Raw genomic sequence first — 114,778 nt, forward strand, 5'->3', positions numbered from 1 at the left:
AGAAAAAAGCAATTGTTATTTTTATTCGATATATTTGATTGTCTGTGACTTAACAAAAATTGGTATTAAACGATAATAATTTTCCAATAACTTTCTTCTAAAAAAAAATATATATAGAAGTTTACGGCAGATAAAAACCATTTGGCCCATTTGTCTGCCCCTTATTAAATTAGAAATATGTCTTTTGTTTAATACCCTTAACATGATAATAAATTATTGAAAATGCCGGCATCACTTAATAATGCGTATCAAAGTAGGTATGATTTGGAATGCAGAAACAAATATATGTGCATATATATATGTGTGTGTGTGTGTGTGTGTGTGTGCGCGCGCACAAAGGTATAATGTTGGTACACAAAGCTCTAAATGATTATTTGCACAAACACACACACACATATATATATATATATATATATATATATATATACACTGTATATACTATATATAAATATGTGTATAGTACTGTATATATATATATATATATACTGTACACATTTATATATAGTATAATATATAGTTACATATCTATCTAAATAGATTAATTGTAAAAGTGTGTAAATGCATTGTGTACCGACAATATACCTTTGTGCGTTTATAAATGTAGAAAAACAAAGAGGAAAGAGGACTATTTTTGTGGAGCACACTTAAATATGTATTGTTTTATGAAATAAAACTTAACTTTTATTTATTAATATATCTTCAAAAAAAAATTGGGGGATGGATCGATAAAACAACATATTGTTCAATACACAGTTATGCAGTGAGCTTTTTCCTGTATATACCAAGCGCAGGGAATTGGTCAATTGGTCAAGAACAAGACTTAACTCGCTTTATATACCTAGCAATGCAATTATATATATATATATATATATATATATATATATATATATATATATATATATATTTCACTAGGATTTGGTTGAGGCATACAATAATAATGAACAATCCCTAATGTGACGGAGACTTGACTGAGATCAAATCAAATCAAAACAAGATATGAATACACAAAGGCATAAGAAAACAGAGTATTCCTGTCCAAAATTCTGTCAAGATAGTATTGATTCTATCTGCTTTGTATGTCTATATTCCCCAGAGACCAGTGTTTGAATGAGCTGGTATAGCAGGGTTTATGCTTGGTGGTATTAAAAGGTATAATTACAGCATTCTGGCATATATATATATATATATATATATATATATATATATATATATATATATATATATATATATATATATATATATATATATATATATATACCAGCCTGTCTTTAGTATGTAGAGCATCGCTCCTATACATGTATTTTTTTTTTTTACCCCCAGACGTTAAATATGAAATAACTATAATCATTAGGAATCTATATGGAACCCTGGAATAAAAGTTGGAAATAATTATATATTACTTAGCATGTTTGCTAATCTGCTACATGAGCTGCAAGTAAGAATAATGATTGTGATTACTGTCCCCATAGTATTATATCCTCCTTATATATCGTTTGCCACACTTCAGGGTTTATTTAATCAAAATGTCCCGCATATATATATATATATATATATATATATATATATATATATATATATATAGATAGATAGATATACACACGCACAGTATATATACATATATATATATATATATGAATGATAATAATACACACACACACACACAATAAACTTGCAATACATAAAAGGAATAATAGTATAGATGCAGCTAAGCAGGAATGAAGCGTATTATAGTCTTGGTGATAATACTGTATGGGCACAAGGGTGTATGTATATATATTATTTCATGTAGACACAAGAGAATCCCGACACGTGTATCTATAATAATAATTATTATAATAATAATAATAATAATAATAATAATAATAATAACAACAACAACAACAACAACAACAACAACAACAACGTGGCAGAGGCCGCAGATGCACCGAGATGAGTTTATTCCTATCAGTAATTTTTCGGACAACTAATGCTCCTGTCCCGCTGTGGGGGGCATGCTGGAACTTGTAGTACCACAAGGGCCGGGAAGCCACAGAGCAGCCGCCTTTGGTGTAAGACCTATTGATACATTGGCTCCGTATGACTGGTATAGTATATAGCAGTGACGTCACATGAGTGCCAAATGCTATATAGTATAATGCTAGATCCCGGGACGCAGTGGGCTCCGGGACTAACCCGACTCATCTCTGCCCCATGTAATATGCAGTATATGAAATATGTGGCACTCACTCTGTTCCTGAGTCTCATCCTCATCCTCTCTCATTGGGGAGTCACAGGAGAGTCTCTGCCTCTGGGTGGGTGCCGGGGGCTCAGCACTGGGCGCAGGGCGCAGAGATGGTGCCTCCACCTGGCCTGCAGGATGCTGCTGGGAGTGCTGAAGCCTCAGGATGTCCTTGACTGAGAAAGGAGTGGAGGTGGCAGGGCTGGGGAGCATGTCTGATGGGGCTCCCAGAGGATGGCAGCGGGGAGAGCATGGGGATGCTGGTGCTGTCACTGTGCACCTGGAAGCCTGTGTGGCCCAGACTCCGACCTCTCTGTCTGCAGCAACGAGGCCACAGCATTTGAGATCTTCTCAATGCCCATTGGCTAACATCCCACCTCTCTGGGAAACCCCCTCCCTTCAGCACTTCATTCACACATATCTTCCTCTTCAGTGTCCACATATAGGGCTATTCCCCCATGCCTCTAGGTGTCTGGCATGGCACAGTATAGGGTGTGAGAGGAACTCCCCCCCCCCCCCCCCCCCCCTCAGCCCAGTGATACAGACAGATATGTGCTGAGACCTGCATAGGGGGGAGATGTGCAGCACAGATCGTACATAGGAAGCAAAACAGGAAGCAGGAGTCAAAACAGACTGCTACAAAGTATCCACAGGTAGACGAGATAGATAGATAGATAGATAGATAGATTAGATTGATCTAGCAGCATATATTATGTATTAAAGTGATTGGCTGTCTCTCTGGTCTGTAAATAAACAAAAACTTTTCTATTGGTCTATTTGTCTCTTTTCATTGTCCAGCAACAATATATGCATTTGAGTATATCATATACAGCAATTGTTTGGAAGTCCAGACTTTTATCTGGTTGGGCAGGCTGAGGCTTGTAGGGGTAAATGTACAAAGATGGGGGTTCTATATCCTAACTTTTTGACTGTCTGTAAATACCCGGTTTGTTGTATCACTGTCTCCAACTGTAAAGCGCAACGGAATCTGCTGCGCTACATAAGAAACTGTAAACAAACACAATGGGTTGCTGCCCATAACAACCAATAAGCTTCTATTATCTTCTAGAACATGGGTCCTCAAACTGCGGCCCTTCAGATGTTGTGAAACTACAAATCCCAGCATGCTTTGCCACAGTTTTGCTATAAGTGAGTGTTAAAACTGTGGCAAGGCATGCTGGGATTAGGGGTGAAGAAGCCTGTGCTGTAAGCTGCTGCTCTCTGGTATCACCGGCAGCCACATTAGGAAACTCCTCACTAGTACACCCACCCACCCTAGTGTTTGTTTGGTCTCCTGCAAGGCGATCAGTGTTTGTGTTTCTTATCACACAGCCCCTTGTAATGTGACAGATCAGTGAAGAGATGGCTGCGGATGGGTAACCCAATACCTTGCATCCATTAGGCACATATTACTGGAGAGATAAGAGCAGAAGAGCAGAGAGAGCACCGAGGCCTCCATGGACCAACCTACATATAATACATATGATACAGTTCTCACTAACAATTATATTTTATTGGTACAAAGAAAAACTGAGGCTAAGAAGTAGCTTATTACTGATACCAGGAAGCTGTGTAATAGTACGTGCCCTCATTGCTGGAGACGAGGGCTCAGAGCACAATGGGCCTTATTTTGGTTCATTCTTTCTGACAAACTCCTTCTTAGATGGACAAAACCATGTGCACTGCAGGGGGGCAGATGTAACATGTGCAGAGAGAATTAGATTTGGGTGAGTAATTTTGTTTCTGTGCAGGGAAAATACTGACTGCTTTATTTTTACACTGCAATATAGATCTCACTTTGAAGTAAAACCCCAACCAAATCTAATTCTCTCTGCACATGTTACATCTGCCTCACCTGCAGTGCTCATGGTTTTGCCCATCTAAGAAGGATTTTGTCAGAAAGAGTGAACCAAAATAAGGCCCAATGTGGCTGAGAGAATATGGTATTGGTGCATTTATTTGTACTGCACATGTGCAGAAGTATATACCACCTGCAGACCTTCCAGGATCCAGGACCCCAGTGCTGAATACACACTGATAATGATGACAATTGGCAGCTACTTCTGATTGGCTGTTTCTTCATCCCTCCAGTGGCGCATTAAGGGGCCGATTCAGAAAAGCTGGGTGGACCCCCTAAATGGCCAACTAGCTTTTGACTGTCTGTAAATACCCTGTTTGTTGTCTCCTTTTGTAAAGCGCAACGGAATCTGCTGCTCTATATAAGAAACTGTTAATAAATAAATAAGGGCCAGCATTAAAGTTGTCCAGGTTTACTTTTATCTGCAAAGAGAGGAAGGAAACATAATTTGATGGTAAGGGGAAGAGTCCCATGTGCCATCAGGGTCCCATGCTCTATAGCCTGCAGCGGAGTGTGTGTAATCACTGGTAGACTCTAGCGCTGTACTAGAGTGAAATTAGCAGAGGCGCAGGTCTCCGGGAAAATGGTATGGCAGCCATGGCCACTGCACATTCTTCTATGTCATTTTGCATTGCTGCCAATGTGGGACTCTGGAGAGACAAGTATACAACGGTGTAACAATAGCCCCGCAGACCCCACAGTCGCGGGGAGACGCTGAGTATGTGTGTTTGCCAGGGGTCTGCGGGGCTTTCAATGCACTGCACTGCTGCTGGGACCAGCCTTAAGGCCCCCATACACTATGCAATTTGGGCACGATTTCACCCGATTCAGATGAATCGGGCCGTGAAATCGGCCCAAATCGCACTTGCAGACACCCCGTCCGATCCGATGCGCGGTCCCGTGCGCATCGGATCGGGGTCGGGAGGTCGGACGGGCTGCACTTAAGATTTGCTAAATCTTATGTGCAGCCCAGCCCCGGAGCCGTGCGGGGGGTGACTGCGGGCGGGGGCCAATCAGCCAAGAGGGGTCTCAGCCAATCAATGGCTTGCTAGTCATTCTGTATGGGGTTTTTTTTGCATCCTCAAAAGCAGTCTGCTGTTAGGCAGCCATTTAGTGAGGGTCATTTTCATTAGCAGGAGCCAGCCAGGAGGGGCGCTGGACCACAGACAAGAAAATTTGCGGTGGAGTAAGGCAGGGTTAGGGGGACCGCAGACCTGGGGGCAGACCTGGGGCGGTGGGGTAAGGCAGGGTTGGGTGGAGGGGGGCTTTATTTTACTGGGGAGGCACTGCAGAAATTTCCAGTTAGGGGAGGGGTGGTGTAAATTTTATAGTTACGCCACTGCAAGTATAGATGCAGTGTGTGTGGTGTGGGCCCCATGGACCTTAGGGGCCCTGGTGCGTTGCACACACTGCTGCACCCATTATAGATAGGCCATAGGATCCCTTCCACTTTCTGAGCACTATAAATATTGTGGCTTCTGCAATTATGTATTTTCTGTTTGCATTGGTCCCTGCCAGGAAAGCAGATTCCCACCTGATTGAGTTTTTCTAAAGTAAAAGTCAACAGATTTGTGTAATTAATGAAACTTAATTAGTTCTGTATAAGAAGAGGATATACTTGTACTGTATACTGAATACATATAAGACTGGAAAGCAGATGATAAGGGGGCGATCTACCTGCCAAGGGGGAGCCACCACCCACAATTAAGCTGAGAGTGACTGGACCTTCCGCACTCTGAACACCCAACTCACTTACAATTCCCCTCTATTGCTGGACCTGCTGTTTGTTGATGGAAGTGACAGCGTGGAGCCAGATAGGTATCCAGCCCACGGGTGACTCTAACAGAAGACTAAACAAAGGAAGAGGCGAAGGATTAGAAGGATTTGAACTTCATAATCAGGTAACATAATAAACAGAGCGCAGACCTGGTGTATCTCAGGACATGGATCAGGAACTGCAAACGTAGACATGACAGTGATTGCCAAGGCAGAGGTGGCATGGCTGAAGTAGGACTCCCTTTTATATTACTTACAACAAACTTAAGTGGGCACATGAGGGCAGATTCTGAGGGGCACGTAGTATAGTGAGGGTTGTGCGGGCAAGTAGAGGCCAGGGCTGCCCAGTGATTGCATGCCAGCAGCCACAGCCTGCATTATGAGTATAGGCGCTTCCACCAGCGGATACGACAGAGGGTATGGGTCATTGGGTCCATCAATATTATGTTGACATACATTGAGTAGTACACTGAAGGTTGACTTATTGACTTAGGTTGACACCTGAAACAGGTCAACATGCCTAAGGTTGACATGGATGGAAGGTTGACACAAGCATTAGGTGGACATTGGCAAGGTCAACAGTCAAAATTACCTAACGACCGTATACCACAACAGAAATGGTTTTACTTTCTCAGAACAGGAGGGTAAGCACCCACGCCTTGGTGTCCAGTGTGTGACGTCACAACGCTGTGGCGGGTCCAACGTCTGACATCATGATAGAGCGGATGTCATGACATCAGTACATTTGTCCTGTGTGACCCGTGGGGGCTCTTCTCCCCCCTGCTCCCAGCAATCATGCTGCTGCTGCTCCCGGCTCCCTCACTCTACTTCTGCCTCCCCAGCTCCCTCACTCTACCACTGCCTCCTCCCCAGCTCCCTCACTCTACTTCTGCCTCCTCCCTGGCTCCCTCACTCTACCACTGCCTCCTCCCCAGCTCCCTCACTCTACTTCTGCCTCCTCCCCAGCTCCCTCACTCTACCACTGCCTCCTCCCCAGCTCCCTCACTCTACTTCTGCCTCCTCCCTGGCTCCCTCACTCTACCACTGCCTCCTCCCCAGCTCCCTCACTCTACTTCTGCCTCCTCCCTGGCTCCCTCACTCTACCACTGCCTCCTCCCCAGCTCCCTCTCTCTACTTCTGCCTCCTCCCCAGCTCCCTCACTCTACCACTGCCTCCTCCCCAGCTCCCTCACTCTACTTCTGCCTCCTCCCTGGCTCCCTCACTCTACCACTGCCTTCTCCCCAGCTCCCTCACTCCGGGTTTGCTGCCGCTCCCCCGCTCAGTCTCCCAGTTCTGCATGTGTGCTTCACTTGCCCGGCAGGGGACCAGGGAACTAGTTTTAGCCAGACAACGGCCACCTCAAAAAGGGGGGGGGGGATTACCAGGGCCTACCGGGGAATCCCCTGGTCCTCCGCTGGGCCAGTACAAGCCTGGCAATCACTATGGGCTCTATTCAGCAATAGTGTCAATGCTGTCATGACAAGACTCTCAGTGGGTCAGAATATATCTATTGCATTTGCACCTTTTTATAACCCCATTTTTTATTGTGCCCCCATTCCCCCCCCCCCCCCTTTCATTGTCCCCATCCCCTTTTTAATGGTTTTTATTGTTCTATTGAACCCCAGCATTTATTTTCCTTGTAGTGGTGTTTTTAAATAATACACATCAGGCACCTGTCTTCTCTCCCTACACACTCTCTCTCTCTCTCTCTCTCTCTCGCTCTCTCTCGCGCTCTCTCTATATATATATATAGGCCCCCATTTATCATTGATCGCATTTACAATGCGATCTGGGCGGAATATTACCACCCAGGATCGCATTGTAAAATGCGATCATATCACCTGAATTTATCACCTGCTGTGCGCAGGGACAGGGCTCCGAAAGGAGCCTGTCCCTGCGATGCCTGGTGCCAGAAGCCGGGGGGGGTCTGCACATGCGTGGTTATGCGCTGACCCCCCCCCTCGACCCCGCTGACCACACTGCCACTTGGGCAGTGCGATGTGTAGCCATAGGCTACAATGGGCTATCGCCATATCAGAATGGCGATAGCCCAGGGCTGCGATGCCGGGCTGCCCAATGTTGATACATCGGGCAGCTTCGCATCCACCATAGAAACCTATGGGGGATGCGGCCGGCGGCGCTGCAGGGGGGGATCGCAGCGGGGATCGGAGATTCCTGCTGCGGTCCCCTGTGATACATTAGGGGGATACTTAATATTTGCGGTTAACCCCGAAAACGGGTGTTCTCTGGGATTTAGCCGCAAATATCAGTTGATAAATGCGGCCCATAGAGAGCACAAAGAATGAAGTGGCACTCAGAGTCGCAATAGCAGTTGAATCAAGTGTGGACTCTTTAATCCATATAACCCATCGATGTTTCGGGATACGGTGACCCTGTCTTCAGGATGTACATCCTAAAGACAGGGTCACTGTACCCCGAAACGTCAATGGTGAAGTGAGAAGGTCAGGTTTTTGTATCGACACCTGAGCACGTGACACCCATTAGTGTATAACTTCGGGCCAATTGAAATCCACCTGGATGGTATGAAATGGTTAAAAAAAATCTCTAAAAACTTATGTCGACTTTGTCGATCACAGCCATATGGTCATTTTGCTTGTGTTGACCCTTCGGCCATATCGACCATATGGCATTGTCTATCAGCCTTCCGGATGCCATGTGATCCCTACTGAGACATGTCTGAGGGTGTGAGCTGCTGGGAGGACATGTGTGTTCTTGCAGTCACCTTACACAGGACAGATGAGAGCTTTGAATCTGTGTGTAGTATCCATGAAGCTGGCTATGTACTGTACACAATACCAGCATGTCCACAGCTCGGGTTACAGCCCACAGATGTGTGCACAGCAGGTGTAAGTGGGTGATCCCTTCCACAGGAATTGCCGTGCTTTTAGCATTATGTATTACCTGGGCTTGTCACTATTAATCTCTTATGCCAACACTTGACAAGCTAAGAGGATCAGCCTCTCCTCATCTGACAGGTCCTGTGCAGCCAGTTATGAGAAGGGCTATAGGGGAATGTGGGGGAGCAGAGCCTGTGTGTGGTATGGTGTGCCAATGATTCTACATGAGCTCTCACAATAATGACTCAGGGCTGTTCTGCTTTATGCTAGACCGAATATAAAGGCGCTTTGTAATTTGTTCCTTTTGTGTACAGCCACAACCTGGCCTGATGAGTCCCAATATAAATCACTGCCGCACTTGTCACGTCCTCTCATCAGAAGTGTCTGAAAGTAGTATTATTTCATATGTTATTGGGAATCAAACAGCTTTTCACCTGGGCAATCACTTACTACACTGTGCATGTACTTGGGCCATGCTCACAAAAGGGAGGTAAGGATGACAATGGGCCAGATGCACCAAACTTCAAAAAGTGATAAAGTGGAGAGTGATAAAGCCCCTAACTGTCATGGTACAGACTGAGTTTAACCATAGTAGTTATGAGCTGATTGACCGGCAGTTTATACTCTCCATTAACGCTTTTGCCCCAATGACTACTACACAGTGCATGTAATAATGGTTCTATGGCAATGCTCACACGTGCAGGTAAGGGAAGGCGGAGACAATGACTTCACTGTTGAAATAGATCGACTTGTCTGATCGTCGTCCAGTATCAGTGAGTGGCCACGTTGTGCACAGACTCAGTTGCTCAGCGATCAGATTGGATATGCACATGTGACATAATAAAGGCAGCTGGACTCAAGTGAATAAAGGTGGCTTACTAAACTGCATCCAAGAGCCATTCCCAGTATACAGTATCTATCCTCACTGAATGATACATTGTGTTTCATATAGACAGATGTGGTACTTTGTCAGTGTTTCAATGTATTGTGAAAGTGCTACATTGCTGTTAGTATACACAGCGCTTGCTGGGCTGGGAGACCTTGTAGATCCCTATGATCCCACCAGACCACCCCCCCCCCCCTCCCACCACTAGTGTCACAGTGTAAGTGGCTCTATCAGTGTTTGTCGCTGCAGACAGAAACCTTACACCCTGCGCTGCTGATGGAGAGATGGCGCCAGAGGAGCTGGATGCTTGGTTTGGGATTGTGTCCAGCAGGAAGAAGGGGGACAGCATTATCCTCCTCTAATGACTCTTATCAGCCGGAGATAAGAGCCTCCTCTCTGGGATAAAGCCACTCAGTGACATTAGCGCTCCCTCATTAGCAGCTCTGCACATAGGTGTTGGGTGGGATCCTCCCTGTCCTGCTGGGGCTCAGCGCATTCTCCAGGGCCAGCATTGCAAGGCTGCCTGGGCGCTGCTGCTCCACCTGAGCACTGCGCAATGATCCATTGGAGGAAGCGCAAATGCGTAATATTCTGTAATGACCGGGACAAAGTTTAATAACTCCCCTCATTAGACAGCAAGGGGCTCTTGGAGAACTACAAATCTCAGAATGTTTTGCAAGACGCCCAGCGTGTAGTTCCGCAACAGACACGAGGGATGTACAGTATCTGCAAATTACACCCTATACACATTACCGGGTGTATATGCGCATTTACACCCTATACACATTACCGGGTGTATATGCGCATTTACTATTACGTTCGATTGATCGTCATGTTGGATGAGAACATGATACATGAATTCCTTTTGTTGCAAATAACTTTTATTGCCTTCGACGATTGTTCGTAATTATTATTTTTTATTATTTATTTATGTCAAAATAGTGTAAATCTCTGATGTTAAATAAATAAATAAATGTCTGTAATATAACCCGTGTTTAACGCATCTATAGCATTAACAATTGTGGGATTATACAATACATTCATTTTGTGTGTATCATTATACCCCTCGAGGTCATGCATTTATATAAATTCTAGGTACCTGATTTTCCAATATGTCATTATCTATCTATCTATCTATCTATCTATCTATCTATCTATCTATCTATCTATCTATCTAGTTATCTATCTATCTATCTATCTATCTATCTATCTATCTATCTATCGATCTATCTATCGATCTATCTAGATATATAGTTATATATATCTAATATGTCTATCTCTCTATCTAGATATATACCGTATATACTCGAGTATAAGTCGACCTGAATATAAGCCGAGGCACCTAATTTTACAACAAAAATCTGAGAAAACCTATTGACTCAAGTGGGACTCTCACTCGAGTATAAGCCGAGTATAAGCTGAGGGGGGCTTTTTCAGCATAAAAAATGTTCTGAAAAAGTAGGCTTATACTCGAGTATATATGGTAGTTATCTATCGATCGATCGATAGATAGAAACACATTGGCGGCTTAATGTATAGTTGCAGTGATTTTATTCGATTTCAATCTAGATTACAAATCTGTTATGTTTTTCGTGGGGAACATACTGTAGTTGCACATTCTAACAAGTATTATCTACGTACATGGTAAGTATTACATGTGTAATTATCTACAATTATAACCGATATGACAACTGTTTGCGATGTTAAAACGACCACGATTTTCCCTCTGCTAAATTAAATTAATATTATTGTTTTGAAAACAAAATAAATCAATGGGTCAGATTTTTTTATTCTACTGTTTTGGCCAGTTGATAATGTTATTGCTTACAATATAAAAATGTTTTTTTTTTTTTTTTAAACACAGTTGTCTATATTATTTGGTTTCCAATGTTCTCTGTGTAACGCAGCCGTTCTATTACAGACTCACATGTTTACAGATTTACAATTAAGATAACCCAATTGTGTTATATTACACTAAAAGTATAATTAAATTACACATTAAAAAGTTCCTGTCTGTGAAAATAAATTGATATTATTATGTCTATTAAGTGAAATGTAGAAAGGTGATTAGATTTCTACACAGAAATAAAATGTATGTTCATGTTATACATTATTCGATCTATATTCAGTGGATAATTGATGGTAAGGAAAGTCCAGTCTGTCCCCTTTGCCGCTGTTTGTTTCATAGTTCCTAGTGTATTATTATTATTATTTTAAAAGATGAAATATTATTTTTTTTTTACATATATTATGACAAGAGTAAAACAGGGATATGAATAATTATTCCAGAGGAAAATCAGTAGCTGCAATCTGTTGTACGAAGAGTATAAGAGCAGCTAAGACACAATAACAATAATAATAATAATAATTATTATTATTATAATTATTATTAACATCATCATTATCAACAACAACAATAATTGTGTTTTAGCTGCTTTTATATAACAGATTACAACTACTGTTTTACTGCTGTGATACAATTTTTCTATTGTCTTATTATTCTATATATTTGTACCGTCTTTGCTCATCTCCTCTTTATTACATTGTGGTCCAAGGGTAAAATTTCCTGCTTTTTTATTTTGACTGCTTTTTATTTTTTTTATAATAACTTTTTTTTTATTACATTTTTACAGTTAAACAGAAATAATAATACATCACACAAAAGTAATATTGACAACATATAAATAGGGAGGGAAAGGAAATGGGCACATCACCAGAAATCATACATTTTGGAAAGACTCGCAAAACATACTCAGTTATAATAATTCAGATTTTTTTTTTTATAATAACTTTTTTGGGCCTGATTCAGACCGGCTCGCTGTTTTTTCCCTGAAGATGCACAGTGAGGTCTGAGTGCTCTAGTGCAGACACAGCGCTGTTCCCGGCAGAGAGGAGGGGGTCCTGGCTGGAGGAGGAGGCACACAGGCCTCCTCCTCTCTTAAAACAGGCCTGAGCCTATTTCATAATTGTACTCAAATATAATGTTTATGATATTTGGGGGTTTGCGCATGTGCTAAATGGGTGTCCTCAGGCAAAGACTTCCTGGACCCCATTGTCCAGATCCTATGGCCAAAATGAGTAATGGTGCCCATACACATATGCGATAGGATGTGATCACATCCGATCGCATTGTGGTGCCCAAGTGTGTTTTTTTCACCCGTTGTCGCATGCCACATCGGGAGCTAGAAGAGGGTGGTTGAAGGAATGCAGTGCTGTGAAGGGGCGATGGTGGCGACAGAGCTCTCTGTCAGCCAATCAGAGGACTGCCCATTGTTTCAAAGTCTTTTTTTTCCAAATTCTGCCACCGCCACTGAGCCCCGCCAATACCAGCGCTGCTTCAAAGCACTGCCCTCCACCGCCACCAGCACTCCTGCACAGCGCTACGCTCCACCGCTACCCACCGCCAGCAGTCCAGCCCCCACTCCCGAACCCACGCTATGCAGCACATAATATTTTTCAACTCAACATAATACCGGCGGGTCCGTGCATCATGTCGGGGGACGCATTTGACGTGCATACAATCCTTCTATTTATCGCACAGATGCGGTCAAAATCGAAGGAATTTCTGCAATATTGCCCTAGTGCAGCGGTTCCCAACCCTGGTCCTCAAGTACCCCCAACAGTGCACGTTTTCCAGGTCACCCGGCAGGTGCACTCATTATTCAGGCACATTTGAAAAGATCCACAGGTGAAGCTAATTATAGCATTTGTGATTCTGTGTGGAGACCTGCAAAACATGAACTGTTGGGGGTACTTGAGGACCAGGGTAGGGAACCACTGCCCTAGTGTATGGGCAGCATAAGCTTCAGCTTACGCAGGCTGGTCTGTGCCTGTCACCAACACAAATATAGACAAATTGTCTTCCATGTAGCTGCACAATTACATACAAAGATGAACCAGGTTCATTGTTTGGGAACATACAAATGAGTGAAAGTGTCTTCTCATTACTTGTCTGGACAGAATACAATTAATTAGACAATAGTTATAGGCCACTGACACATATCTAGATGAGATATATTGTGAAACATCTAAAAACTGCATTCTCATATGAAGGCGATGGAAAAAACTTTGAGGTATATTCGCATATGACAACTCAAAAAAGGTATTGGGTAAGTAGGTAAGAAAATATAGCAGAAACAAGTTGGGCTTGATACTTTCTATTTGCCCTGTGTGCTTCTTAGCAGTGAACAGGGGGATGAGAGCACAGAGAAGATCCAGCCTGGACTGAAAATGAGGTGAGTTGGTTGAATTCGATTGTGGTAATGCTTGATTGTAGCTCCTGTTGGGATGTGCCCAATGCAGAAGGAACAAAGTCCAGGTCTTAATGCGTACAACCGAAATATGGAAGAAGAATGGAAAAGAATCATACAAAATATTAACTGTCATACGTATAGTCAGGGCTGGTGGAAGGCTTTTCTGCAAAACTTGAACTTACCACCACCCACACACCAAACCTGACTTTCCAGAAGTGTGGAGGCGGCATTTTAAAAGTACCCAGTACTAGTACACTTTTGGTAGGTGGGAAAATAAGAGATGATTAGGTACTTGTTTCCTAGCAAGGCGCCCAGTTTTCCTACTTTCGCTACCGTACTGAAATTGCATCACATGGGCCGTTTTAGTGCCGTGCGATGCGATGCGATTCGATTTTTTGTATGTCATTTATTCACTGCTCTGTTGGCCCCAGGGGATCGCATTGCATCGCACCTCCCGCAAAATCGCATGCGATTTTATAGGGTGCGATGCAATGCCATTAGCTATACACTTGTATGACATACAATGAGGTTTTAGTCACCCCCACCACTATCCATGCCACCCCAAAGCATGGCAAGCACAGCGAGCCCCACGAGGGGTGGCAGAACGAGTCCTCGTTCAAGCGTACATTAGTAATGACATTTCCAAATTCCCATAAATTGAAGACATAAAATTGTACTGGAAATATCCCTATATATATATATATATATATATATATATATATATATATATATATATATATATATATATATATATATATATATATTAAACATAACCTGCAGGGACAGCAGAAGCGATAGTCATCCTAAGTATATAAAAGTACAAACATTGCATCGTTTTGTGTGGGAAACGGAAATGTCATTTTAATACGTATGATTTATGGCCAAGCATGTGACCAGCTGGTGATCATCCTGCTGCCATGGTGATGGGCCTATTTTATGTTGAGGCCTGGAGCTCTATTTTTAATCTGGACCAACAAAGGCTGTAGGGGATGGCTGGGAAGATCTCTCTCCTACGAAGCCTACATAGGCTTACAGCGGTTATTAGTACACAGCAGCAGTTCATCAAATTATGTAGAAAACGTCAATTTCCACAATTTTATGTAAAATAATCAGCAGGATAATAAGGCCACTACAATTTGGAGCAGGCATGTCCAAGCTATGGCCCTCCAGCTGTTGTGAAACTACAAGTCCCATCATGCCTTGCCACAGTTTTGCTATTAGGGAATGCTAAAACTATGGCATGGCATGCTGGGATGTGTAGTTTCACAACAGCTGGAGGGCCACAGTTTTGACATGCCTGAATTAGAGTAATGGTTTTAAGCTTCCCTCTTTCCATATACACATACATATATGAGTGTGTGACCCTACCAGGTGTCTGCTAGTGTCGTGTGAGTGAGGAAAGATTTTTACCGTTAACTTATGACCCTTAAAAAGTCAATATTTCTCTTGTTAAGTCTTTTGTAAGTTGGATTGGAAATATGTATATTTGTTTGTACACTTGCAGCGTGAAAGTCAATTTATCTTAGCGCACAAAGATTAATCTGAAGAGCACAATTGTACAGTTGAGAGTCTTAAGACTTCGTGCAATAATGCACTTAATGTAAGGAATGTATGATTGCCTATTACTATAAGTAACGTCTCCATTAATGTAATGAAATAAACAAATATTTCATGGCAGTTAGTTTTGTCTCCCTGATGACACAAGTAAGTAGTATCGCCGATAACTCTGTCATTGCTGGGTCAGGTCAGGTAGAAGTCAGTGGAGCTGGTTTATTTTATTTATTAACAGTTTCTTATATCCATTGCGTTTTACATTAGGAGTTATACAAAAAACTGGGTATTTACAGAAGGTCAGGGGTATGAGGGCCCTGCTCGCAAGCTTATAATCTATGGTTTAACAGGGTTCTAAACCGGGAGATTGCGATATATAAGAAACTGTTAATAAATAAATGAGAAATATTGCAACCCCAATCATTGCCTGGTCGGACTCATTAGAGGAAATTAACTGAGATTGCAGATTACAGGCAATGCACGGTACAAACGGGTACGACCGGGAACGTCCGTAATCGGCCCGAAAATAAGAATGGAGAATACGGATAATTTACTAAGCATCTGTATTCTCAGGATTCCTAGTTTTCGATGGGGAACTTGTTCATATTTGGCTGCTGAATTACCAGCAACCAAGTACGTACGAGCATGATGCTTGTACAGTCAGATCTAGTCTATGGCTAATTTACATACGTGTTTCACATCGAATGGGTACAAATGGCTGCATTCTTTCCCATTCCATCTTAGTACATTTTCCCCATTGTTAACACATAACTAATAACTAATGACTTTCTTTAATTTTACTTACAAAGAAATAATCAATTCCTTTCCCAGCCAGTATTGTAGCTATGTAATCCATTCAAAAATAATATATTTTGGTATCACACTAAGGGGCATCTATTAAGCTCGGTGAAGTTATAAAGGGGGAAATTTACTAAAGGAAATGTGTAAAAAATAGGTGTAAAAATAGGTGTATTTGTACCCAGAAATACACTTATTGTTGACATTTTCTATCCCGAAAATACAGCAATTCGTATTGATGTGCTATCAATACGAATTGCCATATTTTCGGGATAGAAAATGTAAAAAATAAGTGTATTTCTGGGTACAAATACACCTATTTTTACACCTATTTTTTACACATTTCCTTTAGTAAATTTCCCCCAAAGTGTCTGGTTTTTATCACCGGCCAATCAGCTCCTAACTGTGAAGTTACAGGCTTGGTTTGAAAAATGACAGTTAGGAACTGATTGGCCGGTGATAAAAACCAGACACTTTATCACTTCACCAATCTACCCCTCAGTGTTGTATCAAACAATTCAGTTGTTGCATAATAATCTATAGCATGGGTTTTGGAGTGGAGTGGAGATTTCGGGGGGAAATTTACTAAAATGGGCATTCTATTGAAGATGGGATGTTGCCCATGGCAACCAGTCAGATTATTTTATTTAGCACATTCTAAAAGATAATAGATAAGATCTGATTGTTTACTGATTGATTAGCAACATCCCCTTTAATAGATCTCCCATCTTAGTAAATTTACGTCTTAAAGTGTAGAAGGGAGCATAAAGATACCTTGATAAGATTGTCACCATCAACTTGTTGCAAAATAATACCTGTATAGGCTTGATATAGCGGCATATAATTTGAGTTGGAATACGCATTACAATCAACAGACGAAAGCAGTGGTTACCAATTTTTTTTTTTCGAGAATCAGAATTCTCTTTACGGCGCCCCTAGGCCAATAGTTTCTGTGAGAAATTCAGAAAAAAAAACTATTAAATGAAGTAAATTTTGCTTATAAGTCATCCTCAGACTCCGTTATATTGTGAGGGACAGGATTCGCTTCTGGCTGCCAACATATTTTATGACTGGAATTGACAACCCCTGGTTTTACCTTTTATATCGACCGTAAATAATCTGAGTTGGTCTTGGATATCCAACCTGAGGCACCCCTGAAAATGACCCAAGGCACCCCAGGGTGCATTACTTGTATAACTGGCCATAAGATACCTTTATAGGACTATCATTATGCTGTGAGTTTGGGGTACATTGTTTGTACGTATTTTGGAATAAATAAACAATTAGGTGTTTATATCAACATCTTTGATGGTGTATACACACGGGGGCGATATGGCTTCCGATGTTCCCGATATAGTGAACATCGGAAGCCATATCACATATTAATTGTCAGCTTTTTAGGGCTAACGAGCCCAATGCGCTGCCGATGCGTGCCTCCGACGGAGCGCAAATCGGCAGCGATATAGTGAGGGCAGGCTGCACTATATAGTCTAAATTGTCCCTCTGCAGCATGCCGTGCTATGCGAGTCCCGATACCATCTGATCGTATCGGGACTCGCATAGCATGGCATATCTGCCGTGTGTACACACCATAAGAGTGAGTTGGGTACGCCCACTTTTGTATCTAAGTAAATATAACTGGGTTTTAAAGATACCTTTATGTGGTTATTACTTTCATACATCCTGTGAGTTGGGTACGATGTGCTAGTGAATAAATCTAAAAAATCTCTCCTTTTACTTTTACATTTTTTGTGGTAAACAAACACACTACACATCTTCTTTATGCTAAGGTCTTTTATATTCACTGAACATTACGCGGAGACTACAGTCAGAATTAGAGCATCATTTCTTATGACCTCCAAATGTGGCATTTTCCTCACCATTAAGGGATGTATGTAGTAGTAGTAGTAGTGCGTTTATTTATAAGGCGCCACAAAGTGTCCGCAGCGCCGTACATAGCAAAACAAAAAACAAATTACATGTTAAATTGGATTGTTCTATTTATAATTTTTGTTGCTAGCATCCTAGGCGTGACTCTTTCCACCTCTTTGTTGTATAACATGGATTTTGTTTTATTCAAGATTTTGTGAGTACACTCGCCGGGGCGTTAGCGCGGGTAGGGGAGAGAGGGGAATGAGCAGGGACGGACACCGGCCCTGCTTGGGCTGGGCTGCTCACATCACATGACTTCAGCGCCTGCCCCATCTTTGCCAATAGTTTGGAGGAAATAAAAGTCAGTTTAGACTTTTATTTCTGAAGGCAGAAGAAATCATTCGATGGTCGGCGACCATCGAATGATTCTCCTACTAGCGGCCCCATGCGAGGGGATGTGTTAGTGAACAAATCCCCTTGCATGGCAGCGAAGGGGTATGGGAGCTGGGGGAAGAGGTTGGCGGTTCATCGGGTCAGTGTTTATGGGCTCACTAGGTAGTGAATGTACTCTGCATAGCGAGCCAAGCTGAATCAGGCCCCTCTTCTTTTATTATAGTATATGTCAGTTGGTAAAGGTATGCTTATTTTTACTTGTAAGCACTGTTATATTATATATGGTGACTACAACAATCTATTGCTTCATTGACCACCAGCAGGTAAAGTAACATCACCAAAGGGCTTTTGACCACAGGAGGTTTCTGTCCACCCTGAGTTCGCCTAATCAGATTGTAAACCAGTCTCCCCAGAAGTCCCAGCAGAGTCCTCAAAACTCATCATCAGCAGTTTCCCCAGTTTAATACAATTCCTACCAGGATCTCAATAAAAACAACTCCAGCAGATTTGTCAGCATCCTGGACACCCGGCTACTGCGCTTCACCAACACGGTGGGATCCCAGCAACTATACCCTGTCACCTGTAGCTTACAGGGATATGACAGCAGATCTAGAGCAATAACTGCTGTATGGGCTCTGCAATCCTAAAAAACTTCTGCTGCATTTCACTACTCTTATACCCCTTTCACATTGCAGCTGTAACACGGTATATTGCCGTTTTTTAGTGCTTTAAAACGGTTCCAGCTGCAATGTGAAAGCTACATTGTCAATTTACCGGTTACAGAAAACCGGTATTTTGACACGTGTTAAAAGCAGGATCCTACACGTTTCTGAGCCGTTTTCCCTGCAGTCTGAACAGCTCAGAAACTGTATTTGCTACAAATGATAACCACACTTGATCCCCGCCCACAAGCAGGAAAAAAACATTTAAAAAATGACATTGTATGGCTTTCTATTGGTGAAACGGGTTGAATCTGAAAGGTATAAAACGGTATTTAAACTGCAATATACCTTTACATCATGCAATATGAAAGGGGTTTAATTGGCTTTTGACCAGTTTTAAGACACGTTTGCAATGTGAAAGCAGTATTAAGCTGCCAGCACACACACACACACACACACACAAACAAACACACACAGAAACAAACGCACACACACACGCAGACACACACACACACACACACACGCACAGCGCTTCCAGGCAGCTTTAGCAGCACAGCATTCCAAATCCTGAAACACCCTCACTAAGCCCCTCTTCCCTATTAAAACCTCATTGAAACATGTCTAGCAGTGTGTTTCACAGGGCCAACAAAACAGGAAACCCAAGAAGGGCATGCTGTGAGATTTAGTGAAGCAAGACAGTTGACTGCTGGCGATATAGAAAGTACAAGTACAACCTATGTCTAGAGGAGAGATCACCCAGAATGCTAGGCTCCATTTTAGAACAATAGGTTAGTAAACAAAAAACAACAAAAAATCCACAACAGTCTAAAAACTGCACAACGTCAATGACTCCTGAGCTCAATACTATACAATTGTAAAACATTGGGGGTTATTCTAGTCCATTCTTTCTGACAAAATCCTTCTTAGATGGACAAAACCATGTGCACTGCGGGTGGGGCAGATGTAACTTGTGCAGAGAGAATTAGAGTGGATGGAGACCCTTTTATAGAGCCAAGTAAACAACATGCACCTGCTGTCTAATCTGACCTTTAAGTCTGGTGACATAGATATGTGATATTATAATGACTTTTAATTCATGAACAATTACACTCAATTAAGAGAGAGTAATTATTTAGGTCAGTAAACAGTGTGATTATTGCTGCATAATTATCTGGTGTGTCTTCACTTCTTAATCTGACTTTGTCAGTGGGCCAAGTACACAGTTAAAGGATATGCATTGCTTTCATTTAGAAATAATGTGCATCATTTAGATTAGATGCTACAGGGCCTGAGCTATGAATTACCGGAATTAGAGAAAACTTTAGGTATTTCATTGCTTTTCAACTGGCTAAAATGATATAACACAATGCAAAGCAATGTCATTTTTTTTCTTTGCAGGGTTCAGAATCATGGAGATAGTAAGCTGTGTTTGTCTTTTAGAGATTGTGATGCTAAATTAAAACCATACCAGCAGTAGTCAGGGCCATTTTTATTAAAGGGGCTTTGTCAAAGGCACACTATGAGTACACTTCATGTTTGGTAATGGAATCTGAATGAAGCTGGTTACAATTTAATAAAGGCCCCCATACACTAAGCTGAGGTATCACATGCAGTACCAAGGGAACTACTGCTGCCCCCCTCCGTGTTGGCTAGGATCGCATACAGTTGCGATGACAGGAGCGCTCACGTTCACCTTGCATCTCAATCGCAGATCTCACTGGCTAACATGAATATTTCGGAATAGGTGCACATCGCAGTGCATTTATACACCTGTCACGCGATCACATGTGATTACTAGGGGGAAAGTTTATATATGGTAATAGTCCATCCTTCCTGATCAATTGCATGTGTACATTGCAGGTAAAAAAAATGTTCTTTCTAATTATCACATGAAATGGATCACAGTAGGATAGATTGCGTGTAATAAGAATGGAAGATCCCGCCCACATTGCAAACAAATGCATCCAAATTATTGCTGAGAGATATCACACTAGTGGATGGGGTCCATACTGTATGCCTGAGCTGTCCTTGATAAAAAAGAAAAAAAAAACATCAGCCTGAGGAACAATTAAAGTACCACGTTCAACACAACACAGATGTCACAGTGCCATCTAGTGGCAAACAATAAATGTTGCAGGCAGAAATGAAGAGTGAAATGTGATAAGATGAGAGATTCCGAAAGTGAGAGATTTGGAAAGAAATCTCCTGGTTTTTTTTTAAAGCAGCAATAATTTACACTGCAAAACCAGTTTGATTTTGCAGTGTAAATGATTGCCGCTTTAAAACGACTGGAGATTTCTTACCAAATCTCTCACTTTCTGGATCTCTCCTATTACATTTCACACCAAGAATGAAAGTGAATAAACCATGGATTCATCTAAAAACAAACAGCAACAGCAAACAAAAAGATGAATTACTAACTGAAAAATATGCATATGTGCAGCCATTTAATTTGCAGAAATAGAAATGCACATACTTACTACATGTGAGCGCAACAAATAGGGATCATTTTGTCTGTGACAATGGGGATCCTTCAGATGCGGTTGGAGTTGCTATCACTGATGCTTCCTTGAAAACAGCAGTAATAGAGCTGTATGTAAATGCAGAAGGAGTCAATAGGCACTACAGTCCAGGGGCTGCAGCCACTGCTGATTCCAAATATCTATTACAGGCACACATTTATAGAACACTGCAAAAAATGGATTTGGACACAATTCCCCTTTATTTATTTATTTATTATTATTATTATTATTATTATTATTATTATTATTATTATTATTATTACTACCAGTTACTTATATAGTAAACGCATATTCCACAGCGCTTTACAAAGAATATTTGAACATTCACATACGTCCTTGATCGGCAACATGCTTGTGATGAGGGACCACGTATGGTCTATCATTCTGGCAGTTATTACATTTGCAACTTCTATATTTCAATGGGAAAACATCTGGATTGCCATTATATTTGCGATTTGCAGAAAATGTGCACCCTATTACATTTATCTGGTTTAAGTATCTTGGCCAACAGATTTTATTCTGCAGAAAGGGTATCTCTTCTTATGCAGCAATATACAATTAACCAGTAAAATTAACCAGTATATCTTGAGACTATTGTGCACAATGTTATGCACTTTAATACAAACAACACTGATGTTAGTAAATTCCCAATAACTATATCAGTATAAACTAATAACACTAACGAATGCAATAAAAAAAACAATTTCAACTTTAACACACCAAGGGCCGGATTCACGTATTCGCACCGGGGACCGATGTTTTAGCTCTGCGCATGTGTATATTCTTATATGCAAATTTATGCTGCTTATCGCTCCAACGTGAATCAGCCCCCAAGTACCTGAACATGTATGTATCTCAGTTCAGCTGAGTGTTACCATAGTGGTGCATTTCTCCTTAGTCAGTTACTTGAGTTTGTTATTACCGTATACTCGAGTATAAGTCGACCCGAATATAAGCCGAGGCACCTAATTTCACAACAAAAAAAATGGGAAAACTTATTGACTCAAGTAGGACCCTCACTCGAGTATAAGCCGAGGGGGGCTTTTTCAGCATAACATTTTTTCTAAAAAGTAGGCTTATACTCGAGTATATATGGTAAGTAACATACCCTGAGAAGTAATATTCAGACTTGCAAATGCTCCCACAGCTTTAGTTGATGTTGCAATTATTTGTATATGAATTGTCTTTTAATAAATTGTAGCTCCCTATTTATACTTTGCATGGTGTTAAGCAATTAGCAACAGTATCATTCATAACCCTGCTCTAGAAGGAATATACTTATATTTAGTTTTTCCCAAATGGTATCCCCCTTCCACCAACGCGTTTCAAACTTGTATCTAGTCTTACTCAGGGTGTGAGGAATACTAGATACTAGTTGAAATCTGTTGATGGATGTGAGGATACCGTTTGTTGGACTTGTGACTTTAACACCTGGAAGCCATGATGCTCAGTTTGTGAGCACCCGGGATCTCCATCTGACCTATTCTGTGGACTTAATATCCTTGATCATAAGGCCGATTATGGTACTAATCCACTTTTTATGTGTTGTGTTTTATATGTATTGGAGTAATAATAAAGAAGTTTTTACACTATATGGAACAATTTTATGTCCCTTTGAGGTATACCGGAAGTTGAATAAATAAAATGCTTGCAGGACCTGTCAGATAAGTGATCCCTTTTGTTTCATACAACCGCCTTGTTCCTGCAGACAAAATCTGTTGGTACAGCTTTGGATATCTTGGTGATTAGACCTGTGGTTGATGCATCAGCTGTCATTGTTTCTTGTGCTTCCCGATGTGTGTCCTGCGGTTTTCCCACCATCTCAGGTGCTGGTGCCACCATTTTGCAAAGTATTCTTAGCCCATGTGTTTGAGACAGCAGACTCATTATCCTGTGTTAAAATCCATTACGCATCCTTTCCAGTTCCACCAGTTCCAGGCAGGCTCAAGTCATTCCGTTTCTGGTTCCTGCCCAGTTCTTCTGGTTTCAGCCTGGTCCTGCCGGTTCCAGTCCAGCTCAAGTCTATTAAGTTTCAATGCACTCCTGACAGTTCCAGCCTGGATCAAATATACCCTGTTCCAAACCAGTCCTGCTGGTTCCAGCACAGCTCAAGTCTACCCGGTTTCAGCCTAGCTCAAGTCTACCTGATTCCAGCTCGGCCCTGCCAGTTCCAGCTCAGATCACGTTTAAACGGTTCCAGCCCATTCCTGCCAGTCCAGCCCAGATCAAGTCTACTTGGTTTCAGCCTGGCTGAAGGCTACCTGGTTGCAGCCCGTTCTGGTCAGGTTCAATTTATCCATCCTCAGCCGGTTAAATTCCATCAGTCCCAGCTACAAGTGTACCAGCTACAATGTAATTATCGTCTCCAGTCCAATTGTTCCTCCAGACTCAATTTACTCGAATTACAGACTCAAATTACTCACAGCACCAACCTCTGATCACTGTTTGTAGTACAGGGAGACTCAAGTAGAGGGCTGGGTCACAGAGGTACCTTCAGTACCATTTCTCTGCTATCCCTCCAATACTTCCTTTTCACTAGGAGTGGATTGGGTCAACAGGATAACAGATCAGGCTCCATTGGGCTGGACCTATCCCCCTATCTGCAGGGCCGGCTTGCCCTGTCTGCTGTTCCAGACCTTCCAGCGTGAGCTAATTCATACATTTGCCAGACTGGTTGCCACACCTACAGAATTTTGCATTCTACTCTTGTTTGCAAACCAAAAGTTGTCATCGGCTCCTGGCTAAGTTGACATTTTTGGGTGCCATTAACTAAGAGCAGCAACATAGCATCAGCGTTGCTGTTCCCTTTCATTATTATTAGAAGCATGCTCGACCTGCAACAGTGCAGCCAGGCAGCCACACTTATCAGTGGCGCAGCTTGTGGGTTGTGGTCACAGGTGCAAAAATATAATTTAGCCCCCCCTCTTCCACCCCAACCCAAAATTCACAATATGCAACAAGGCAGTGGGTGACAAGGAGAGGAAGAGGGTGACAGAAAGAGGCAGGGGGAGGCTGAGTGTGACAGGAAGAAAGAGTGAGTAACAGAGAGAGTGAGTGTGACAGGGTAAGATAATGGGTAATGGGTACAAGCACAATGTCCTGCAGGTGTGGAGTATGGATGCATGAACCATGGTGGAGGCAGGAACACAGTGGTCCCTGCTCTACTTTGACATTTGCTCCCAAAAGCTGGAAAATGGGCAAAAAACAATAATTTGCTAAATTTGGTTAAATCAAAAGGAGTTAACCAATTTGTCTGAATGACCATTTTTGTCTGTTTTCCATGTTTGGGAGCAAACAGTCAGTTGTCATTGGCTCCCAGAAATTGGCCCTGAGGAAGCCGGCACGACCGGTGAAATGCGCAAATGCGCGTGATGTAGGATAGCTCTAATAATACAGGAATATAACCTGACTAATGTTTGAAATGTTTTACGGTACTCCATATATGTTGTGAATCAAAATACTGTTACAAACCCCACTTGCACATGGTTAAGTGCTAGGAGAAGCGGCCAGCGTTCTCACGCTGCACGTGGGGAACGGCAGGAGTGTTAAATGTTATAACGCAGCGATCCCCGTGAGAGATGGCTCTTGAAATATAAGAATACAATCTGACCAATATTTGAAATGTTTTACTGTACTCCACAGACGCTGTGAATACAATCACTGTCACAAATCCTATTTGCACATTGGAACCGCATTATTAATATCAGGAGAAGCGGCTAGCGTTCACACACTGTAATGGGTGAACGGCAGGAGTGTTAGATATCATAAAGGAGTGATATCTATTGGGGATGGTTAAAAAAATATGAAAGCATAACCTGATCAATGTTTAAAGTGTTTACTGTACTTTATACACACTGTAAATAAAACTATTGTCACAAACACCATCTGCACACTGGGACCGCGTTACTAGTATCAGGTGAAGTGGCTAACCTTTACATCCTGGTTGACATTTATTATAGATCGTTGTTGGGTTTTTGGCGATTTATATCGCAAAAACGTCCGTTTCTTTTTTCCCAAATCGACTACTTAATGGGTGCAGATTTGCGGCATAAATCGCACTTTTTGCCGCTAATTCGCACTTTCTGAAGTGCCGATTTACAACATCGCATCCAGATGTTTTCCCATTGAAAAAGATATAAATCGCTAATTTAGTGTCTGCCGCATTTGGAAATCGACAGCAAAGTGCGATTTCTGCCCCCCCAAAAAACAGACCAAGTCCAGGGTGGCGGTTTGCAAAAAATCGCCAGCGTTTGAGCGTAGAAACGGAGAAATCTCTCACAGGTGACCCACATACCACTTACTAACTCCACTACATATACTCCCACATGATTATGGACACCTGTGAGGCTGTTTGAGATGGACATTTTGCACAGTGGACTGGAGGTGCTAGTGTGTGAGCTGGCCCGTTTGGAGGAGCTACGCAGGAGGGATGCTGCTACTGCCCACCAGATCCAGGTACCCCGACCACTCCGTGCTTCTCGTCGGTACCGTGCCAGGGTGTACCTGGACTCCCTCTCTGATCAACAGGTGGTGGACATGTTTAGGTTGAACCAACAGAACCTGTTGAACTTATATGAGCAGGTGAGAGATGATTTGGACCCTTGTGGGGGGGCCAACTATGCAGTGTCTGGGCTGCAGAAATTAATGTGCACCCTCCACTTGTTTGCCACAGGCTCCACTCAGTCTGTGAGCTCATGGGCCTTGGGGGTGTCACAAGCCACTTTCTCTAAACATTTTTCTCAAGTGTTAAATGCATTAAAGAAGCTGTGGCGCACATATATCACATTCCCACGTTGTGAGTCCGAGTGGCAGGACCTGAAGGTGGCATTCTATCGGCTCTCAGCATTTCCAAATGTGCTGGGAGCCATAGACTGCACCCACATTGGGATTCGGGCCCCGCACGTAAGGGAGCATGTCTATGTCAATCGCAGGGGCAGACATTCCCTCAATGTGCAGGTGGTCTTCGATGCCAACCTCAGAATTCTCAGTGTGGTTGCAGGCTACCCCGGGAACTGCCATGATGCCTATATCCTGCGCCACTCAGCTCTCTGGGACCGTTTCCACAGCAACACCATGCCAGAGGGCTGGCTACTTGGTAAGTCACTTACCACTGTTTACATGATGTTTGCTTACCTATGTCTTTCCCTTTAACATCCATGTGTGGAACCTTCTAATCAAGAGTCATTTCTGTTGTAATTGTTTATACCAGCCCAAACAATGTAGTATAGGCTGCTACTATTATGTACCAATTACCCACATGATATGTGACCACACAAATCCCTTTACATGTTAGGTGACTCAGGATATGGGTGTCATTCGTGGCTCATGACACCTCTGTGGAACCCACAAAGCCCTGCACAGCACCGCTACAATGCTGCACATATTGCTACCCGCAATGTAGTGGAACGCACCTTTAGGGTGCTGAAAAGCCAATTTAGGTGTTTGGACAGGTCAGCAGGTACACTGCTATACCACCCTGCCAAAGTGGTTTTGGTTGTCCATGCTTGCTGCATGCTGCATAACATAGCTTTGGGTCAACAAAATTATGTCGATGTGGCCCCTGCAGCAGTCGTGCAGGAAGCTCAAACTACTGATGTTGTAGTGCGGGGTACACGGAGGGGGGATGTGGTTCGTACACGGATGATCCGGCAGCATTTCACAGGTAATTTGTGTGTGTACAATGAATAGTAATGGGGAACCTGTAACACACATACATTGGTAACATTACACTTTTCCCTGTCCATGTTAATTGCCCAGAAGCAGACCAACACTAATGGCCAACACCTGAAAGCTACCCCACCACAGCATACTTTATGGCTGGCAACATGATAACACCTATAACAATGTCAAGTAAGTACTGTAGTTTTCAGTGTGTGCAAATGTTGGCAACTACAAATGAACATAGGCTTCATGGATGGAGGTGACATGGATCATTGATCTCAGGTGCTTGAAATGGTGCAAAATAAGTGGTGGCTACATACAGTATGCATTTCCCAATGCGTATCCCCTTCAAATGTGACTATTTATTTAAAATCCCATTACTAATAAGCACACCCAACCCAAAGTCCCATGGCTGCTAAAAAGTCACTAGTTGACAATACATAATAGAACAGTGTGGGTAATCATTTGTAAAAAATTACAACAAGTTTGCTGGATGCAAATAATTTTTACTTGCAGAAACATTTGGCCATAGGCCATAGCATATGAAACATATGCAGTAAGAATCACTGCAACAGTGAATGCAAAAAAGAATAAACATGATACACATGTAAATGCAAAGAAGATTATTCATGTTTAAATACTGCCCTGGGTATTAGCACCCTTACCAGTAGTGGCACCACCACCCCTAGTACGGACACTATGCCGTGGGGGAGTAGTGGGGGACCCACTCATGGGTGTGGAGGAGACACTACTGCTTTGGGTAGATGTGGTTTGGTGCTGACCTAACAAAGTATTAGCACTGAGGCTGATTTGCATTTGTAGGGACATCAACGCAGTTGTTTGGCCATTAATTGCTTGGGTCTGTTCAACCATGTTGGTATTTAGACCTCTAAAACTAGTAGTTTGACCCTGAATGGCTTGGTCAATTTCTGCTAAGCGTGTGTCTAATGTAGAGACAAGACGAATTTGTGTCCCTACATTAGCCCGCACACTTTGCGAAATTCTTCTCATTTGCAGAGCTATGTTCCGCACATACCCCTTCACCGTTTCTAGTTGGGTGGTCTGCACCTCCATAAAAGCGAGTTATTTCCCCTTAAAAATATGGATGGATTGCGCCAACTCCTCCGCACTAGTGGGGGTGTTGGTGGGTGCAATGCTTGTGGGCTGCTGCCTATGTGACTGCGTATAGGGGGCTTCATTGACTGGGTGTGCTTGGTTTTGTGCAGGCTCCAACGATGTCACCGTCTCCAGTATGATTTCACTCATGTCGTCGATATTTTGCATGGGATCCGTTGGTTCAGGCATCGGTTGTGAAGGACCTACACATGAGAAAAGAGTGGTAAGTATGCTATGCAGATTGGTGTATGGTGGGTCATGTTACCTTAGTTGGAATGGTTAGGTGTTGCTCATGCATTATGCATTGGCACAGGCTACTGTGGTGGGGACAGGCATGTGTGAAATGTGCAATGTGTGTGTGTAACACTATGATATCTCACCTGCAGACTGGACAGTGTCACCAATCGGATGTGGCTGATGTTGGCTGGGACTCCAGAGCTGGAGCTGTTTGAAAGAAGAAGACATTTTCTATTATTATCATTTGCACCTAACTGGCATTTTTCGCATGATGCAGATAAAAACTTTTCCTCAATCAAACTTTTGGACCCTGATATGATTACATAAGGAATTTGAAGACTTTGAACTGAAGTGGTTATTTGAGTATTATGACTGTGAACAATATTTTGCATCCACTTGCAAATAACAGGAAAGACCAGCAGATTACACATGTAAAAGTGACTGTAAAGTGCTTTCTCAACTACCCAGAGGATTGATAAGGATTAACAATCAAGTACACTGCAGGCTTACAGTGATTAGGACAGCACACATTAATAGGATCTGTGGAACTACATAACCCAGCAACATGCAGAGTCCATTATTTAGCAATGCAAGGTAGCAAAATGTGATTTTGCTGGGAGATGTAGTTCCACACACAGCAATCTTTTGGACACATAAAGCATAGCAGCATAATAGCATGCGCACATGACATAGCAAAATATTACATTGACATGTGTGGACACTTACCATTTGGCGGTGGAGTGGGGGGCCTGTCTGTGTCGGCAATGTGGATGCCGGGAATCACCTCCGGTGGGATGATTCAGCGTAGCAACCTCTCATATGCCTTAAAGCGGACCTCCTGCCTAGGGCCACCTCCTGTGCGACAGGCCTCTTTCTTCTCCAGGGCAAGCTTGGCTTTGAGGAGGCGCTTGATGTCATTGTAACGCTTTTTGAAGTTGCGCACACTCCTCTTGTGTGCGCTAACTGCATTTACCACGGAGGTGATACTGTCCCACACCCCCTTCTTCCTTGCCACACTTGTGCGATGATGGTGAGGACCAAGTAGGCAGTCATACAGGGGCAGGAGTGCACGTACCAGGGCCATATTCTCCTCATATGAGAACCTAACTTTCCTCCCACTAGCTGTACGAGCTGCATCATCCTCCTCCACATTTCCAGGCTCACCCTCTTCCTCCTCCTCTTCCTCCTCCTGTCCTGGTTCTTCACCCAGCACCTCCAATTCAGCTTCCTCTGCCTCCTGCACAGGCCAGTCCACCTCAGAGAAATCCCCCTCTTGCAGCTCCTCCTCTGTGTGCCTGGCACTCTGTTCCTCCTGTGAGGACACCTGGCTTGTGCCTGCTTCCTCCTCATCCTCCATAGCCACCTGCTCAGCTTCCACCATGTGGCCTCTCCCTGGCGCAGCTCTTGCTGGGAGCATGCTGGCTCTCCCTGTCCTGCCTCTGCCAGTGCTGGCTCTCACTCCCCTACCTCTCCCAGTGGTTGGGGTGTTTGGGCCCAAGCTGGCTGTCCCTCTGCCTCCTCTGCACCTTACAAAACCTCCTCTCCTCTCCATCTCAAACGCCTTACTCCCTTTCAAAGGGTAAAATGGCGTCTGCCATTTTACCCACAGGGGGTGTGATGCGTATTGCAAGGGACTAAGGTGGGCCAATAGGTTAGCATGTTGTATGGGCTGTTCAGGTGTATTGGTGTAAATCGCACTCCGGTTGGACGCTAATACGCACATGACCGAACCCGGAAATCGCACTTTTATGGTGTATTACATCGACTCAATTCGCACCTTATCGCCGTCTATCGCCATGTATCGCACTTTTCGGGCGGCTTTGCGCCAGCCATTCAATACGCGATTTCTGGGGAAAAATGCGATATAAAAAAATGTCGATAAACGGGGATTTGAGTTTAAATCGCATTTTGTAAAAAACGGTAAACCCAATAAATCTCGCCCACTGTGTGCAGTGAACGGCAGGAGCATATAGTATCATATTATAACGAACCCCAACAGCTCACAATTGGATAAATAAAGCGTGGATAATCTACACTGAGTAGGATCAGTACACACTATAAATATCCAGAAGTGGTAACATATAGAACTGCCTGACGGTGTATGTCACTAACACCGGACAAGGTTCAGCAGAGCGTGTTTATTTAGCATTATCAATATCAGAGAGTTTGCTTAATACACGCAAACTGCACCTGATAAAACTGTAAATCCGTGAATATAACATAGTGAGCTGAAATTGGATAGTGGGTATCTGCTGGTATTAGGAAAAGTGGCCAGCGTTCACACACTATGAGGGGAATTTACTAAAGGAAATTTGTAAAAAATAGGTGTATTTGTATCCAGAAATACACTTATTTTTTACATTTACTATCCCGAATATACGGCAATTCGTATTCCTATTGATAGCACATCAATAAGAATACGAATTGACATATTTTCGGGAAAGTAAATGTCAAAAATAAGTGTATTTCTGGATACAAATACACCTATTTTTTTACAAATTTCCTTTAGTAAATTTCCCCCAATATGCGGTGAACGGCTGTAGCACATAACAGGAGATTATATATACATCCCATATTGAGTAGCGGCTGAAATACACAATATAAATATCCAAAACGATTGTATGTATACATTATAAATATCCAGAAGCGACTGCACATCAAATTGTATAAAACGGGAACGGGTGATATTACTAATACCCCTTTCACATTGCAGCTGTAACACGGTATATTGCCGTTTTTTAGTGCTTTAAAACGGTTCCAGCTGCAATGTGAAAGCTACATTGTCAATTTACCGGTTACAGAAAACCGGTATTTTGACACGTGTTAAAAGCAGGATCCTACACATTTCTGAGCCGTTTTCCCTGCAGTCTGAACAGCTCAGAAACGGTATTTGCTACAAATGATAACCACACTTGATCCCCGCCCACAAGCAGGAAAAAAACATTTAAAATGACATTGTATGGCTTTCTATGGGTGAAACGGGTTGAATCTGAAAGGTACAAAACGGTATTTAAACTGCAATATACCTTTACATCATGCAATATGAAAGGGGTTTAACTGGCTTTTGACCAGTTTTAAGACACGTTTAGAAAAACGGGTTGAAAGCAGGTTTTTGCAATGTGAAAGGGGTATTACACTGGACAAGGTGCAGTGGAGCCTGTCTGCTGGCAACACTAGTGTCAGACAAATTGGTTAATGTTCTCAGACCACATAAGTTGAAATTGTCACAGAATTAAGTGACATGAGATAAAGAATATCATTAACCCGTAAATACACTGAGAGTGAAGTGAATGCACTACAGAAATATAACACATCAGAAATAAAGTGAGTGCACCGCAAAAACCCAAGAAGGATATATTGCACATAAATTGCATGAACGTAAGATCGGATAGTGTGTATCAACAGCATATCATAAACATCCAAAAGTGACGATATATGAATTGCAGGAGTAAAGATCGGACTGAAATTACCATTAAATATTGAGTGACATACTATAAGAACTATATTGCACTGAAAGAAATCGGATGGTATATAATAAAAATTATCAATTGGGCATAAGAATATCTACTCCCCAAAAAGTTACAGTGACATTACAGTGAAGATTGCACCAAAAAAGAGGAGCTGTGTTACAGTAAAACAGTAATAAATAGACAGTGCAAAGTGGGATCTACATAATAATAATAACACATACCTGACCACCAGTGAAACATAACTGTATCCAATTATCCTTAACTAAGTTTCCTTATATACAAAAGGGCAACTCTGTAACAGCATACTGTAGACATAGCAGTACCAGGCAATTTGCTGGGAATAGAAATACGCAGTAGGAACAGACATATAGTACACTAAAGTCATAGACTGAGTTATTAAATATATATTGAGCAGTATCCTCTCCCTTAAGTGATAGAGAGAGGAATCATCAGGAGTCAGTAAAACACAAGAGAGAGCATATAAGAGAGCATCCACATCACAAATTTTTTAATCACTTTTTCAAAACTTTTTTCACTTCTTTACTACCATTCTAATAAGAAGATGTAATTAGCACACTTCTTTTTTTCTTTTTTAAGCATATGTTAAATAAAAGTAAATTTTTAAGTTTATAGTATCAGTTGGACGCCATATATAGCTATCTGCAGTGTGCACCCACTAATTCTCTACTGTCCCCCCCCCTTTTTTTTCATTGCTCCCAGAAAATACCAGATTTTTATTTCAACTAGTCAGTTTGGAAAGATAATCTTCTAGTGTGTATCCATCTTAATGGATCAATTCGATATCTGACCTGAGGGACGGAGTGCGCATGCGGGGAGTATGGGGTGTGGGGGGGGGGGGGGCATGGCCCTTGTTTCGAACTAGTAGAAATAGATGTTGCTGTACAGTCTATTTCTACTTTCTATTCCAATGCCGCAGGGCCACGTATAGGGATCAGGCATGGCAAAACACGATGCGATTTGCACTAACTTGCTATTGATTTTGCCAACATAGTCCAAATTGCACCGTGTGTACACAGCTTAAGTGGAGGAAAAATGATGAAAGATCTTCTTGAAGGAAATAAAGGCAAATAAATGAAGGCAATCCTTTATCAAGTAAAGGGCATGTGGAGACACCAGATGGGCAATTCACATGACTATGGGGGGTCTGAAGAAATTTGGCGGGGCTCTGATGGTATGTATGGAGGAGTCTGATGTTTTAATGGGGGTAATCTTATGGCATATGGAACCTGGGAGGAGGGGGGGGGGGGGGGCATATAGGGGGTAGTCTGATTTGATGGGCATTTAATGGTAGATCTGCACACATATAAAGGAGTTTGAAGGTATGTAAAGAGCACGTTAGAAAGACTGATGGCATCTAATGGGCACGTGGAAAGGTCTGATGTTTTGTACGGTGCATGTGCAAAATTAACAACTTACTGACTTCAGCCAGTGAGCGCATTCATGTATCACTTATGATATCTGAGCCCTGTGTGATCTGGTCATTCATGCCGAGCACCAAGCAACCAGATCTGTACAATGAAATCCTTCACAGTGTGTTGAGAGAAGTTGCCCAAAGCAGCCAATTAGCCCCTAACTGTCATTTCAGCTACTGCTAGATAAATGACAGAAGGCCTGATACATCTCCCCCTTGGTCTGCTGTACAGTATATAGCCAGTATAAATGCACCACACACAAACATAAACAGTTTTTACAATACATTCAGAGGCGTAACTGGGAGTCAATGGAGTTATCTGCCGCCGGGCTTCTGCTCCCAAGGGGGCACCTCCAGGGCCGGACTTGCCACTAGGCCCGTGAGGCACGGGTCTAGGGGCGGCACATATTATGGGCGGCAGGCAGCCAGGAAGGATCCCTTTGAGTGTGGTAACTGACAGTGGCGTACTCCGCGCGGGTTTATGGCTCAAGTTTTATTACCAGGGTTGGAGCCACTGCCGGTTTTCTGGGAGGAAGGGGCGGAGCAGCTGTCCGGAAGCTGCTGATGCACAAAAGAGAAAGTAGAAGCCGCCGCAGCTGCAGCCGTTGATGCCGGAGTCGCACTATAGCAGGGAGAGGTCAGAGGAAAGGAGGAGGAGCCGCTGTTGCAGCCGCCAATGCCCGGAGCCGCACCATGGGGGGAGGGCAGAGAGGACGAGGGTCGGAAGCATCTGCTGCTGACAGAAGCTGCACCATGAGGAGTGGAGAGAAGAGCATCCACTGCTGCTGATGCCCAGAGCTGCTCTGCAGACACAGAAAGTGCCGCTGGCTTTAGCCAGCTGTAACAGTCTAAAGATTCGCTGCTGGTGAGCATCCATTTGTCAGACTGTATTCCCTGTCTATCTTTGCCCCCACCCTTTGTCTGTCAGTCTGTCCCCGAGTAGGGTGCTCTGCCATCCATCTATGCCCCCCTGTCTGTCAATCTGTGCCCAGCAACCATCTTTTTTTTATCTATGGTACTCTACCCCCAGCCCCCCCCCCACCTACCTAACTATCTTTCTATCTATGGTGCTTTGCCCCATCTGTCCATTTGTCTATGCCCACCACCCATCCATCTTACTATCTGTGGTACTCTACCCCTATTTGTTTAGGCTTCTCGCCCATCCGTCTATTCTTGCCACCCGTGTATCTTTCTATCTATGGTGTTTTGCCCTGTCTATGCCCCCACCCATCTATCTTTCTATTTACGGTGCTCTGCACCCATCTGTCTATGACCCCACCCATCCATATATGCCCACCACCCTTCTGTCTTTCTGTCTATGGTGCTCTGCCACCCATCCACCTTTTTATCTACGATACTCCATTCTTCTGTATGTACCACCTGTCTGTCTTTCTGTCTATGGTGCTCTCCCCCCATCTATCTATCTATGTCCCTCAATCCATCTATGCCCACCACCCATCTGTGTTTCTATCTAAGGTGCTCTGTCCCATCTGTCTATGGCCCCGTTTGTCCATATATGTCCCCCATCTTTCTAATTATGGTGTTCTGTCACCATCTGTTTGTCTTTGATCTCCCTGTGCATCTATCAGTCTGTACTCCATATGGGGGGGGCGGGGAAAAATATTGTGCCTAGGGGCGGCCTGGCCCCTAAATCCGGCCCTGGGCACCTCTCCTCCCCTATGAGTTTGAATCAGTTAATTGAAACCTGTCTACAGTATATCGTTTCTGTGTCTGACTCCACCTCCTAACATAATTTTTGTAAGTGTCACACCCTGTATTAGAACCCAATCAGACAGACACCTTACTGATTGAGCTATTTGGGGGGAACCTTGTTCTCCGCAAACTGGCCATCCCTTGGTTTCTCCATCCAGCCTCCTCTCCAGTCTAGCACATCTCTTCCACGATGCAAACCACAGGTCTAAATCTCAACATCTGTATATTTGCAATTAGAAAACAAAACCCCAAAGAACAGGATCCCGGCCAACACCGGAACATTTTGCTAGTTGCCACCAAATGGAATCAACTTTCCTTTGTCCGCCGTATAATTTTTATATTTGAGGGAGATTATAAAAGACGTATGATTAGAGCTCAGCCAACATTATCCAAAAGACATATTCATGAGCCAGAAGGGAAAAAAGTCAAACCATACGCCCGCTGCTTGATGTTCATAGAGCACAGATTCCGACCGTTACTGGGCCTCCCGAAATTTATTACTGAGAATGATAAAATTCTGCTGAATGGCTGGAACGGCTCGTTACTTGTGCGTGGTCTGTTCTTCACAAACGCTGATTTAAAGGTCACAGATCTGGCTCCCATACCCACAAGTGAATCATGGAGATGGAAAGTTTCTCCATGGAAAGGGTGCCAGTAGTCTGATGGAAAGAATGGAACTTGTGCATATCAGTCATGCTACATGGTTTGGTAGATGAAGACTCCCATCTGTGGTTATCTGGAGTTGATAATGATGATGATAATACGCTATCACAACCAATATTAACCTGCATCCTAATATACATATATTTATGTTTATATATAGTCAGATGTAGGTACCGGCACTCGCAATAAGTAGATATCTGTGCTTGTTGCCGTCCAAATAGTCGACATCACTTGCATGTGTCAACATACAAGCAAACAGGAGACGGAGGCACTCAAGTTGAGTGCCTCTGTCTCCTGTTTGCTTATAAATATATAGATTGGTTGTGGGCATATGTGCACACTCCTACCGCGGAGAGTGGGTGCTAGAACCATATAAAAGGTTCATATTAACATAGAAACATAGCATTTGACGGCAGATAAGAACCATTTGGCCCATCTAGTCTGCCCCTTTTTTACCCTTCAGGTAATCTCAACCCTTTTTAATCCTTATTTCTTTGTAAGGATATTCATATGCCTATCCCAAGCATGTTTAAATTGTTCTACTGTCTGAGCCTCTACCACCTCTGATGGGAGGCTATTCCACTTATCCACTATCCTTTCTGTGAAGCAATTCTTTCTAACATTTCCCATGAACCTACCTCCCTCCAGCTTAAGTGCATGTTCTCGTGTTCTATTACTTCTTTTCCATTGAAGAAAATTTTCCTCCTGCACTGTGTTTAAACCCTTGATATATTTAAAGATATTGTGGACAGTTAGAGGCAAGCACACCAAAGTTTGATGAAAAAGTGGGAAAAAAAAGTCGGGGGGGGGGGGGGGGTCATTTAACATTGTAATCAGCCATCAGGGTGGCTGTACAATGTAAAATCGGTTATAATCGCTTCGCATCGCATCGCATGCCATTGTAATGGCATGCGATGTGACCGATTTATAAATTGTATGGGAACATCTTTAAAACCCGAAAATCGGGTCGGTCGGGTATGATCGGGTCCCATCGCATACCTTAAGTTATGGTATGCGACGGGACCCGACGGGTGCCATGCTAGGAAACAAGTACCAAAAAACCTTTATCGAAGTGAAGGCATAAATCCAGCTTGCAGTACAAATAAATACCGATCAAGGACAAAAGTAGCCATACTTAACAAAGGTCAGGAGACTGCAGGGATGCCATGTTCAAGCTCTACAGCTGTTTCAGTGTAAGTTCCACCGTCATCAGGAGCAGGATGAAGGTGACGGTGGAACTTACACCGAAACAGCTGTAGAGCTTGAATATGGCATCCCTGCAGTCTCCTGACCTTTGTTAAGTATGGCTACTTTTGTCCTTGATCGGTATTTATCTGTAAAGATGACTGTACTGCAAGCTGGATTTTTTCATCAAACTTTGGTGTGCTTGCCTCTTATTGTCCACTATATATATAGATATATATATATATATATATATATATATATATATATATATATATATATATAAGCAGTGCTGAATACATGGTTATAATAAATACATTTAGCTTCTATGATGACTTTCATGGTTCTCCCAACTTGATAACCTAGCTGACCTAGCCGACAATTATAATTTGTTATCCTTCTATTAGTCATTGCCCAAATCAGTGGCGTAAGTTCAAACCAGTTGCCTGGAGGCAAGATAAATATTGGTGCCCCCCATATAGCTCAATCAGTAAGGTGTCTGTCTCCAGTAAGACAGGTCATGGGTTCTAATATAGGGTGTGACACTTGCAAAAAAGATGGTAGGAGGGGGAGTCAGCCACAGAAGAGATATTGATGGCTATCAATTAACTGATTCAAACTTGCAGGGGAGGAGAGGTGCCCTCTTGGGAACAGGAGCCCGGCGGCAGATGACTCCATTGCCTCCCAGAGTTAAAGTTTTGGGCCAAAATGTATTATAATGCATCTGCAGGGACAGGGGCAAATCTTGTACACAGTATACAAGTGTTGTTAGTGTTGGAAGTTTGCGTGTACAGGCTTGAGGATGTAGTGGCGTTTCTGTAAACACCAGCGGCCGCACAATTACAGCCCAGTGAAGTGGTTTATTTGAAGAAATATCAGGTACATTCATGAGATTACCAAAATACAAATGGAGACACACTCGGCGCTAAATATGTAATGCTACTTCCCTTCTGGTGAGGACAATATTCATGGGGGTTCCTTCCAGAGCTTTTCCATGTATCCTCATATGCAGATTTTCATATGTAGACAATGTTCATGCAAAGAAAAATGTAAAAGACAAAATATGAAGTACGTCTCTGACAAAAAGTTTTCCTAAGCCACCCGTGTTCGGAGGTAGAAAGTGTTGAGAACCCTTTCACCATATTCTACTGGAAAGCCATGAGGCGTACCCAACTCATATCAAACAGGGGTAAATTAAGCCTATCAAGGTATCTTTATCTCACACAAAGGAAAATTTGACAGATACGGTGAAGAAGGAGGTATGGTGCGTACCACAACTCACTCAAAGATGTGTATTGCTGCTCCTATCAAGGTTTCTTTAACTTGCCACACAACGTAGGTTTAAAAAAAACAGCAGTCTTTAATACACGTTATCCTCCATATACAAAAGATAATATATGGATAAAATCACATATACAGATAACACCATAGTTCCCAGATCTCAGATAGGGCAGATGTATAACAGAGTCTACAACCTGGTAAAAGTCCGGAATCTCGTCCCAGGGTGTATATGAAAAAGGGCCACAAACTTCCGATCCGGTCTCTGGTGAATCCTTTTTGACCCAACGCGTTTCGATCCAGGTGCTTAGATCTTTTTCAAAATGCAGAATGATGGGCAACATATGGGTTTAAATACCCTACAGGCAGGAAGTTCGCTTATTTCCTGTTTCCTGTCATTAGCATATGCAGGAACTACCGTTTAATTACAAACAATGATGCATATATATACATATTACAATATAAAAATCCTATATGAGCTACATTCTGTGTGTCCGCTGAAATATTTAAAAACTGCAGAATTTGTGACTATAGAAAGGTTGGATCGCGAGTGGGGCATGCGGCATGCGTTCCACCACCTCCACTTCCACGTTCCATGGTCCGGGACGCAACACATGACCCAGGCCTTCACGTGATCGGAGATGGAATCTCCACCAATAGACTGGGTATTATAAGACGTGTCAGGAGTGTGTGATGCGGAAGTCTGTGATGAAGAAAGGACTAGTGGCTTGCGTTCCACTGTCCTTACTTCCGCAAATCGTCTAGCTATATAGAAGTCCATGGGTTAGAAGGGCCGTGCGTTCCACGGCAATATGGACGTGCGTTCCACTTCAGAACTGCTCTGTGCATATAAAACCAATTTAGGGGAACAAAATGTAGCTCATTTCCAATAATCTGAAATAATACAAAATACATAATACAATTCATAGTTAAAAATGACACTGAATAAAACAGAATATAAATCATGTCAATAATACAAAATGCATAAAAAATTCATAACAGCACAATTACACTGGATAAGCATTATTACAGCATTATTACAGCATATAAGATACAAAAGGCTTGATTCTTTCCTTTGAACCTAGCAGGTTGGCAAAGACCGAAATGCAGTACATTTATGACTAGAAGACATTAGCACCAGATGGTCATAATAATGACTTCGAGTTAAAATGGTTTTTGTAACTGTTTTCTAAACTGTCTGAGGCCATGTCTTCTTTTTTCTCCTCTCTTCTTAGTGCATCAAAGGAAAGAATCATATACGCTGTAATAATGTGTAAGATAGGGTTGTATCTTGGATATGTATTTTAGATGCATGTAACATCATTTAGAGACAGACTGAATGCGGGGAACAAAGGACAGTACAGAGTCAAGGGTGACCCCTAGGCAGCGAGCTTGAGGGGTAGGGTAGATTGTCACGTTGTTGACAGTTATGGAGAAATCAGGATGGTAACTGCTCCGAGTTGGAGGGAATAGAATACATTTTTTTATCTTGCAGCACATGAACCCCAGGCTCGTACTCCATGTGGATGGTAATGTATGAAAACTTATTTTAATAAAAAAAATTGTGAAAAACTCATGCCGACCATATCTTGTTGACCATCATCATGTTGACCTTTTGACCATGTCAACCTAAGGCATGTCGACCAATAGTGGTCGGCCAATTGACTGTCAACCTTATTATCGTTGATCTAAAGGGGCAGATGTAGAAGGGATGAAGTGCATACGTGCCGAAGCCGCGCCGTCAACTTTGGGTGTGTGGCCTAATGGAAGGGGGTGTGACCTCTACACATGGCTCCCCCATGAGGCCACACCCCCTTTTCTCCACTGTGGAGGCATGCCCAGCAGCTCTGTGAGCTGCCGGCTATGCCCCCAGCCCCTCACAGCGTCTGTTCAGGGTGACAGGGGGGACTCCCAACTGCCTCCCCCCCTGCCGCGGGACACTGCCAGCCCCGGGAGGGACACGGGAATGTCCCAAAATACCGGGACGTTCCCGCTATAAGCGGAACAGTTGGGAGTTATGAAAGTGGTTGGTGATAATGCACCAGCCAATCAGCTCCTTTCATTTTTCAAACCCAGCCTGCAACTTGACACTGTCACCTAAAAGTGTTTTCCACCTTCAGTTCACTTTAATTTCTTGGCTTGTATGTGTCCTCTAGTAAATTTCACTTACAATGTTATATTCTATCTTTCTGCGCTAATCTTGACACACAGGTATTTGCTTTGCTTTTGGATCCTACACAAAGCTGTATATACTGTAACTGTACTACAGCTGGGCCCAAAGCAGTAGCCCAGAGGAGCTGCATCACACCCTAGCACAGCGAAACCTAAACAAGTCTGGTGACAAAGGTTTTTGAAAGATAAAAGTTACATTAGTAAAAAAATAAATGAGGTTGCATGCTTGGCAATAAGTGACAGTAATCTGAAGGTGGAAGTTCTCTATTTAATAAAGTGCAATCACCCGTTTCCACTGGTGGGATCCTTAGGCTGGTCATACATCAGAACAATTTCAGGCCCGAATTTCGACGGGTCGTGCGATGCATTGTGTGTGTTTTGAGTGCACATTGTGAGTTGTTTAGGTACAATGCGTGGAAGTGAGGTCAATTCTCAGATCTGAAGATGCTGCTAACAACCAGTATGCTGGGAGTTACAGATCTTACAATAGATCTTGTGTGAAATTATACACAAATATGATCTATTGTGTATCAGAGCAATGATGACCTCCCGCTCCCCCCAACTGCCCTCCTGCCCACAGGACACTGCCACCGGTGGGAGGAACAGCGGGACAGTCTCCAATTAGTAACAAATGACTTACATAATTATATAGATAGCGCTCCCAGGCAGCCCACAGGGACCAGAGCCTACTGATTGTGTAGCAGGGACAGACTGGGCCTCTGAATCAGCCCTGGCATTTGTGCATGTGCACGCTGAAGTCATGCGCATGCCCATGCTGGGCATGACCACACACACGCCGGGCATGCGTGTGCTGTTGATCCTGGTGTGCAGGAGTGAGGGGCATGGCCGAATGTTATGCCACCACCACTACTGGACCCAATCGGCACACAGAGAGAGCCGCTGGACTCGCCTCAAGTCCAGTGGCTCATTCTGTGCACAAATCGGGAGGCGGTGCTCCTACACTGGATGGACAAATCGTCCCTCCTGGCCATTGGCCCTTTCCGGCATTTGCTGGAAGTGCCAGATGACCAGTCCGGCCCAGTTCTGCCGCATGCAGAATCAACTTTCACCGCAAGGTCATACTTACCTACCCTCCCAGAATGGCCGGGGGGGGGGTCCAGAAATTGGAAGGGTGGGCAAGCCTCACGCACAGCCGCATAAACCCCTCCTCTGGCAGTAAAATTTACGGCTCTTCAGGGAGGGGTGGGGCTTAAAACTGTCAAGCTCCGCCCACCCGTGGAAGTGCTGCAGAGAGTCTCCTCTCCGGGCTTCCAGGAGACTCAAAAAGTAGGCAAGTATGCGCTAGGGCCCATTTCACAGTCCAGCAGCAGCAGGTGCGATGCAGAGCTCCATGACAGAGCAGTGGTCACACTTGGATCCTGCTGTGATCCACACAGTTGCTGGTGTACATGTACTGTACAGTAGGTGCCCTCTCAGTGCTTGAGCCCGGAGGCAGTCAACACCACTGCTATTGGGAGTTACGCCCCTGATTCATACTGTACACTGTCCGGGACTGTGGGTAAGAAACCACTGTGGGTAAGAAATCACTGTGAGAGGGGACCGGCCTGCTGGAATTCACTGACAACATCCCGAGCAAGATGTTATTACAGCAGGTGCTCTGAGCACCGCGGTCCGCAGACAACAGGCAGTGTAAGAGTATTCTGGATATCATTTACACTGGCAATTTACAGACCTCTCCCCTGCAGCAGTTTCCAGCTCTGCTAACAATTGTGATTAATCTTTCCACTGTGAACTATCCAAGAAAACTACAGAGCTCAAGAACATAGATCTGACTCATCCAGGAAAGGAGAATTCTCCTCCCTGGCCGGACTGTGCCCAGAGGAAATCGTCTACCTGGTATTAACCGTCTGCTGAGTGATTCCAGGAGCGGGTGCTGGGACTTTCATGTTTCTGCCCATGGATAGATGTTATGTATACACAATGTTTTATTCCTATGGAAAAAGGTGTCAGGAGTCTTCTAAAGTTGATATGATATTTACAGACTCTCGGTGAGGGGGGTTATTTTATTTATTTCCGAAAAGATTTGATTGATTTCATCTGTTTTACCGAATTAGCTATAAAATAAAAAAATTAGACTAAAAGAAGGCATTACTACAAGTATACAATCATAATGTACTGAATGTCGACATTCACAATGTTGACAATGACAGAATGTTGACATGAAATTTAATATCTCCTCTCCGGTAGAATCCCGGAGAGGAGACTTTCAGCTGCCATTAGAGGGGTGGAGACTGAGCCCTACATCATGAAGTCCCACCCCATTGCAAAAGAATCCTGTGATTTGTGGGTGTACATGGAGGGGGTGGGGCTAAAATGCCAATTGCCGCATTTTGGCCCCTCCCCATCCGCGTACACCTGCAAATCGTGGGGATTTTACCGGCGGGGTAGGTAAATGACTGTGGGGGGAGGCTGGGGGAATGTCAGGGCCGGCGCCACCACTAGGCAAATCTAGGCATTTGCCTAGGGCGCCGGCCACTGGAGGGCGGCATTTTGCCCCCCGTGCCGCGGGGGTACCTGTCCTGTGGCGCTGTGTATTTAAAGCTGGCGGCGGAGGCAGCGAGGGGTCCCTGCAGTCAATAAGAAATAATGAGCGCTATCCGCCGGGCTATGCGGAAGCGCTTCTGTTGTGAAAACACTGTCCGCACGCTGATTGGCTGAGATTCAACCAATCAGCGTGCGCCGTGCGGCCAGTGTTTTCACAACAGAAGCGCTTCCGCATAGCCCGGCGGATAGCGTTCGTTGACTGCAGGGACCCCTCTCTGCCGCCGCTGCCAGCTTTAAATACACAGCGCCGCAGGACAGGTACCCCCCCCTCCCCCGGCACCGCTGCGCCCCCACCCCGACTCGCCTGGGGCGCTCCGGTGCCTTGCACCGGCCCTGGGGAATGTGGGAGCATGCGGGAGGCTTGCCCACACTTCATGGGGCCCGGAGGGGGGGACCCGATATTCCGGAGCCTCCCAGCCATTCCGAGAGGGTAGGCAAGTATGGACATGACATAGGGTCTGGTTCAGAGGTGGATATCAATTTGTGTTAATAGATGCCCACTGCCAGCATCTCTGATCTGCTGCTGCGTCCGAGGAGCCGATGCGTGACTACTGAACCACTTGAAGTAACCCTCAGGTTACTCAGGATGCCCGGTGAAATCACACTACTGAGGCCAGTACAGTTGTGTCTGTGGAAACAGTCACTGACTATCAAATGCTGAAGTTGCTGGATTTTGAGACAGGAGGCATCTGAGGTCTCCAACTTGTGTGTAGTACATGCAGACATTGGACACAATAAACAATGATAGACCTTCTGACCATTGGTATGATCACGCAGCATGGCTGCCGAACGTAATAAGCCAGAGACATTGTAACTGTGTATGGAATCACTGCTGCCTACACTTGAGTCACCACTGCCCACCTCCGACAACCACTCCCTGACGATCACTTTGTGAATAAATCCATTCAATGCAACTGTCATTGCAAAACCACATGAGCAGTGTGACTTAGGGCCTAATTCAGACCTGATTGCACAGCACATTTGTTCTCAAAATGGGCAAAGCCATGCTGCACTGCAGGTGGGGCAGATGTAACTTGTGCAGAGAGAGAGAGAGTTCGATATGGATGAGTTATTTTGTTTCTGTGCAGGGTAAATACTGGCTGCTCTATTCTTACAGTGAAATTTAAATTTTAGCAAGAACACACCCCATCCAAATCTAACCTTCTCTGCACAAGTTACATCTGCCTCACTTGCAGTGCAGCATGGTTATGCCCATTTTGAGAACAAATTTGCCCTGTGATCAGGAATGAATTAGGCCCATGTACACAGAAAAACATGGTGTGCGCATAGCTGCTTAAGGTTTGTTGGGGCCCTGGGACAACTACATTGTGGGCGCCCCTCCAATAAACAGTGCCCACCCCCCCAAACAGTACCACCAGGGGCGTTTCAAGAGAGGAGGAGGCCTGTGTGGAGCCTCCTCCGGATGTGCCTCCTCCTCTCTGTTGGGAGCAGCTCTGTGTAGTGACCCTAGTGGGCATGTGCGAATATCTGGGAAAAATGGCGTGGCGGCCATTTTTCTGGCATACTTCGTATCGCTGCTGCAATGCAGCATTGTACATAGTTACATAGTATTTAAGGCTGAATAAAGACTAACGTCCATCCATTGGACAGCTGTGTCACCCGACTGGACTCAGAGAAAGGGGTTTAAACGGGTATATATACCCACGGGTATAAATACCCACATTGTGTACCTAACAAACCACCTTGAAAAAGCTGCAGGAGCAGCGAAACGCGTTGGTAATTGGTACACCAGGATTGCTGCCATCATTCATCCTTCCCAAAGTGTGTCCTCAGGTGCCATGAAAATTAGTGGAGTTACAATCAGCTGAAATTGTGTAGCCCCGGATTGCAGGATCGCTGCAAAGGTTCAATTGCTTATTGTGGAGGAAAGCCACCTCTCTAATTTGCCAACACAAAGATCCAGCAGTCCCTTGCTCCAGCAAATGTATCCCTGTGGAGGAAACGCCATCCTTACCACCCAGGTTGGAGAAAGCACAGCGGAGGGTTACAAATATACTCCCAACATCCACTCACAAAAGGATTCTACACATCTTTTTGGGCCAAAAAAAGAACAGGACACACTTGAATGTAAGGTGACTTTGAAAAATCCATTAATATGTGCACTAATTACCGCAGCAATCATTTTCTTGTTAATTATAATCTTTTATATGTTTTTTTTAGCTAACTTTTTAATAATGTCTATACCAAATAAATGTTATTTTTAATCCAATTGCACACCTGAGTTTAAGTTTAGTGCAACTATCTTTTGTTTTCTGTTTACGTGTGAGGGAGTGACACCCCTTGTTTTTGTTGCAGCTTGACAAGGCAGGCCCATACAGGCGCCCTTTTTCAGATACGAAGGAATCTGTCTTTCTCTTTTTAATCTGCTACTCATGGCTCGCCTCGGGCAATCTGGTACTCCTGGTTAGATGGAGGGCCATTTTTGAGGTAAGTTAAAGTCCGTCTAAACTGACTTTTATTTGCGAATTGGGAAAACAAAAAATCATTCAATAATCGGCGACCATGGAATGATATTTCACAGGTACGTAAATGGATGTGTAAGCGTACACATCCAACCGCATGCTGGCGTGGACATTCCTGGCAGGCAGCGTCTACCCCCTCGCTAAGCTGCTTAGTGAGCGGGTCTGAATCAGGCCAAAACTTGTGTACTTGTTTCCTAGCACGGCCACCCCAATTTGCATCGGGGTGGTCGTGTCGGAAAAATCGCGTTGGTCGCATCGCATGCGACCAAATCGCATGCGATGCGACCGATGCGATCGACCCGATTTTTACATTGAATCAAATGTGAATAGGGTCCCTGGGACCCTATTTTACATTGGATTCAATGTAAAATATTCCCCAGACCCCCAATTTTACCCCCTCAACGCCACCCCACGATTGACGCCAACCCGAAGCGTGGCGAGCGGCGGCGGCGGTACGCGTCCTCCGACCTTTTCATACCCCTACTATCCACGTCTGCGTGGAGTTAAGAATATAAAGTGTGGCGAGCGCAGTGAGCCACCGAGCCCCGCGAGGGGACGCGTATAACTTCATAGGTATACGCGTCCGCTCGCCACACTTCGGGATCGGTGGCTCGCTGCGCTCGCCACACTTTATATTCTCAACTCCACGTCGACGTGGATAGTAGGGGTATGAAAAGGTCGGAGGATGCGCACCGCCGCCCCTCGCGGGCTCGCTGCGCTCGCCACGTGAGATGGACTTAATCAAGTCCATCTCATCTTGTGCCATTATAATGGCACAAGACCGACGCGATGCTCCCGATTTCAATGTTAAAAATATTTTAACATTGAAGCCTATGGCAAAATCGCGGGCATCGCGTCGGTCGCGTCGGGGGCCATGTTAATGGCCGCGACCGACGCGATGCCCCCGATTTTGCCTTTGCCGGCAAAATGGACCTGATTTCAAAGAAAATCGGGTCCATCGCAGGCATCGTGTACCTTAACTTTAAGGTACACGATGCCCGCGATTGTGGCCGTTCTAGGAAACAAGTACCAAAACTTGTTTTGGAATTTCACGCAAATAAAATGTTACTGCTGATCACAATGTCGTACAGAGATGGAAATCTAGGAATAGCTGTTCTGCATTGTATCTTTACAGTATGCCACGCATGGAAGCTGGTTCAATGCTAATATCACTTGATTCCTGTCCTTTAAAGTTATTTGAATTCCAACAGAACAAAAATGAAAGGGGAAATCCTGCTCAGTAGGGGCCAGATATGTCAAGCTTCTCAAAGTGATAAAATGGAGAGTGATAAACAACCAGTCTATCTATCTATATTGTGGCAGGTGTGGTATGGGGCTCTGACAGTGGGGATCCTGAAAGTCAGTGTCCCGACATCGGGATCCTGACTGCTGGTGTTCCGACAGGGGGCAAGCAAAACGGATTTAGAACAGCAGTAGCAGCAGGACTAGGGGGATCCAACCCGGATTTTCCTAGAATGTAGTGGGAATTACTGGCTGATTACCAGTGCCCAGGCACTAACTGAATGGCAGTTAGTGCCTGGGCAGTAGGCTTGTGGGGGGTCCGGGGATTACATTAGGGATTCTATGGAACATGGGTCCTCAAACTGCGGCCCTCCAGATGTTGTGAAACTACAAATCCCAGCATGCCTTGCCACAGTTTTGCTATAAGGGAGTGTTAAAACTGTGGCAAGGCATGCTGGGATTTGTAGTTTCACAACATCTGGAGGGCCACAGTTTGAGGACCCATGCGGTATGGAAGTTCCCTTATGAGAACTGCCATTGCTGTACCCTGATAACTGCCATGCTGTAACTAAAGAAATGCCAATCTGTTATCCTGGAATGCTGTCTGCCTGCTGAGAAAGAAGAACCAGACTTCATCTTTAACAGGTGATTCCTTGTCACAATATATATATATATATATATATATATATATATATATATATATATATATATATACACACTGGGCCCGCAGAGCGGTATAATATGTTTCTGTACATTAAATGTTCAACGCAGGACACTTTGATGTAGAAGGAAACACAGCAGTAGCATTTTAAATGAATTTTTCTATATGGTTTATGGGTTGTTTGCACTTGTAGGTCAACTTGTATGTATATGCACTTTATTATGCACTGTCAATTTAAATGGAAATGCAGTACGTCATTTCAATGCACTATGCACTTTAACACTGAATGAAATGTTTTTTTTTTTAATTCATTTTTAATTTGCATGTACATTATGTGATACGTCATATAGTGGACCTTACATTGTTTGCACCACGTTTTTCCACAGAGTTATGTTATTTTGAAGTGTGATTACCTCTCGTTCCCACGGCCTGTGACGGGTCTCGGGTGACGTCATCAGCAGCCGCCGGAGACGCCGGACCAAGCCGCGGGAACTGACAGGATCTGAACAGGTATTTAAACACAGTTTGAGTATTGTAATGTTTGTTGTTTGAGCACCTTGATAAAGAGGCCGCCGAGCCTCGAAACGTTGGCATCACAGCTGGGTGTGTGTTTTATTTCCGAGTGCCGCCGACACCACAGAGACGCATGCAGATTGCCAGCCATTAACGGTCAGTGGAGGGCACCGGTTTATTTGCCATTACATTTACAGAAATTAACGCTTGGAGTGCCGTGCTATTTCACAGCAAGACAGTAGAGAATCAAGCACAGCAGCCAAAGGTGCTTCAGGTGAATGTGACTTTTATTATGTTATCAGACTTTTCCATTTTAACATTTTCTCTCTATGGTGTTTTATCCCGAACACAGAATCCTCATCATTAAACATAGAAGACCTGCAACAATTTCCCTTTGTGGTCTAAGGCATATACAGTCTGCTACCAACCTAATAAAAACAAGTGGATATAAGGACTAAACATTGGCAGCATTTAAAGGGCAACAGTAATATACACAAATCATACTTGTTTTGCATGTATTACTAATGTCCTTTTATATCCTGCGCTCATGAAAAACAGATGTTTAGTGACTATAACCTAAAAAGATGAACATTCACTATACTAAATAGGGAAAAAAGTGTACAACTAGATCTCTAAAAGAGGAATATCTCGGGCGAAATCTAATAGGATGAGAGATTCAGAAAGTGAGAGATTTGGTAAGAAATCTCCAGGTTTTTTTTAAAGCGGCAATCATATACCAGTATGATTTTGCAGTGTAAATGATTGCCGCTTTAAAAAAACCTGGAGATTTCTTACCAAATCTCTCACTTTCTGAATCTCTCATCCTATTAAATTTCACCCCTCATTTCTTAAACCAAAACAAATAATGCAGCAGTTCTGCTTGGGTGACATCTAACAATTTGCATGACTTTGGTCATAGTTATCCCAAGGTCTGGTGGCTACTAGTAATCTTCTGAGGAGTCTTGGATAGAAGAGACCGGTCCGAGGCCTTCATTCCGGAAGCTGCTGAGATAGACCCGGAGTTTCTGAGGATCCACGTTCCTCTTGCGGTTTAAGTCGGCTTTGGGTTGGAGCTGGGAACACTTGTCACCTTGCAGGACTTTGTATAGACTGGCTAAATTGGGTCCAAGGTGATTCATCAGATTGCTCTTTACGGCTGATACCGTCGCGTCATCACAGTCCAAGAGACTATTCAGTAATTTGTTGTGATACCTGAAATGAGCAAGAAGTGACCATCAGATCAGCTCCACCACCTGAATCTTCATGGACATTTAGGGGGGGGGGGGGGGGGGGGTGGATTTATCAAAGATTGAAAAAAGATATGGACACACCCATAAAACCGCTTGGGCGGTCCCCTGGGAACACATGCGTTCCCTGCTCGAGGCGTGCGGTTGATGTCATATGACAGCTGTAATAAAAGTTAGAATCCTGCTTAGCGAGTGGGTCTGAATCCGGCACAAAGTTGGGAAAGATAGGGGGTCATTCTTATTTTTAGCAGTGTTTTGGATATATGCAATTAAAATACTTTCTCCAATAATAATTATTTGGCCAACAGAATTAAGACTTGACAATGGAACGTAATAATTTTTTTTTTTAGACAACATTTTTCATTTGAATTTATATAACAAATGTGAGCGATGCAGGCTTTTTCGGCAGATACTTTTGTACATCTCTCAGAAAGATGTTGGCACTCAAAGGGTTAAAAAGGAAACTTCTTTAGGACATAAAGTATTTACAGCTTGTATACAAGTACCTGTGCATGTAGCGGGATGCAGTCGGCAGGTTCACAGAAATAAGCTAGACAGACCACTATTGGTCGACACATAAAATAGGTCAACATACCTTAGGTCAACATGGTAAAAGATCGACATTATAAAGATAAACGTGAGTTTTTCCACTTTTTTTACCTCAAAAAAAGTTTTTTTATCCTTTACCATCCAAGTGGCCATAGAGTTAGATTATAATAGTGCGTAAAGCGTGGTGAGTAAAGCGAGGGAGCGCAGTACACTACTACAGTGTCCATGTCAACCTATGTCAATATAAACCACAAAAAACATGTAAAAACTCATGTTGACTTTTTTCATGTCGACCTACTGCTTGTGTCGGCCTTTTGACATGTCGACTTAAGGTATGTTGGCCTTTTTCAAGTGTTGAGCTATGCACTGTCAACCTTATTACTGCTAACAGTATGACCCATACCCCATATAGCTATAGGGGTGTTACACAGATGGTGTACTCTCTTTTACAGCAGTTACGGTAGCTCATTTACACTCTATGGGCCTAATTCAGACCTGCTCATACAGCTGCAAATTTGCAGTGTGTGCGATTATTGGTAGACTGAACGTGCGTACGGATCTAGTGTGCATAAGCGAGGTCATCCTGCAATAAAATTCTGCTGGTTTTCTGTCAGGTAGCCGGCCGGCGTCTGTGGGTGGTAACTGGCCATTTTTTGGCAGTGTCTGTAAAAATGCAGGTGTGCCCAGGCGTTTGAGGGAAAGTCATGTGACGTCAGCTCCGGCCCCATTTCCGACTATTCCACCCTTTATTGGGGGGTCCCACTCCCTCAGGTACCCCGTCCAGGGCTGACAGCCACAGTAGTCATGTTCCAGTTGGGGGTCCTTGTATAAAAAGTGCCCCCCCCCCCCCCCCCCAGCTGTGGCATGACACCATTGGCTGTTGGAGCCTGGTGCTGGTTCCAAAATACAGGGGACCCCCAGTCTTTTTGGAATCAGGACCGGTCCAAGAGCCCATTGCTGCTTTCTTAAATTACGGGGATCCCCAAAATTTATACCCCCATATTTTGGGAACCAGAACCGCTCAATGAGCACGTGGCTGGTTATTTTTCATTTTAACTTTAACACACTTTTTTGAGAGAACCATGCAAGTATCTCATTGATCTGAGCATGGTTCTGTCAAACTAGCCAGACTGGACCTAGTCTATTTATTTAGCAATTTTTTGTCACCCACCTTGTTTAATATATTTATTAATGATATAGGAAGTGACATAGGGCCAGATGCACTAAGCTTCAAAAGTGATACAAAGGACAGTTATAAACAACCAGCCAATCATCTCCTGCCTGACTAATTGGCTGGCTGTTTATCACTCTCCAATTTATCACTTTTGAAGCTTAGTGCATCTGGCCCACAGTGAGTAAAATTGCAATATTTGCGGACCACACGAAATTGAGTAAGGAAATGAACTCCGGAGACTTAAATAAACTGGAAAGGTGGGTGGAAAGGTGGAAAATTCAGTTTAAGGTTGATAAATGTAAATTAATTCATTATGGGAACAAAAATGGACAAGCAACTTATAGGCTAAATGGAGTTATTATGGGGAATAATGCTGTAAAGAAGGACCTGGGGTCATCAAAGATGAAAAATTGGGTAATAGTGCACACTGCTCAAATGCAGCAGCAAAAGCAAACAGGACACTGGCATGCATTAAAAGGGGAATGGATTCAAGGGATGCCAATGTGATAGTGCCTCTTTACAAGGCATTGGTGAGACCACACTTGGAATATTGTGTTCCGTTCTGGGCACCGCACCTTAAAAACGACATAAATGAATTGGAACAGGTACAGAGAAGGGCGACTAAGCTAATAAAAAGTCTCGATTCACTAGAATACAAAGATAGGTTAACAAGGCTGAATATGTTTTCACTGGAGAAATGGAGGCTGAGAGGTGATATCATTAGTATGTTCAAATACAGGATTGGGAATCATATGGAACTGGGCGATGAGTTTGGGTTATTACACCATAACAAGCCTTCTCACATATTGTTTGTTATTAAAAGAACATATCACCCTCTCTGCATTTTTCTCTCAGATATTTCCATATGAACATTGTGTGAATTATACTGAGAGGAACTTGACAGCTTCACGAGGATAACACTACAAATCGGCCCTTTGGGTAACCCCATATTAACTTATTCGGAGAAGAGGAACGGTATCCCCCCATTAAGGGATGCACAATTCTTCTCTCCATCTATCTGTGGCGCCGAAAAGGGATACCTCTCACTCTACATGTACCTACAGGTGTTGGGGACACCTTAAGAGAGGCATCCTCATTTGGCAGCCCATGAGCGCACAGGGAGGGCCTTCCACATTCTTTCATAATCAACCACCAGCCTGCAGCTATCCTGAAGTAAAAGTTGGAGAACATCCAAAGTGAGAGGATACATAGGATACACAGTTAGAGAAGTAAAATAAATCTCACCTGTTGGAAAATAGCTGTGGCAGATGCACAACCTCACCGATTGCTTCTGGGTTGTAACGGGCAACATTGCAAAGCTCCAGCTTGGTGTAACAGTCCTCCTGCACCTCCCCGATCATCCGCTGGAGGCTGGAGCACCTCCGAATGGCCAGGAACACCTTAGATGTTATACCGCTTACCATACACTTCAAGCTTTCCTTCACAAATACCTTCCCCTGCAGGGAGAGAGCAGGTGAGACACACAGATCACAGTGAGAACTGAATGAGCAACCTAACAGTGACTTATGGTGTGCGGGAATAAGGATAGGCAGGGTAATAGTACAGACAGACGGAGTAACAGGACAGGCAGAGAAACAGGACAGGCAGTGTAACATAACAGACAGAGTAACAGAGCAGGCAGTGTAACATAACAGACAGAGTATCAGGACAGGCAGAGAAACAGGACAGGCAGTGTAACATAACAGACAGAGTATCAGGACAGGCAGATAAACAGGACAGGCAGTGTAACATAACAGACAGAGTAACAGAACAGGCAGAGAAACAGGACAGACAGAGTAACAGTACAGACAGAGTAACATAACAGACAGAGTAACAGGACAGGCAGAGTAACAGTACAAACAGGGTAACAGGACAGACAGAGTAACAGTACAGACAGGGTAACATAACAGACAGAGTAACAGGACAGGTAGAGAAACAGTACAGACAGAGTAACAGGACAGGCAAGACAGGGTAACATAACAGACAGAGTAACAGGACAGACATAGTAACATGACAGGCAGAGAAACAGTACAGACAGAGTAACAGGACAGGCAAAGTAACAGTACAGACAGGGTAACAGAACAGACAGAGTAACCGTACAGACAGGGTAACAGAACAGGCAGACTAACATGGAGAGTATCATGACAGGCGGAGTAACAGGACAGGCAGAGTAGCAGGACAGGCAGAGTAGCAGGACAGGCAGTAATAGGACTGACCACCTCTCCTGGGCGCTATGGGCTCTGCATTCTGCAGGTTTCTACATAATATTGACACTGTTCTAGATATTTTTTCAAATACATTTTAATTTTGGACTGTGCTCACACCCCAAGACACAGCTGCAAGTGGCCAGAGGCACCCCCGGGTGCCACGGCACACAATTTGGGAACCACTGATTTATACAGTCGGCAAACTTTGAGTAAACAAAGAAAAAATAAACAAAATAATCATTGCTGCTCCCTTATACTTTTCCTCTAGGAATGTTCCCACTGTGTCTGTCTCCTCTGAGATCACTAACAGGGTAATTCAGACCTGCTCGCTAGGGTGAGTATATATTCGCTGCCTAGCGAGCAGGTAAACGCTGCCCAACCGAACGCCCCTCCTCTGCCTGAATCCTGGCGATACGATACGACCGGATGTGTACACTTACACATCCGCACGCATGTGGCCAGGGCTTCTCACCATCATTATGAAAAGTAAGCCTGGACTTCGGGGTGGATGTTGACGTCATGTGACATCATCTGCCCACCCCAAGCAGGCATGGGCCACGTCTGCATTTGCAGGGACCATTCCCATGGGCCCGCCCACCATTTTTGTGGGCACGGCCATGAAACACTGGGGAGAACCCAGCAGGCGCCCCCTGCCTGTCACTCAGACGCTCGCAGCTGGAACCTGGTGACAAAGTGCATGTGCAGACCCAAAATATCGGAGACGGGGCCGAATTTGGACCTGTACAAACAGGTCTGAATCGCCCCTAAGTTCATAGACAGGCTAGTGGGCATTACAGCGTGGTTACCAATAAAATGCTACAGTATTAATATGTCTATCAGTAAGGAAAAATCTATATAGTTATCTAGAACAAAAAGCAGAGAGAAAGTTTTGTCCTAAATTGGTGCATTTAATTCAATATAAAATGTAACTTTTAGTACTTGTGTAGTTTCACAGCGCCAGCATGGCGCCGTGCGTCTGAGTCCCCTTGCGGGGCTCGCTTTGCTCGCCCATGCTGTGGGCTCAGTGGCTTGCCACGCTATCTAGAATCAACTCCATGCCAACATGGATAGTGAGGGTATGAACTATCCATGTTGGCATGGAGTTAAGTAACTTTATTTTAGATAGTTTGTGCCGAGCGTAGAACCCAGATGTACTGTAGCACGGCACCATGCCGTCGCCGTGAAACTACACAAGTACCTAACTTTAATTGAAAAGAGTAAAATTGCTAAATATTAAAAGACACATAACATATAATTGTGAAAAAGACAGAGACAGTATTGGTGTTTATAAAATAAGGTGGTGGGCGAGCAGTATACTCTATATCACTTATTAAAGTTGGGACAGTTACCAGCTTCTTTTTATAGTTTCAATTGAATAACAATAGCTTTGCGTGTGTTTAGAGTACAGTATTGAGACACTTTATAGATAGACAAAATCCCTTTTGTACAGTATCGAGACACTTTAGAGCACGGTAGTATTCGCTATAATAACCATTAGAATAGTTGACACCGTTGAGGACCAGTACACATTGATTTAAGTATCGTATAAGTGCTGATGTTTTGAGGTATCACATAGATCAGGGGTCTTCAACCTTTAAGACAGCGTGGGCCACCTAAAAAAATCCAGTGAAGCCCGAGGGCCACTAAAATCGCCTACGGAATTTTGGACAGCCCCATAGAATCACAGCTTCCCTATAACGTCAGCACAGTCCTTCATAGATAGTTCGCACAGCCGCCCATACTCAGCACATAACCCCCCCCCCCACACAAACACACCGTAATAGTTATCAGCAGCCAATTTGGGTTCCAGTGCAAACAGTAAAATATGTGGCCCCCCCCCCCCCCATATATAATTTGATATTGAATAAATTGCACGCGCCGTAGGTGCACTTCCAAAAATGGGTGTGACCTAATTATAAGGGGCGTGGTCTAATTATAACGAGTGTGAACTAGCAGGAAAACAATTACCTGACACCTCTTTTGCAACCTGCATGACCAGACATTGGTTACCGCAGGAATGGTCGTTGTCCTCACACGCTTAAGTTGACTGAAGGCTGCACAATGACATATAAACATGAAGGCCCACACAGTGAACTAGTATGCCTCACAGATCAAGCCCAAACAATGAAAGGCTACTTAAATCAATATACACTGTTTATCCGTAATGCCCATTACACATTGTGCATCACACCATAGTGTCCATTAGACATTATGCCACACACCGTAATACCTGTTGTACATTATGTCATACACTATAATGCCCATTACACATTATGCCGCACCGTGATGCCCATTACACATTAATCCACACAAAATTATGCCCATTGCACATTATGCCCCACACTGATGCCCATTATGCCACAGACCATAATGCCAGCAGTACTCCTGCTTATACATATGATGCCCCAGCAGTGCCCCTCACCTAATGCCCCAGCAGTGCCCCTCACCTAATGCCCCAGCAGTGCCCCTCACACAATGCCCCAGCAGTGCCCCTCACACAATGCCCCAGCAGTGCCCCTCACACACAATGCCCCAGCAGTGCCCCTCACACACAATGCCCCAGCAGTGCCCCTCACACACAATGCCCCAGCAGTGCCCCTCACACACAATGCCCCAGCAGTGCCCCTCACACACAATGCCCCAGCAGTGCCCCTCACACACAATGCCCCAGCAGTGCCCCTCACACACAATGCTCCAGCAGTGCCCCTCACACAATGCCCCAGCAGTGCCCCTCACACAATGCCCCAGCAGTGCCTCTCACACACAATGCCCCAGCAGTGCCCCTCACACGCAATGCCCCAGCAGTGCCCCTCACACACAATGCCCCCAGTAATGCCCCACACACAATTCCCCCAGTAATGCCTGCAGCTTTGCCAGGTCTCCTGCTCCCGCCAGATGTACCTCCTCATCCTGCAGCTTTGACGGGTCACCTGCTTTCACCATCCATGCCTCCTCCTGCAGTTTCGACGGGTCCCCTCCGCCAGCTGTGCATCCTCCTCCTGCAGTTCCAGTGCCGGGTCCCCTGCTCCCGCCAGCTGCGTCTCCTCCTCCCGCAGCTTCGCCGGGTCCCAACTCCCCAGCTCGTGACCAGACGTGCCTCCTCCTCCCTCAGCCGCGCTGGATCCACTCCTCTGCCCTGCCTGCAGCCAATGGAAATTGGGTAGGCGGCACCCAAGGGGACTCCATTACACTGCCTCCCTCGGCAGCATTTTCTTTTACTTAAAAAAAAAAAAATCCTGTGCATGGCGGGCAGGGGGCCACTGAGATCAGCTCCGCGGGCCACGAGTGGCCCGCGGGCCATGGGTTGAAGACCCCTGACATAGATAATGAACAGCAGCAAAGCACGTCAGGTTTGGTGAGTTGCCCAACATGATAAGGGCTGCAAACATAACAAATAAGATAATAGCCAGCTGTGGTGATCCTTAAGAGGTTAAACAGAATTTTGGCTGGTCTCTAAAAGGCATTTCAGTGCTCCTATTGGGATGCAGTCAAAATCCCGATGGTCAAAATCCCGACAAGGTCAAAATCCCGACATTTAAAATCCAGACATGGACAAAATCCCGACATTTAAAATCCCGACAAGGTCAAAATACCGACATATAGTATGTACAGGTGAAACAGTCAACATGACTTTCCGTCGACAGTTCGCGAGATCGACATGGGTTTTTTCACTGTTTTTTGACCCGACAGGCGGTATTTCATGCCCTACTTGGGCGTGATGGGAGAATAAAATAGTGTGCCCGAAGCATCGCGAGCGATGCGAGGGGCTGCGGTTCACTTCCAACTGTGTCCATGTCAACAGTGTCGACAGTGTCAACAGTGTCGACAGAAAGTCATGTTGACTGTTTCATCTGTACATTCCATATGTCGGTATTTTGACCATGTCGGGAGCTTAAATGACAGGATTTTGACCTTGTCTGGATTTTGTCCTTGTCGGTATTATGACCCATTCGGGATTTTGACCCTGTCAGGATTTCAAACCAAATCACTCCTATTGCGGGTCCGCAAATAAAGAGAAACGGCCGGTAACAAATGGCTACACTATCAAACAATCACTGGTGCCTGTGAATCGGTCAGGGTGCTCAGAAGTGTCAGTAGTATATCACACACACTCTATGCGCAAAGACATCTGCTACCATTATAAGGGCAGGAACGTCTAATAATCAATGCAATCAAAATAACAAAAGTGTCAGCATGCCGCACTGCTAGCACTCCGCATTAGCCAGCGTGTGTTTTGAAGCTAATATTTCCTTGTCCTGGTCGCACACCCCCTGTGCAGATTCAAACATACATACATGAATAATTGGGGGTCGTTATTAACCCTATGAAGTCCTGTGCGATTGGCACCACACCCTATATATTTATCTATCTAGAACAGGGATAGGGAACCTTTGGCCTCTAGCCATTTCTTGAACTACACATCCCAGCATGCCCTACTACAGTTTTGCTAATTTGACAAGCTAAAACTGTTGCAGGGCATGCTGGGATATGTAGTTCAACAACAGCTAGCGTGCAAAAGGATCCCCATCATTGATCTAGACAAATAATACTACTTCTGCTTTGTAACATTTATAACTATCAATTAGAAATGCAGTGTGCAGGGGATTATGGGGCTCACAAACTAAGTTGCATCTTGTTTCACTGTATATGCATCTGACCACGTGGATGTGCAGCATGGCCGTCACTTTACCTGGGTGTCAAACTTGGCCGCACTGAACAAAAAGGACTTGCAGATGTCATAGAGCCCATCCGTGTCGCAGGTTGTGTTCTCCAGGCAGGCAAAGGCTCCGCAGCCAACTTGCAGAGCTCCGATCAGGCAGCGCACCACTTCTACTGAACAGGAGACACCATATCACACAGTGAGAGCCGCAAGATCACACAACAAAAGCAGCAAGAGCATTTGTGTTACATAAACAGAACCTCTAGGAGTACAGTGACATACAGAACCTTGCTCTCTGGTTTTATGCTATTACCTTTGTTTGAATATATACTTACAGTATGTCGGTTGTGGTATATTAGGTCAACAATGTTTAGCTCAACAGTGGAGATCACCATACACAAGGTTGACACTGTACGAAGGTTGACGCAAGCAAAATGTCGAAACAGAAAAGGACGGCATATGAAAAGGTTGACATGTGTTGACCATAGCACGTCAACCCTTTGCTTGTGCCGCCTTTTGACTATGTTGACCATATGAGGTACGACAGAAGCGGACCTATTAGAATTCATACATAATGAATAGCTTTACACATGCATCTCATGTCATTAGGCATCACAAACATATGGGGTGAGATGCAATAGGGTGCGATTTTTTAGGTATTTAAAAAAGTCACAAAAGACACATGTCACATTTGTGATTTTCAGCCGGAATTCGCAGATGTAATTGGTGTGATTTTTTTTAGACAAAGTCAGAAATCGCTTGGGTTTTCCATCGATTTTTGGTAACGGAAATGTGAGGATTTCTTAGGCAAATGCATTTTTTAGTAACATGAATGTGTGATATTTTTAGTAATGGAGTGTGCATATTTTTGTAAAAAAAAAAATGGCATGCCACCCCCCCCCCCCCCCCCCTCCCCCAAAGCATAACCAGCCCTGGGCTCATTAAGCTGGTCCTGGATCCCCAAATAAAATAGTCGGGATCCCCCATATTTAAGGAACCAGCTTGGACCGGTTCAGGACTGGCTCAATGAGCTTGGGAGAAGGGGACCCCATGCCGTTTAAAAAAAAAATTAGAACAAAAATCTGCACACTCCCATTACTAAAAAAATCACACATTCATGTTACTAAAGTTCGACAGAAATCACAAGTTAAGTAAAAATTTGTACCCTATTACATGTCCGAATTAAAAAAAAAAAAAATCACTTTTGACATGTGCAATATGGTGCAATTTTTTAGCTTTTGCACCTTATTACATTTCGCTCTTGGTGTTAAATACAGGGGACAAAAAGACTGGGGGTCCCCACCGTACTTTTGGAACCAGGACCAGTCCAAGAGCCGGTGCGGGTTTCTTAAATATGGGGGATCCCCATAATTTTTTCACAATTTTTAATTGTAAACACTGTTTTGGACATAACCATGTACAGATCTCAAAGATCTGTGCATGATTCTGTCAAACTCGCCATCCTGGACCTGGTCTATTTTGTTTGCAATATTTGGTAATGTTTCTCAAAAATCACACCCTATTTGAGAGGTTTATGTTTTCATTGAGAAAACATATGGATGTGATTTGTAATGTGCGGAGTTTTTTTGGGCAATGTGCGATTTTTACCGCAAAAACTGAGATTTTTCCCGCAATTCACACCCTATTACATGTGAGAATTGCGCAAAATTTGCGCATTTTGTGCCTAAAAATCGCCACCCATTACATGTCACCTCTGGTGTTCCACTAATATTACTGACTTGCCCCATATGGTAATACAATGATAAGTATCATTCATCCTGCTGGTTTGTGATTAAATTATAACCTATTAGCATATTTAGATGTGAGCATGTCATTCCCACACACTGGAAATGCATCTATTGTGACGATAATGTGTGAGTAATGACATAAGACAGGCTAGGGTTCTGTACACTAGCAGACACGATAAAACATTGACGTATAGTTTATTTTCAACACAGTATAAAATTGATCAGCCATTTACATAGCATATTATCTTAAATTGGGGATAGTATATAAGAATGACTTTATCATTTGTGTCATGGACCATGGTTTTATTCAATACACTACTGCTGATATAGATCATAGATTAATAGCACGGTGGTGCAGTGGCTAGCATTGCTATCTCACAGTCATGATGAAATACATAACAGGTGCTTGGAGTTTGTGCGTTTCTTCCAAAATTCCATTAAAAGATGCAGACAGATTAATGTTAGTGATTGTGTGGTAGATAATATATAGACTAATCACTCTCCTGGTCTGATGTACTAAGCCTTGGAGATACCAACCAATCTACTCCTGTCTGTAACATGGCAGTTAGAAGATGTTTGTATTGTACCTTATCCCTTCTGACTTTATCACTTTCCAAGGCTTATAACATCTGAACCTGAGATAGAAAAAATAGTAATTATGAACCACAAGGGCAGTTGTATCAGGTCATTTCTATGGCAGTCTCAGAGTCCACCTGGGCACATAGCACACTAGGCACTGGCTGCCTATACTTATCAGTTGTGCCCACATGGCACTCTTATATTGCATATAATGCAGCACTGTCCATTGACAGTATACATGTATTAATTTGCTTTGTCTAATGCCCCATTAGATTGGGCTATGTAATACTCTCATGTGTGGGCACATTGTAAAACCAGAGAGTATTGTAGCATCTGCAGCCAAACAGACTTTTTGCACTGCAATGGGTAGAACCAAGTAACACGAGATCTGCAGGGTACGTGTGGACTTGTAGTTCCACAATGGCTTTAGGGTCACTCACTGCCTGAGTCCTGCAGCGCGGCTGCAGATCCCGATATACTGATATACATTGCACTGAGCCATAATACAATGTAATCCATTCTAACTTACATAGGACATTATAACCCCCACGGCCATTGCCTTCTTACCTGACCCCAGGGATGTCCCTCTGCTTCTACTGCCCCCCAGAAAGTCTCCCTGGTCGGTGTCATAGGATGAGCCCAGGCTCATGTGTGGCAGCAGCAGGAGGAGGATGATGGGAAGGATGCCCGTGTGATACTGCATGCTCTGTCCAAATGCCCGGAGTCGGACCCTCTCTGCAGGCAGAACTCTCAGATCTGACACATTTATACGCTAAACTTATCTGCAGCCAATCAGCAACCTCTCCCCATCGGCCAATCACGGCTAAGCCTCATTCATTATTATTATAAAAAAAAAAAGTTTCCCAGAATTTATGACCACGTGACAGAGCTGATCACCTTCCTGGCACAGGGGGCTACTACACGGCTAAAGGTCTACAGGTCTATGGGTGGGGTGCTGCTGCCCCAGTCACTGCTCTTAGCTGTGCATAAAATATGTTTTATAGAGTAATTAGTTAGATGCTCTCAGGAGTGTGTGCATTATGGAGGTCATTCTGGTTGACTTGCAAAGCTGCAAATTTCGCAGCTTTGCGAGTCAACTATACACCACCTATATGAACGTTACCCCCCTGCACGACGCATGCATGCGAATAAATGTTTTGCATAAACATCCATTCGCAGCCTTGCGAGCGGGGCATAAATCATTCGATGACCATCGAATGAATTCTAAAGCGCTCACAAATCTCGCTGTTGACTTAGATTTGCGGTGCCCTGATATGCGAACAGGGTGGGCATCTGACATCCAGTGACATCAGCTGCTCACCCCCTGCACCCGCGTCACGGCCAAATTACCATGGGAACGCCCAGGGTATCCGTCCCCTCCGCCCCACGCCTCCTGTCTGCACTGCTCCGTGCATTTGTTGACCTTTTGACTGTAGACCAATAGTGGTTGTCCTTTTTACTGTCGACCTAATGACCGTGTCCCCAAATCAAGGTACACATAGGCATCCTATGGTGCTGCAACTGTTGTAAAGCCTGTGTCAGGGCATGCTGGGATATGTAGTTTCACAACTGATGGGAGACATAGGTGGCATATCATTGTACTAAAGCATGGCACACCTCTGTGGCATACATATCCCTGTCTGGATTCCTGGGCACCCCTGATAAGCCGTTATTCTCTTGGTGCCACCGGACCTGCTGGCTGCTTCTGTGCACTCTCACATCCTGCCCTGAGGAATATTTCCAACAAATGTTCACTTTATTTTACACTTCCCATTTAATGGAGCGGAACCTGTGGGAGTTAAGGAAATATTAACTCTTTGGCTTCCACCACTAACCCAGAGCTTCTATTAGGTGACCATTTTAATTGCTATGTCAATGCCACTGCATTCAATTACTGCCCCAGATGCAGAATTAATATCAGGAGGTCATGGTACTTGCTGTTCCACTCAGGGCCTGATCAACCAATAGTCTGATTAGGCTGCAGCCTAGGGCGCCAGGACTAGGGGGGGGGGGGGGGGGGACCTAGCAGGTAATTTACTGATGGAACCATTGCTTTACGTACTTTGTTCTACAGCGCCAGGTGGGCAGCCTAAAGCCAAAGTCTCCTTCACACGCCGCAAGCATTAGATCCTACATGCCAGGTGTATAACCTTTGTTACATGCACATGGGCAGTATGACTGGCGAGTCCCTGAGCACTTATACACTTGCGTTTAGCAGCATTACAAGAGGAACTACAAGCTTAGGGGGGACATTGATCTTTTAATAAGAACCTGGTTCCACTTATGGATTGCGGCAGGTGCCGGGCGGCGGGGCGGGAAGCTGCTGCTGAATAATAAAAAATATTTAAGCCAGTCTTTTGAAAATATATGCCGCTGATAGGTCTGCATCAGGGGGTGTGGATCGTATTATCGACCACACTCAGGTCAACAGTCATTAGGTCGACACCATTGGGTCGACAGGCAGCAAGGTCGACAGGGTTCTAGGTCAACATAGATGAAGGTCGACAGGTGTCTAGGTGGACATGGGACAAGGTGGACATGGGACAAGGTCAAAAAATGCATTAGGTCGCGAGGTCGACATGTTTTTTTTCCACCTTTTTTTTACCCGAATGTCGACACAGTCGACATGAACACAGTTGGAAGTCAACTGCTGCCCCTTGCATCGCTCGCAATGTTTCGGGCACACTATTTTATTCTCCCACCACATCCTAGTGGATGGTAGGGCATGAAATACCGCCTGTCGGCACATGTCGGCTCAAAAAACAGTAAAAAAACCATGTCGACCTCGCGACCTGTCGACCTAACCCATGTCGACCTAACGCATTTGTCGACCTAAAACCATGTCGACCTTGTCCCATGTCGACCTAGACACCTGTCGATCTTCATCCATGTCGACTTAGTTGCCTGTCGACCCAACAGTGTCCACCTTATGACTCGTCCTAAGTGTGGTCGATAATACGACCGTACCCTGCAGCAGGTTCAATCTGTATGGTATGACCCGATGCACACAGGGACCGCACATCAGGTCGGAGGGGATGTCAGACACATCCGATTTCAGACAATTTTTCTGCCTGTTCCATCGGGATGGGGGAAATATGCCAAAATCTTACTAGTGTATGGGGGCTTTAAGCTTGCAAGCTGCTAGTGTATACATCACAGCGGAATATGTTTTTACTATTATCCTTTATTTATATGGAGCCACAAGGGACCCGCAGTGCGAAAGTGCAGAGTACATACACAAATAGGAAAACAAGAACACAGTGGGTGACATTCTATGGGGTGAGATAAATAGACTTTTGCGAATTTTTTCGCAAAAACGGCCGAAATCGCATTTCCTGGGCGGTGGGCATCGGGCTGATGGATTGTGTAAAAAAAAGAAGATAAACTATTGTTTTCTACTGGCGAACTATGAGTCCCAGCAAGCCTACCCCGCATGCTGGGACTTGGAGAACCACAAGTCCCAGAATGCGGGGCATTAAAGGGCCCGCTGGCACTTGTAGTTCTACAGTACAAAAAATAGTTAAATAAAACACACTGACACCCTGAAAAATAAAAGTTTAATACACACATAACACACACACACTGATACTTACCTACCTTGAGCCCGTAGGTCGGTCCCTGGATCCTGGGTCCGGGCTCCGGGGCTCCAGGGCTGAAGAGTCCGGTTCCGTGGCCTTGGTCCTGGTTCCGGGGCTGGTCCTGGGGTTCCGGGGCTCCAGGGCTGAAGAGTCCGGTTCCGGGGCCTTGGTCCTGGTTCCGGGGCTGGTCCTGGGGTTCTGGGGCTCCAGGGCTGAAGAGTCCGGTTCCGGGGCCTTGGTCCTGGTTCGGGGGCTGGTCCGGGGTCCAGGATCCGATGAAGTCCACAGGGGTACCTGAGGAAGGAAATCCTACTCACCTGGTCCCCGGCGACGACATCGGCATCCTCTCCGGCAGACGCGCTGCTCCCGGCTGCTGTGGTACCCGCTCTCGGACTGAAGAGGCGCAGAGATGTTTCAGCCAGTGTGTGTGTGTTATGTGTGTATTAAACTTTTATTTTTCAGGGTGTCAGTGTGTTTTATTTAACTATGCTGTTGGCATTTTGGCTGTTGGCATTTTGACAGTTGGAATCCCAACGTCGGGTAAATGACTGTCGGGATCCCATCCGGCACCCCCAGCGAATACACCAAATAAGTTTACAATCATGCTGGGCTAAACGATTGCCTCCTGCTGGGCTGGCTGCTTTCCGCTAAGGGCCACCCATTTGCTACACGTGTGCACACACACATAATATATGTATACAGATATACTTAGGGAGGGGAATTCAATTAGAAGTGATGGTTGGGGAATCAGCCATTACCACAATGAGTTAACATTGGTAATGGCAGCCTGATTCGCCCCTTTTGCCGGACGGATTTGCATAAAAGTGCTTGTTGCATATGGGTCTGCTAGTAGTTTTATGCAAGATCCCCACCGCAATAAACTGTGCAAGTGTCACACGGATTCACCAGGCTAATCCTCCTGGCACCTAATTGAATTCCTCGGGAAGTGTTCAGCATCCTGGCGTTCAACATCGGGCAGCTTCGCATCCCCTATAGAAACCTATGGGGGATGCGGCCGGCGGTGATTCAGGTGGGAATGCAGCAGGGATCGGAGATTCCTGCTGCGGTCCCCCTTTAATACATTCAGGGGATACTTAATATTTGCGGCTAACCCCCGAAAACAGGTTTTTTCAGGTGTTTAGCCGCAAATATTACTTGATAAATGGGGCCATTACTCACCTGAAATCTATTCCTGCATCTCTTCTCATTCACTTTCCTATACCTCAGCTGTATTGTGTACTAAGATTTGTGCTGTTAATTGTGCTCTTGTTCTTCTGTCGCTGTTGTGTCTAGTTCTGTATACCTTGTACTGTTCTAATGTGTTCTATATGTATGGCGCTGCATACCACTTGGCACCCACCTTATAATTAAAAATATAATAATTATATATATATATATATATATATAAATACAGGTTGAGTATCCCGTATCCGAGTATCCGTTATCCGAATTATTCCGAAAACCATACATTCCAGAAAGTGAAAAAAAAATTTTTTTTTTTGCTAAAAACTCACTGGGGACATTTGTAACAGCACAACTGGTGACATGATATGTAACTGGCACTATATATGTGCAAGAAAATGATTGCTTGGCATTCAAATTCAATATCTGATATAGTACACAAATTTTGATTCATGTTTTGAAACCTTGTTTTTTGAACAAATAAAGGTACTTATGTAGTATCTGGGCTGCCGATTTTTTGATTGTATGCCTTAAGTTAAGGCATACAATCAGATGCGATGCGATGCGATATCGCATCGCATCGCATACGACCATGCGATGCGATGCGATGCGATGACCCGATTTTTCCATAGGATTCAATGTTAAAATGGACTGAGTCCATTTTAACATGGAATTCAATGGGAAAAAGGGGTCCTTTTCATACCCCTACTATCCAAGTGGGCATGGAGTTGGATATAAACCTGTGGCGAGCGTAGCGAGCCACCGAGCCCGAAGCGTGGCGAGCGAAGCGAGCCCCGCGAGGGGACGGTATTCTGTGTCCCCTCGCGGGGCTCGCTACGCTCGCCACGCTTCGGGCTCGGTGGCTCGCTACGCTCGCCACAGGTTTATATCCAACTCCATGCCCACTTGGATAGTAGGGGTATGAAAAGGACCCCTTTTCCCATTGAATTCTATGTTAAAATGGACAGAGTCCATTTTAACATTGAATCCTATGGAAAAATCGGGTCCATCGCATCGCATCGCATCGCATCGCATCGCATCGCATGCGATATGGTCGGGTGCGATGCGATGCGATGGACCCGATTTCAAAATCGGCAGCCCAGTTACTACATAAGTACCCAAATAAAATATATTTGTGTGTATTTTATGTGGTAATAAAATATATTTGTGTGTATTTTATGTGTTTATACAGCATACATGCAAGATACTTTAAAATACATAATTGAAATATTAAAATATTCCGAAATACGGAATAATCCGTTATCCAAAATTTTCCTGGTCCCGAGCATTTTGGATACGGGATACTCAACCTGTGTATATATATATATATATACACACACACACACACACACACACACACACACACACACACACACACACACACACACACACACACACACACACACACACACAGTTGTGCTCATACCCTAGCAGAATTTGAGATTTTCTGTCCATTTGTCAGAGAACATAAATGATAACTCACAAAGTTTTCTTTCACTCATGATTAGTGGTTGGGTGAAGCCATTTATTGTCAAACAACTGTGTTTACTCTTTTTAAATCATAATAACAACAGAAACTATGCAAATGACCCTGATCAAAAGTTTACATACCCTAGTTCTTAATACCGTGTATTGCCCCCTTTAACATCAATGACAGCTTGAAGTCTTTTGTGGTAGTTGTGGATGAGGCACTTTATTTTCTCAGATGGTAAAGCTGCCCATTCTTCTTGGCAAAAAGCCTCCAGTTCCTGTAAATTCCTGGGCTGTCTTGCATGAACTGCACATTTGAGATCTCCCCAGTGTGGCTCAATGATATTGAGGTCAGGAGACTGAGATGATCACTCCAGAACCTTCACTTTATTCTGCTGTAGGCAATGACAGGACGACTTGGCTTATGTTTTGGATCTTTGTCATGTAACGTCCAAGCACGTCCCATGTGCAGCTTCTGGGCTGATGACTGCAAATTTTCCTCCAGTATTTTCTGATAACATGCTGCATTCATCTTGCCATCAATTTTGACCAAGTTTCCAGTGCCTTTGTAGCTCACACACCCCAAAACATCAGCGATCCACCTCCGTGTTTCACAGTAGGAATGGTGTACCTTTCATCATAGGCCCTGTTGACTCTGTTGACAAATGACTCTGACAAATCACTTTGTTCCAGAAGTTCTGAGGCTTGTCTCTGTGCTGTTTGGAGTATTGTAAGCGGGATGCTTTGTGGCAGTTGCGTAGTAATGATTTTCTTCTGGCGACTCGACCATGCAGCCCATTTTTCTTCAAATGCCTACTTATTGTGCATCTTGAAACAACCACATCACTTTTTTTCAGAGAGTCCTGTATTTCAGCTGAAGTTATTTGTGGATTTTTCTTTGCATCCCGAAAAATTTTCCTGGCAGTTGTGGCTGAAATTTGTGTTGGTCTACCTGATCGTGATTTGGTTTCCACAGAATCCCTCATTTTCCACTTCTTAATTAGAGTTTGAACACTGCTGATTGGCATTCTCAATTGCTTGGATATCTTTTTATATGCCTTTCCTGTTTTATACAGTGCAATTACCTTTTCCCGCAGATCCTTTGTCAATTCCTTTGCTTTCCCCATGACTTAGAATCCAGACACGTCAGTGCAGCACTGTATGAAAGATGCAAGGGTCTTTCAGGAGACCAGAAACTCACTGACCTTTTATACACACACACTGATTACAAGCAAACAGATCACAGGTGAGGGTGGTTATCTTTAGTAGCCATTCTAACCCGTTTGTGTCAACTTGTGTGCATGTTGTCACGCCAAAATCTCCAGGGTATGTAAACTTTTGATCAGGGTCATTTGGGTAGTTTCTGTTGTCATTATGATTTAATAAGAGTAAACACAGTTGTTTGACAATAAATGGCTTTACCCAACCACTAACCATGAGTGAAAGAAAAGTTTGTGAGTTATCATTCATATTCTCTGACAAATGGCCAGAAAATTACAAATTCTGCTAGGGTATGCAAGCTTATGAGCACAACTGTATATATATTAGCTGACGTACCTGACGTTGCCTTGGTTTGGTTGTGCAATTAGCATTACTTGAACTTTCTCCTTCTTTTGATTTAAGTTTAAGTCCATGTCCACTACCCCCTTTATATTATGCAACTCTGCCATATCTTGCATCCCTGACCCACTTTATGTAGTGGCCGGACCCCTTTTTGGTTCCCCGGGGCCCCAGCAGTGTTCTGGGATTGCGGGTGTTAGTGGCTGTGAACCTAATCTGGACCCAATCAATGTCCTCTACCCACTCTATGTTATGCAACTTTGCCACATCTTGCTTCCCTGACCCACTTTGTGTAGTCTCCGGACCCCTCATTTGCCCCGCAGGGCCCCGACAGGGTTTGCTAGCAGTGTCTTACCCCCATAATATTTTTTTTCCAGATTGTAAGTCCAGACATACACACATACATATATTTTTATTTAGATAGATAATATTTTCACCAAAGGAATTCACTGGTTATATTCGCGCTAGGAACCTATGGTGCGGCTCTTCGCATGTGCGGGTCTGCTGTACGAACCCCATTCGGCAACTATCACAGTGGGTACACAGGCAGGCCGATGCCTGCTGGGGACGGACAGCGGATGTCACATGACCTCAGCGGCGATGGAAATAATAGTCAGTTAAGACTGACTTTTATTTTATTATTAGGGAAGAGAAATCATTTGATGGTCGGAGATCATGCAGGACTTTCGCCTTTTTAAATACTGACCTGTGTGACCTTGAATTTGTGGTTTAAGTTGCTAAGTGGCCGTTAATGAATAAACCGGAATCCTGCCCAAACCGGCACAGCAATGAGATCAGAGCAGCAGCTGGAAGACCTCCCTACTAATGGATGTTCGAGTTAAGTCAATTATTTGGGAATAGGTAGAATGTATGAGACCATATGCTTTTCTGTGCTGTCACGCTCAATGCTTGCATGAGAGGAGATGGTACTCCAGACCTCAGGTATGGTACACAGAGCAGGGTGCCTGATTAGGAGAACAGTGGTGGTGTTATGTGGATGTAGTGGTTGCAGTTTATTACTGACATTAAACATATTACATATAGACCCCATTAGTGGCTAACCCCCTGACTCATATAAAGGACAATCCCTGCTCACACTGACCCATATGCTGCCCTGGCTGCTGTTCTGTAGCTGCAGTGCGGTTTCTCCTTAAGCCAGAATATCCGAGCCAGACACAGGGCAGACTGGCTGTGCCGCTTGTGGCCCCTCCGCTGTGTAGGATGTGGTGTTGGCCTCAGGGCACAACTTGGTAGTGAATCACCAAGACGACACGTACCCCTTACACATTGCTCACTTGGGAAGCACAACAGCTTGTCCAGTAAACAGGCTGATAGCATCCTGTTTATACATAGCTGCTTCTGTATGCGAGCTCCATAGATAGCTCACATACAGCTATCTTCGATATACTGTATAAGAAACTGTTAATAAATGAATAAATAAATACATAATAAATGATAGTCTCAAATGTAGAAAAAAAAAAAAAGTGCAATGCAAGGCTTTGGGCAGCATGGACGGTGTAATGGTTAGCATTACTGCCTCACAGCGCTGAGGTCATGGGTTCGATTCCCACCGTGGCTCTAACTGCGGAGTTTGTATATACTCCCCGTACTTGAGTGGGTTTCCTCTGGATCCTCCGGTTTCCTCCCACAATCCAAACATATAAGGGTAGGTTAATTGGCTCTCGACAAATAATTAACCCTAGAATGTCTGTGTGTGTGTGTACACGTGGTAGGGAATATAGACTGTAAGCTCCACTGCGGCAGGGACTGATGTGAATGTTCAACTATACTTTGTACAGCGCTGCGGAATATGTGTGCCTTATATAAGAAACGGTGAAATAAATAAGGCTTATATCACGCAGCTTTGTGGAATACATCGGGGTGTAGTCCAGTTATTTCTGGTACCATACCTGTGTTAAAGGAGCCACCTTCCTCACTAAGGACTTCAGATCCAAAAGAAGTCCTTAGTGAGGAAGGTGGGAAGTGAGGATGATGATGATTCCAGTATCAGCATATGAAATATGGATGGAGGTCCATGGTGTGCAGAAAATGTCTGAGGCAGAACAACAGCTGTAAGCCGGAATGTCAATAAAAGTACCTTACGCATTTAATTGGTACATCCAGCTCCTTCATCAGAGGCATGTAATGAAGATTCAGCTGTTCCAGTACTGAAAGACATTATGGGGGAAATTTACAAAGATGTGTATTCTACTTCACATGGGATGTTGCTATGGGCAACCAATCAGTCTACTTTTTATGTATTTAGCACACGCTAGGAGATAATAGACATGATCTGATTGGTTGCCAATAGCAACATACCATGTGAAGTAGAATTCCTATCTTAGTAAATTCCTCCCTATAAGTTTACCCCTCCGAAAGCTACTTCATGCCATGGTCCACCAATAAGACTTGGCTCCTACCTTATCCGGGTAAGTTCTTCCATCTCCCGGAGGAACTCCAATAGGGTAATTTAATCCTTTGATATTTTTAAGGGGAAGACATTGGATGTTTGTATTTAATTGAACCTAATTAGTAGTTAATTAGTAGTTTTATATTGTGTTTACATCAGGGTGTGTTTAAGAAAGGATGGGGCACATTTATAGTGGGCTCACTATATACCTGGCACCCATATATTGTACTTACTGCTTCAGAGTCCAGTGCTAGGAATACGCTGTGGGCGGAGTCCTGCGCATGCGCCCTAGAATTTGGAATGTTATAAAGTCTACTTTGCAATTGCTCCAACAAGAGCGGGGAGGCAGTTTACCAGTGGCAGGTAAGTAAATATAATTTTTGGTACCTCCCTGCTGCAGCCATGCTTCGGGGCCCCTCATATCGTCAGGGCCCAGAACGGCTATCCCCCGGTCCTGAGCACCGGATCATAGGGTGGTATGCAGCACACAGAGATACCTGGCCTCTTCCCTCCCATAAATGTGCTCTCCTTTTTTACAAGTGGAGGCTATCGCTGGCCCCTTATCCTCCCCCGTATTTCTAAAGTGGCATTCATTTACACAGCAATACCAGGTTATATTAAATAATGTATTTACCCTTCATGGCTCATGTACAGAAATGTTTGGGGAGACTTAGACATCCCTCAGTAACATGATCCATAAGATATATAGATATGCAAATACGAGTTTCTTTATTCTAACTATAGCAGTATGAAAGCAATGACTTGGTTGGCTGCATCCATTTTGCGCTTTTTGGCGCTGCGCAGTCATATAAGGCTGCTGGGTCACTTTCGATCAGAGCAGCAGTGTGAGCTGTAAAGCAGAGCTGGCAATTAGATGGCCTTATCTCCTCGCCCACCAGGATGTACCTCTCTAGGGTTCTTATCACTGAGTGAATGACAAGAAATTGGTGACTGATTGGGTTAGGTGAGGCTTAAATGTTCCCAGTACAAATTAATTTACCAGTGTCCTGTCTATATTAGTAGATATGTGCAATGAGTACGGAAATCAGAACTGTGAGAGAACACAGAGGGACGAATTGACAGGAGAAAAAAAAAAGCCCGGAAATGTGGAACTAAATCTGCCGGGGTCACTGCTAGAACCACTATTTGGTGATGTAGTAGAGTCACTTTTAATTCACCAACAAATGCCATAATGGCAGTGACGGTTTGCTACAGGTTGTAAGTTGCAGTAGCCTATCATTTAAGCGTGGTGAACATTAGATGATTTTCACAAGCTGGCAGGCTGCCCAATGCAGGGCAAGCCCGCACAGTATGGAAAGGTCTGCCCTGTGCTGCGATCACAACTGATTGAATCACAGGAAAGGCCACAATTGCAGCAATTAGGCGCACTGCAGCCATCTTTCTATTTGCAGTGGCTGCTTATGACATCACACAGCTGCCCCGAATACCACACACCTGTGCTTTCCGGACTACTCTCCCAAAACCTTATTACATGCGATCGCACTTTAAAAGTTTGTGAAATCGCATGCGCAGAAGTCCAAAAAAATCATCCATTTGCAATTTTCGTACTTCTGCGTCCGAACCTGAATAAGGCCCTATATCGTTAACGATGCAGGCTCCCGCTGGCCACTGAACAATATCATTTGTAACATCATTTAATGTGTATTCATTATATTTTTTGTCAGGGGTTCCAGGCAGTTTAATTAAAATTTGCGCTGTCATCTAATGTGTCTAATTCACTGACATGTGCAAGGGGTCAGGAATCCACACATAACCAGCATTACTTTTTTTTTTAGATTTTATTTTTTTAATGTTGTGTAGGGCCCCATACTCCCGAAAATGGGAACAGTGCTTGTGCTTTTGCCTAGACTGGTATTGCAAAAATTTGGAAGAAAAAAAGAGTGTGACCCCCCTAATTTGGGTGTGGTATAGCGGTCCGACAGGGGGGATCCTGCCGGTCAGTATCCCAACGTCGGAATCCCAACTGCCGGCGCTCTGTCAGGGGGTCTGGCACCCCCTAATTTGACAGGAATATGCATTATCAACAGTGGCATCCTCACTTTTAAAGACACCGGAGGCGAGAGTTAATAGAGTGTGATTTTTAGACTTTTGAGATTTTTTTCGCAAAAAATGCCCAAATTCGCATGTTTTCCGAAAATTGCACATTTAATAGGATGCGAATTGTACTAAAAATCGCACTTTTTCCTACGAAAATCGCACATTTTGTCCTGTTGATTTTTTCTCACACATCAATTCGCATCCAGATGTTTTCCCATTATAAAGTATGTAAGTCATAAAAAAATTGCAAAAAATAAATAAATAGACCAGTTTCTGACTGGTGAATTTGACAGAACCATACACAGATCACTGAGATCTGTGCATGGTTCTGTCTTAAAAAATGTGTAAAAAAAAAAATGGCGTGGGGTCCCCCCTCCTGGGGCTGTACCCAGCATCCCTAGGCGGTGGACGCCGGGCTGATACGTGTAAAATTAAATGAAAAAAACATTGGTTTTTACAGTCAAACTACAAGTCCCAGCAGGCCTCCCTGCTTGTTGGGACTTGGTGACCCACAAGTCCCAGCATGTGGGGCATTAATGGGCCCCCTTGGACTTGTAGTTCACCTGTAAAAGGAATGTTCAAATATAAACACACACACACACACATAGAACAGTAACATTTTGCAAGCGCTCGCAGACCTAAGACACCTCTGTGGCGTCTGGCTCTCTGTGCGCAGGGGAAGGCAGGGTAAAGCAGGGGGCAGCAGCAGCTGACGGGCAGTTGGCCGGGCACATATTAACCCCTTGGCAATGAGCTAGAACCCCTGGCAATGGAAATAAACCCCCCTTGGCAACGAGCAAGAACCCCTGGCAAAAAATATTAACCCCTTGGCAACATTTAAAAACCCCTTAGCAATGAGCAAGAACCCCTGGCAATGGACATTAACCCCCCTTGGCAACGAGCAAGAACCCCTGGCAAAGTACATTAACCCCCCTTGGCAATGAGCATTAACCCCTGGGAACAAATATAAACCCATTGGTAACAAGCAATAACCCCTGGCAATGTATATTAACCCCTTGGCAACAAGCAAGAACCCCTGGCAACGGACATTAACCCCCCTCTTGGCAACGAGCAAGAACCCCTGGCAACGGACATTAACTCCCCTTGACAACAAGCAATAACCCCTGGCAATGCATATTAACCCATTGGCAACGGACATTAACTCCCTTGGCAACAAGCAGGTAATTTATAATGTATTAGAAGCCTTACTGTGGGGGCATAGTCGTGTATCAATTTTTGTGTGACATCCCATTTTTTTGGGACGGTCCTGTGGGAATTAGACACTGGCCATGCCCTCACAGCGACAAAGCGGCACCCAAAAATTTTTGACGCGTGCCTGCGGCATGCACATATATTCCTTTCTCCACTGCCGTAGTTGGGAGGTATGCATTAGGTGTGAGGGGTATTGCAATGTGTGGCATAATGTGTCAGGGGCATTACAGTGTGCAGCATAGTATCAGGCATTATGGTGTGCTGCATCATGTTTCAGAGAAATGGCGGTGTGTGGCATAATGTATCGGGCATTACAGTGTGCAGCATATTGCGCTGGGGCATTACGGTGTGCGGCATAGTATTAGCGGCATTGTTCAAATTTTAGTAGCTCTCGGGGACTTTTTTTTGTCTTTTTTTGTCACAAGTAGCTCTCGCTCAATTAAGGTTGGAGACCACTGGACTAGGAGAGCGGGCATGGGGTTAGCTGTGTCCATGCACCAACTCACGCATTCACATGTGCAGTCTAATGCTTGGCAGCGTCTGAGCACTCACTCAGACACTGCCCGGCTGTTCCCGACCTGGCGTGCGGCCTGCGCTGTGTGATTCGGTCATAGGTCACGCTGCGCAGGCCGCAGCGCTGACGACCAGTGCCGAAACCTGTTTGCCGCCGGGCCTCCCACATCATACCCGACACCGGAACCTGCTCGCCGCCGGGCCTCCCACGTCGCACATGTCTACCCGACGCCTGCCTATGCACTGCAGCCGCCTGCCCCCTCCACAGCAAGTCAGTGTGGGGGCACAGGGGGCAATTTTCTTTTAGGGATGCCAATCCCTGGATCCCGGGAATACCGGGTTTCAGCATTTTTCAATCCCAGTGATATTGGTGTACCGGCCCCAAGATTTCTGTAGAAATGACCTTCTAGACCTACTTTGTCTCTGTCCCTGCGTCCCCACCATCTCTGTCCCCACCGTCTGGTCCTTCGTCACCACCGTCTCTGTCCCTGCATCCCGCCATCCCGCTCTATGCACCTTTGTCCCCGCCATCTCTCTCCCTGCATCCCCACCATTCCTCTCACTCTCCCTGAATTTTGCCTCAATCTGTGTGGAATAATTTGAATTTTGTGTCATTCCATGTGGCATAATGTGAATTTTAAGACATTCCATGTGAATTTTGGCTCATTCTGTGTAGCATAATGTGTAAGGGGCAAGTATAAGGGGTCTACTATTGTGTTGCATAAAGGGTACATGGTGTGGTACACACCCCTATATCCTTTAATGGCCACACCTCTTTGCTGTCGCTTGCCACTCCAGGGGGGCCCCGTGACGCTTTTGTACCGGGGCCCAGGATTTCTCTTGGCAGCCCTGACAGCGACACAGTAACATTGCATACTGTAACTGGGCAAATGATGATACTCAGAAAAATTAATGAGCAATTGACAAACCTTTACATTCACCCGCCCTCCGCCACCAGCTTAGGGCACTACTTGTCTTTAATCACATATTTTATGCACCTAACTTTTTAAAAGGTGGGGGGAATGCTGTAGCGCAGGGCTGCTAGCCCCGCAGGGAGTGTGTATGTGCGCTGCAGCCTGCACACATCCGCAGATTAAAGAAAAAAAAACGCCCAGTAGCGTTTTTCGGTAGTCAGCATTGGAAGCTGAATTAGCCCCAACGTGGCTAATTTTGCTCCCTGGAGGATAATGTAGTATTTTTCTGTGCCCTGGGGACAATGTGTTTTTTTCTCTTTGATGAAACGTCTTGTTTTCCACTAGGGATGTGTGTGTGGGGTTTTTTTTTTCCTGTGGGGATCAATGTCTGCGCTCATTTTTTAAAATAAAACTTTTAGGGCTCTAATTATTATCATTTTCGGCCAGCCCCCAGAAATAAAGAATTCCCATGTCTTCCTAAAGATTATAATTATATGCAAAAAAAATAAAAATAACATCTTCAGACCATTCTTTGGAAATCTAAGTCAACTTCCATGTGGGAAGAATATGATAATTTAGGTGGGAAACAGAGGCTGCTTAAGAGAGAAGGGGCATTCACTGTGGTACCCACCCCTCTTGCCAGAGCCGTTGGGGAGTAGACTCCTCTGTGCCATGGTTTACTGCACAAGCCATGGTCTCCGGGAACATGGTACCCGCACTACATTCCCAATTTATAAACAGTGTATAGAAAGTTCAACCTAATTTTCCGATGATCTCTGTGGGCCAAGAGCAAAGAGGTAGTATAATATATAAGTGCCGGGTGAGCGGTGTGGCCCATATACACTGCACACTCTGCACCCATTATACATAAGACTGGAAAATTGTACAAATGATCTTATCACTGACACAACTAGTGAGACGCAGCCCCCTGGGGTGAATGCTCCTGGTCTCCCTTAGAAGTGGGCCGACTACTCTCCATTAAGAATCAAAGCTGAGGCAAAGGGATGCAATTAAGTAGAGACAGGCTGTATGCGGCCTCCAAGCATGCAGCCTAACCTGCAAATCGTTCCCTTTAAAACAGATGCTGAGAGAGCGACAGGTTACGTGCAGAACACTGACCACCACTCAGCGATAGCTGGGATTAAATGGGATGTGAAGCACAGGGAAGAGGGAGGAGGAATTGTTGGTGATAATATCATAGGAAGATTGTCTGGCGCCCCGCACCCTGATCATGCTCATAAATCTAATGATGAGGCATGAACCACTAATGGACCACTTACCGCAAATGTGTGTAACATGTAGCCTGAGGCCAGAATGTGTCATAAATATGGGCATGTGTGACTCATATCACAGTCCACATTGTCACCTCATGCCCCTGCTGCTGCTGAAACCATTACACTAGAAAATAAACGAGCTTCACACTCAGTAAATTAGGTAAAATGATGGTTATCTTGGACGGTTTTATTCTGTTCTTTATTTTCAATTGAGGTACATCTGATCAAAAATACATTTCCGTCTGTATGGACCAACATAGCAATCCACAATCCGGTGACTGAACCCTCCAGTCACTGGTGAGTCGTACTAGAACAGTCTGCAAAATGTTTATCAAGGTTCCCTATCCTGTAAGGTGCAAACACATTACACAATATTATCAACAAATAATATTGTTAACTATTTTCCGCTTGAGCTGCTTTAAATGACATTGACACAAAAAAATGTAAAACCTCATGTCAACCTTTTGCCACGTCGACCTTTTAACCACGTTCAACTTTTGACTGTCGACCAATAGTGGTCAACCATTTAACTGTCGACCTAATGACCCATACCTGTTGCTACTCCTCCAGGGAAGCTTCATTCCCTGTTCCAATATGGTTGCTGATGCTGCTATTGAGCATGTGACGAGCCACCTTCAGACAGTGGGCCGGGTTCAGCTTTTTTAGCAATGTAAAAAAACATACAAATGGGTAAAGCACTGCACTGCACTGCTGGTGGGGCAGATCTAACATGTGCAGAGAGAGTAAGATGTACGAGGTGTGTTCGAACGTAAATCTATAGCTCTCTGTAATAATCAAGATGTCTGACATGTGTGGGCTTCATGCAAAACCAGCAAGTACTTACTATTTACCCTGCATAGAAACAATCTGAATGAATTTTCTCCCCTTGCATAACAACATGGTTTGTTGAAGTAACAAAATGACTTGCTTTTTTGTTTTACTGAATCGGCCCTGTGGGTCAGTTCACATGATATGCTGTGCAAATGAACAAGCCTATGTCCGAAGGGACCCGGCTGCCTGCAGGGTGATTGACACCCTGTGAGAACCTCTAGTGAGAACCACGTTTAGCTGCAAACGATTCAGAGGAGGGACCGATGAATCTGCGCCGTATTTCTGGGGTGTGGCCTATGCTCGCGTCTCTCACGCGAGGCCACACCCCCGTTTTGACGCTATGGGGGCATGACCCAGAGGCTCTGTGAGCCTCTAGCCATGCCCCAGCCCCCTGACTGCGGGAATAGATGCTGTGCGCATGCGCACAACGTTTATTCACCGCTGCTCAGCAGCCAACAGGGGGGACTCCCAACAGCCCCCCCTCCCCGCGGGACACTGACAGCCGCGGGAGGGACGCGGGAATGTCCCCGAAAACCGGGATATTCCCGTGGTTTTCGGGACTGTTAGGAGGTATATGCAAATACTACCTGCAGATCCCAAATATCTCCCAGCATCCTGGTAACATACCTCCCAACTGTCACGATTCCGTCGGGACAGTCCCGATTTTCGGGTCCTGTCCCGACGTCCCACCCGCGGCAGGCATTGTCCCGCTGCGGGGGGTGGCAGTTGGGAGACCCCCCAATCTAGTAGAATAGACGCTGTGCGCATGCGCACAGCGTCTATTCTCGTATGAAAATGAGGTCACGGCTAATTAGCATAAGCCGCGCCCTCATTTGCATACGCCCGCCCCCTTTTCGGGAGTATGCGGGAGTATACAGGGCCTTATTTTGGTTCATTCTTTCTGACAAAATCCTTCTTAGATGGGCAAAACCATGTGCACTGCAGGTGGGGCAGGTGTTACTTGTGCAGAGAGAATTAGATTTGGGTGGGGTTTTACTTCAAAGTGAGATCTATATTGCAGTGTAAAAATAAAGCAGTCAGTATTTTCCCTGCACAGAAACAAAATTACTCACCCAAATCTAATTCTCTCTGCACATGTTACATCTGCCCCCCCTGCAGTGCACATGGTTTTGTCCATCTAAGAAGGATTTTGTCAGAAAGAATGAACCAAAATAAGGCCCTGTATACTCCCGCATACTCCCGAAAAGGGGGCGGGCGTATGCAAATGAGGGCGCGGCTTATGCTAATTAGCCGTGACCTCATTTTCATACGAGAATAGACGCTGTGCGCATGCGCACAGCGTCTATTCTACTAGATTGGGGGGTCTCCCAACTGCCACCCCCCGCAGCGGGACAATGCCTGCCGCGGGTGGGACGTCGGGACAGGACCCGAAAATCGGCAGTCTTTTCAGTAGTCTACAATGGTCCCAAATTGCAGTAAATGATTAGAATTTGGTATACAGTTCTGTCCACATCCACTTTTATATAATTATTCCTGGTCTCCTTAGACTGCCAAAAGGAAAATCTCATTCCATAGGGGGAAAAAGAGGATTTGCTATATTGAAGTTAGAGAAGTGCAGGCTCTGATTTACTCTGATTTCAAAGCAGTATCTTATTGGCTATCAACTGACAACAACTGTCATGTGATTTGGGATAGCCAATAAGATCCTGCTTTGAAATCAGAGTAAATCAGAGCCTGCACAACTCTAATTGAAATATTGTTTATTTTTCTATAAATGTGGATAAAATCTAGATACAAATGTATACATTAAAGCAGATTCTATAATAATATATAATTCATCATATATGCAAATGGGGTATAATACCGCATAGTGTGGGTGTAAGCCGCACACCTATGATCGTATGTAAGTGCGCCAGCATCCTCCCGGGATCAGGAATCTCTGGGGAATTGGACGACATCAGAAATGGTTATCTTGGGGTCTCCTGGAAATCACAGAAAGGATCCAGGTATTAACCAATGTTGGTGCAAGTTCTACTCCAGGGATGGGGAACCTTCAGCTGTTGTGAAACTATACATCCCAGCATGCCTTGTTACAGTTTTGCTATGTGACCATGCTACAACTGTTGCAGATGGATGTGTAGTTTAACAACAGCTGGAGGACCGAAGCTTCCCCATCCCTGTTCTACTCACACATGATTCTGCATTTAGAGCTGAGGTGCTGCTAAACTAGTGGCAGAAATACTGTATATTGTGCATCTGTGCAACTCTGCATTGCCTCCTTTGCGCCTCCTCATCGCCATGGTCTGTCATTCAGGCCTGAAGGGCATGCAAAGGGTTATTGCCAGTGAGTGGCTGAATACCAGCACCATGTGTTTATAATAAGATGTCTGTATGGTTAGAATTTGCAGAAATGTCAGTATAACAAACAGACTGTGCAAGTCAGATTTATACATTCTGGTCACGGTCTGGCTGGGATTTTTTCATTTTGGATTTACATATGTTATAAACGGAGGTGTCTAGTGAACCCTCCTGCCCTCATGGTGATAAAGGAATACAGGGCCTAATTCAGGCCTGTAAGAAAGGCTGCAGTTTTTGCAGATGGACAAAACCATGCTGCACTGCAGGTGGGGCAGATGTAACATGTGCAGAGAGAGGAAAGCTGGGCACATACTAGTATATATGGCTACAGACAGATCAGACAGCTCGTTCTCCATACACGCTGACTGATCCGTCAGGACTGACATCCTAAATGGGCGGTCGGGGGATCAAATGTACACACAGCACGTTGCGCCCATATATCTGTCATTGACTGTGTTGCACAGCCGGTGCAATATATCTGTGAACGACGCTGTTTACAGATATATCGATGGGAAGCACTGGCTGATGGTGCATCAATATATAAGCCATTCGATTGAACGCCCAATATATCGGCCAATGTGAACACGCCTTTAGGGTGAGGTTTGTTCAAGCCAGGTTTGCCTACGAGCCCGGAATAGCCGGGAGGCTCCCGAAAATCAGGTTCGGTCTGGGGCCCCTCAGGAAGGTGGACACGTCCCCCACAATGGCGGCAGTCTCCCCCATCCACCCCTCGGCGGGAGGTACGTGGTGACCAGATGACACAAACCACATGCTCGTGACCTTGCCCTCCACTGTGCAATGCCTGTTATACCGGCATTACACTGAGAGGAGCGTGGCCACGATGATGCAATAGCAATTGGGCGTGTCTAGTTCCATATATGAAGACATTGTGAAAAGAGATTGTGAACGTGGCACCTAGAAGCGTGGCTGTGTACTGCTACATCTCAGAGGAATCTTTTAAAATGACTTATATACAAATGTAGATGAGCTGTAAAGCAGTTAGTAAGATATACTATACTTGCTAAAGTGCTGGGAAATGATGCTGATGATTCAATGTAAATGTATCTAATTCTCGTTCCTTTTTCCCCCCCAAAAAAATTAAGAGTGTAACGTGGATTAGGTGACATGAAGGAGATTGCTATAAAATATTTGGGAACCGGGCACAAGCAGAGTAACGAAAAGCTGCAGCCGTTTGTCCGTGTCAACCCTGCCGCAGCGCTGACATTGAGTGAAGATGCGGCCCGGCTCGGCTGCTCAGTTGACGACTAGTCTAGTCTGACTGCAAGGGATGGTGTTAGAATGCACTTTAACCACATGTCAAGTAATTATTAAGTACAGTGCAGCCTTCCCTATCCTGTGCCTTTCCATGTCCAGCCTTGCACTGTGCACTCCCATTAAGGACCATCCTTTCCTAAACTGTGCCACCCCACACCATGGCTAGCCATCCCTGTGCCCCCCCCCCCCCCCCCCAGTCCAGCCCTGTCTGCCCTGCATCCCCTTATTTTTCTTCAGAACCTGGTAATTTATGCCTCCCCCCACCTATTATTTAGTCATATAACACATGTAACTGTGACAGGGAAGGTGGGTCCCTCTCAGCTCTGCGCCCATAGCACCTGTACCCCCTGCACCTACGGTAGCTACACCCTGTATATAACATATGTAACTGTGACAGGGAAGGTGGGTCCCTCTCACCTCTGTGCCCCATAGCACCTGTACCTCCTGCACTGTCCTACAGTAGCTATACCCTGTATATAACACATGTAACTGTGACAGGGAAGGTGGGTCCCTCTCAGCTCTGCACCCCATAGCACCTGTACCCCCTGCACCTATGGTAGCTACACCCTGTATATAACACATGTAACTGTGACAGGGAAGGTGGGTCCCTCTCACCTCTGCACCCCATAGCACCTGTACCCCCTGCACCTACGGTAGCTATGCCCTGTATATAACACATGTAACTGTGACAGGGAAGGTGGGTCCCTCTCACCTCTGTGCCCCATAGCACCTGTACCCCCTGCACCTACTGTAGCTATGCCCTGTATATAACACATGTAACTGTGACAGGGAAGGTGGGTCCCTCTCAGCTCTGCACCCCATAGCACCTGTACCCCCTGCACCTATGGTAGCTACACCCTGTATATAACACATGTAACTGTGACAGGGAAGGTGGGTCCCTCTCACCTCTGCACCCCATAGCACCTGTACCCCCTGCACCTACGGTAGCTATGCCCTGTATATAACACATGTAACTGTGACAGGGAAGGTGGGTCCCTCTCACCTCTGTGCCCCATAGCACCTGTACCCCCTGCACCTACTGTAGCTATGCCCTGTATATAACACATGTAACTGTGACAGGGAAGGTGGGTCCCTCTCAGTTCTGCACCCCATAGCACCTGTACCCCCTGCACCTATGGTAGCTACACCCTGTATATAACACATGTAACTGTAACAGGGAAGGTGGGTCCCTCTCACCTCTGTGCCCCATAGCACCTGTACCCCCTGCACCTACGGTAGCTATGCCCTGTATATAACACATGTAACTGTGACAGGGAAGGTGGGTCCTTCTCAGCTCTGCACCCCATAGCACCTGTACCCCCTGCACCTACGGTAGCTACACCCTGTATATAACACATGTAACTGTGACAGGGAAGGTGGGTCCCTCTCAGCTCTGTGCCCCATAGCACCTGTACCCCCTGCACTTACGGTAGCTATACCCTGTATATAACACATGTAACTGTGACAGGGAAGGTGGGTCCCTCTCACCTCTGTGCCCCATAGCACCTGTACCCCCTGCACCTACGGTAGCTATAACCTGTATATAACACATGTAACTGTGACAGGGAAGGTGGGTCCCTCTCACCTCTGTGCCCCATAGCACCTGTACCCCCTGCACCTACGGTAGCTATACCCTGTATATAACACATGTAACTGTGACAGGGAAGGTGGGTCCCTCTCACCTCTGTGCCCCATAGCACCTGTACCCCCTGTACCTACTGTAGCTATGCCCTGTATATAACACATGTAACTGTGACAGGGAAGGTGGGTCCCTCTCAGCTCTGCACCCCATAGCACCTGCACCCCCTGCACCTACGGTAGCTACACCCTGTATATAACACATGTAACTGTGACAGGGAAGGTGGGTCCCGTCCCTCTCAGCTCTGCGCCCCATAGCACCTGTACCCCCTGCACCTACGGTAGCTATGCCCTGTATATAACACATGTAACTGTGACAGGGAAGGTGGGTCCCTCTCACCTCTGCACCCCATAGCACCTGTACCCCCTGCACCTACGGTAGCTATGCCCTGTATATAACACATGTAACTCTGACAGGGAAGGTGGGTCCCTCTCACCTCTGCGCCCCATAGCACCTGTACCCCCTGCACCTACTGTAGCTATGCCCTGTATATAACACATGTAACTGTGACAGGGAAGGTGGGTCCCTCTCAGCTCTGCGCCCCATAGCACCTGTACCCCCTGCACCTACTGTAGCTATGCCCTGTATATAACACATGTAACTGTGACAGGGAAGGTGGGTCCCTCTCAGCTCTGCGCCCCATAGCACCTGTACCCCCTGCACCTACTGTAGCTATGCCCTGTATATAACACATGTAACTGTGACAGGGAAGGTGGGTCCCTCTCAGCTCTGCGCCCCATAGCACCTGTACCCCCTGCACCTACGGTAGCTACACCCTGTATATAACACATGTAACTGTGACAGGGAAGGTGGGTCCCTCTCAGCTCTGCGCCCCATAGCACCTGTACCCCCTGCACCTACGGTAGCTATGCCCTTGCATCTGATCTCTGTACAATCTCACCCATATATGGCGATGTGGTTTATTGTGTTGTTTATTTGCCATTCTCATATTATTGTTCACTAACTTTTTTTTTTTGATTGAATGATTAAATACAACTTTGGTCTGTGGAAGTTTAATAAAATCATTGTTAATTGGGTGTAAACCCCTCTGATGTGTTGCATATGGGGCTGAATAATAGCATTGCCTGCGCAGCTCATTAATGAAGCCTGACAGCTTTACAATCCACCTTCTTTCAGTCTACTCAGTAATAGGAGCCGTGCAAAATATGAGATGCTATTTCCATCAACATTTAAAAGGCATTTTGGCTTTGTATACTCATTGTTTGCAATTGAGTAAGTAAAACACTGAAATATACTTATACTGTTTCTGGTGTTTGAGCAGGGTTTCCTAGTGCACAACAAGCATCTTGCTGTTGCCTTGGACTGGACCCTGGGGACGGCAGCTCCAGCTAGAGGAAAAGTCTCCAGTGTAATCACAATACAGTACAACTTGTTCTACAGGTGACTCTTCGCAGGATTCACTGCGATTCTGAACTGTCCTTCATTCCTCACATTCAATCTGTCTCTAAATCTTGTTACAGGCATCTAAAAAAACATATCCAAAATTCGTCCGTACCTTACACCAGATATTGCAAAAACTCTAATCCATGCATTCATTATATCACGCATTGATTATTGCAATGGCCTCCTTACCGGTCTTCCTAAGAAAAGACTCTCAACTAGAGGTGTCCGGGCTCGGATTTCAGAGATCCGAGCCCCCACGAACGTCTGACTCGGGTCCGTCCGCGTGATTAGAACGTCATCTCCCGGCGCCAGATTTCGTGAGGCTTTATAAGTGGCTGCCGCGCCTGCCATCTTCACTCCAGTCAAGTAGTGGGTTGGGAGAGGGTGTGTTGGTGCTGCTGCTGGGGCTTAAACTTGAGGTTGACCTTGAGCTTTTGTAATCGCTGGTGCTGTCTCTCAGTGCTGCTGTGTAGTCTAACTGTGTACTTGTAGTACTACTGTCTCCTCTGTGCGGTCTACCTCTGGTGTGCTGCTGTGCTGTAATTAATTATTTTATTTGCTGGGGCTGTCTCCCTCAGTGCTGCTGTGTACTCTGATCTCCTCTGCTTAGGAGAACAGTCTAACTGTGTACTTGTAGTACTACTGTCTCCTCTGTGCCGTCTACCTCTGGTGTGCTGTGCTGTAATTAATTATTTTATTTGCTGGGGCTGTCTCCCTCAGTGCTGCTGTGTGCTCTGTTCTCCTCTGCTTAGGAGAACAGTCTAACTGTGTACTTGTAGTACTACTGTCTCCTCTGTGCCGTCTACCTCTGGTGTGCTGTGCTGTAATTAATTATTTTATTTGCTGGGGCTGTCTCCCTCTGTGCTGCGGTGTACTCTGTTCTCCTCTGCTTAGGAGAACAGTCTAACTGTGTACCTGTAGTACTACTGTCTCCTCTGTGCTGGGGCCTACCTCTGGTGCTGTGCTGTGCCATTTATTATATATTAATAATTCATTAATTATATTAAATCATATATATAGTCCACTGGTGCTGCCTGCACGGAATCTGCCAGTATTATTTAGTTACTCAGTCCACTGTTGCCACTGACAGTGTTACTGCCTACCTAGTGTACCTACCTAGTACATACTAGGCTGCTACAGGTAAATCTAATTTAATTCAAAAATAATACTTGTGCTGTGTGGGACTGTAAAATATAATTACATGCTGCTGGTGCACTGACGTGTGCCACTGCCAAGCAGTACCTAATAATTAATTATTATAAATTCTGCTGGTGCACAATAGTAGTATTGCTGACGTATCTATCTACCTGTCTTGTGCCTAGTAGTACTGTCTTATCTACCTGTCTGGTGCCTAGTACTGCCATATCTCCCATCTGGTCTGGGGCTCACTGCCTAATAAAAACTGCCATATATCTACCTTTGTGGTCTGGGGCTCTCTGCCTAATACTGCCGTACCTGTCTGGTCTGGGGCTCACTGCCTAATACTGCCGTACCTGTCTGGTCTGTGGCTCACTGGCTAATACTGCCGTATCTACCGTCTGGTCTGGGGCTCACTGCCTAATAAATACTGCTGTATATCTACCTGTGTGGTCTGGGGCTCACTGCCTAATACTGCTGTATCTGTATAACTGCCTGCTGGTGCATACCCACTGACATATATTAATTGCACTCCAGTGGCGCTGTTCAGTGACATAACTCCGCTGCAGTGCCACTCTTACATGAGCCACGTGTTTGTGCCGCACACTTGTGTGGCTTAGCATAGTTATCCAGCTACCTCGGTGCAACCTTTTGCCCTAAAAACAATATTGTAAGGTGTGAGCTGTTCAGAATAGACTGGAAATGAGTGGAAATTAATGTTATTGAGGTTAATATAGTGTAGGAGCAAAAAAAAAACACCCAAATTCTGCGATTTTAGCAGTTTTTATGCTTTTTTAACAAAAAAATCAGAACCCAAAACCCAAAAAATCCAAACACAAAACACTTAGGAGGTGTTTTGCCAAAACCCATTAGAACCCAAAACCTCAAGGTAATCAGAACCCAAAACCCGAAAAGTGTCCGGTGCACATCTCTACTCTCAACACTACAATCCATTTTGAATGCAGCTGCGAGGCTGCACTTCCTGGCTAGACGTTCATCGTCTGCTGATCCGCTCTGTCAGTCCATTGGTTGCCTGTATATTACCATTCAATATAAAATACTTCTACTTACATACAAAGCCATCACTCTGACTACACCGAGTTATATCTCTTCGCTTGTCTCAAAATATATCCCCACCGACCTCTCCGCTCTGCACAAGATCTGTGTCTCTCATCCACACTCATGACTTGCTCCCACTTACACTTGCAGGATATTTGTTGGACAGCACTCACCCTATGGAATGCCCTTCCACACTCACTAAGACACTCCTCTAGCCTCCAAACTTTCAAGCGTTCCCTGAAAACTCACTTCTTCAGGCAATCTTATCATATTCAGTACCCCCACACACCCTCCAGTAGCATTTATATCTTACTGCATTCCATCAGGACTGTTTTGTAATCTGATTGGACTGCCATGCTATGGAATTCTATCCTTATGTATCCCTCCTATTATCCCTATAGATTGTAAACCTGCGAGCAGGGCCCTCCTACCTCTATGTCGGTTTGTAGCTACCCAGTTTGTTTTATCACTATTGTTTCCAATTGTAAATCGCAACGGAATCTGCTGCTCTATATCAGAAACTGTAAATAAATTATAAATAAATAATTTTATACCAGGGCATACAGTGTCTTGCAGAAGTCTTCACCCCCTTTGGCATTTTCATGTTTTATTCCCTCACAACCTGGAATTAAAATGGATTTTTTGAAGGTTTGTATCATTTAATTCACAGAACATGCCTACAACTTTAAAAAATTATATATCTTTTAATTTATTGTGAAGCAAACAACAAATAGGACAAAATAAATGAAAACGTCAGCGTGCATAATTATTCATACCCCTAAAGTCAGTAATTTGATGTAGATCCACCTTTACAGCTGCAAGTCACTTTGGATAAGTCTCTATGAGCTTGCCACTGGGATTTTTGGCCATTACTCAAGTAGAAACTGCTCCTGCTCCTTCATGTTGGATGGTTTCCGCATGTGAACAGCAATCTTCAAGTCTGACCACAGATTCTCAATTGTATTGATATCTGGGCTTTGACTAGGCCATTCCGACACATTTACATGTTTCCCCTTAAACCACTCGAGTGTTGCTTTAGCAGGATGCTTCAGGCCATTGTCCTGCTGGAAGGTGAACCTCCAACCCAGTCTCATATCACAAGCAGACTGACACAGGTTTTGCTCATGAATATCCCTGTATCCTACACATCTCTAGTATTAAGTACCATTCATCTTTCCCTTGACTCAAATCAGTTTCCCAGTCTCTGCTGCTGAAAAAACATCCCCACAGCATGTTTCAATGTGGGGATGGTGATCTTTGGGTGATGGGATGTGTTGGGTTTGCACCAGACATAGCGTTTTCCTTGGTGGCCAAAAAGTTAAATGTTAGTCTCATGTGACCAGAGCACCTTCCTCCATACATTTGGAGAGTCGCCCACATACCTTTTGGCAAACTACAAATGTGCCTTCTTACTTTTAGCACTAAGTAATGCCTTTTTCCGGCCAATCTTCCATAAAGCCCAGCTCTATGGAGTGTACGTCTTATTGTGGTCCCATGCGCAGATACACCAGTCTCTGCTGTGGAACTCTGCAGCTCCGTCAGGGTTACCTTTGGTCTCAGTGCTGCCTCTACGATTAATGCCCTCCTTGCCCGGTCTGTGAGTTTTGATGGGCAGCCCCCTTTTGGCAGGTTTGGTGTGGTACCATGTTCTTTCTATTTGAAAATGATGGATTTAATGGTGCTCCGGGGGATTGTCAAAGATTTGGATATTTTTTTATAACCCAACCCTGACTTGCTTCTCAACAACTTTGTCCCTGACTTGTCTGGAGAGCTGCTTGGTCTTCATGGTGTGAAAAAAAAAAAATAATTACAGGTTGTAATGTAACAAAATAGGTAAAAAGGGGGGTGAATACTTTTGCAAGGCACTGTGCATCCCCTGTACACTGTACACCCGGCCATACATCAGATACCTTTACACATGGCCATGCATCAGATACCGTTACACCAAGCATCAGATACCTTTACACATGGCTATGCATCAGATACCATTACACCATGCATCAGATACCTTTACACCTGGCCATGCATCAGATACCCTTACATCTTCCATGCATCAGATACCTTTACACCTGGCCATGCATCAGATACCATTACTCCATGCATCATATACCATTACACCATGCATCAGATACCTATACACCTGGCCATGTATCAGATGCTGTTACACCATGCATCAGATACCTTTACACCTGGCCATGCATCAGATACCTTTACATCTGCCCATGCATCAGATACCTTTACACCTGGTCATGCATCAGATACCATTACACCATGCATCATATACCGTTACACCATGCATCAGATAACTTTACACCTGGCCATGTATCACAGATACTGTTACACCATGCATCAGATACCATTACACCATGCATCAGATAACTTTACACCTGGCCATGTATCAGATAGAGATGTGCAGGTTCTGATTTACTTTGATTTCAAAGCAGGATCTTATTGGCTATCCCAAATCACATGACAGTTGTTGACAGTTGATAGCTAATAAGATCCTGCTATGAAATCAGAGTAAATCCGAGCCTACACATCTCTAGTATCAGATACCGTTACACCATGCATCAGATACCTTTACACCTGGCCATGCATCAGATACCTTTACATCTGCCCATGCATCAGATACCTTTACACCTGGCCATGCATCAGATACCATTACATCTGCCCATGCATCAGATACCTTTACACCTGGCCAGGCATCAGATACCGTTACACCATGCATCAGATACCATTACACCATGCATCAGATACCTTTACACCTGGCCATGTATCAGATACTGTTACACCATGCATCAGATAACGTTATCCCATGCATCAGATACCTTCACACCTGGCCATGCATCAGATACCGTTACACCATGCATCAGATAACTTTACACCTGGCCATGTATCAGATAGAGATGTGCAGGTTCTGATTTACTTTGATTTCAAAGCAGGATCTTATTGGCTATCCCAAATCACATGACAGTTGTTGACAGTTGATAGCTAATAAGATCCTGCTATGAAATCAGAGTAAATCCGAGCCTACACATCTCTAGTATCAGATACCGTTACACCATGCATCAGATACCTTTACACCTGGCCATGCATTAGATACCTTTACATCTGCCCATGCATCAGATACCTTTATACCTGGCCATGCATCAGATACCATTACATCTGCCCATGCATCAGATACCTTTACACCTGGCCATGCATCAGATACCGTTACACCATGCATCAGATACCATTACACCATGCATCAGATACCTTTACACCTGGCCATGTATCAGATACCGTTACACCATGCATCAGATACCGTTATCCCATGCATCAGATACCTTCACACCTGGCCATGCATCAGATACCGTTACACCATGCATCAGATACCATTACACTATGCACCAGATACCTTTACACCTGGCCATGTATCAGATACCTTTACACCTGGCCATGTATCACAGATACCGATACACCATGCATCAGATACCTTTACACCAATGTGTAATTATTTGTTTACACCAGTAGTATTTGCACCAGGCCTTTGTTGGGTATATAGTATATCCAACAAAAGCCAGGTGTATATATACTATTGCAGGCATTGCCAAACTGCGGCCCTCCTGCCATTGTGAAACTACACATCCCAGCATGCCTTGCCAGAGTTTTAGCATTCCCTAATAGCAAAACTTTGGCAAGGTATGAAGGGACTTGTAGTTTCACAACAAACAGCTGGAGGGCCATAGTTTGGCTTGCAGCTGCATGCATTTTGTGATTTTTGCAACTTTGTATACTTGTTCTAGTGTATTTGTGTAGATGTATATGCCTTCAGACTCTGAATGAGCTCCAATGTAAAGATAAGAGCCGCAGGGTAGAGGAACAGTACATAGATCTGTGACAGTCAACATGATTGTACTTTTACAGTGGGACTTGTTGGGTGAGTACCCAGGAGGCTCCTCCTCCCATTGACTCAATAATGGGGAGTGGTTCCAGCCTGGTCTAAAGTGTTAAACATATATACACACCTCTCCTATCCAGTATAACCAGCTGGATTCCTCACACTGGTGGGGCCATATTCTTATTTCACAGCTTTTTGCGTAGTATTCTTATCTCAGTGTTATTAATCTACTTAGAGAGTTGCTGCTTTGCAGGCCCAGAGCATATATTTCCTACTGTAACAGCATTACCTTCACGCACAAATGTTATGTTGCAAATGGCAGAAAAAAACTACCGATATTTTACTGACATTTATAAAGCACACGTTTTTCCGCAGCATTTCATAGGTTATATCTAGTCATTCACTTCAGTCACCCCTGCAGTGGAGCTTACACTCTATGCTCCCTATTACACAGACACACAAACACAATAGGGTTCATTTTTGTATCACTAATCTCACACAAATGCAGGTAGAACATACAAACTCCACACTGGTTTGCTATGATGAGAAATTGTACTCATGACCTAAGAGCTGTGAGCCTCTAGTGCCGCCCACTGCGCCAACAAATTAATTTACCAGATACAGGGCCAGATGTACTAAGCTTGAAAAGTGATAAAATGGAAGGTAATAAGCCGCCAGCCAATCAGCTCCTAAATATCACAGGCTGTATTTGAAAAATGACAGGTAGGAGATGATTGGTTGGTGGTTTATCATTCTCCATTTATCACTTTTCAAGGCATAGTACATCTCGCCCAAAATATTTACAACATTTTTAAGGTTGGTGTCACCAATGAAAAATATTGTGTCATTATAAACGGTCACTGCCAATCTCTTACTGTGACCTGTGGCCAGTGTTGGCATTAGCATCCAGCAGTATCTACAGCTTATTTTAATATCAAGAAGTATGATACCCCTTTCTCATCGCACCTAATTACCAGGCTCATGCCGGTTTCTTGCCGGTCCGGTAATTGGTGCGATGTGAAAGGGGTTACCGGTTACAGCAACCTGGTAGCAACACGCCAATACGAACCGGTTAAAAAGAAGGGTTACTACCAGTTTGTTGCCGTGTTGCTGTGCGGTGTGAACGTGTTAATCGGGTCGAGCGAACTGTTTCCCGTTCACAATATTGAGGAGGCAGTGCTTGGAGCAGTGCCAGCTCTAGCGCTCCCTCCTCCTCTGCCGCGTCCCTGGATGACGTCAGCGAAACGGTAAGTATTTCCAAAATGGGTGCAGTGTGCATGGTGTGTATGCCCTATAAGGCACTGCAGACAGGCTGGTCTTGTGTGAAAGGCTCTGCAGATACTGCAGGTAGACTACTGTCTAAAAGGCTTTGCAGTTAGACTACTGCTGTGTGAAAGGCTCTGCAGACAGACTACTCCTGTGTATAAAGCTCTGCAGACAGACTACCCCTGTGTGCAAAGCTCTGCATGCATTGCAGACTAATCCTGCGTGAAAGGCTCTGCAGTTAGACTATTCCTGTGTATAAAGCTCTGCAGTTAGACTACTCCTGTGTGTAAAGCTCTGCAGACTACTCCTGTGTGTAAAGCAGCTCTGCAGGCAAACCACTCCTGTTCTTTGAGGAACAACAGGTACTAGTAGAGTAGTACTGTCTGCCTGCTTTAGACACTCCTAAATCACTGCTCCTCCTCTCTCACACGTATGTTCCTTTCCTAAATTCTCCTCCTCCTGTACCCAGAAGTCCTGCCCTCCTCCCCACTCACCCCCGTCCCTGGTATGGAGCTGGCACTGCCCCTTTCCTGTTGCTTGCTGTGGGTATTCCGTTTTGGTGAGTTTAATCCAAGTTTCTTTCTGTTCCCCCCCATCCGTCTGCCCGCCGCCACCGCTTCCCCCGGTACTTCCTGCCTTCCCTGCCCCATACTCTGATTCATCTCTCTAACAATGTCGGTAGCTCTTCCCTTTCCCCGGGCTAGAGTGCCAGCTCTTCGGGACAGGAGTGCTGCGTTAACTTCCTATGGAGCGGCCGGTACTGGGCGGTCATCCGTGCCCGGGGCTCAGGCTGCAGTCATCCCGGAGTGTGCAATCACTTTTCCTATAACCAGCGGTGCATAATAGTGTGTGGGAGTCACCATGTCTGACTATTGTTGTGTGCTATGCATGTAACACCCGTGTGCTATAGGTGCAGCCCTGCAGTGCTTCTGTGTGCTATATAGGTGCAGCCCTGCATTGCATTTGTCCTATGGATGTGTAGTGTGCACAAGGGATTTATGTCTAAAATAATAACCACTGGGGCAGTTATCTCCAATGTTCTCCCTGTCAAACGGTCTGCAGCTGATATGTCCACAACAGAATGTTGACAGTTATGAGGCCAGCACGGTTAAAATGTTGACATCCTCAAAATGCTTAATAGTTTATAACATGTCGACATTGGTATTAGGTTTTTAGGAGTTAGAGGTTAGGGATACCTCACAAATGCACTGTCGACATACCATGTTGACTTCATCAGCGGAAAATCATGATTGTGTCTAGTTCAATCTATAAAATGATTGGTGGCTTCTCTACCTGTCCTCCTTTAGAAGGTTTGATATCTCCCTTATAGATAAAGTTCAAAGATGTCACGAGTATTGTACACTATGGGCCTGATATCGATGGTCGCGACACAAGATGGTAGCAGCGATCTTAAGATGTGCGCATAAATTAGCCGTTAAATCTTTTGTTCGTCCTGGACAAAAGATTTCAGGCAAGCGCACGTTTTCATCAAAGTCCTATGTTCCTTCCTATTGATATTTTGCTAAATCTTCTGATCTTTCATGCAGCATGTAAGATCATAATATTTAGAAAAAGATCTGCACGAGTGCTCAACAGAGATCAACCGATTTGTGGTAAAAATCATCCGTTCTAGTGTGTGGGGACCTTTATTACTCAGATTAGCTGTTGGAGCCGATGATGCAGCCCCTACACACACAGCACACTGACAAGTAGGGGGCAATTGTATATAAAACAGGCTCGATCAGTTGTAGTTTTGTGAAAATGCAAAAGCTGCCTAATTTAAGCCTATTGGCTTTTTTTTTTTTACATTCTTCCCTGAGAGTGTTCTTAATGGATCTCTCCCCAGTGTCCCCTGAGACATGGGCATCACCTGGGTTAATAATTTTTGGTACTCTTTACTAAGCATGGCGCCCACGATTTTGATCGTGGGCATCGCAGGTAAAAAAAATCGCGGGCATTGAATGCACTAAAAATCGGGTGCGACGCGACCGACGCGATGCCCGCGATTTCCCATAGGGAACAATGTTAAATGTCTCAATTGACCCGATTTTACTGTTCAATGCCTCAATTGACCCGATTTTTCCATAGGAAACAATGTTAAATGGCCCACAGAGGCCAAATAGCCACCCTGAAGTGTGAAATGGCCCCCACAATTGTTAACGCCACCCCACGATCAACGTCAACCCGAAGCGTGGCGAGCGCAGCGGTACGCGTCCTACGACCTTTTCATACCCCCACTATCCACGTCGGCGTGGAGTTGAGAATAGAATAGTGTGGCGAGCGCAGCGAGCCACCGAGCCCGAAGCGTGGCGAGGGGACGTGGATACCTTCACAGGTAAAAGCGTCCCTTCGCGGGCTTCACAGGTATCCGCGTCCCCTCGCGGGGCTCGGTGGCTCACTGCGCTCGCCACACTATTCTATTCTCAACTCCACGCCGACGTGGATAGTGAGGGTATGAAAAGGTCGTAGGACGCGTACCGCCTGCGCTCGCCACGCTTCGGGTTCACGTAGATCGTGGGGTGGCGTTAACAATTGTGGGGGCCATTTCACACTTCAGGGTGCCTATTTGGCCTCTGTGGGCCATTTAACATTGTTTCCTATGGAAAAATCGGGTCAATTGAGGCATTGAACAGGAAAATCGGGTCAATTGAGACATTTAACATTGTTCCCTATGGGAAATCACGGGCGTCGGTCGCGTCGCACCCGATTTTTTTAGTGCATTCAATGCCCGCGATGGGCGCCATGCTAAGTAAAGAGTACCTAATTTTTTTTTTTTTTATACTAGTGTTCCCTGATAATGATGATGACATTATATGAATCAGGTCCACCTGTCTACAGAGATGCATAAAACGGGATGCGGTCATCTATTAGAATGAACTTAGGTCTACAGTCATTAGGTCGACCCCACTAGGTCGACTGGCAGGAAGGTCGACCTGACTTAAGGTCGACATGGGCCAAGGTCGACATGACTTAAGGTTGAATTTGCATAAAGGTCGACATGAGGAAGGTCGACTGGTCATAAGGTCGACATGGGTTTTTCACTGTTTTTTGAGCCGACATGTGCCGACAGGCGGTATTTCATGCCCTACCATCCACTAGGGCGTGGTGGGAGAATAAAATAGTGTGCCGAGCGCAGCGAGGCACCGTGCCCGAAGCATTGCGAGCGATGCGAGGGTCCGATTCTCATTGCCAACTGTGTCCATGTCGACTGTGTCGACATTCGGATAAAAAACTGTGAAAAACCCATGTCGACCTTATGACCAGTCGACCTTCCTCATGTCGACCTTTATGCAAATTCGACCTTAAGTCATGTCGACCTTGGCCCATGTCGACCTTAAGTCAGGTCGACCTTCCTGCCAGTCGACCTAGTGGGGTCGACCTAATGACTGTAGACCTAAATGCAGTCTGACGAATGATCCCATTCCCATACAACATTGTGGGCCAGATGCACTAAGCTTCAAAAGTGATAAAATGGAGAGAGAAAACAACCAACCAATCAGCTCTTAGCTGCCAATTTTCAAACACAGTCTGTGACATGTCAGGTAGGAGCTGATTGGCTGGTTGTTTATCACTCTCAGTTGTATCACTTTTGAGGCTTAGTGCATCTGGCCCAGAGTGAGGCTAATATATGCATATAAGCGGGAAATATATTTAAATTTTCTAAAGAGTGAATGGTAAGTGGAATGGTGAAGAAGTTAATCAGCTTTAAAAAAAAAAAAAAGTAAAAAGCTTGGTACTTGTGTATTTTGGCGGCGCCCCCGATGTCCGTCGTACGACGAACAGATCGCATCGCATCGCATGCCATGCACCCGATGCCATGCGATGCGACGCGATTTTGACCCCCTATACGACCAAAAATCGTATAAGCACCCTAAAGGGTGCTTTTGAGCACCCAAATGGGTGCTTACAATGTTAAATGCACCCCCACGCCACCCCCCACTATAAACGTGAACCCGAAGCGTGGCGAGCGCAGCGAGCCCGCGAGGGGCGGCGGTACGCGTCCTACGACCTTTTCATACCCCCACTATCCAGGTCGGCGTGGAGTTGAGAATAGAATAGTGTGGCGAGCGCAGCGAGCCACCGAGCCCGAAGCGTGGCGAGCGGACGCGGATACCTTCACAGTTATACGCGTCCCCTCGCGGGCTTCACAGGTGTCCGTGGCGACGCGGACACCTGTGAAGCCCGCGAGGGGACGCGTTTACCTGTGAAGGTATCCGCGTGCCCTCGCGGGGCTCGCTGCGCTCGCCACGCTTCGGGCTCGGTGGCTCGCTGCGCTCGCACCCCATTAGGGTGCTTATACAATGTTTAATCGCATCGCATCGCATCAATTGGCATCGTATGCCATGTACAATGGCATACAATTTCAAAATTGTATGCCATCGTGCACTATCGTACGATATCGCGTCGCATCGCATACCATCGTATGTGTTATGGTATGCGATGCGATGGGCGCCGCCAAAATACACAAGTACCAAAAGCTTAGTTTCTCTCATGCCCAATTTTGGATTACTGTGGGTATATTCGCTTGTGATACCCTCCGCAACCAGTTGTATAAGGCCACAGTGTTTTCAGAGCTGAAAACGCCACAGTGCGTATAAAACTGATTCTCAACTCTCTGGGGTTCTTCCATTGGTCTCCCCTCCATCTTTCAACTGGGGAGGGGACTGCTGGGAGGCACAAGGGCTGCTCGGAGATGTAGTTCTCCCGTTGGCTGGCTCCGTGCTGCTGGTGGTGGTGGTGGGGTCACGCACACTGGGTTCACACATATACACACACATTCATGCACAATCACCTCGCACTCACCACTGCTTTACTGGGGCCATTATTCTGGTTCACACGCAAAGGCGAATTCCTTCTCAAATGGCAGGGGGGGGGGGGCAGATGGAACATGTGCGGAGAGATTTAGAATAGGGTGAGTTATTTTGTTTCTGTGCAGGGAAAATACTGACTGCTTTATTTTTACACTGCAATATAGATCTCACGTTGAAGTAAAACCCCACCCAAATCTAATTCTCTCTGCACATGTTACATCTGCCCCACCTGCAGTGCACATGGCTTTGTCCATTTGAGAAGGAATTTGCCTTTTACGAGTGAGCCAGAATAAGGGCCAGGATCCTGATGTTGCATGCAGAAAACCTTGCATCGTGAATAATTACTGGCTAATTAAGCTAATTGGACATTTCCAATTGCTTCAATAATACCTGGGGAGGCTGGTGTCACAAGGGTGCCAGAGCAAGTTCTGATGATATTTCCTAAAATTAACAATTTTCGGAAAAATCAAACTTGATCTGGGGGTGCGAGAAATCGCTGCCTCATTTTCTGTCGCCTGATTGAATATCTAAACCCCATGGCTTTGATACATTTCCAAACTTTGATACATCTCACCCTAATATTGGTTCGAGCCGTAATGTGGACTTTAAAGTTCAAGTGACTATTCTTTCTTTCTTCCTCCCGGTTAGGGCTGAGTGCTGCCTCTGATCTCCACAGCACATTAGAGACATTCCAGAATGAGTCAGTGGTGCATGGCAGGGGAGCGTGTGAAGGCGTCGTCCTCCTGCTCAGCAATCACACCGCCAACCTGGTATAGTAACTATTCTAACATGTCTTTTCTCTCTGACCCTTTACTTTCCCATTCATTTCCTTTGTCATTGGAATGTTCTATCCATAGATGTATATCAGGGTTGCCGACCCTCCCGGAATTACCGGGAGTCTCCCGAAAATCGGGTCCCCCCCCCCCGGCCCCCCGGAAGGGTGGACAACCCTCCCGGATTCAGGGGGGACCCCCGCTGCGCCCACGATTGCGGCATTTAAATGCCGCAATCCGTGGGTCTCAGAGGAGGGGGCGGAGCTAAAATGGCAAAATCGCGTCATTTTAGTCCCGCCCCCTCCACGGAGATCCGTGAATGCAACTGTTTACCACAATGGGGGTGGGGCTTAGTGATGTTGCGCTCAAGCCCCGCCCCCCCGAGCAGCTGCTGAAACTCTCCTCTCCGGGCTTCTCCCGGAGAGGAGAATATTAAAGTCGGCAACCCTGATGTATATATCTATGAAAAACGTATAAATTCAGGGTTATTGTCAGCCACTTTGGCACACTATGATTTATCACTACAGATATGGCACTCAAATGGGCCGATTTATCAGTCACTGTTTTTTCCCCACCGCTAAATTCTGTTTGTTATTACCTCTTATTGCAGTAATTATTTTAAATTATATTTGTTTGGGATGTATTAAAATTGTCTTTCTAGGACTTTGATTTGGGGAAAAGTAAAACGATAGCTAATGCTGTTACTTTACCTCTGGGTTCAGGCTGGCTGGGCTTCTGTACATGCGTGTGCTACTGTTTGCACATGGGCAGGCATGCCTTAGAGATCTGCACTTGTACTCTCTGAAGGTGTGGTATAGAATTCCGACAGTCATTAGCCCGACGTCCGGATACCGACTGCCTGGACTCAGACAGCATGGTGAGCGCAACAAAACCCCTTGCGGGCTCGCTGCGCTTGCCATGCTGTGGGCACAGTGGCCTGACATCTATACAATATTCTGCTTGCCCCTTTGAAACCCAATGCTGTCCAATATTAATGTGTTTTGCCATCTGTTAGGCCACTGAGAGCCGTATCATTGAGTGATCACCAAGCTGCACTGATCCAGGCCCCGGAATGTAGAACATGTAGTCTAGTGTGATTACAGTATGGGCCTCTTGTTCTACCATACAGGATCAAATCATGTGCAGGTTTTAATTATGTATAAAAATAAATGTGCCCAGCCCAGGAGCAGCTCTTGTGCCTTCTGAGATCCTCCTGCCCGGCACTAGATTTACAGTTATTGTGCCAAGATTAATGAGTAGCTACTAGGATTTATATATATTTATATTAAATGAAACGCGTCTTATTTCATTTTATAGCCTGGGGTCTCAGCGACCTTACTCTGAGGCCATCTCTGCTCTCATTTCTTCATGTTTAAGTTCTATGAACCTGCACATTGTTGCAGATTGGGACTTGTTCTGTGCATATATAGGATAATGCAAACAATAAAAAAGTACTTTTTCTCCTTTCGTTCAAACTGTATATAGGATAAGTATAGGGGGCCTGATTCAGAGATGGGTGCAATTCCCATCATGGTTTGCGTTTATTTTTTGTGCTGGCTGTGCAAAAAGAAGCAAATGTTGCAGCCGCCTGGTTGTGTACGGAGACGCCCACAATGGTCTTCTCAGTTGTGCGTCTTGTGTATGAAGACACAACATCGGCCACACATCGAAGCTCTGACAACAGCCTCCACTTTCTCAGAATGGCCGTCTTTACTCAGACGCCGAACCCAGTAAATCTGAGGTGGATGTGTGAATATGTATACATTGTCTGTTAGTTGTGTGGCCCGCTTCACCCCAATTTTAAGGTGATGTGGGTCCAATAATCAGCAGCATGTGCTGTCCTGTTCATCTCCTTTCTCCCCACAGCACACTTCCCTTGTCTTCCTCTCCCAGCAGCCCTTGTGCCATAGTGCTTTGCATAAATACCTGTATGTAGTGCTGTTGTGATAAACCCATTGCCTATTCACCACAGCATGCTGTGGTGAATAGGTAACGACACCTGCAGCTGTTTAGATTGATAGCTGCAGGTGTCAGTACGGTGAGGACTACTGACCATTCTGACGCTGCCACGCATATTGGGGTGCTGTGTTAAAGATAGCAGCGCAGATAATTCTTTACCCTCCGGCACTGTAATACATGGTGGAATGCGGTATCCGTGCACTGATACCACTTCCCCCTTCCTCTGTGTCTTAGGGGCTGGTTCAGACCCGACCGCCAGTCTTTGTCCGTACACAGAATTGCAATAACTGTGAATCTGCAGATGCTCAAGGATCTGTTCTGTGCATGCGCACCCGCAATTCCCCTCTGCTGCTGTCTGAATTACAGCCAGCGGTGTTGAGGGGTTGTGGAGGGGGGCGGCACCTGTTTTCTGGTAGGGGATATGCAATGGTCTGCGTGTGAAATTTACACAGTTGGCCATGTGGTTGCGATGTTGGATCCCTGCATGTCTCTACTTTGGATGGAACTGAAATAGTGCCGATGCATGCAGAATTTTATCTGAATCAAGCCCTTTATCCTGTCCATTCCTAGCATAACTCTGATATATGCACAGTACTAAAGGCCCCCATACACTTCTGTTATTTGGACCTGTGTTTGACATCCCATCCAACCCTATGTTCGGACCCTAGAGATTGAACCACCTACACATAGGATTAATTGGATCGGACCGATTCCGTAGGTGTGTGCTAGCGGTGAAGCACTGCTGGCAGACACCTATGTGCAGGACAGGGGCATTTGCTGAGGTCCGGGCAGTGAGGCAGGCATCGGGCGGCAGAGGTCCAGATGGCGGGGTGGGCAGCAGCGGTGCGGAGGGCAGCCAGTGAGCGGCATGGTGGGCAGCAGAATTTAAAGAAAAAAACAGTCTTTTGATGTTTTTTTCTTCATTTTAATTCTCCTGCCCCCCCCGGCTGCTGCTGCAGCTCTATGGGAATCTTTACATGCGGTAAATTGCATGTGATTTATCGCATATAAAAATGGCACATCAAGAGCCAAATCGTAAGTGCTGGGGGAGTGCAAGCGTACTATGGTGTTCAAATCAGAAAGGGCCAAATGTATCAAGCTTCAAAAAGTGATAAAGTAGGGAGTGATAAACAGTTAGCCAATCAGCTCCTAACTTACAGGCTGGGTTTAAAAAATGACAGGTAGAGCTGATGACTGGTGGTTTATCTCTCTCCACTTTATTTTTTTTTTAATGCGGCATGGGTTACCTTTTCCCAAATCTGTCACTCTCTGACTTGAACACCCTATTACATTTGTCCCTACATGCCTCAATAACAAGTATCCTCTGCCTGCGGCAGGTGCAGAGGTAGAACCTGGAACCCTGCGCACTGTCTGTTAATTATTACCAGGTCCCTTGTTTGTTTATTTTGCTATGATCTATTATTAGTCCTTCCCCAACGTCAGATTTAATAATAGCTGGATTTAGGGCACAGGCCTGTGTTTATAACTTTTACATTTTTCTTGGTGAATATGATAAACAAGTAAATTAAAGGTGTCTTAAGTGCTAAAAGGAGAAGCATTCCTTGTGAGATATTAAATATTTCCTTCGCGTCTCTCTAATCTAGGAATATAAACTGTTCCTGTTCTGCCAGTGTATGCAGTAAGCCCAGGACTAACCCTGCAGGAGGTCTTATTGTAGCCTCAACATTTTATTTTCATCATGACTAATTTCATTTGTCAGTTTACTCTTCCTAATACTCCCTGGTCCCTATTTTTCACTTTCCATTCAACCTCCACGAAGGTGGTGTATGTGATCGTTGCCAATAGGCTGCAGCTTCACAAATAAGATACACAACTTTTATCAGTTCCTTTTATAGTTTACGCTTTACAGAGCTTCAGTCATCCACAACAGTCCTGTACAATCTGTTTTCTCTATCACGCAAAGTATAGGAAGGTCAGGAGCATGGAGAGGAAGCCTACATAAACAAAGGGAGAACACACAAACCCCACACATATATGTACCTTATGTAAGCAATAAACTCTTGTCCGCAGGGCTGTGAGGCAGTAATGCTAACCACTATGCCAACTGTGTTTCTGTTTCAATCTCCTGGACCATTTGATTTGGACTGTAGATTCCCATGTCCAGAAGCCCATCTGTTTATTCGCTGCACATACTCCGCTGCCCAAAGGGTTCTGGGAGATCCCCAGTGTTCTTTGTGCAGATCTTCTAATCCCAAGAGTGGGAGCCATTCTGTTCTGACCCCCTCCTCTAATAGAGGCGCAGGCTCCTCACCAAATGGTCCTATGGCTGCTCATGGTGCAGAAGCCACAGTGCTGTATTCCAGGCTGTGGTTTAGGCATCTCACAGAGGGTCACCCATTGGAGGTGTCACTCATTGGGCGGGATTCTCTAATAATCCCAGCCGCACATCGCCGGCACTCGCATTGTTAATAACCGCATATGCAGTAACATATGCGATTATTAACGCAAAGGCGATGGTTGGCGATGTGCTGCGGGTCCCCCCTCCCTCCCTGAACCCTCAACCGGCTGTGAACGGGCTCCTCTTCCTCCTCCCTGCACCCAGAAGCGGTGCATGCAGGAGGAGATCACTGGTCCAGGCAGCACAGCAGGAGGCTGCCCGGACACAGGTGAGGGGAATGCGGCACGGATCGGCAGGGGGCACGCGGGGCGACAGGGGATGCGAAGGGAAATTCCATGGGGTTACGCCATATAGAACTGGCGTAACTCCCCGCAGTGAAGCCCCGGCGGTGGGGCTTTGCTGCGTATGAAAATGCGGTTAAAACCCAGAAAATAGGGTTTTTGCTGCATTTTGTGTTTGGTGAATCGCGCCCAGTGTGGTCATGTCTATTAGAATGTATATTTGAATTCACACAGAGCTAAAGAGATAGTAGGAAACTTCTATTATACTGTCACATACAAGTATATCTAATGGGGCAAATAAAGAAAAAGTATAAAATAACGGATAAAAAAAAAGATGTAGGTGAGGAGTTTTATTATATTGAATGTCAATTGAATTACATTGGGGAACATTATAACGGATGTTATTTCTCACTAATTTCACATATATGCACGCACACACACGCACTCTCGGTGTAATTGGTTTTTCCACCCTGCATCTCACGATTAACAATTTTCCCCGCACACCTCAATTTCCTCCAGATCTTATCACTACACAGCGGCTGAACTGCTAGCTATTTTTGGTGTCTATTAAGGCTATTTATAGCTGGGAGCATAAAGGGTCATAAAAGTTAAAATAAACCCACAACTGGATCACAGAGTAAGTAGAAGGACCTTGGAGTCATGGTTTCAGATAAAGGGGGAGATGCATCAAATATTGGAAAGACATAAAGTACCAACCAATCAGCTTTGTCATTTGTCATTTTGCAGGCTGGGGGGGGGTTCAGTTCCCTTTTTTCCCTTTATAATTATGATTACACAGTTCAGTAAGAATAGGGCACTCTCCAACCAGCAGTGAATTATTTTCCTTTTTATTGCTTCATATCAAAAGCATACGCAAGCCGACGTTTCGGACCCCATTGGGCCCTTAATCATGGCATCTGGATCCTACAAAATGTGCAACTGTAATTATTATTACAAGTATTACTGATAGGCAGTGTTATCTGATAGGCTTCTATCTCCGCTCTGTGAAGGATAATAGTGTTCTTTATACCGTACACCTCTTGTTACTGTGATCACACCATGTTAGGAACTTCTTCTGAGTCGCATGCACAGTGGCTGTAGCTGGCGTGTATTTAAATGGAAAATGTTTTTACTTTTCTTTCATTTAATATTTTAATTTCCTGTGTATTTTAGTGGCTGCAGCTTTATATAACCTGGAATTACTTGATGATAGAACATACAGGGGCAGATTTACCAAAGAGTTATGTTCTTGTTATCTTGTTTGTTATGATGATAAATGGTGCTCCAGCCACCAATCAGCTTTGCGTACACATGAACGTTTAAAGATGATTGGCTGGAGCACCATTTAACATTCGTAACGGAAGAGAACTAGAATATAACTCATTGGTAAGTCTGCCCCAGAACCTGCATAGGTATATGACAGAAGTGAGTTGATGGTTGTGTGTTTGTGTGCAGGTGTGTGATAATCAGTGGAGCACAGATTCCCCACTTGCACACGTGGTGTGCAGGGAATCAGGCTGTGGGGCACCAAACATCACATGGACACTGAAGTCTTCTCCACAGAGCTCACTCGGAGCCATCCAGGGCGTGCAGTGCACAGGTTTGTCTGATATACAAGTTTTCATTTATACTGCATTTATGTGACATCGAACTGTCCTTATTCCTTACCTATAATGTGCATTTAATCCTGTGTTTCCTGGCACTAATCAGTGTGCTGTTACAGAGAGTCCCTAAATGCTGTGTATGTATGTAACAGAACCTGATACGTGCTCAGCAGCCTCTTTCGTCCCTTTCAGGAAACGAGTCCAGTGTGAGTGAGTGTGAGAGCCCAGGCCGGGCCGTGCAGGCCTGTGCTCCTGACAGTATTGCTGTTGTTGCTTGTAATCAGAACGTCACAGACACTGCAGGTAACCACCAAGATTCATTGTCCGTGCTGGCTCTCACTGGCTCAGTAGTGCACAGTAGTGTATACAGGGAAATGGGCTGCTAATGTTGGGAATTGATTGTCTCTTATCTGCTTATTTGGACCCCACAGATAACAGCTCATGGAGACTGTCGATGGGCCGCTCGTCTTGCGATGGGCACATAGAGGTGTTAGTGGGGGGGAGCTGGAGTCCTTTGTGTTTCGCCGGCATCCAAGATAGTGACGCACCACTCCTCTGCCAACAGGTAAGAAAGAGGATTAGCTCTTTTAGCCAAAAGTCTTAGTAGCGTGTTAATTTTTGTAGTACGAACAGTTTTTTTTGGTTTTCTACATATTTTTTTTTTTTTTTTATTGTTGTCTTCTTTATTTTATGTGCATTGGTTTTGTGTATGAAACTTATTTATAATAAAGTTTTTATGTTTAATGTTTGGTTCCCAAACAGTGCAAGCAGGAAGTTATTAAACTGGAAAAAGCTGATATAAAGAGAGATTAGTCTGTGCTGAAAATAAAAGGATATTTGGGATTTATTTACTAAACAGCTGGTGGTTTGCAATGGTTGTGGTCACAGGATTTAAAGGGCCATTATTATTATTATTAATATTAGTGTTCATTCTAGCACCCGCTATCTTTGAAAACCCATGCAGTTCCTCTTCCCTGCCTGGGGTGTCACTGTCTGCTGTAGTGCTTGTAGCACAGTGTGGTCTTTATAGCAGCACTGATATGCAAACCAGACCTGTTCTAGAAATACCACAGTAGACAGAGACACCACAGGCAGGGAACATGAACTGCATGGGTTTTCAAAGATGGCGGGTGCTAGAATGAACACTAAATAGGATATAAAAACTGTGAAGTGTTTTGCATATAATATTATAACCCTTTTAAATCCCATGTGCAGAACCACAAAAAAATGACCATACCGCTTAGACTTATATCTGACATCTGTAATAAGACCACGGCCCAGATCACTGATATTCGCTCAAGTGAATCTCCTACATCTGATGCATCCTTTTTTTCCCCCATTGGTTCTTCACATGGAAATTGGCCCTTGCAGCCATTTTCCCAGTGATATTCATATGTAAAGCAGAGAGCGCCCCAGGAACAAGGTGCTGACGCCATGTTCTTGAAGACCTGTGCATGTGAAGTAGACTCTTCTGCGCTGCCAGAGAGGAGAGGCTGTATTTTCACATAAAAGTCCACAGGTTTGGGTGCAGCCCAGGTTAATACTAAGGGCAGTATTCAATGAGAAAAATTCTCCGTGTTTTATGGCGAGTTTGTGCTTTTCTCGCCTTGGATGGAGACTTTTGCTCTCCAAAAGCGAGCAACCCTATTCAATGTGAAATATTCGCCGTCTTTTTAAGTAATTTTCGCCGTCTCTCTCCGTGTAGAAATTCTCCATCTTTTGATGGAGAGCTGGAATGTGAACTTTTAATCTAAAAGGGTTTTTTTTTTAATTTTGGTGTCAAAAAATCAGGTTTTTTTTTTCTGTGAAGGGGCATGTTATTTTTATTCATGTGCTTATAGCACATGAATATATATTTAATTAAAAAAAAAAAAATTTAATTTTTTTTTTTTTTTTTTACACAGTGCAGCCAGCAGGGGGCCGGAGCGCTCGAGCCGCTCATTAGATATTCATATATTCACTGCACCCGAACGTAACTATGCACGAACGGTGCAGTGAATACTGGGTCCCCCGCTGGCTATAGGGGGGTGCAGCCTGGGTCCTGGAGAGCCCCCCTCCCCTCCACAGTCCTCTGGAGCAGCCAGGGAGACTTTAATCTCTCTGGCTGCTTCCGGCTCCCTGAAAGCTCCCTGCTCCCTGCAGGGGTTAAGACTCGCCGCGAGTGGCGGCGAGTCTTAACCACATTGAATAGAGGGAGCAGGAGTGGCAGCGAGCCCTCCGGAACACGGAGAGTGCATGGAGAGCGAAATAAAACGCTCTCCATGCACGGAGAACTTTTTCATTGAATACTGCCCTAATTACTAAGTAATTGGGCAGCCCAATGCTGTAGGATGTTGACCCAGTATGATAGTGTGCCTTTCCCTGATCACATGGATAATTGTCTGATATGCATTGCACATATGTTTAATCTCGTGTCAATAATATGTAGGAAGCGAGCGTACCTAAGTTATTATTGGTCAGGTGTGATCTCAGCACTTTAGTGTTCAATAGGAAAGCATTGTAAGATAATATACACCCTGCTGTAAATTATAAAATATATTATAGATAACTTTAGCAAACCAAGGGGCAGATGTATCATAGCAGCGCTTATCGCGCCGCTATGATAGTTCCTGCTTCGCCTCAATAGCGAGGCGAAGCAGGAAGGGACATCGACAAGATAGTTACATAGTTACATAGTAGGTAAGGCTGAAAAAAGACTTGCGTCCATCTAGTTCAACCTGGTATAGATATCCATTGCTGATTTGGTAGGTTCTGGTATTTTACAGACAAATTATATTTCTTATTTGTACCCATGGATGTTTTTCTCCAGTAAATGTTTGTCCAACTTTGCCTTGAACGCATTTAATGAGCCAGCCGTTACCACCTCTCTGGGAAGAGAGTTCCAGAGTTTGACTGTTCTGACCGTAAAGAAATTCTTTCTACTAGCTGAATGAAATCTTTTTTCTTCTAATCTATACTCATGCCCTCGCGTCCTAGATTCCTTTCTAGTAGAAAATAGGGTGTGTGACAGTTCCTTATATTGGCCCTTGATATACTTGTACATGTTGAGCATGTCCCCCCTTAAACGTCTCTTTTCTAATGTAAATAGTCCCAAATTGCTTAATCTCTCCCCGTAGCTTAAATTCTCCATTCCCCTATGTATTAACATCTTGTCTGCCGAAGCGGGGGAGCGTTAACTCCCCCCTCCGGCGATGTCCCTTTCTGGAGATAGCGCATCAGTTAATACTGATGCGCTATCTCCTGTCCCCCAGCCGGCCGCACTGGGCATGCGCGGGATCTCGCTGTTCACGCGAGATCCCCAGCGCAGCCCACAGCTGACAGCAGGGACAGCGCTGTCCCTGCTGTTTAGATGGGCTTCGCCAGCCTGATGCTGGCGAAGCCAAAGCAGGCTTCGTGCGGAACGGTCAGCGATGCTGACCGTTCATACATTCGGCCTGCTATCATTTTGATAGCAGCGCCGATATGGACAGGGGCGCATAGCGCCCCTGTCCTTTACCGCATCTCACCTGCTTCATACATGGGGGAGAAGCGGTATCAGTGCACATAACGTGCGCTAATACCCCTTCTCCCCCATACCGACCGTTCATACATCTGCCCCAAAGACCCATATATCGGCCTATGGCCGTGGATCCCAACCTTTTTTTGAGACACGGCACCTTAGAGAATCCAATTTTTTTTATGGCACCCCTAGACCAAACGTTTCTTATTGAGAAATTAATTTAAAAAATGTAATTAAGTAAACTGGGCTTATATGTCATCCATAGACTCTGTTATGGGGTGAGGGACAGGATTTGCTTCTGTGTGTCTACATATTTAATGATTGGAAGCCACAAGCACTGGTTTTGCCTGTTACATTGACCATAAATAATGTGAGCTGGTCTTTGACTTTCAACCGGAGGCAGCGCAGCAAGTTTCCCAAGGCACCCCAGGGTGCCTAGGCACACCGTTTGGGAACCACTGCCCTATGGCCTTTTGCATTTATATGGTTACAGAACGCATCAGTGATTTTGTAAATTCCTTATAACTATTAGACTTAGAAATTATATCTGAAATGCCAGGCACCTTAAGCAACATGAAATGTTTGTGAATAGTTTTGTGGCTAATTTGCAAAAAACCCCATTCTTTATAACTTGTTGTATTTTTAACCCTAATACTCCGTCCTGTACAACAGATGGGGTGTAAGCCTCAGAGAGCCATTTTCTCAGCAATTCAAAAGGGAAAGTTACCTTTGGAACCTGTGATGTTGCAGTGCCTGGAAAACAGGACATCTGTCTGGGACTGTGATCATCAAGTGGCTGATATATGTGTGTCTGGTCTGACTACTTACCTGCAATGTAACCGCTCCAGGTAAGGCACATTTCCTCCTTAGCACATTATGGAATTGCAATAAAACAGGAGTACAGAGAAAAACAATTGGAATATAAAAAAATATGTGTGGTGTGTGTGTGTGTGTGTGTGTATATGTGTGTGTATATATATATATATATATATATATATATACTAGCTGACCCGCCCGGCGTTGCCCGGGAAAACCTTGCAAAATTGCTGAAAAATGTCATCTTACAGTATGCTGTGACAAAGACCTAAGATTGTAATTTGTTATAGATTCCACCATAATGTTAGAATGTGTTTGCATTGATACTCAATGATGGCAATGAAATCAGGTGTGGTGTTGTTGTTTGAAACACAACGCTCCTGAGTTGAAAACTTGTGTATGTGTTGATGAATTCCATATCCACTCCTGAGATTTAGCACCTATGACATACCCTCCAACATCTGAGGGTCAGAAATCAGTACAAAATCAGAAAGGGACGTGACCACACCTCCATTTCTATACTTTCAATGGTACAGTTTCTAGGGTGTGTAATTACAGGCGCTGAGTGCGTGGGGTCCGGGGTGGGCATTACTTACTGCGCCATAATTAATTAAAAATTCACTGCTCCCTGCCACTGCCACTCTCCTCACCGAACCTGCCTGCAGCAGTCTCTGAGGTCTGGGGATCTGTAAAGCACATGCACCGAGCATCTCTACCAAACAGTGGGGCAGCCCCTGAGTGTGGGAGCAGGTCCGCGGGCCTGGCCACATGATGTCATGACGCGACGCACACTATCCGCACCACTGTAATGCACCACTGGGAATGGGTGCAATGGGCCAAATTCTTCCCTACACCCGCTGGGCCAATCCACTGATCCAGCCATCACAATCATCAATGGATGCATTGATAAGGTTTGGAGTTTAAGAAGTTGAAGAATAAGACTGAGAAAAAGAATTGCCATGTTACAAAGTGTACAATTTACTCAATAAATCGTGAAAAAAATGTAAGTGTACATAGAAGTACAATGAAGAAATGAAAGTAGGATTAAAAAATAAGTTCTGATTCAAACTGATAATTGTTTGGATTGGGTGGGTTGTGAAACAAATCTATAGGTGGGGGTATGGATATTGTGGGCATAATTGGTGTTTGTTACACCTACAGGGGGCCCTCAATTGATGGGATTTTCACTACAGTGTCACGGTCACAGTGTCACCATAGGGGGATTCCCAATTGGGGTCCAGGTGGTCTTTTAGGGACCCTTTACAATCCTGTAGGTCTCTTCTCCTTGAGCTTACAGTCTCCCTTAATGATAGTCAATCACTGAGGGAGACCGTAGGCTCCAGGAGAAGAGACCAATGGGATTGTAAAGGGGTCCCTAAAAGACCACCTAAACCCCAATTGGAAATCCCCCTACGGTAACACTGTAGTTAGAATTTCTCATCAACTGGGGACCCCCTGTAGGTGTACCAAACACCAATTATGCCCACAATATCCATACCCCCTCCACCTATAGATTTGTTTCGCAACCCACCGCCATCCAAACAATTATCAGTTTGAATCAGAATTTATTTTTTAATCCTACTTTCATTTCTTGATTGTACTGTGCTTCTATGTACACATATTTTTTTCACGATTTATTGAGTAAACTATAACTTGACAAATCTTCATCTCAGTCTTATTCTTCAACTTCTTACACTCATAACATTCAAACAAATGCATGCAGCGCTCATGCCCATCGACCAAACATTATCTATGAACCAAAAGAGTCTGGGAAACCCTTAAGGCAGAGCAGTGCCTGATATCCAACTGACTAACAGGGTGAGTGCAGTGTACCCACTTTGTATTGATCAATGGGTGCATTGGCCAGGACAAAGATTTCTCAGTGCAACTGGCCGGGGAGCGCAGTGACAGGCTGGAGGACTGGAGAGACGGATATGGGGAACAAAGTAGAAACGGTACATTAGGTACAGTTTTTATTTGCCGGTACAGACGGTTAAATAAATGGCAAATAATTTTTTATGTGTTCTGTGTGTTGTACTGTTTTTGTGTGTGTGTTGTAGTGTATGTGGTTGTGTGTGTTGTATTGTATGTATCTGTCCAATGAGTAAGTGTGTGAGGTGTGCTACGTATATACAGTATGTGTGTGTTGTGTCTTTGTGTATCTGTGCAATGTTTAAGTGTGTGTTTTGTGTGCGTCGTACTGTTTTTTGGGTGTGTGTGGTGAATGTGGGTGTGTGTTGTGCTGTTAGAGGTATGTTATGTGTGTGTTGTGTGTGTGTGTTGTGTGTATCTGCCCTATGTGTAAGTGCGTAAGGTGTGCTATGTATAAATCTGTGTGTGTGCTGTGTGTATCTGTGCAATGTTTAAGTGTGTGTTTTGTGTATTGTACTGTTTTTGGGTGTGTGTTGTAGTGAATGTGGGTGTGTGTTGTACTGTGAGTATTGTGTGTATCTGCCGAATGTGTAAGTTTGTGAGGTGCGCTACGTATATATGTGTGTGTAGTGTGCTTTGCGTATCCTGGCAATGTTTAAGTGTGTGTGTTCTGTGTGTTTGTTGTACTGTTTTTGGGTGTGTGTTGTAGTGTGTATGGATTTGTATTGTACTGCATGTGGTGTGTTGTGTGTGTGTGTGTGTGTATCTGTCCAATGTGTAAGTGTGTGAGGTGCTCTACGTATAAATGTGTGTGTTGTGTGCTATGTGTGCGTATGTGGTGTACTGTGTGTGTGTGTGTTGTGTGTTCTATGTATATCCTCAATTATTTCCTAATTGTTTAAAGCCTTCACCATAATGTTAGAATGTGTCATTCATACTCAATGACAGCAATGAAATCAGGTGTGGAGTTGTTTCTTCGCAAACGGTTTCCCAGATCGTCGATCTTTTCCTCAGAACACCAATGAAGGAAAATTACAACTTGGTGTTTTTTAAATTTCTAAGTGAAATTTCCCAAAAACGGCTTCGAGGTGCACACCACTGGGTCCAGAGGTATCTTGTTGCTGAATTTGGTGTCTCTGAGTGCCACTGTGTGTCCGCAATGCGACGGACACGCACACACGCACACAGACTCTTCAACTTATTATATAGATATATATATATATATTGACAGACCATGACCCCAATTGCGCCACAGATAAGCAGCTACTCTATAGGTCCCCCCTGTTAGCGGGAGACGAGGAGAGGTATGGATAAGAAGAGTTTGTGGAGAGGGCTAAAGTAATCCACCACCTGATAGGTTTTTAACCAGTTTTTCAAGTATGACGAAATGTATACAATTTATAAACAAATGTTTTATTAAAAATCTTCATTTAAAATTCCATGATTGTCTTTATTCATTTCTTTCAAGATAATGCAACAACCCAACGCGTTTTGTCTTTAAAAAGACTTCATCAGGTGTATTTATTACACAATAACAAAGAAATGATCTGAACAATGTGGTTAATACCACTCTTTTCAGAGGTTTTACAATAATGGGTTAAAATTTTAAATTTATTTATATTATAACTGGCTGGTCCGATTCTGAATTACATGCAGAGCGGCCAGGCAACATTCTCCGGCTAGTAGGCAAGCAGACAGTATTCTGAATAGTGGATGGGTGGAGCTATCCACCAGTTAGAGTGCTGATTGGTGGAGAGCTCTACCCATGAAATGTTGATGTGTGTCAATGTCAACAATCCAGTTTTGACATATGCCCATCCTTCACCCCAAATCCTACCCCCCCCCCCCCCCAGTGGTAATCTTGACAATTTCAGTAGGTCGCGTTTGATGAATTGACATTTTGTCCATCCTGTGATGTGTTTTAGCGAATGGTAGGGTGATGTGCTTCATGTGGTCCATGTTAAAGGCTGGTCAGGTGGTGTCTGACATGTTGTTTTCATTGTTGTCTCCACACATCTCTCAGAATGGAGGAATCGTGGCTTGTGTGGCTCACAATATGTGCTGCTGCCCTGATGATCGTGGTCTTCTGTTGGGTTCGTGTAGTGAAGTCCTGCAAGGGTTGTAGTCAGTGTCTGCACAAGAATGTAATCTCCCTTTTCTGCAAAAAACCCCACTACCAACGTAAGACACGGAGGAATATTCACCATGGGGAGGTCCCCAATCTTATTGTCCAAGAAAGCCACAGTCCCCCGTCAACCCCAGCAATACTCCAAGACACAAGTGGTAAGCTTCACCGAAACCTTACTGGTAATTGTTTTCTGCTGGATTTGTACTGAAGTAGTACCCGTCTAAATTTATAAAAGATCTCTTATTATGTATTTGGGTTTATTTTTAATGCAATTTTCCATCTTTTGTTGACAGAAGTGAATGCTTTGCTGGCTCCTCACGGGTTCCGCCTGCATAACACCATCACCCCTCCTCCCAGCTACATGCATGCACTGCGAGTGCTGTCCCGCCCACTGGAGAACACACAGACTCCGCCCCCGAGCTACCTTGAAGCTCTTAAGATTCTTTCACGCCCGGTATTGGTTCATGTTAATGCAACGGAGTACAATGATGAGAAAGAGGATCTGGGAGTTCTCACTCACAAAGAGAAGGAAGAGGATTCCTAATATCGCTCAGGAGAACTGAATTTTATTCTATGCAGAAACTATATTTATAAATATGAACTGGCTCTTTCAGTGACATATTATCACCAAATACCTCAGACCCTTGATCGTATCTTGTATGTCTTCTGCCCATAATTTTAATATAATTTAAAGTATACTATAAGTTGGCTGTTTAAAATCCTAATAGCATTCAAAAATGTATATGTAAAAGTTCCAGACTCCTCTGAATTGAAGTTATATGCGATTAGAGGAAGATGTTTTTCCTCTGCACACCAGACATAGTGCCAGTAAGCCCTAATGAAGGTCACTGCAGAGATGTTTTCAGCCCATGCTAGCTGATGTCAAACCAAGCTGGTTATGAGTATGCCATGCACACATTATATAAATATATATATATATATATATATATATATATATCCCATTATTTGAAAACTTTTACTTATGCATCTTTGAAAATATTTTTATTATAGGATTATATATCCGCCTATATAGACAATCTAACCACAAGTAATTTATTGGACATGTGTTTTTGCTTCTTGTAGGTTTTGTCTGCACAATGTAAGAACTGTCTGACTTAGATCTGCACCATTTTTGATTGGGATACGGTCATTTGGTCTACAGCATGATGGTCGACAGTCATTAGGTCGACATGAAAAATGTCGACATGTGTCTAGGTCGGCATGGGAAAAAGTCGACATGGTTCTAGGTCGAAAGGTCATTAGTTCGACAGGTCGTTTGTTCGACAATGTATAGGTCGACAGTCAAAAGGTCGACATGGGGTTTTCCACTGTTTTTTGAGCCGACATGTGCCGACAGGCGGTGTTTCATGCCCTACCATCCACTAGGGTGTGGTGGGAGAATAAAATAGAGTGCAGCGCAGCGAGGCACCGTGCCCGACGCATTGCAAGCGCAGCGAGGGGATGTGGTGCACTTGAAACTGTGTCCATGTCGACGGTGTTGACATCCAGGTAAAAAATCCGTGAAAAACCCCATGTCGACCTTTTGACTGTTGACATAGACATTGTCGAACTAATGACCTGTCGAACTAATGATCTTTCGACCTAGAACCATGTCGACCTTTTCCCATGTTGACCTATGCCAATGTCGACACGTCGACCTAATGGTGTCGACCATCATGCTGTAGACCGAATGATCCCAACCCTTTCGATTGATGTCAGCCATGTTTCTCACCATTGGACGCTGCCCTTTCTCCCAGTGACATCATACCTGCTGTAAACTAGGTCACACTCTACATGATATAGCAGTACACCTGAATGAGCAGGATTAAGGGGGTCATTCAGGTGCGGTCAGAGTTGCTATGGCTACTGCTTCCTTGAAAGCAGCAGTGATAGCGTAGTAGGCATCTATTACTAGAAGACCTCTCATGCTGCTAGTAATAGATGCCTACCTGTATCCTAGGAGTGAGCCGACCTGTATCCTAGGAAGTATCTGATGAAAGCACCCAACATCGGATGACTTGTGGCACCCATGGTGCCGGTCAAGCTGCCCGTCGCAGAGCCTGTCCTAAGAGTGATCCATGGCTTCTTCCCAACCCCTAAACATACTACGCCGCATGAGCCGTTCATGCACGCATAGAACAGGGCCTGCGCACAGTACCACAAATCGGTACTATTCATTGATGGGTGCAGGTGCAACCACGCCTGAATGACCGCCGTATGTGACCCGACACATTCTTATCTCTTTACATCTCTTATAAAGATGTTACATCTCTTATAAAGATGTAAAAGGTTTATAATAGCCATATGCTTATTCTTTTATCACTTTAGAGAGAGAAAGAGATAAAGGACCATTAAGCTCCAAACTGCCATGTTACAGGCTGTGTTTACAAAATGCCAATTAGGAGCTGGCTCTGTGGTACTTTATCTCTCCAAAGCTAAGTACATAGAGAACTACATATTCTATTAAATCAATACAAGGATAGGGTAATGTATATTTCCTTCTTATTGTTGCTTTATAACATAATGCCTACAACTTTTATAATGTTCCCATTGTCTCGTTGTAATGTGTTATGTTTCCTCCTTGGCATTGTGGCAGCATAAGAGAGGCATGATGATTGGACGTCTTTCTCTTTGAGTGACGGAGATAATGTAATGCCTAATTAATAACACTATATAAATAGCACACATCAGATAATTGATTACATTATACAAACATGCACTTGACTGATCAAAGCCAGCATCTGAATGGTTGCAATTAATGACCGTTCATCCGCACTATGTGATTAATGAAGTCTTCGTTTCATTTGTTTCTTTTATATTGTACAGTATATAAAACATATTTCTAGATTATACTTTTAAGTGCGGTGTCCTCAGTTTCTGCGCATATCTACATACATTTATTGCTGCAAACTTCTAACCATCGCAGCGCACGAAGGACATTTCTTAATGTTCTAAGAAGTTCTCCAATGCTTAGTGCACCTAGATTGCTCTGCACATTTACTACCAATCCGATGCAGCTATCCTCAACTCGCAACTAATAGTGTGTACACACTGTAAGACCCCTACAGGAGACTATATCTGAGACTTTAACACAACCATTTCAGTGGCACTTTGAGGGTATACGTCAACATCACACCCCTAGTATATTTTTTCTGTGTGTGTTGGCCCCAGTCTGTAACTGTATGACCACTTCCCAGGAGTAAACGCTCATCCTATTCCACTTTATTCCTCCAGGATCTGACCGTGACAGGCATTATCCTGGTAGACAATTAAGTACTCAATACGATCTAGCTCAGTGGTTCTCAAACTCTGTCCTCAGGACCACACACCGTTCACATTTTACAGGTCACCCGGCAGGTACACCGGTTCACTAGTTGCTTACTGACGCATTTAAAAGATCTAGAACCTGTGATCTAGCTTGTCTACCTACAGGGGCGGATTGGCCCACCGGGAAACCGGGCCATTTCCCAGTGGGCCAGCCCAAAACTCATTAAAA

At 44.6% G+C, this 114,778-nt stretch overlaps 3 protein-coding genes and 1 long non-coding RNA gene across 6 annotated transcripts in view; 2 read left to right on the top strand and 2 right to left on the bottom strand.

Annotated features, from left to right (window-relative positions):
* NKX2-6 (NK2 homeobox 6) overlaps positions 1–2,431 on the bottom strand; it is a 3,839-nt gene extending 1,408 nt beyond the window's left edge. The window contains exon 1 of the mRNA XM_083180245.1: positions 2,227–2,431. Within this exon, the coding sequence (XP_083036371.1) occupies positions 2,227–2,431 (205 nt within the window). The remainder of the gene's footprint in view (positions 1–2,226) is intronic.
* A 24,846-nt stretch (positions 2,432–27,277) lies between these two features.
* Positions 27,278–28,834, top strand: LOC146072617 (uncharacterized). The gene is made up of 3 exons (XR_014473219.1): positions 27,278–27,497; positions 28,535–28,647; positions 28,811–28,834. It is a non-coding gene; the product is annotated as an uncharacterized LOC146072617 (long non-coding RNA).
* Positions 28,835–48,843: 20,009 nt separating this feature from the next.
* On the bottom strand, positions 48,844–84,116 carry STC1 (stanniocalcin 1). 3 transcript variants are annotated; one of them, XM_083179827.1, is made up of 5 exons: positions 84,028–84,116; positions 79,054–79,144; positions 57,903–58,042; positions 52,251–52,462; positions 48,844–49,247 (listed from the first exon to the last, which is right to left on the bottom strand). In XM_083179827.1, the coding sequence occupies exons 2-5, from the start codon at positions 79,118–79,120 to the stop codon at positions 48,977–48,979; spliced, it is 690 nt and encodes a 229-aa protein (XP_083035953.1). In that variant the 5' UTR covers positions 79,121–79,144; positions 84,028–84,116; the 3' UTR covers positions 48,844–48,976. The 3 variants fall into 3 exon arrangements, with proteins under 3 accessions (XP_083035953.1, XP_083035951.1, XP_083035950.1); XM_083179825.1 differs by lacking the exons at positions 79,054–79,144; positions 84,028–84,116 and adding an exon at positions 60,767–60,981; XM_083179824.1 differs by lacking the exons at positions 79,054–79,144; positions 84,028–84,116 and adding an exon at positions 60,767–60,981 and having other exon boundaries at positions 57,903–58,045.
* A 7,479-nt stretch (positions 84,117–91,595) lies between these two features.
* Positions 91,596–114,141, top strand: LOC146075477 (CD5 antigen-like). The gene is made up of 8 exons (XM_083184762.1): positions 91,596–91,739; positions 96,640–96,761; positions 102,819–102,963; positions 103,160–103,270; positions 103,399–103,532; positions 107,139–107,314; positions 111,178–111,437; positions 111,576–114,141. Exons 1-8 carry the CDS (start codon positions 91,688–91,690, stop codon positions 111,824–111,826), a joined length of 1,251 nt encoding a protein of 416 aa, XP_083040888.1. The 5' UTR covers positions 91,596–91,687; the 3' UTR covers positions 111,827–114,141.
* The last annotated feature ends 637 nt before the right edge of the window (positions 114,142–114,778 follow it).

Source organism: Crinia signifera, chromosome 4 (genome assembly GCF_055691185.1).
Source record: "Crinia signifera chromosome 4, ASM5569118v1, whole genome shotgun sequence".
Lineage (NCBI taxonomy): Eukaryota > Metazoa > Chordata > Amphibia > Anura > Myobatrachidae > Crinia > Crinia signifera.

Coding starts and splice junctions, on each gene's coding strand:
- LOC146075477 (XM_083184762.1), top strand. CDS start 91,688: ATGGAGCTGGCACTGCCCCTTTCCTGTTGCTTGCTGTGGGTATTCCGT. Junction 103,533..107,138: donor CACCACTCCTCTGCCAACAG/GTAAGAAAGAGG, acceptor CCTGTACAACAG/ATGGGGTGTAAGCCTCAGAG. Junction 111,438..111,575: donor AATACTCCAAGACACAAGTG/GTAAGCTTCACC, acceptor TTTTGTTGACAG/AAGTGAATGCTTTGCTGGCT.
- STC1 (XM_083179824.1), bottom strand. CDS start 60,902: ATGCAGTATCACACGGGCATCCTTCCCATCATCCTCCTCCTGCTGCTG. Junction 58,046..60,766: donor AGGGACATCCCTGGGGTCAG/GTAAGAAGGCAA, acceptor TCTCCTGTTCAG/TAGAAGTGGTGCGCTGCCTG. Junction 52,463..57,902: donor CGGCCAAGTTTGACACCCAG/GTAAAGTGACGG, acceptor CTCTCCCTGCAG/GGGAAGGTATTTGTGAAGGA.